Source organism: Triturus cristatus, chromosome 4_1 (genome assembly GCF_964204655.1).
Source record: "Triturus cristatus chromosome 4_1, aTriCri1.1, whole genome shotgun sequence".
In the NCBI taxonomy this organism is placed as follows: domain Eukaryota; kingdom Metazoa; phylum Chordata; class Amphibia; order Caudata; family Salamandridae; genus Triturus; species Triturus cristatus.
The window spans coordinates 1,030,943,645-1,031,087,823 of NC_140585.1; the positions used below are offsets into that span (position 1 = coordinate 1,030,943,645).

Consider the following 144,179-nt stretch of genomic DNA (forward strand, 5'->3'; position numbering starts at 1 on the left):
TGGACATTTTACTGATAAAAAACCAATGAAATTCCCCCGTTATAGTTACTGTAGGCAACTATAACTCACGCGGCCGTAATCCTCTGCTGATGCTAATACTGTATTTAGACACTTATTTGCCCATGTCTTCTTCCATTAAATTTTAGCTATACATAGATTACAAATATTTTTTTTTCATAAAGACACATATGTCATCAGCAGAGGATTACGGTCGCGTGAGTTATAGTTGCCTACAGTAACTATAACGGGGGAATTTCATTGGTTTTTTATCAGTAAAATGTCCAGCTAACTATAACATGTGTGAAACCTTTGGTTTTTTCAGTGAATTTGCAAGGTTTTTTAAATGCTAATTCCTAACTATAACGTGTGTGAAACCTATGGTTTTTTCAGTGAATTTGTACGTTTTTTTAAATGCTAAGTTACTTTACGCCATTTGTGGCGTGCGCGCCCACTTAACGCAGTTCGTTCCGTGCGCGCACGGTGCGCTTCGCGCACCGCGTGCCCACGTTACGCTAGATGGGCCATGAACGCACGATGCGCTTCGCGCACCGTGCGCACATGGAGGACATATGATGAGCATCGTTGTGACAGGTAAAATATATGTTTTGTTTTGCGGTAATAAGCCATGCACAAATGCCCATTTGCACACGGGGTGGGGAGAATGTGGATATTTTTTTATTTTTTTTTATTATTTATTACCGTACGCGTACGGTAAGCGTAATCGGCGAAATTTTCGAAAAAATTAAAATTGCCTTTTTTCACTTGGGGGATCGTTGGGGACTCCCTCGACATGGCTAGGCGCTTGGGAGCTGTCTAAACAGCCCCTTTACATGTTATTGCACTTTGTTTTTCAACCCCCTGTCAGAGTGCGAGAGAGAAAATGGCGGCCGCCGCTTCCTGGTTTCGACCGATTCGAATGTTTACTAAGATCTAACGGCCAATAAGAATCGCGCTCGCGCACGTCACCGTACGCGTACGGTAAGCGCACCGTAAGCGCACCGTAAGCTGGCTCAGATATATATATTGATTTAAAGGCTATTTTCTCAGAATCTACTGAACAGATTTACACCAAACCTACAAAAGGCACTTCCTTGACCTGAGGACTACCTCTCTGCCAAATTTCATTAAATTCTGTTCAGCCGTTCGGGCTGTAGCTCTGTCTAAAGGTCCTATGGAAAAATGCATGGGAAAAACGCGTTTTGGGACCCCCCTTTTATCTCAGCCCCCGCTTGACGAATCCCCCCGAGACTTTCAGGGTAGGAGCGGAGCTCAACGCCCCACCTATTTTGAAAATTTTGCGAGGATTCGTCGACCGGCGCTAAAGTTATTCAAAATAGAATGTTGCGGATTTCCTATGGTAAGAGGGTCCTAACTATAACTATCTACTGGCGACCGCCAGTAGATAATATATATATATATATATATATATCAAAAAGCAAGCTTTGTTGAACACAAAGACGCCGCACTCTTCCTGAGTTTTAAGTATTAAGATTTTATTTGCTCTTCACCATTCGTGAAGGTTTCTTGTGCTACTGTTGTGTGAAGAGATGAGGATGAGTTGTCACACCCCTGCTCACGTTCTTCTCCCAGATCGCTACTTATGTCAGGAAAGTGTGTTTATAACATGTTTGTTATCTGCTCCGTAATTTGAGTAATTATGGCAAGCAAGCACACTCGCTACAGCACGAAACACGGATGGAAACCAAGAGGTTGATCAGGCTTACCTGGGAGACTCCCGGTCGTGATTGTGTCCTCCGACGCCTCCACGCCGGCGCTCTACCAGTGGCCTCTTAACGGTGTTTATCTGCTTGTCAGCTTTCCTTGGATTTCGTATTTCGGTCTCTGTAATGCCGATGTACTCCGTCAGACTGGCAATGGTTGTTTCAAGGAGTATTCATTCTCCTCTAGTCTGCAGATCGCGGCAAGATCCGAATCGTTTTTCTTCCAAAGTGGTTCGTGGCAGTCCGGATACGTGCTGGGCTCTCCCCCGTGATTACGAAATGAATTCAACAAATTGTCCCTGCGGGAGGAGCACAACATATATATGTTTAAATTTTTTCAACTACATTTGTTTCCTATATTTGTTAAAATGTATATCAAATCCAAATTATTTTTTTCAAGTTAATTTTATTTTTTAATATATTTAACATTATTGCTTATATATATAAAATAATCAATTTTTGTATATCTATATTTTTTACATCAATATTTTTTTTCGATATTTTTATAATTCCCATTATAAATATACTTCACTTCACTTTGATAGCTTTATTTCGGTCGATGACCATAAAAGCACAGATAAAATATGTACATACTCATAAAATACATAAATAATTCAGCACTTAAGATAAAAAGTTATTAAACAGCAGTTATCAAAGAAGCAGTAATAAACAGTTAAATTCCATTAATATTAAAAATAATTAGTTAGTTAATTTATCAAGGCAGACCTTCTTCTCCACATACCATATAAGAAGCGAGAAACAGAGAACACAATTGGGGGGGAAGTGTCATAGCGTAAAATCCTGCAGGCTTGTGCACAATGCTTTAGTCCCAAATTTCTGCACAATGGCACAAGCCAGGCTCTGCGTATTTCGTTGTAGGCGGTGCAAAAAAATAAAACATGAGCAAGGTCTTCTTTGGTTTTATTACAGACAGGGCAACCCCGCACCTCTTCCCGTCCACTTGCAAGTCAATTCCCCAATTGGAAGGCAACCATACCTTAGTTGGATATATAATTTCTTTGCTCTGGGAGGCTGAATCAAGTCTAGGAACTCCTCCCTGCTAGGAATCAATTTTATTTGCAGGAATTCCATGGTCAGCCTACCCATAGATGATAGGCGGTATAGTTGGTCCAGATTATACTGTCTAACTAGAGCTAGCAGCTCCGTTCTCTTTACCGCCATGCAACTTTCCTCTGGAGTCACCCATAATTGGGGAAGGCCAATCTGATATAATACGGCCTTAATATGGGATAGCCAAGGTATATTTCTACTCTTCAGCTGATCCCAAATTGCTGAGAACTCTGCTCTATAATCATCGAGCTCTGGTGCTGTCCACAACCTTCTCCAATACAGGAGGGGTCTGCTCGTCAGGAGTTCAGAAATAGGCTCTAGGTCTAGATCTAATCTCAGAGGTATCAGCGGGGTGCTCTGGGGGAGCCCTATCAAATTTCTAGTAAATGTGTGTTCGACCTTGGAAAGGGCCAATACACGGGTATGGCCCCAGAGCTCTGCGCCGTACATTGCAGCGGGTCTAGCTTGAGCTTTATATATTTCAAGACCGGGGGAGACTGGTTTGAATAGCGTTTTCCTTTGAAATTTATTTATACCCCCCCGCTATCTGTGCGAGCCTCAGGGCAGATTTAACCACCTGTGGGCCCCAGCCAAAATCTTCAGTCAGGGTAACACCCAGGTAGACAAAAGTGCCAACCCTTTCTAGTGCGATGCCATTTAGGACTGGGCAGGGGCGGGTGCGCTTCGGGGAGCCAAAGATCATAAACTTTGTCTTTTCTAAATTGATCTCAAGCCCCCGCGATGCGCAGAATGTTACAAAGCCATCCAATACCCTCTGGAGGCCTGTAGAGGTTCGAGACAGCAGTAGAGTGTCATCTGCGAACATCAAGGCAGGCACCCGTCCAGATGACAACCGAGGGACATCGCTATTCTTAACATTATCTAACTCACCCACCAGACCGTTGATGTAGAGGCTAAAGAGAGTGGGGGCCAGGGCACAGCCCTGACGTACTCCTCTAGTAACGGGGAAGCGGTCTGAAAGTTCTCCATTTTTCCCACAGCGTACCTGGGCATAGTTCTCTTTGTGGAAATGCTTCAGAACTTCTAGTAGATAGGGCGGGAGGTTTAGGTCTTCCAGGACCCTCCATAGACTCTCTCTAGGCACGAGGTCAAAAGCAGCCCGTAAGTCTACGAAGACCAGGTAAAGGCTACCGCCTCCCAAAATTACGGTCTTCCAGAACAAGACCTGTAATCTAAAAAGCTGGTCCAAAGTCGAGATCCCAGCTCTAAACCCTGCCTGGTAGGTACTTAGTATCTTATTCTCCTCCGCCCACCCAAGTATTCTATCTAGTATAATCCGGCCCATAAGTTTCTGTGTGGTATCCAGGAGACTTATAGGCCTGTAATTTGAGGGAACTAAAGGGCAACCTTTTTTATGAATAGGAACAATTTCAGCCCCTGCCCAGGTGTCTGGTAGATTTGCTCCTGACAGAACTGCATTAAATAATACAGCTAAGTAGGGTCCCCAGATTTTAGGTTGGGAACGAAAAAGATCGCCTGGCACTTTATCGAGCCCTGGAGCTTTATTAGGGGGCTGTCTAGCAATTGCGGATTCTACTTCTTTAATTGAGATACTCTCAACACTTTCAGAGGTCATCCGCTTGTTCTTAGGTGGCCGAGGTGGTTTCCATAGTCTGGAAACTCCTGCGGACAATGCTCATGTGTGGGATCTAGATCCGGTGGGGCACAGAGTTGGTCATCTAATTGCATTGTCAGAGCCCTATTCGGTAGCTCCAAGATAACCGAGGGGGAAGAATACAGTGTAGCAAAGTGCGTTTCCCACACTGAGGGAGCAATGTTTGGCAGAAAAGATTCCCCACTACCTCCTATAGTAAAATTCACTAATGCCCAAAAAAGTTTAGCGTCTTTTGTCACTAAGGCATCCCTCAACGTTTCCCACCTCTCTTCTTCCCATTCCAACCTACTCCTAGACAATTCCTTCTTATATGCTTGTCTAGCATCTCGGATATTGGGTTTGTTTTTTAATTTGATTGCTGTAAGAAGGTTCTTTTTTAGTTTTCTACAGCTACTGTTAAACCAAGGAAAAGCTTTAGGCACATACCTCTTTGCTCTCGCTATTGGATAGAAGACATCCCCCAGTTCCATCACTAGCTGTTTATGTATTTCCACTGCCTGAGTAAACCCTGTTTCGGCAGCCATCTGGGTTATCAAGGGTATCGCTGTTTGGTAAATTTTTGCGAGTTGTAAAGGTGACATTGCCAAACGAGGCCATTTCACCCTTCTGCGGTTGTTAGATAATTCAAGGGGAGGAATTGCCAGATTTAGTGTAGTCTCAGGGTTTTTTAGCCCGAAAGACCCTGGCTTCAAAGTTAAAATCAGAGCGTTATGGTCACTATCCTGCCTTTTTTCAACTTTGAAGTCCTTTAACTTGCTCCAGTTTTTAGCTTCTATCATTACATAGTCAATGATAGAGACCCTATCTGTCCGGTTGAACGTCCCTATTGCTGGGCGGTCAGAGTCCATTCTCCCATTGCATGCCCGCAGAGACATTGCAAGGGAGAAGGATTTTACTTGTAACACCAAAGGTGTCCAAGCTCTGACTGGGGAAATATCAGGATCTGGAATGTGCCATAGCGCATCTACCTCATCCTGCTCACCCTGGTCCACCCCACCCAGTGGTTCGAACTGACAGTTGAAGTCCCCACCAAGAACTATAGAGATACAAGGATCTAGCCCTGAGATAAATGATGTCAATTCATTCAGTGTGGTTGATTCTTTACCATTTCTAATTGGTCTTGAATAAACATTAATTAATGCTACTGGGGGGTTATCTGGCGGTTTTAATAAAACACATTGGAAATCCAGAGATTTTGTTGGTATTTGTACAGCCTGGGTTCCCAAATGTGTGGCTACCCATATCGATAGTCCCCCAGAAGGGCGGCCTTTACCTACTGATGTTGCAAAAATATTGTAGGTATCAAAAGTCGGACTACTGCTATCCTCCAATGCCCAGGTCTCTTGCATTAGGCAAATATCGAATTTAGCCATAAATGCAGTCCAATCTGGGGTACCCAACTTATTTTTTAGGCCAGCTATATTCCATGAAACCAATTTTATACAACCTTGTGTTAGATCATCAGGACTCTCAGCGGCCGAGCTACTTATATTAATTTCCCTGCTCACACTCATCTGACCAGTTTGTGAGTTGCTTGTAAAATCTACTAGCGGTACTTCTTCCTCTGGAACCCTTGTCCGGCTAGAAGCTTTACTAGTGGCTTGCTGGTCTAATTTTTCGCCTAAACTAAGTCAATCTACCTCTTCCAATACACTGAATCTATTCCAATGTGGTTGTATCGGGAAGAGGGGAGTGCGAATAGGCCAGCCTTCTCTATATGTTCCTCTACTTTCCGGGTTACAGGGTGGGAGGTAATGCCCCCTGTTGAGGAGCCTGGCTCTAGGGCAGTGTGGTTCCAGGCTAGGGGTAGGATAAAAATAAGAGAGATGTAAAGCAGATATTTGGGTGTTTTGTCTGTAAGTGTCACTACTACATATATATTGTACAGCAGTGGCGTCCCTGAAATTTAGAATTATTACATCCCCTGCCACAGTCTTTGGATTCCTCCCAATCCAACCCACTCTTCTAGCCAGCAAGATTTCTCCTGAAATATCTCCTGGCAGGGGTCTGTTTACTGTGAGCCACTGAATACACTTATTTTTTAGCTCGCCCTCATTTTCTCTTTTACCCTCACTTAAGGGTGGAACACCCACAAGTGCGACGACAAAAGATTGGGCTTCGGGGGGTAAATTTATTGTTGGTAAATGCTGGGCATTAGTTTCTAGCATCATATTACCTTTCATGGGGATGTTAGTATTATTTCTCAGCACACCTGGCTTTGGTTTAGTCAGAACTTTATCGGGTTTATTTGCCAGATTTTTTGTAGATTGGCTATTCCTTTGCTGAGGACCAGTGCTAAGGGTATCTCGGGGTGGAATGGATGTAAGTCTTTGGGTGTCTAGGGTCACTCCCATATTTACAATCTGTGCCGGTTGGCTAGTGGTTCCAGCTACTGGGTTGCAGGAAGCTTTATGTTGTTGGGCTTCCGTAACAAGAGGCACAGAAGTTCTTTGGGGGTTAGCTACCTCGGTTTTCCCCCCGCCTCTGGCATTCAGCATAGAAATCAATTTATCAAGTTTTGATACCAGGGGCTTAAGCTGCGTGAGAATTGTACGTTCCAGGGAAGTTTGTAAGTCCGAGACCATATTAGCAACCCAACACGGTATTCCTGGTGTGGAATCGCGTAGATTTTCAGATGGAGTCACCAGGTCATGATTAGTATGAGTATTTTTATTTGGTTTAGTTGGGGCACTATTATTTTTATTTCTCGGACACGGCTTACATGTATCCACCCTTTTCTTTGCAACAAGGGGAGAGGTCAGAATAATAGATCTGTCACGAAGATCTTTAGAATTTTCTGTTGGTGCCTGGCTGCAAGGTAGATCTATATAAGATGATGTCATATAGGAACTGGCCTCCAGCGCTTCAGTCATAGTGACTGAAGTGTCTCTTTCCTGACTTGGGATGTACAATGATGGTGTAATGGAAAGCCGCCTCTCAGTGTTCTCAATAGCGTTAGCCACAACCCCAATGGTCTGCAGTAACATCTTGTCAATAGCAGTCAGCGTTGGTAATGGCTGGGGATCTGCAGCTAAAGACTTAGTGTGTGACCGTGTTACAGGGGTTTTGGCTTTAACTTTCCTTCCCCGTTTCATCATTTCCTCGGTTTAGCAGATGGAACGAGCAGGATACAATATAGAGATAATTCTAACACAAGTAAACAGTAAATGAGATTATCAATCCAAACTGTTGGTAGTCTCTAATCCGTCAATGGAGAGTCTTGTACATCAATAAGTAATTAGCTTATCCATATGCCTGTGTAAAATACAGTTCAGCTAAGAGCCAATATCAAAAACACCGTACTAACCCACAGTCTCAAGCCGAAAGGGATGTGGCCCAGCCCGGCCTCTTCCGGCTCCTGGCGGCCACAGACGGTCCCGCCCTTGTCCCGGGCTTCTCCCGGTGCCGCCCGCGCGCGTCCCGCGACGCGGATGGAGTCGCGTCCTTTTGTGCGCCTCCGGGCGCGAGGATGACGAGGAGGGGCGCAAGGAGTGCTGGGAGGTGTAGTCTCCCCTGCACACGGCCGCGGAGTGAAACTGCGGCAGCAGGGGAGACACGCAAAGCAACAGCCCAGATTTGTTACTGACAGCGGGGCGCAACAGTGCAGGTAATGTTCACGGAGCCCCAGGCAGGTACAGCAAAGCTTCGGCAGTGATTCCCACTCCACCGAGGGAGTCGCGTCCTTTTGTGCGCCTCCGGGCGCGAGGATGACGAGGAGGGGCGCAAGGAGTGCTGGGAGGTGTAGTCTCCCCTGCACACGGCCGCGGAGTGGAACTGCGGCAGCAGGGGAGACACGCAAAGCAACAGCCCAGATTTGTTACTGACAGCGGGGCGCAACAGCGCAGGTAATGTTCACGGAGCCCCAGGCAGGTACAGCAAAGCTTCGGCAGTGATTCCCACTCCACCGAGGGAGTCGCGTCCTTTTGTGCGCCTCCGGACGCGAGGATGATGAGGAGGGGCGCAAGGAGTGCTGGGAGGTGTAGTCTCCCCTGCACACGGCCGCGGAGTGGAACTGCGGCAGCAGGGGAGACACGCAAAGCAACAGCCCAGATTTGTTACTGACAGCGGGGCGCAACAGCGCAGGTAATGTTCACGGAGCCCCAGGCAGGTACAGCAAAGCTTCGCCAGTGATTCCCACTCCACCGAGAGAGTCGCGTCCTTTTGTGCGCCTCCGGACGCGAGGATGATGAGGAGGGGCGCAAGGAGTGCTGGGAGGTGTAGTCTCCCCTGCACACGGCCGCGGAGTGGAACTGCGGCAGCAGGGGAGACACGCAAAGCAACAGCCCAGATTTGTTACTGACAGCGGGGCGCAACAGCGCAGGTAATGTTCACGGAGCCCCAGGCAGGTACAGCAAAGCTTCGCCAGTGATTCCCACTCCACCGAGGGAGTCGCGTCCTTTTGTGCGCCTCCGGGCGCGAGGATGACGAGGAGGGGCGCAAGGAGTGCTGGGAGGTGTAGTCTCCCCTGCACACGGCCGCGGAGTGGAACTGCGGCAGCAGGGGAGACACGCAAAGCAACAGCCCAGATTTGTTACTGACAGCGGGGCGCAACAGCGCAGGTAATGTTCACGGAGCCCCAGGCAGGTACAGCAAAGCTTCGGCAGTGATTCCCCTTATAAATATAGAATCTTGATATTTTTGACATTGATATTTATGACTCGATATTTGTGTATTGGGATATTTTTGGAGGCGTTGATATTCTATCAGTGAACCAGACATTGTCGGGTCAGACTGGCGGCTTAGGGAACCCTGCAAGAAGAGTGTCTGTTACTCGGAGCTGCTACTTCTGTCCTGCCAGACTGTGCCTCGTCCTGTGGTCATCCCGACTGGAGTCCTGAATGGTGAAACCCTTGAATCTGACCGTTTGGTCTGAAGAGTCGGCAGTAGAGAGCTTGTTCGTTTTTTCGTAATGCCTGGTCTAAGTAAGTTTTGGAATTTGTGTTGCCGTTGTTGTTCTGCAGATGCTCGATTGAAAGAAGCTCAACCTGCGCCTCCTGAAGGCTGCCCTAATTTTGATATGTATGTAAAACATGGTCTTGGCCCTATTATGTTTAGTATATATTATGGCACAAATATACGAGGGACAATGCTGAGTTACAGTGGCCTTTGACAGCTTCTTTTGATGAGCAAAGGATTGGGTTTTTACAAGAACAGTTGTTTAAAAGACGAAGTAGACAGTCGATGTTTGATTCTCATTGAACTTAGCAGAAGGAGGCTAAACAAAGGCGATTGAAAATGGAGAAAGATGCATGGAAAGGCAGGATGCAGACTCTTACCCTGAAAGCTGTGGCTCATGAAAGAGAAAAGCAGGTGGCAGGAATAGAATGCGCAGATAGGAGATTTAGGTTGCAAATTGATAAGTCCTATGTGGCCAAAGAGAATGATGATTCCTTTGTGGAGGAGGTGTTAGATACTCGACCCCCACCTCCTTATGCCCCGCAAAGGATATACCCCATTGTCTCTTTGCAGCCACAGCAGCCTGTCTCGTCTGCTGAAGTTGACCTTGTATCTACGACTGTTGTACCTACAGCTCCAGTTACCATGCCTTCTTCTCTTTCTCCCCCTTTGCTATCCTTGACGACTGTGACCCCTATTAAATCCACTGCCCCTACCCGGTGAGATTTAGGGAACGCATGGGTCCATTGAAGTGGTCTGAAATAGGGGAGGGAGGTAAGAGGATGATAGCGAGTCAGGTCATGCAGTGGCGTCATAATGCAATTTATAGTGTTGAGGATATTTGGTGGGTTAATACGTGATTTTGAGCCCGTTTTACAACAGCATGCTCTTCAACATATATATGCTACCTGGATTGATCTGTGGCATACACACATTGGGTCAGAGGCTCCCCAAATACTATTTGATATTATAGATTGTGTGTATGTTACTGATTTGGAACCAGGACAAGTGTTTGGTAATGTTACTACCATAGTTTCTTATAGCGGTCAGTTGTATGATAAGAGTCCTACTCAAATAACACAGTTCCCTATGCCTGAAGTCCACCCAATTTATCATCCAGAAAAACCTGCATTGATGGATCGGCATGGTGCAACCACTAGGCCGGCTGTGGCTGCCCGCTTTCAGGAACAATGGGTTTATACTCCATGGAAAAAAAGTGAGGTTTAAGCCCTTAAGACTACTTTGCCCGATCCTAGGAAAAATCCCACCACCTATTATAAGGAGTTAACAGAGGCTGCTTCTTCTACAGTAATGACTCTTGCCGATATTGAAATGTTTTCTGCAGTAGCGGATCATGGAGGGAGTGCCATGGGGTGGTGAGGTGGGGTGGGGAGGGGCAGGGTGGGGGGTAGTAAACTCCGGCTCACGCCCGACCGGCGTAATGTAAGTAAATAAATAAATAAACAAATGTCATTGTGCGTGCTGGAATGCATTTGGCGTTTCAGCGCACGCAATGAAATTCATTTTATTTATTCATTTACTTACATTACTCCGGTCAGCCGTGAGCCGGAGTTTACTACCCCCACCCTGCCCCTTCCCCGCCCCCCCACCGCCCCGCAGCACTCCCTCCACAAGCCGCTACTGTTTTTTTGGTCTTCTTGTTGATATTTGGAGGCAGGTGCATACTCAAGATCATGTTGCAGAATTAGATGGGATTAAAGGATGGGATCAGGAAAGGAAGCCAGGTGATAAACCCCGTGCTGAGATACTTGCTTTGCCTGGTCGTATTATTACATATATGCACACACTTATTCCACCTAAGAAGGTAAGTTGGGACAGACTGATGGCTTGTCGACAGAAGAAGAATGAGAGTGTGTCTGATTTCTTCACTCAGTTTGAGGACATGTTTTTGGATTATACCGGACGGGATATGTCCACTGAGGAGGAGATCGTTTGTTTGTTGATAGGTTTGTTACTAATCTTCTTCCTGAAATAATGACTCCTTTGCAGGCATCTGAGAGTACTTGGTCTACGTCTTCTCCCTCTGTTATTTTGAATATGGCCCAATATTATGAACATCGAGTCAGGAGGTAAAGGAAAAAACAGATAAGAAACATAAGGATCTAAAGACGAAGGTGTTGTGGCAGCAAGAATTTAGGGGAAATAATAGGAGGTCCTTCTCGACAACTGCCACGTGCTAGGCGGCATTCCATGACACCTTTGGGGCAGAATGAGGGTGTGTATTGTAAATAAGAAGGACATTGTCGTTGCCAGTGCCCTGTGCTTTTACAGAAGGTTGCATCCCCTAGTGGATGGGGTTCTGGTGGTAGAGGTCATGGGACTGACAGAAATCAGAATGCTGCGGCACCTGGGGGCCGTTCTGCTAATAATTATTTTGATGACCCCAGAGATGGACAGTACTATCATGATGATTATGATATGGATGACAGGTATGTCTTATAGCTAGGACAGACAGGGACAGGGTGAGGGATCAGTTCAGATACCTGTAGACCAGCGTGCTCCTTATGTCACAGTGGATTTGCAGGGTTCAACCAAGGAATACACAGGTGCGACAAAGAGTTCTGTTTCTCGACATATGGTTCCTGGGGCAGCTCTGTCTGGCCACAATAATTTTTTCAGTAGGTTTTTCAGGTGTACCGGTTGTAAGCCCCATTTCACTGCCCCTTGCATTGACTGTTCGTCCTTTCACTGTGGAATCTCCGTTTTTGTTAACATCTAATTGTGGTGAAAATTTAATGGGTTTGGATCTGTTGAAGAAATTGCATGCTACTATTTATTGCTCCACTGCAGGTGTTTATATTACTATGGGTCCGGATGTGACTACTAGGCAGTGTTTGTCTCAGGATGTGCCCCTTCCAGCTGAATTTGCTCAGGTACCAGCCACATTATGGGCCACAGGTGATACAGATGTGGGTCTGTAGTCTATACTACCAGTTTCTATATAAGTTAAAGATAATTATGTTCTACCCCGCATTCCTCAGTATAAGATACCGCAGGCAGGAAAACGGGCCCTTCTTCAGATTATTCAGGATTTGATACAATAAGGAGTAGTTGAAGAAACGTCTGCCAACATTTGTAATAGTCCTATTCGCCCGGTCCTTAAGAGGATGCCTTCGAGTTCCCCAGATGCTGTTGATGATGATTACTGCTTTGTGATTGATTTGCGAGAAGTTAATAAAATTGTATATCACTATGCTTTTAATGATGATTCCATCTACTGCTAAGTTCTTTTCTGTCATTGATCTGAAAAACTCATTTTTTAGTACTGCTATCCACCCAGACAGTAGGTATTTGTTTGGATTTACACTAGCCGGCAGAAGGTTTAGATTCTGTTGTGCTCCTCAAGGCTATACAGAAAGTCCTAGCATTTATAGTCAGGCATTAAAAAGCCAGTTGGATTCCCTATCGCTTCCTCCAGGTAATGTATTAGTGCAGTATGTTGATGATCTTCTAATTGCTTCTGATACAGAACAAGGTTGTAAAGACAGTATAGTCAAATTGATGTTGCATTTGGCACATCATGGATATAAGGTTTCTCTTTCAAAATTTCAGTATTGTCGACAGGAGGTCACCAATTATCGAAGGAGGGTAGGAGGTTGACTGGTGAGAGTATTAGTACTGTTGTTAAAATGCACATTCCACAACTCAGAAAGGTGTACTTGCTTTTATAGGTATTACTTCCTACTGTCACCAGTGGATCCCAAACTACTCGTTACTAATCAAACCTTTGCTTGCATGAACATTGAAAGCAGTGCTTAAGACTTTGCCTTGTACTCCAAAATGTCAGCAGTCTTTTGAGCAATTAAAAACTGCGCTTTGTTCGGGTCCATTGCTTCGCACAGCAAATTATAACAAACCGTTTGTGCTCTATGTTCATGAGGTGGCTGGTTGCACACTTTTTGTTTTAACACAAAAGTTTGGGGACAAACAAAGGCCTTGTGCTTATTTTTCTGCTGTGCTTGACCCTGTTGCTAGAGCCCTCCCGAGTTGTCGCAGCTGTGGCCACTTCGATCAGGCAATCGGCTGGACTCGTACTTGATACAGACCTCACAGTCATGGTACCCCATGCTGTGGATACACTTTTTAATAAGACAAAGACACAGCACCTCACCAGTGCACGTCTTACTGGCTATGAATTGACATTATTTGCTAAAAATATTACGCTTAAAAGATGTGCCACTCTGAACCCAGCCACGTTACTACCCCTCCCTTCTGAGAATGATGCAGTCCACAAACATGACACTATTTTCCAGTAGGAAGAAGAGACGAAAGGACGGGTAGACCTAACTGATGTTCCCTTATCTGACCCTCAAATGTAACTATATGTCGATGGCTCCTGTTTTAAATTACCAGATGGCACCACCACTGCAGCTTATGCTATCACTATGTTGCGTATGGTGGTAGAGAAATCACAGGTACCCTATCAATCGGTTCAAGCTGCTGAGCTTGCTGCCCTTATTCGAGTTTGCAAATTGAGTGAAGGGTTGGTTGCCAATATTTATACAGACAGCCAGTACGCATTCGGGCCATGCATAATTTTGGGCGTCTCTGGGCAGAGAGAGGGTTTCTTACCTCCCATGGTACCAAGATTCAGCATGGGCACCTTCCATTGCGGCTTTTGTGTGCTTTAACACGTCCCAAGAAATTGTAAATAATCAAGTGCAGCACCCATAGAAAGGTTATTGATGATGTGGGTAGAGGAAATGCTTTTGCAGATCAGGTAGCTAAGAAAACGTGCCGAAGTAAAATTAAATGTATGTTTGTCGAAGGTGCAGCTACATGGGTTCCCGAGGTGATTATGTTTGAAAATACCCTTGAGAGTGTAAAGGAGATAAAAAGTGAAGCCACAATAGAAGAATTAGTGAAATGGCAGGAGAGTACAGTACAGTTGAACGAGGAAAGGCTGTTGGATTGATAAATCTGGAGAACAGAACTGGATGTTGCAGGATGCTTACATTCTTCCCGTGGTTACTATGGCACATGGTCCAGCTCATATTAGTGCAAAAAATATTTGTAAATTGTTAGCCCCTGTATGGCATAATGATAACATCTCCAAGACAACTGCGCATTTGGTAAAATACTGCACGGTCTGTATGATGCATAATGCATAATCCAGGAAAGGGTACCCCTACACCACCTGGTAATTTTGCACCACCTTCTTTTCCATTTGAAGTCCTCCAAATGAACTATATTGAATTAGGGAGATGTAATAATCTTAAGTATGTTTTGGTGGTTGTATGTGCATTAAGTAAATGGGTTTAGGCCTACCCCACCAAAGATAATACGGCCATTATGACTGCAAAGGCACTCCTTAAAGAGTATTTTCCTCGTTTCAGCTTGGCCCAAATTATCTGGAGTGACAATGGAAGTCATTTTAATGGGAAAGTGATTGAAATTGAATTGTGAAGGTTTGCATATTAATCAGAATTTCATGCTGCCAATCATCCACAGTCAGTGGATTTGGTTACTAAGTACAGTGGTACTCTCAAACTGAAATTAGCAAACATTCAGGAGACAACAGGTTTGAAATGGCCAGATGCTCTACCATTAGCTCTTCTCTCAACAAGAACAGCAGCTCATTCTAGAACAGGATTGTCACCTTATGAGGTTGTGTTCGGACGCCCGGCGAATGTCTGGGGCATCCCACGTCCTCGTAAATACTCAGATATTGAATATCCAGTGTTTCTTTATTATCTTGGCCAGTTAACAGAAAGTTTAAGTTCTATTCACCAACAGGTTTAGGAGTCCCTACCTTCTGTACCAGAGGGGCTAGGCCACGACATTCAGCCTGGAGATTTTATTTTTGATCAGGAACTTTCAGCAGAAAAAATGTTTGGAGCCACGCTGAAAGGATCCTGAGCATGTTCTGTTGGTGACACGGATGGCTGTAAAGGTTGCTGGTCAAAAGTACTGGATGCACGCCACCCACTGTCAGAGGATTCCTTTGCCAGTGCCGTATGACCAGTGGGTCAAGGAGGGCGTTGGTGACACTGAGTGTGAGCAGGTGCCCAGGTTTGTTCCTTTTAGCGATGCTCAGTTGACCATGACGCAGACAGATAAGGAGAACAAAAATGTTTTGAATGAGGCTGTTCACCCAGAACTACGAACTATCCAGGAGCCTTTGTTTATTGATCACATGGTGCCTGGGGTACCAGGTACAATTTGTGCCCTCGGCTGAGTGATACTAAGTTCAAGGTCGAAGAAAGATTAGGGATGGACTGTGCAAGACAGGTAGTGCTGAGTTACAGTACCAATGGAATTAATTGAAATGAGTGGAATATTTTGTGCTTACTTTGCCTGTTATTGTTTGAATACCAGCTAGGGAGAACAGAAGTATACCTTGAAGGTATACCATCTTTATTGATGTGGCATAGATTAAAAGAGTTTATGACAGAGCAAGCTCAACCACTGGTGCTCAAGAGTGTGAACTTATTGAGGGACAATCAAAGCCTGTACCAGTGAGGCTCTGACGCACACTGGGAACTTACATATTTTCTTGAATTTTCCGTTTTTGTTTTGATTCATTATGCATCCTTTTGGTTGCTGAGGAGGAACACCCAATGGTTCTGGTTGCACAGGATAATATGATGTGGACCCGGAAAAGAAAAATAATATGTGTTGTTCTTTTGATTCTGTTGATAATAATATTGTGTGGGGGTGCCATGGATTTTGGAAAATGATCAAAGTGTGCCTTCACGCAGCAAGGGTAAGGTTATAAGACGAAATAAAAGAACTGCTCCGAGTAATGTATTTTTGGAAACACACAAGAGGTTCTTCAGAGAGGGTACCTCTTGTTACCCCACTGAATCTATCACTCGCTTGTGGACTGCATATACATCGTCAAATTATACATATACTCAGCCACCTCAGTTTACAGAAGTAAAAGGAGTATTTGGTTTTGGTTATCCGGGGCCATGTATATACCATAGAAAGCCACTGGGAATGGATTATCCAGGTTGTGATAACAATACATATTGTGACAATTTTTATATGGAACAGCAAAATGTCACATTGGTGGGTTGGCATTACAAGGAATTGATAGTTACTCGAGATGCCGGTTATTATCCTGCCTGTTGCCCTATCATGAATAGCACTGATACTTCACTATATATAAATTGCTCGGGAAAAGTGTCCTATAAAAATACGATCCCCTTGGTAAATGAGGAGGATGCAAGTACTTTCAGATGATTATGATGGTTATAATGATTATGAATGAATATAATGATTCTAAAGGATATTGAGGATCTGATGAATATCGATGAGGGAATATTTGAGAATTCCTCCCTCCTTACTGTTTCAATTTCTGATGCTGATAGTATGTAATGCTCATACCTGTTTATTAATGTTATTTAATATTGTTTTTCGTAGTTTGGTTTCCTTTGTTGCCTTTGGAAAATGTTTTAGCTCATGCTAAAAGGAGGGTCTGTTAGAAAAGAAACTGTTTATGCTTACGCAGTGCTCCATGTAAGTTAGCATTTGCTGCGCTATTTTCTTTGCAGGCACAATTTCAGGCTGCTCGAAACTGATCTTGTCCAATTCCAAGAAATGCTCCCCTCTGAATTTCATTTCTTCACTCAGGTTTTAGTTCAGTAATGAGTGCAGTGTTCATATTAGCGCATATCTTTCCCTCTAGAGAGAGGTCCTCTCCCACTTATCTGGTGGCGGGTCCAGGATGGAACAACCTTGGATTATGTTAGTTTGTGTCAGATACGAGAAGTTGGAACCTTTTTCTCACTGTTTAGCTGCACCTGCTTGGGAAATTCCACTGTGTGCATGTTTCTGCTTGATTACGAAACGTACATAATGTATCTTTATGCTTGTCGATTTCAGTTCCCTCTGTAGCATTCTTAGCGACTGGGCAGATGGAGCTCCACTCTGAGTGTATATGAATAAACAGTTTTTGGTTTGTATTCTCTACTGTCTGACCGACTCTTCATTTAGTACGGAAGGCTGAGAGGTGGACATTAGTGACCCGGGTGACCCTAAACATGTTACTTTTTTCACAGCCCAGCCCTGACTCATTCAGGAAAGGTAGGCCACACATCACCCCTCCCAGTGGCTGAGTGGAAGAATACACATGCCCAGCCCCTGTCACTCCAAAGCCAAACAGTCAATACACAAACCAGCAGAGGTACATAGGATAGTTTAGCAAGAAAATACCTACTTTCTAAAAGTGGTACTTTCAAACATAGAACATAAAAATCATCTTTACTAAAAGATGCATTCTTACAATCTGAGTCCAGGCATACTCAACTCCATTTTTCTATCTTGTCCCAATGGAAATATATATATATATATATATATATATATATATATATATATATATATATTCACTGAAAAAACCATAGGTTTCACACACGTTATAGTTAGGAATTAGCATTTAAAAAACCTTGCAAATGCACTTAAAAAACCATAGGTTTCACACATGTTATAGTTAGGTGGATATTTCACTCATAAAAAACCAATGAAATTCCCCTGTTATAGTTAGTTCAGATAACTATAACTCGCGCGCCCGCAATCCACTGCTCATGACGTCACATATTACATCACTCATGACATGGTCAGTGGCATCACTCATGACATCACTGATGACATCATCCTTGTGATAGAGTGGCGGTCGCGCGAGTTATAGTTATCTGAACTATTGTTTGAACTATTGTTTGAACAGTAAATGCTGCAATTAGACACTTTCCTGCAAGCCATTTTCTGTTCAAGCCATTCTCCTATGGATCAAAATGTACATGAAAAAGCATAAGTGGAACAAAACAAAATAAATGTTGCACAAAGTACACAACCACAATAGGCAGAATGTATGTAAGATAATGCTTTCATGGTAAAAAGTACACCAATGCCTAGCAAGAAATACAAAAGATAACTCCTATGTGCTTTGTTATCTCCATTGGTAGCATTCTTTCTATCTATCTATCTATCTATCTATCTATCTATCTATCTATCTATCTATCTCTCTACATATTTATCAACATGCATGCATCTGTGTGTGTGTGTTTGCGTGTGTGTGTGCATGGGTGTGTGTGTGATTTTTCAAGCAGTGGTTTAAAACTCATATCACAGGTAACAGTGAAATATTGAACATACTGCACAATTGCCTGTGTAATACGGATTTCCCACTACAGAGCTTTAACATTGTCAGAGCTACTAAAATTATATAGAAAAATACTCAATATTCAGCCCATTTTCTTGCAGTATTATTTTCATCCATTTAAGCTAAAAGCAACACTTTTAGTGAAATCAGCAAGTTATGTGAATTGGGTGGCAAATTATCTGGCAAACGTAGTAAATCCATAATTATGCGGTAAATGTGCGTGCCACATAAGCGCATAAATTCACTGACCTCCTCATTGGTGATTGTTTTAATCTAAATTTGTGAAAAGGAAACAAAATATAAACATTCTATTTCAATTAATTGCCACTCCCTAGCAGTGTCCCATCTATAATAGTACACTAGGAACTAGGGCTTCCATTTTTGGGTGATATATTAAGGCTGGCACCCACCATGTTATGGTTGTCAGTCTAGTCTAGGCCAAAAGCAGCACTGACTCAAGCAGTGATCTCTGATTGCCTAAAACTGACAAGGGCCCACAAAAGCAAATGACTCATGTGTATTAGAGATGATTTGCAAGTAATCAGTAGGTTGGATAAGTTTAAAAACCTGATGTGAATCAAAAGATTAGACAAAGCACTAGTGAAAAGTCATTTATTAAAGCTCATAATAAAAAATGAGATAGGAGATTGAACTAAAGATGAGGATGGTTGACTTATACCTCTCACTGAGTACTACACCAAGCATCGAGCCATATTTGCTTAAAATACCACGTCAGCAGAGGTTCACTGACTAGATTTAGGCTTGGCATAGCCCAGCTCTTGGTGTCTTACCCCTCAAATGTGTATACCGATTTGTCACCGTGCCCATGCAACTCAATAGTGTTTCAATCAAAACTCCATCTGTTTTTCTTTTGTGAGTTGGATAAAGAACAGAGGATATGTATATTGAAACCTCTATAGAGGATCTTAAATATTCGTAAATGTAAAGAAGCGATGGAGTATCTGCAGTTGCTCCAAACCTTGCCTCTGTAGTTAAATTCAGGACAGTTGCTGAGAAGTAAATATGTTCATAGCCTCAGCACCGTGCCAATTTAAGGCAAGTTTTAGTGGCTGGCCCCACTTATTATGAATTGCACTGTTAGTATTTAATGCACAGTCACTTTATCTATTGATCGTATGGAAAAAAGCTATTTGCATATATTGTACGGTAGATCGTTTGTTCTCCTTTTAAAGGAACATTGTTAATTTTAATTATTGAGCATTTATTTGTACTTTTATGTTTTTTTTCACACTAAATAAAGTTCTTATTGATTGATTGATTAAAGTGCATATTGGTAGCTGCCTTTTGAAGAAAACATTACATTAACTATAACTCGTGGCTTGTGGTTATGCCCTTGCATATTACATAACTTGCAGCATGTGAAATTATAACAATGACAACAATGACAGCAGGGAGTTGTGCAAATTAAATAATTTCTGAGAACACACTGCATGGTACAGTGGCGAGTTATAGTTAATGTAGTGTGGCAAGTGAGGTTACAAGACTGTACGGCAGTGCGCAACTTACAGTAAATTGAAGATTCTGTATAAATTATATAGTTTAGTTATAACTAGAATTTCTAATGTTTGCGTACTTAAGTTGGGGCTGTATAGAAAATTAAAATTACGTTTTCCTAACCATAGCTATACACCCGCTCAATGTTATATTAGGTTAGGAGGGGGTGACTAAATAGACACCATGTGTATTCACGTTATGCAACCCACTGAGTTATCCCTGTAATGTGCAAGCTTTAGTTAGCGAGTGTGACTCCATTTTGTATTTCGTAATCCTTAATAGGCTGCTTAGGCTGTGCCTGAACTAGGCCTCATTAATCACATTGCTTGTCTCAGCAAAAACACTGTATTTCATTATTATTCTCTCTTCTGTTCAAGGCTGCTTCCTGACTTACTAATGAATAGGCCACTCTGCCCTCACATACCTATCCGAGTGTGTAGTTTCACTCCCATGTTAGGAGACACTGAGACCCAGCGCCGTAGCCTTGGATCGCAGATAACATGCACCTATCTGGCAGGTGGTAGCTTGTCCTACTGTGCATCTTTGTTCATGTTCGGCCCCGGACGGTAATTTTCCATTGTGGGCGTGGTTGGAGGCTTCTCCGGGGGAATGATTACTCACTGCAGACTGTTGGGGGGTCAGTCCCTCGGCAGACATCTGAGAGTGCAGGTCAGATTGGACTCCTCTGCAGAGTATTGCTAATAAATGTATGTTTGTATTCTCTACTGTCTGGCCGACTCTTCATTCTTGGGAAGGCATAGCAAGTGGTTGTAAATGACCCGAGTGGCCCCTAAGGGCCACTTCTTTCAATGGAGTGGCATGTCATACAGAGGAGTGGTATGTCGTGTCATAGTGTGGGAAACTGCTGTAGAGTGGAGTAGAGTGGCGTGTCTTAGAGTGGAGTACAGTGTTGTAGAGTGGAGTGAGGTAGATTAGAGTACGTAAAGTGCAGTGGAGATAAGTATTATACAGAGGAGTGGCATGGTGTGTCATTAAATTACGTTTTCCTAACCATAACTTATCCTTAATCTTTGTTTTTGTCATTGAATTTCAATAGTTTTCATTTTTTAAATAAAAATGTATTTCAAATTGTAGTGTTGAATGTCATTCAGTTGAGTGCTGTTATGTAGAGTGTCATAGAGTATAGTGGAGGAGAGTGTTGTGTTGTCTAGTATCATACAGTGTAATGTTTTACAGAGTGATAGCGTACAGTGGGATAGATTGTGGTGCAGTGGAGTGGCATAGAGTGTCATAGAGTCAAGTGGCATGCTGTGCCATTGAGTGGATTGGCATACAGTGGGGAGAGGATGTGGCCTAATGGCTATAGCGGTCAACCTCAAAGAAAGGGAACTGGATTCGAGCCTCGGCAGGGACGCTCAACATTCTGTGATTCTGGGCAAATCACTTAATCTTCCTGTGTCTAACAAAAATGAATGTGTCTGTCTGTAATGTAACTGGTGCTCATGTAAAGCACTCTGGTACCTTTGGGTCATTTTGTGCTACATAAAACTCCCCCTAAAAACATAGAGTGGAGTAATGAGGTAGAGTCGAGTAGTGTATTACAGAGTAAAGTAAATTGCGGTAAAGGGAGTTGTGTAAAGTATCACAGAGTGGAGTACATTCTAGTAAAGTTGCATAGAGTGGTCTAGAGTGTTGTAGAGTGACATTAACTGGAGTACAGTGTGGTACAGTGGAGTAGCATAGAGTGATGTAGAGTTTGGTAGAGTGAAGGGGTGTGCAGTGTTGTAGAGTAGAGTAGAGGGTCGTAGAGTGGAGTAGACTTGAGTGATATAGGCTGGAGTGGCATAGTGTGCAGTGTCATACATGTAACTTAGACTGGAGTGGCATAGAGTACAGAGTCATACAGTGTCATGTCATAGAGTTTTGTATCATAGAGTATTGTGGTGTAAAGTGTCATGGTATAGAGTGTTATGGTATACAGTAGAGTGGTGTAGAGTAAAGTGCTGGTGAGTGGAGTGGCATACAGTGAAGTGTTGTACAGTGTAGTGCAGTGGAGTGGAGTGTCATACAGTGGAATAGGGTACAGTCTAGTGGTGTAGAGTGGAGTGGCATACAGTGGAGTTGCGTACAGTGGACTGGAGTAGAGTCGGGTAGCGTACAGTGGAGTGGCATTCAATGCAGTAGTGTAGAGTGGAGTGGCATACAGTGGAAAAGCATAGAATGGAATGTTGCACAGTCAAGAGGCGTGAAGTGGAATAGTGTAGAGTGGAGTGGCATAGAGTGGAGAGGCGTAGTGTGGAGTAGCAAATATTGAAGTGCATAAAGTGGAATAACATACAATAGAGTGGTGTAGAGTGGAGTGGTGCACAGTGGAGTGGGGTAGATGGGAATAAAATACAGTAGAGAGGAGTCAAGTGGAGAATATACAGTGAAGTGTAGTGGCATAGAGTAGAGTGGCTTAGAGTGGAGTGGCGAATACTGGAGTGGCATACAGTGAGATAGGATTGTGTGGAGTGACGTACAGTGGAGTGGCATAGAGCAGAGAGGCGTAGAGTAGCATAGAGTGAAGAAGCAAACAGTGGAATGGTGTACACTGGAGTGCCGTGCACTAGAGTGGCGTACAGTGAAGTGCAGTAGAGTGGAAAAGCTTCAAGAGGAGTGGAGTAGAGTGGAGTTGAATACAGATGTAAAGCATAGAGTGTAGTGGTGTATAGTGAAGTGGCATAGAGTGGAAATAGCATAGAGTGGAGTGGCATAGAGTGGAGTGACATAGTGTAGAGTAGCAAATATTAGAGTGCTTAAAGTGGAATAGCATACAGAAGAGTGGTGTAGAGTGGAGTGGTGCATATTGGAGCGGGGTGGAGTGGAATAACATGCAGTAGAGAAGATTCAAGTGGAGTAGCATACAGTTAAGTGGTAGACAGTGAATAGCATAGAGCGGAGTGGCATATAGTAGAGTGGCTTAGAGTGGAGTGAATGAATGAATGAATGAAATGAAATTTATAAACGCGCAACTAAGCCCGAAGGCATCAAGGCGCCTAACCAAAGAAAATCATAAAAGGCAAATCCAGAACTAAGGGTGGCATATACTGGGGTGGCATACAGTGGAACAGGGTATTGTGGAGTGACGTGCAGTGGAGTGGCAAGGAGCAGAGGAATGTAGTGTAGCATAGAGTGTAGAAGCATACAGTGGAATGGTGTACAGTGAAGTGCAGTAGAGTGGAATAGCATAGGGGTGAGTGGAGTAGAGTGAAGTTGCATTCAGTGGAATAGTGTAGAGTGGAATTGCATGGAGTGGAGTGGTGTACCATGGGGTGGTGTACAGTGGAGTGTCACACAGTAGAATGCAGTAGAGTGGAGTAACGTACAGTGGAGTGGCATACAGCAGAGAAGTGTGGAGTAGCATAGAGTGGAGAAGCAGACAGTGGAATAGTACACACTGGAGTGCCGTGCACTAGAGTGGTGTACAGTGAAGTGCAGTAGAGAGGAATAGCTTCGAGAGGAGTGGAGTATAGTGGAGTTGCATACAGATGTAAAGCATAGTGTAGTGGTGTATAGTCAAGTGGCATAGAGTGGAAGTAGCGTAGAGTGGAGTAGCGTAGAGTGGAGTGGCATAGAGTGGAGTGACATAGTGTAGAGTAGCAAATATTACAGTGCATAAAGTGGAACAGCACACAGCAGAGTGGTGTAGAGTGAAGTGATGCACATTGAAGCGGGGTAGAGTGGAATAACACAGCAAAGAAGAGTCAAGTGGAGTAGCATACAGTGAAGTGGCAGACTGTGAATAGCATGGAGAGGAGTGGCATAGAGTAGAGTGGCTTTGAGTGGAGTGGCATATACTGGGGTGGCATGCAGAGGAACAGGGTATGTTGGAGTGACATACAGTGGAGTGACATGGAGCAGAGAAGTGTAGAGTAGCAAAGAGTGTAGAAGCATACAGTGGAATGGTGTACAGTAGAGTGGCATGCACTGGAGTGGCATACTGTGAAGTGCAGTAGAGTGGAATAGCATAGGGGTGAGTGGAGTAGAGTGAAGTTGCATTCAGTGGAATAGTGTAGAGTGGGATGGTATGGAGTGCAGTGGTGTACCATTGGGTGGTGTACAGTGGAGTGTCACACAGTAGAATACAGTAGAGTGGAGTGGCATACAGTGGGCTGGAGTAGATTGGAGTAGGGTCCAGCATAGTGGCACACAATGCAATAGTGTAGAGTGGAGTGGCATACAGTACAAAAGTATAGAGTGGAGTGGCTTACAGTCAAGTGGCGTAAAGTGGAATAGCATAGAGTGGAGTGGCATAAAGTGGCGCAGTGTGGAGTAGCATACAGTGGAGTGCATAAAGTGGAATAGCATAGATTGGAGGGGTGTAGAGTGGATGGCGTACAGTAACGATGCATCCAATTGAATAGTGTAGATTGGTGTGGCATAGAATGGAGTGGCCTAGAGTGGAGTGATATAGACTGGTCTAGTGGAAGTGGTGTACAGTGGAAATGTATAAACTGGAGTTGCATACAGTCGAGTACTGTAAAGTGGATTAACCTACAGTTGAGTTGTGTATAGTGGACTGGTGTAAAGTGGATTGGAGTTAAGTAGCAGACAATGGAGTGGCATACAGTGGAATAGTGTAGAGTGGAGTGGCATAGAGTGGAGTGGCATATGAAATAGCATAGAGTGGAGTTATGTAAAGTGGAGTGCTGACAGTGGAATAGCATAGAGTGAAGTAGCATACAGATGTAATTGAAAAACCTGAGTATGACAGGAATGGAGAATATGTAGTATCGAAAGACAGTGATTTACTATGCATTGCAGGGTCAAGCACGGTGCCAGATCACTGACAGAATATTGGAAACAAAAATATTGTGTGGACAGAATATTGTGTCAAACATATTGAGGACCAAAATATTGAGAAGGTAAGTGCAAATAGGTAAGTCAAAATTTACTAGTATGAACTCCAAATCTACGTACCTTGAAGATATTCATATGTATATTGTCATGGTACATATCTGTGGAGTTACATATAGTAAAACTTTACTTACCTATAAAATCTTACCTCCTCAATATTTTTGGCCTCTGTATTGTTGAAATGATTTGTTGGCCCACAGTATTTTTGTTTATGATATTCTGCCTAAACACCATGGTGGCCTTGTGTTGCTTTGTAAATGTGACTTGAGTATTGTGTTGCCCTTGTGAGACCATGCATGCTGTACAAGAATACGTCTGGGTCTAAGTTATATATTGGGCCATGGTGAGGCATGGTAACTTCGCAGTATACTGTGGTACATGGCAATGACAAGGCAGTATATGATTGGCTAATGGCTATGTTTACATAAGGAAAAGGCTGCCATGTTATTTTTACAATACTTTTCTAGTGTTCTGAGTTAGGGCCTTTGATATAGGGAAGAGGTAGATTACATTGTTTTTCCCCACCTATAACCACTTTATTAAAGTTGCAATATGTATGCAAATGTATTTATAATTTTGTATATATCTTTTAAAAGGTTGGCGGAGTACTGCACTATAACCTAGCACATACCATATTTTTAAAATCTGAAATTAAAAAAAGAATTGGGGCTAGTAATTTGTTGAAATTTGTGCAGTACTCTGTAGAGTTGGTTTTATAAAGAATAAAAGATTAAACTAAACATTGAAAATACACTGTAGAATACTATATTTGTGAAATATAGTGTAGTACAGTAAATGGTTAATTGCTTTACATTTTTTTAAATACATTTTAAGTACCATAGTACTTTTCAGGAAGTACCACTGAAACTTATAATTAATTTCTCTACCTAAAGTGGTAAAAAGTAGGGAAAAATATAAAAAAACGAATACCTACCCAAATCTAAGGTTCTAACCAAGAACACAGTCCAAGTGCACTTAAAACAACATAACTGCATAAAGGGAGGGAGATACATAGTGATCACCCACGCTACTTAATGACACACCACTGCAGAGGAAGTCAATAGGAGCTCAACACTCCATCACTCATAGAGAATAAGGTGCACAATCAGGAAGGTGGGATCGGGTGGACGTATTGGGAAAGGGTAATAGTATAACCCTTCCTATTCTTCTTTTTAACAGAAGGGGTCCTTAGCTCCACTAACAGTGTGACACCCACCCAATTTGTAGAAGAATTCAGAATAGTCATTTCTTTTTCCTCTTTTCCATCCTCCTTTACCTTGGAGACTCCTCCCTGTACACAGTTGTTGGTGCAGTGCGCATGGTGTCAGACTTAAGGGGATTTTGTGGTCTCTGCTATGCTCCTGCAGACTCCTGGAACAATTCAGGTAAGTATTTTCCTGTTCCTGGCATCTCCGCTCCATTTTACACTAACCCACTCTTTTCCAATCTACTCTACTCCACTGTATGCAACTCCAATTTATGCTGCTCCACTCTATGCCATTTCACTCTACCCCACACTACTCTGCACTACTCCAGTCTACCATGCACTGTGTTTTTCCAAATTATGTCATTACAGATATCAAAACTGTTGTTATGAATAGTATAATTTTACCTGTTATAAGTCAAGTAATATTTAAGGGTATAACGAATGCCTGGAGTAGGGACGAGTCATAGTTAATGTAGTGTGGCGAGTGAGGAGACAAGATTGTGTATGGAGGTGCTTGACTTGCAGTAAATTAAAGGTGGAGAATGAATTATAAATGAATCTATAACTAACGGTGTGTAAGTTAGAAATGAAAGTTATATCTATAAGTTTAAAGTTTCTAAATTTTGTAAAGTTTAAGTTGGATTTAAATAGAAAGAACAATAAATGCTTTCCTAACTATAACATATCTTTAATCTTTGTTTCTTAAGTTACATTTATATCTATATCTATATCTATATCTATATCTATACGCGTCGTGATTTGAAAGCAGCAATTGGACATATTCTCTCACAACATTTGTCCTGCTCTTCCCTGAATAAAGATTTGGTCACGAATCGGCGCTGACTCGAGTGCTCTTTCACACTGAGGGAAACCTTGTTTTTGATGTTTATCGCGGCCGCCCAGCCGCGGAAAGAGCACCACCCCGAGGATTGCAAAGGAGGCCATGTGATTCGGTATCTGCCGAGTTTGTTGGAGCAGCGCTTGGGAGGATTAAGAGCAGGGAAGCGTATGTGGGGCCCATCCAGGGTTTGATTTCCTGATCAAACAGCAGAAATATTGTGACGATTAAATTTAAGTGCACTGTATGTCCCAGAATCCATCTGGGGTTGGCCGCTTACCTGATTGGCCCATTGGAGGGCGTGAAATTGGTCAAAAGCCGTACAGCTGCATGATGCTGGCTGAGTTGCTGTGGTACACCAGGAAGAAGGGCATCCCGCCCGAAACGCGTCGTGATTTGAAAGCAGCAATTGGACATATTCTCTCACAACATTTGTCCTGCTCTTCCCTGAATAAAGATTTGGTCACGAATCGGCGCTGACTCGAGTGCTCTTTCACACTGAGGGCAACCTTGTTTTTGATATATATATATACATATAATCTACTGGCGACCGAGTTTCCATAGGAAATCTGAAAATTCTATTTTGAATAACTTTGCCGCCGGTTGACGAATCCTCGCGACATTTTCAAAACTAATGGGGCGCTCCGCTCAGCTCCTACCCTGAAAGTCTCGGGGTGATTCGTCAAGCGGGGGCTGAGAAAAAAGGGGGGTCCCAAAACACGTTTTCCCCATGCATTTTCCCATAGGACCTTTAGTCGAAGGTACAGCCCGAACGGCTGAACAGAATTACTTGAAATTTGGCAAAGAGGTAGTCCTCAGGTGAGGCATGTGCCTTTTGCATATATGGAGTCAATCTGTTCAGTAGTTCCTGAGAAAATTGCAGTCAAAATTAAAAGCACATAAATATCTATAAGCGCGCACCGTGCGTGCACCATAACGTGCGCGAGCATAATTCTGATTGGTGGTTACATGTCAGTCAACATTCAAATCGGTCAAAATAAGGAAGTGTCGGCCGCCATTTTGTGTGTTTTGTGTGTGACAGTGAAAAAGAAAGGTGGAGAACTTGAAAAGGGGCAGGGTAGAGAATTCCTGACCCCCTAGCCTTTGTCAGGGGTTCCCTGAAGGACCCGAAGGGTGAAAAAAACATTTTTATTTTTTTTTCAAAAAATCGTGGGGTGCGCGCACCGTGCGCACACGTGCACGCACGGTGAAAAACCCTTAAAAAAAAAACCATTTTAAACTGTTTATAAGTTTATAGAAGATATTAACTATGCTGTTCAACTTTATCCAAATTCAAAAAAAAGGAGCTGAGCCATTCCATATTACAGGATACAGTCAATCTATAACTATATACATAGGTAGTTTATTGTAAAATAAATATATAAAAAATATAATAATACATACATAAATTAGCATTTAAAGATCCTTGCAAATTCACTAAAAAAACCATAGGTTTCACACACGTTATAGTTAGGAATTAGCATTTAAAAAACCTTGCAAATTCACTGAAAAAACCATAGGTTTCACACATGTTATAGTTAGCTGGACATTTCACTCGTAAAAAACCATTGAAATTCCCCCGTTATAGTTAGTTCAGCTAACTATAACTCGCGCGACCGCAATTCACTACTGATGACGTCACATATTACATCACTCATGACATGGTCAGTGACATCACTGATGACATCTCAAATGACATCTCAAATGACATCACTGATGACATCATCCAGTGAATATGTGTCTTTCTGAAAAATAAATTTATGTTAATGGAAGAATAAATGGGTAAATAAGTGTCTAAATGGATGTTTTTTTTTTGTAAAATTAATTGAATAACTGACTTATTAACAGTATCTTAGTGAATACAGTGATGTAATATGTGACGTCATCAGCAGTGGATTGCGGTCGCGCGAGTTATAGTTAGCTGAACTATAACATGTGTGAAACCTATGGTTTTTTCAGTGAATATATATATATATATATATATATATATATATATATATACTCGCCTGCTGTTGGATTTAAAGAATTCCTTTTATTTAAAAGCAACCGGCAATTGCATCCAGATGAAAGTACAGCCTTACGCATTTTGAAGTTTCACACTTCTTGTTCACAGGCTAATTGGAAATGGCGCCGTCACGCTGAGAGGCACAGTATCATTTTTGAGGCATGCTGGGATTTGTGGTGTCCCCCAGGTCAATCCTCCCCTCAGTGAGGTCTGAGCCATTTCCGAATAACATTGCAATTTTTTTAGCCCTCCCATGGGCCCCCAGATGCAGCTTGCACCGTGGATTTTCGCTTCACAGAAGTTCCGCATACCAGACAGGAAGGGCTCCCCCACTGCGGACCCTTCTTCACTTGGGTGGTGGTGCAGCCTTGTCTGGCAGGACAGCCAGTATACATGAACCATGAATCCTCCAAAAATGAAGACGCACTCACCTACTGGTGGAGTCAAAGAATTCCTTTTATTTAAAAGCAACCGGCAATTGCATCCAGATGAAAGTTCACCCTAACGAGTTCCGAAGTTTCACACTTCTTGTTCAAACGCATATTGGAAATGGCGCAGTCACGCTGAGAGGCACACTTATCTACATGCTGGTTGATTGGTTGAATAAATTGCCCTCTGGTGGGTCTCTTCGATGAGTATTATTATTGATGCATGCTGGGAATCTGGGGTCTGAGCCATTTCCGAATAACATTGAAATTATTTTTAGCCCTCCCGTGGGTCCCCAGAAGCAGCTTGCACTGTGGATTTCCACTTCACAGCAGTTCCGCATACCTGACAGGAACGGTTCCAGCCCCGCAGTCCCTCTTTCACTTGGGTGGTGGTGCAGCCTTCTCTGGCAGGACAGACAGTATACATGTTTCATGATTCGTCCAAAAAAGAAGACGCACTTGCCTGCTGTTGGATTCAAAGAATTCCTTTTATTTAAAAGTAACCGGCAATTGCATCTGGGTGAAAGTTCAGCCTTACACGTTTCGAACTTTCACACTTCTTGTTCACAGGCATATTGGAAATGGCGCAGTCACGCTGAGAGACACTCTTATCTACATGCTGGTTAATTGGTTGATGAAATTGCCCTCTGGTGGGTCTCTTCGGTGAGTATCATTTTTGAGGCATGCTGGGATTTGTAGTGTCCCCCAGGTCAATCCTCCACTTGTGTGGGGTCTGAGCCATTTCCGAATAACATTGAAATAATTTTTAGCTCTCCCACGGGCCCCCAGATGCAGCTTGGATGGTGGATTTTCGCGTTATCGAAATTCCGCATACCATACAGGAAGGGTTCCAGCCCGCGGTCCCTTCTTCACTTTGGTGGTGGTGCAGCCTTGTCCGGCAGGACTGCCAGTATACATGTTCCATGATTCCTCCAAAAATGAAGACGCACTTGCCTGCTGGTGGATTCAAAGAATTCCTTTTATTTAAAAGCAACCGGTAATTGCATCCAGATGAAAGTTCAGCCTTACGCGTTTCGAAGTTTCACACTTCTTGTTCACAGGCATATTGAAAATGGCGCAGTCACGCTGAGAGGCACACTTATCTACATGCTGGTTAATCGGTTGATGAAATTGCCCTCTGGTGGGTCTCTTCGGTGAGTATAATTTTTGAGGCATGCTGGGATTTGTAGTGTCCCCAGGTCAATCCTCCACTCGTGTGGTGTTTGAGCCATTTCCGAATAATATTTAAATCTCTTTTAGCCATCCCATGCGCCTCCAGATGCAGCTTACATGGTGGACTTCGACTTTACAGCAGTTCCGCATCCCAGACAGGAAGAGCTCCAGCCCCGCGGTCCCCCCTTCACTTGGGTCGTGGTGCAGATTTCTCTGGCAAGATAGCCAGTATACATGTTCCATGATTCGTCCAAAAATGAAGACGCACTTGCCTGCTGTTGGATTCAAAGAATTCCTTTAATTTAAAAGCAACCGACAAATGCATCCAGATGCCAGTTCAGCCTTATGTGTTTCGAAGTTTCACACTTCTTGTTCACAGGCATATTAGAAATGGCACAGACCCGCTGAGAGGCACACTTATCTACATGCAGGTTATTTGGTTGATAAAATTGCCCTCTGGTGCGTCTCTTCGGTAAGTATCATTTTGAGGCATGCTGGGATTTGTAGTGTCCCCCAGGTCAATCCTCACTTCCAGTGGGGTCTGAGCCATTTCCGAATAACATTGAAAAAATTTTTAGCCCTCCCATGGGCCCGCAGATGCAGCTTGCATGGTGGAATTTCGCTTTACAGAAGTTCCGCATACCAGACCGGAAGGGTTCCAGCCCTACGGTCCCTCCTTCACTTTGATGGTGGTGCAGCCTTGTCGGCAGAACAGCCAGTATACATGTTCCATGATTCGTCCACAAATGAAGACGCACTCACCTGCTGTTGGATTCAAAGAATTCCTTTTATTTAAAAGCAACCTCCAATTGCATCCAGATGAAAGTTGAGCCTAATGCGTTTTGAAGTTTCACACTTCTTGTTCACAGGCATATTGGAAATGGCGCAGTCACGCTGAGAGGCACACTTATCTACATGCTGGTTAATTGGTTGATGAAATTGACCTCTGGTAGGTCTCTTTGGTGAGTATCATTTTTGATGCATGCTGGGATTTGTAGTGTCGCCCAGGTCAATCCTCTCCGCCAGTGAAGTCTGAGCCATTTCCGAATAACATTGAAATTATTTTTAGCCTTCCCATGGGTCCCCAGAAGCAGCTTGCACTGTGGATTTCTGCTTTACAGCAGTTCCGCATACCCGACAGGAAGGGTTCCAGCCCCGCAGTCCCTCTTTCACTTGGGTGGTGGTGCAGCCTTCTCTGGCAGGACAGCCAGTATACATGTTTCATGATTCGTCCAAAAAAGAAGACGCACTCGCCTGCTGTTGGATTCAAAGAATTCCTTTTATTTAAAAGCAAGCGGCAATTGCATCCGGGTGAAAGTTCAGCCTTACGCGTTTCAAACTTTCACACTTCTTGCTCACAGGCATATTGGAAATGGCGCAGTCACGCTGAGAGGCACTCTTATCTCATGCTGGTTAATTGGTTGATGAAATTGCCCTCTGGTGGGTCTTTTCGGTGAGTATCATTTTTGATGCATGCTGGGATTTGTAGTGTCCCCCTGGTCAATTCTTCCCTCCAGTGGGGTCTGAGCCATTTCAGAATAATATTGAAATCATTTTTAGCCCTCCCATGGGCCCGTAGATGCAGCTTGCACGGCGGATTTCCGCTTTACAGCAGTTCCGCATACCAGACAGGAATGGTTCCAGCCCCGCGGTTCCTCCTTCACTTGGGTGGTGGTGCAGATTTCTCTGGCAGGATAGCCAGTATACATGTTCCATCATTCATCCAAAAATGAAGATGCACTCTCCTGCAGTTGGAGTCAAAGATTTCCTTTAAATTAAAATACAATAAATGACAGGTGCATTCCAGAACGTAAATGGCATAATCTGTTCTGCAAGAATAGTGTCCTTGTATTTTAATAGGTTCTCTACCAAAAGCAGTCATATATTCAGTAGTATTTTTGCCAAACTTGCAAGCACGACATGAATTACATTTAAAAAATCCTGATCTCAAAGTGAGCCAAGTGTTAGAGAATGTCACTTCAGGACTGTTTCTAACTAATGCATCTCTCATAGATGGAGCTCTTCTGAAAGTTAGACTGGGAAGTTTTGGTAAGATTTGTGACATTGTTATGTCAGACCGAATAATTGGCCAATTTTTATAAAGAATCCTGCGAATCTTTCTCTCCTGTCTGCAAAAATTAGTAATCAATCTTATGTTCTCTATAGATTCGATAGCTGTTGTATTTGTGACATCTTCAACCTGGACAATTGTCGGGATTTCAGACTTTTCCACTGTCTCACAGTTAGCACCAATACTATTCGCCTTGTCTTTCGCTTTCATTAAATCTATGGTCTTATATCCTCTTTGTAAAAATCTATTGAAAGCCTCTTTCTGACACTCTTCAAGATCCCCCTTATGGCTATAAATGCGTTTTATTGTCAACAATTCACCAAAGGGGATACTTCGTATCAGGTGTTGGGGATGTGAGCTGCTGGCATGTAATACAGAATTTCCTGCCGTAGGTTTCCTATGTAGCCTGGTATGGATTTTATTCTCTTTTATATATATTTCCACATCCAGGAATTGTACTTTTTCATTACTGATTTCAGAAGTAAATTTCAAATTTAAGGCATTGTCATTCAAATCATTAATAAAATCAATAGCTGTCTCAGGTGAACCTTTCCAGATTAAACAAACATCATCAATGAACCTCCACCACTGGAGAACATGCTGATCAAATCTATCTTTGTGAGTGCTTTTGAGGATATGCTCCTCCCACCAGCCCACGTGTAAACACGCGTAGCTGGGAGAGAAGCATGCCCCCATAGCCACTCCGCGCAGTTGTTGATAAACCTCCTTATTAAAAAGGAAGTAGTTACGAGTTAAACAAATTTCCACCATCTTGATCAACATCTTATTATGTTCATACATATGAATGCTTCTTTGATCCAAGAAGTGGCGAATTGCGTTAATGCCATCCTTATGATGAATACTAGTGTACAGTGAACTAATGTCCATTACAATCAGTAGATAGTCCTCCTCCCATTTGACTGTTCTTAGTTTAGTCAAAAAATGACCGGTATCCCTAATAAATGAAGGTAGATTTTCCACAAATTCATGTAGGAAGTGATCCACGTACTTGGACATAGCCTTAAGTAAACTTTTTTTGCGCCAAAATAATCGGTCTTCCAGGCACTGGTGTCAGATTTTTGTGCACCTTAGGGATAAAATATAAGAAAGGAGTCAAAGGATGATCATTTTTTAAAAAATTGTGCTCATTTTTAGATAGTAGACCAACACGTCTCCACCGTGCCAGTTCACCAAAAACAAAATCTTTGTTTTGCCTTAGTTCCTGGAAGTTTGCTTTCCTATAGCAATTAGTGTCATTTAAATGCAACCCTGCTTCTTCCATGTACATATCACTTGGCCAGAGAACGATATTTCCGCCTTTATCGGCTTTATTAATGATGACTTCAGTGTGCTTTTTAAGTTTGCAAATAAGTTTAGTATACTGAATTTCAGAGTGATTTCTTCGCAGATTTCGTTGTGTGACTTCTCTATTTAATTTTTTCAGATCTTCCACTATGCAATCACTGAAAACATCTATCGCGTCCCTTGGCATCATGGGAATGAAGGTAGAGGGAGGTTTAAATGGGCTGGTTGCTGGCATGTTACATATGATACCTGCTTCTAAAAGATTCTCCTGAGTAACGCTTACTTGTGAATTGTTAGTTTCTGCCAAAGTTTGAACTGCAAGAAGAGTATTCACATCCGCAGCCTGCAAATTTGAACAAAACCCCTGTGCAGTGCTATTCTGTAAAGCAATATTAGCAGCTTTATTTAATTGAAAGTGTTTCCTTAACTTAAGCTTTCGGATGAATTTGAAAACATCCACTCTTGTTTGGGTATATTTAAAACAATTAGTGGGACAAAATGACAAACCCAAAGCCAAAAGTTGTTTTTCTGCGACTGACAATGTGATTTCCGATAGGTTGATTACTGTATTATCATCCAATTCATTTGGTACCTGATTTATTTCCTTCTGTTGTAATTCTTCCTGCCTCTTCCTCTGTAATTTGTGTTGCCGCCTCTGTTTCCTCCGTTGGTTCCTTCTGGTCCTTGTTGCTGCGCTATATATATATATATATTCACTTAAAAAACCATAGGTTTCACACATGTTATAGTTAGGTGGATATTTCACTCATAAAAAACCAATGAAATTCCACCGTTATAGTTAGTTCAGATAACTATAACTCGTGCGACCGCAATCCTCTGCTCATGACGTCACATATTACATCACTCATAACATGGTCAGTGGCATCACTCTTGACATCACTGATGACATCATCCTTGTGATAGAGTAGCGGTCGCGCGAGTTATAGTTATCTGAACTACCTATAACGGTGGAATTTCATTGGTTTTTTACGAGTGAAATATCCACCTAACTATAACATGTGTGAAACCTATGTTTTTTTTAGGGAATTTGCAAGGTTTTTAAATGCTAATTCCTATCTATACCATGTGTGAAACCTATGGTTTTTTCAGTGAATTTGTACGTTTTTTTAAATGCTAAGTTATGTATGTATTATTATTTTTTTATATATTTATTTTTCAATAAACTACGTATTAAACATTTTTTTACCCCGCGATTTATAAAAAAAAAATGTAAATGTTTTTTTCTGCCTTCGGGGTCCTTCAGGGACCCCCTGACAAAGGCTAGGGGGTCAGGAACTCTCTACCCTGCCCCCTTTTCACGTTCGCCACCTTCCTTTTCCACTCTCGCACTGAAAACAAACAAAATGGCGGCCGACACTTCCTGATTTTGACCGATTCGAACGTTGACTGACATGTAACAACCAATCAGAATTACGCTCGCGCACGTTGGGGTGCGCGCACGGTGCACGCACGGTGCGCGGCTATAGATATGTATGTGCTTTTAACTGCAATTTTCTCAGGAACTACTGAACAGATTGACTCTATATATGCAAAAGGCACATCCCTGACCTGAGGACTACCTCTCTGCCAAATTTCAAGTAATTCTGTTCAGCCGTTCGGGCTGTACCTTCGACTAAAGGTCCTATGGGAAAATGCATGAGGAAAACACGTTTTGGGACCCCCCTTTTTTCTCGGCCCCTGCTTGACGTATCCCCCCGAGACTTTCAGGGGAGGAGCTGAGCGGAGCGCCCCATTAGTTTTGAAAATTTTGCGAAGATTCGTCAACCGGCGCCAAAGTTATTCAAAATAGAATTTGGAGATTTCCTATGGAAACACGGTCCTAACTATAACTATCTACTGGTGACCGCCAGTAGATAATATATATATATATATATATATATATATATATATATTCATTACCAACTTTTGTGATCCAAAAGAAATCCAGGACACGCAGGAGTGTAAGTTACAGGCTTTAATGGGCAAGGTCACGCCATATCAACGCGTTTCGCTTTGCAGCTTTTTCACGATGTAATGAATTTTTGGTTTTACGGAGCCCGTCCAGGACCGCCCCGTTCGAAGCACCGGACTCCCGTAACCTTTGTCTGTTGATATATATATATATATATATATTCACTGAAAAAACCATAGGTTTCACACATGATATAGTTAGCTGGACATTTCACTCGTAAAAAACCAATGAAATTCCCCCGTTATTATTATTATTATTATTATTAATGAGTTTTATAACGCGCCTGGTTACCCTTGGGCATCCCCGCGCTCATCCAGAAAGAGACGTCATAACATGAGGCACCAGAAGTTAGGCAGGAAACAGGTGAGTTTTTAACAACTTGCGGAAACGCAGGAAACTTGATTCCAAGCGTAGATAAAGTGGAAGGGAGTTCCACAAAGTGGCCACATTGAAGGAGAATCTTCTGCCCCCAGATCTTGCCTTCCTTACTCTCGTGACCTGCAGCAGATGTTGATGGTCCGAACGAAGGGAACGAGAGGCTTTATAAGGTTGCACCATATCCCGTAGGATGGGAGGGCCTTTCTCCTGCAAGATTTTATGGGCCATGCAGAGTGCCTTAAATTTCACCCTCTCCCTAACGGGAAGCCAGTGCAACGCCTTCAGCGCAGGTCGAGCAGATTGACTAACTATAGTTAGTTAGTTCAGATAACTATAACTCGCGCGCCCGCAATCCACTGCTGATGACGTCACATATTACATCACTCATGACATGGTCAGTGGCATCACTCATGACATCACTGATGACATCATCCTTGTGATAGAGTGGCGGTTGCGCGAGTTATAGTTATCTGAACTAACTAACTATAACGGGGGAATTTCATTGTTTTTTTACGAGTGAAATGTCCAGCTATCTATAACATGTGTGAAACCTATGGTTTTTTCAGTGAATTTGCGAGGTTTTTTAAATGCTAATTCCTAACTATAACGTGTGTGAAACCTATGGTTTTTTCAGTGAATTTCAAAGGTTTTTTAAATGCTAATTTTTGAATTTTTTATTATATTTTTTAATATATTTCTTTTACAACAGGTTACCTATGTATACATTTATAGATTATCTGTATCCTTTAATTTGGTGTGGCTCATTTTTTTTTTACTTTGAATTTGGATAAAGTTCAACAGCATAGTTAATATCTTCTATTAACTCATGTACACTTTAATTCAATCTGGTTCTTTATTTCCAAAATGTTTAGGGTGCGCGCACAGAGCGCGCACCTAGTACGCATGCCTACGTTTTTCATGTACGCATGCGTACGTTATCTACGTACGCATATATACGTTTTAGAGCGCGCTCGCAGCGCGCACCTAGTACGCATGCGTACGTTTTTTGTCTACGCATGCGTACGTTATCTACGTACGCATACGTACGTTTTAGTACGCGCTCGCAGTGCGCACCCAGTACGCATTCGTACGTACATGGTGTGCGCATGTGTACGTTCTCCACGTACGCATGCGTGCGTCGTACGTGCTCCACGCGCTACACTCACGCATACGCACGGAGTACGCGCGCTGACGTTCGCGCATGCGCGTGTGCTGCGTATGCACGCTACGTACGCGCATAATACTTATGCGCGCGTACACGTTCGCGCATGCGTAATTGCACCGTGCGAACTCTGAGCTTGCTCCGTGCGTGCACCTCGAGGTATGTGATTAATAAAACAACACTTTTAATTGGTTTTCAGTACTTTCAGTTTCAGATTGTTTCAACACCACACCCAATCCCCTCATGGCAAGTCATGTGATCAAGAAACATCACTTTTCATTGGTTCAAAGTACTTTCAGTTCCAGATTCTTCCAAAACCACACCCACTCCCCTCATTATTAGTTCTGATTCCCTGGGAGAAGGAGCTACTCTGTTTTTGTGAGACAATGGCAGAGCAGCAGCCATCTTCTGAGAGTGAACAGGACACTCTTGAGAGACAGAGGCAGAGGAAGTAGAAAGACTCCTTCATATGGCAGTATTTCACTTTTCCAGAAGGCCAAAAGAAGGTGAATGCACCAAAAGTCACCTGCACACTTTGTCAGTGGACCTTATCACGTGGGAATGCTAATAAGAAGTACTCTTTTAGTATTCACACAATGTTGAGGCACGTTGAAAAAGTGCATCCTGCGACTTTTCGTCGAGCTTCTGGGGCAAACCCTCCACCTGCTCAGCCGACGACATCTGCAGCAGCTCAGCCGAGCACATCTTCGGCAGCTCAGCCGAGCACTTCTTCTGCGATGGTGCCTTCACCTTCTTCCACACCTCTGGATATACGTCCTTGTTTTGCGAGGATGTGTACACGGTGCATGGATTGCGGCACTCTTATTTCTATGGGTGAGAGCAGTGTTGATCTCATTCAGAGAAGATTTGAGCGGCACTCTTGCACTAGGCCATAGTTTTTTGGGTTTTTTTCGTTTTTCACTTCCTCTGTCCCTACATTAACTCAAGGGCTCTTTTTAGAGCCACCTACAATCTAAACACTTTAATTTGATTTTTTTTTCGATTTTTTTTTTTAGGTTTTTTTTCGGGTGCGCGCAGAGTGCGCGCACCCCGCGATGTTTTTAAAAAAAATTAAAATTTTTTTTTGGCCCTTCGTGGTCCTACTGTGACCCCCTGACAATGGCTAGGGGGTCAAGAACTCCCTACTCTGCCCCCTATTCATGTTCTCCACCTTTCCTTTTCAGTGTGACAGGCAAAATGGCGTCCGACACTACCTGATTTCGACCGATTCGAATGTTTATTGACATCTAACAACCAATCAGAATTACGCTTGCGCACGGCAGGGTGCGCGCACAGGGCTTGCACAGTGCGTGCACGCTGCGCGCGTATAGATGTTGATATGCTTTTAAATGCTATTTTCTCAGGAAATACTGAACAGATTTACACCAGACCTGCAAAAGGCACTTCCTTGACCTTATGGCTACCAAGTAATTCTGTTCAGCCGTTCGGGCTGTAGCTGCGACTAAAGGTCCTATGGAAAAATACATGGGAAAAACGCATTTTGGGACCCCCACTTTTTCTCAGCCCCTGCTTGACGAATCCCCCCGAGACTTTCAGGGTAGGAGCAGAGCGGAGCGCCCCACCTATTTTGAAAATTTCGCAAGGATTCGTCAACCGGTGCCCAAGTTATTCCAAATAGAATGTTGCGGATTTCCTATGGAAACACGGTCCTAACTATAACTATCTACTGGCGACCGCCAGTAGATAATATATATATATATATATATATATATATATATATATATATATATATATATATATATATATCCAACCAAAGCAAAAAGTTTGTATTGGTACGCTCTCAGGAAGAACCAGGCAACAAGCCAGTATGGTGATCCAAATTTAATACTACACAACGCGTTTCGGCGACAGCCTTGTTCACGTGTAGAATTAGCAGGTACTGATAAAGTTGTTACAGAACCAAACATGGACAAAAACATAGGACTACGTTTGCAGTTTAGCTATTGAACATGGCATCCATCTTGGAAAGGGGAATTTCGACTAGTGTATACCTCCTGTTGACATATTGTAAGGTCCTAGTTGATGATACAGCCACTTAACAAGCAAATAATATAAATAGCATAAATGACAATGATATACATGTGACCTGCGTTTGTTACATTGCACGCGTAAAGGCCCATAAACTTGCTTACGAAGGACAGTGTGAAATACACTGGCCAGAGGGCTAACTTGTGTGCGAAAAGAACTGAAACGTGGGCATTGTAGGCAGAATAAATGCTGCTACTTGTGCAAATTGCACCGGTTATGCTGAAACATCAACATTGAACAGACCTACTCAACCCAAAAACTGTAGTGGTTGCCATGAACACCGTGCTATGTACAAAGGTATTGTTATTGAGACATCAATTCACAAGTTGGACATCTAGACATTATATTACATTGAGGTTATACTTATAAGACAAATATCTGTAAACTCACAAGAGTCCCTCATAAAGCGGCTGTAATGTGTCCCCCTGCTCAGTCTTCTTTGGTTGCCAAAAACCTGGGAGTTAAGCTGGACAATAAGCTTACGTTAAGATCACATATCCTTGGTTTGGTCGGCACCTGTTTTGGCATTCTGAAGATGCTCCGCAAATTTCTATCATTACTCTCTGAGGAGCACAGGCGGGTCACTGTCCAGGCTCTAATAGGATCGAGACTGGACTACGCCAACGCCCTCTTTTTGGGGCTCCCGGACTACTTGGTTCAGCGCCTGCAGGTGGCGCAGAATGCTGCGGCTCGCGCTATTTTTGGGCTCCATAGGCGAGTGGGGGCTTCTGGGTTGTTGCAGGCGCTGCATTGGTTGCCCATCCGGAAACGGATCATGTTTAAAACCTTGACCCTTATGCATAAAGCTCTGTTTGGCACAGGGGCAAAGTACCTGCAGCGGAGGTTGACTTTTTATCGCCCAGCCCGCTCTTTACGATCAGAAGCTTTATACCTGGCCTTGGTGCCACGTGTAAGGAAAGCCCGTATTGGGGGGCGTTCTTTTAGTTTGAAAGCCCCCCAGCTTTGGAACTCGCTGCCTCTGGCTCTCCGCAGCACGTCTAACTTGCTTCTGTTTAGGAAGAGCCTTAAGACCTGGCTTTTTAATCTTTAGGTTTCTTTTCTTCTGACTTTTTTTGTTTTGTTTCTATGTTGTTATGTTATTTTCGCTGAGCTGCAAGTGAAAAGCGCCGGGACACTCTGTCGGAGTAGCCGTACGCTATAGAAATGCTATATAACATAACATAACATAACAATGTAATTGAGATGGCGTATCGGCTCCCATGAGAGATCAACAATGTCCAGTGTTGTGATGTCCTTATATTATGTGTGCAAAAATTATTCCATGACATGGATCGTGTACATACCAGTATCTGTCGGTGATAGTGAAAATTACCAACGTGCATATGAAGAAAAGGGTAGGTGGCCCGTGTGGGTGAGTACGTGTCAAAAGTGTACCTTCCTTTCTCCTGTGAATGAAAAAGAGAGAGAAACAAAATTAATGATTAAAAACAGTTACTGCTATCATAAAAAAACTGTACATATTGATAGCATACAATGCACATCTATAGCTGGAAGAAAAACAGAGATATTAATATTACTAGTAATACATAAGTTCCTTAAGTGTTCTGCTCAGACATAAAGAGAGAGAGAAAACAACAACAAAATGTAAAAGAACCTTGGTTATGACCCAACTCTGAGATGGATTGATAGTTCTTCGTCCATGTTTAAACCTCCAGGGCTCTTAGTTTGAAAATCAATGATGTAACGTGATTCTCGCTGTCTTAAATTGAGTACCCGATCTTCCCCTCTGGGATTTTTGGGAACATGTTCTAGGATCAAGAAACTGAGATCTGCCACATTCGAGAAATGTTTCTCGGCGAAATGCCGGGCTACAGGATACTTGGGGTCATGGTTGGTAATGGCTCTGAGATGTTCCAAGATCCTCTTTTTGGCAGAACACGTTGTGCTGCCAATGTACCAGAGCTTGCAGGTACATTCAATGGCATAGATGACATGGGTGGTGCCACAAGTTAGAAATTGAGTGATCTTTTTGTTAATACCATTGTATTCTAAGGCTCCCCTGTATTTGCTGTGTTTGCAAGCCTTGCAATGGCCACATGGATAAAAACCAATGAGGCCATGGCTGGTGGAAGTGGAGTGGTTGGTAATGTCATTCCTGACTACCAGATCTCGTATGTTTCTGTTGCGGCTGTATGTTATACTAGGTCTTTGCATGATACTAGTGCCTAGAACATTATCAGCTTTCAAAATGTCCCAATTTTTGGCCAATATATGCTTCACCTTCTGTGATTCAGAATTAAATGTGAGAATCATGCGAATGTTGTCATTCTCATCTTGCTGATCAATCACCTTCTCACTGAGTGTGTCAGTTCTTTCAACCTTCTCTGCTCGCATTATGGCCTTCTTGAGCACCCAATTAGGATAGCCCCTCATACGGAATCTATCCATGATGATGTTTTGTTCTTCTAGATATGCCTGAGTGTTGTTGCAGTTTCTTTTCGCCCTCAGCAGTTCTCCATAAGGTATACTCCATTTGAGTACCTCTGGATGACTGCTGAGGGCGTGTAGGATGCTGTTCCCTGCCGTGGCCTTCCGAAATAGAAAGGTGCACACCCTGCCTCGTTTGATCTCCAGGCTTACATCAAGATAGTCAATTCTATCTGCATTGATTTCGCCTGTAAGCAAGATGTTATATTTGTTGGTATTGAGTTTGTCAATGAATTTGGCAGCCTCACATTTAGAACCCTTCCAAATGATAAACAAATTGTCTATGTAGCGTAGCCACATGACGATGTTCTGGAGGTCTTCCTTGAGGGTAGTACTGCTAAAGATCTCTTGCTCCCAGTAACCCATGAATAAATTCGCGAAACTGGGAGCAAAGCACGAACCCATAGCAGTACCGTTAACTTGCCTGTAGAGGGTGCCATTCAAAGAAAAAATACTGTTGGTCAAACAGAACTGTGTAATTTCAATAATCATTCTGCTGTGGTCTCTGTACCTGAGGGGTCGCTCTTTCAAAAAATGTTCACATGCTTCCAATCCTTGTTGGTGATCTATTATGGTGTAGAGCGAGTGAACATCTAATACAATGAAAAGAAATTCTGGATTCCAAACCAAGTTATTGATTTTGCCTTAGAAATCTTTGGTATCCCTTAGATAACTAGGCAAAGATACAACAAAATCCCTCAAAAAATGATCTACATATTTGGAGATATGTTCGCACACACTGCCTATGGATGAGACAATGGGCCGTCCTGGTGGTTTCTTGTCATCTTTGTGTAACTTGGGGATTAGATACAAAATGGGAAGTTTGGGATGGTCATTTTTTAAATAACAAAATTCCTCCCATTCAAGGAGTCCCTTGTCTCTCCAATTCACAAGTTTATCCCAAATCTCAATTATACTTTTATCATAAATATCTTGAGTGATAGATATGTAAAATTTGTTGTCATTCAATTGGCGTAAAGCTTCATTGATGTACTCATTTCTGTCTAGGACGACAATGTTGCCCCCTTTGTCAGCCGGACGGATCACTATGTTAATGTCTTCATGGAGTGATTTGAGGGCCTGACTTTGTTTGTAAGATAAGTTGTCATTAGTCATTCTAGATTTTTTGTTCTTCTTATGTCTCAAATCCACGAGTGCCTTGATAGTACACTTGTGAAAGGTATCTATATTGTCATGCAGCATTAAAGGTACAAATGTGGATTTTACCTTGAAATCTGTTTTGGCCGATGCTCCTGTGTCTAGTTCCATATTGTCTAGAATTTGTGTGGTGCCTATTTGGTTATCTACTGGGTTGTTGTCACAATTTAATTCTGCTATGGTGATGAGAGTGTCTACATCCCCAATTGTCAAATTATCATTAGTTCTGATGTCACGATTTCTAATCTGATTGGACCCCAATCTCTTTAACTTGTGCCATTTTTTAAGTTTTAATTTCCTTACAAATTTGAATACATCTATCCTAGTGTCTGTGTAATTGAATGAGGATGATGGGCAGAAAGAGAGGCCTAGACATAGAGTTCTTTTTTCTATATCGCTTAAAAGTCTATTTGACAGATTGACCACAGTTTTATTTACCATATTAATATCCATTAATATGTTTTGTTGGAGCGTGTTTGCCGATTTCCCATTGTGCCCCTTCTGTTGCCTGTGTTGCCATCTTTGTTTGATTCTTTTTTGTCTGTTTCGGCGTTTCTTAGGCCTCTGCCCCTTCCCCGGCCTCGTCCTCTCATTCTCATCGGTGGATTTTCTTTCAAAGTCTGTCGATCCCTCTTCATTACCCTGAACTCGTCTAAAAAATTGATTTGTCTGGGATTACGTTCCTCACTAGATATGTTGCCATCGGACACATCTGATTCCGTATCACTTGCAATAGGAGTGTTTGATGTTGCATTGCTGACATGAGTGGCAGTATCTTCAATCATTTGGTCCTTATATAGGTGATCATATTTTTTGCTAAATGTTAGTATTCTGCCACATTCATAATCCTTATAATCACGGTTCATTTTCCGTTGTTTCCTTGCTTTGATCTCATCTTCATACCTACTGAGGCGTTCTTTCATGAGTTCAAGAGTTTTGTTCATGGTGTCATTATTCATAAGTTGAGATAGTTCGGTCATAGTGTCCTTTATCAATTTGAGTGTTTCCTCTCTGTCTTTCCAGGCATACTTGATAAGTATCTCCATCATAATTCTGGAACTTGATGCTGAGTGTTCCGACCATTCTTGTAGCATTAATGGATTAGGTGTTTCATACGTGGGGGTGATGAAAATTCTAAGGCCTCTGGGTGCCATTGCTTGATCTACATAGTTTTGTAATGACACTGCCTCCCACCATTTAGAAATTTCAATGCGTTTCAATTTCTCTAATTTGTTAATTTTTTCTTCCAAGAAAAGATTTTTGGGATCTGTTTCACCCGTTTTGCTATGTGTGCTGGAAATACCTGGTTTTCTACTGAACAGAGTTAGAGCAGCTGCTCTCCTTTCTGTTTCTTCCTCCATGCTATGTTCATAAAATGGAACACGAATACTCTGTTATGTTGCCAGCCTTCCCCTTTCGTAAATAGAAAGTTCCTTCTGCCTCACGATGCGTCGTTACTGTGTAAAATGACTGCCAGCATCAACACAAAGAGCCGCGCTAAGTATAGACTGTCAGTTACAGTTCATATTAACGCAGGGCATTAGCGAAATCAAGAAATCTTGCCGTTAGGGAAATGTCCGTGCCGAGAAAGGTTCGTACAATTAGAAAGCACCGTGGCTTAACGATAAACGGCAAAGGTAAATAACCAAACCCCACAGAATCAAAACACACACTGGGTAGTTTCTGCCACTCGCACTGTCTGGATGCAATTGCCGGTTGCTTTTAAATAAAATGAATTATTTGAATCCAACAGCAAGCAGGCGAGTGCATCTTCAGATTTTGGACGAATCATGTAACATATATATACATATATATATTTATATATATATATATATATATATATATATATATATATATTCACTTAAAAAACCATAGGTTTCACACATGTTATAGTTAGCTGGACATTTCCCTCGTAAAAAACCAATGAAATTCCCCCGTTATAGTTAGTGCAGGCAACTATAACTCACGCGACCGCAATCCTCTGCTGATGACGTCAGATATTACATCACTGTATTTAGACACCTATTTACCCATGTCTTCTTCCATTAATCTTTAGCTATACATATATTACAAATATTTATTTTTCAGAAAGACACATATTTAATCAGCGATGTAATATCTGACGTCATCAGAAGAGGATTGCGGTCGCGTGAGTTATAGTTGCCTGCACTAACTATAACGGGGGAATTTCATTGGTTTTTTACAAGGGAAATGTCCAGCTAACTATAACATGTGGGAAACCTATGGTTTTTTAAGTGAATTTGCAAGGTTTTTTAAATGCTAATTCCTAACTATAACGTGTGTGAAACCTATGGTTGTTTAAGTGAATTTGTACGTTTTTTTAAATGCTAAGTTATGTATTTATTAACATGTATTTTTTTCAGGTTTTTCACCGTGTGCGCACCGTGCGCTACGCACACCGTGCGCGTGCTGTGGGTGCTCGGTGCACTTCGCGCACCGAGCTCCCACGATGCGTTGTGCGTGCCGTGCGCGCACAGTGAGCGCACCCCGCGCTTTTTCGAAAAAAAAAAGATTGTTTTTTTCATCCTTGGGGGTCCTTCAGTGACCCCCTGAGAAAGGCTAGGGGGTCAGGAACTGTCCACCCTGCCCCCTTTCCACATTCTCCACCTTTGTTTTTAACTGCCTCAGACTGCGAGAGACAAAATGGCGGCCGACACTTCCTGATTTCGACCGACTGGAATGTTTACTGTCATGTAACCACCTATCAGAATTACGCTTGCTCACGGCAGCGTGCGCGTACGGTATGGTTACCGTACGCGCACGGTGCGCGCTTATAGATATATATGTACTTTTAACTGAAATATTCTCAGGAACTACTGAACAGATTGACCCCAGATATTTAAAAGGCACATCCCTGACCTGAGGACTACCTCTCTGCCAAATTTCAAGTAATTCTGTTCAGCCGTTCGGGCTGTACTTTGGACTAAAGGTCCCTATGGAAAAATGCATGGGGAAAATGCGTTTTGGGACCCCCCTTCTTTCTCAGCCCCCGCTTGACTAATCACCCCGAGACTTTCAGGGTAGGAGCGGAGCGCCCCACCTATTTGGAAAAATTCGCGAGGATTCGTCAACCGGCGCCAAAGTTATTAAAAATAGAAATTTCAGATTTCCTATGGAAACAAGGTCCTAACTATAACTATCTACTGGCGACAGCCAGTAGTTATATATATATATATACATACATACATATATATATATATATATATATATATATATATATATATATATATATATATATATATGTTTTTCATCAAGGTGCTCAGTGCTCAGCTGCAAGAACGCACTCCACAACAGATGGTTCTCAGGACCTTTTATTTCCAAAAAACGGCAATTGCATTCCGAAGATTCTAAGTGCCTGATGCGTTTCAAAGCTCTAGACGCACTACGTCACTGATTGGCTTTAGTAGTCCTCACAATAATTAGATTAGCATAATGAATTATGGTTATTGTGACACGTCTTTTCAGTAAGTCCGAAAATACTTTCAAATTTTGCATGTATTAAACCCTAAGTGGGGTTCAGGCAGCACTCCGGTTGTTCTTACAGGAATCTGTTGTGCCGATGAGGTATTGTGAAGTTACCAACTCCTCCGGCCCCATACCGTAGTGAAAGGGTGGTGCAGTTCTTCACGACCGATGCCATCGTGATAATGTTTTTCATCAAGGTGCTCTGCTGCAAGAACGCACTTCACAACAGATGGTTCTCAGGACCTTTTATTTCCAAAAAAAGGCAATTGCATTCCGAAGATTCTAAGTGCCTTACGCGTTTCAAAGCAGATAAGCTTCTTTTTCGAATATATATATATATATATAACTAGCTAGATAGATAGATAGATAGATAGATAAATGTATATATATATATATATATTGGAGTTCTAACCCTTTGATAAACTAAGTAAGTTTGCCTTACTTACTGACACTCCTTCTAGTGCAACATTAAATACTCAGCTGTGCACATCTGCGAGGATTGTATGCAGGTCCTGGACCAACATCAGGGGGTAGGGGGACTGCAGAGGGTAGAGCGCAAGGCCCAGCCACCAGCTATAGGTGGCACACAGTGAGGATTTCAGTACCAGTGCAGGCGATGGCACAGGGCCCAAGGCTGAATACTGCAGGGTAAGAGCCCCACGCCACGTAAGGTGATGGACTTCCTACTTTACGTAAGAATAAACATAGAAATTCAATGAAAATAAACCAAGGTTAAACTGAAGTTATGGTTAGAAATTAGCCTATTTAGTATCCAAGATAGTTTTTCTGCTATGGCCGATGTTCCTCATTGTTGGACTTTTACTTGACTGGCCCATTGCCTAAGATTTATCCAATCTTTATATACAATGTTGGTGGCTATTTTACATACATTTAGTTCATTATATGATTCATTCCATCTATGCAGTCTGTCTTTAAGCACCTAACAGAACAAGCAGTCAAGATATTGTCAATGTATTGTTTTGATTCTTATAATTCATTTTAATTCATTTCAGAAAAACAATAAACTCTTTAAAACAAGAAAAATAAATGTACTTGAAAAAACAAAGGTTAAAGGAATGTTACAGTTACATGAAAAAGCACTGAAATTCACAAGTTATAATATATCTCTAGCATCTAGCTAACTATAACTGGCAACCTCGCTATGCACTCCTAATTGCTTCACATATTTCATTACTTATGACATGTTCTATGACATCATTGATAATATCAGTGCAACATCTGAAATGACACCATTGATGACAACATTGTGCATGGCGGGGGAGTGATTTATTCACAACATATTACACTCTGCGTATTTGAAAACATACTATACATATTTATGTATATACACAGATGCACAAGTGTAAGAATTCTATTTATTACCACTGATGAGTATGGAGAGGGGACATGAATCATGAAAGACAAAGCCTCTAGTAGAGTGGATCATAATGTCCCTTCTCTCATTCAACAATGGTAATAAACAGAATACTATTCTCTGCTCATTTGCACATGGTAAATGCCAGGTATTTTTCATGTGTACTTGTTTTAGGAAAAGGTATTAAATCAAAACCATCATGAGAATTGTCATGATACATAAGGGTCATTGTGGTCATTCGGAGAGTTATTTTTCTATGTAATTTTTACATACAATCTGTGAGGCAGTAAAAAGTGTGTTTCATATGTCAGTTTTATTCTACTATATTTATAAAAAAAAGCTCTGTAGTTTTGGCTAGGATTAAGTTTGAGAGCTGTTTTAGGTTTTCTTCTAACACACTAAAAACACAAATTTACTAAGCTAATAGGACAAGATTTTTTATTAGTATGAGGAAATATTGATATATTTGATAGTGTTCAAATAGTAAAAATGTGTTGTCAAGACCAACGTAACTTCAAAGAGATAAAAGTATCTATAATTGTACAAACAGAGCCTGTTAAATTGGACTGTGCTAGTCACATAGTTCATGTAGTACTTAAATGGCTGGGTTGCAAGGTAAAAATGACTATTACAACTGATGTTTTCTTTATTCTTTGTATTATGTTTCTAAGTGTGTCATCCATTTTCAATTCAAGCTAGGTAGAGGACAAAATGAGCGAATGTCAATAAATCTGTATAACAATACACGCCTCTGCTTGCAGCATCAATGACAATGAAAAGACTAGGATAACTGTGTTGGCAAGGTTACCACTTTCATATAAATTGATATAAAGCAGCTCTTTGGCTTACATAGCCCAGGAGCTGAACAGTTTTTGAAAGTGACAAAAAACATTTTCGTACAGAAATTGCTTCAAAATGGAATTAAAATTGATATACATTGTCATATCAAGAATGGAATTGTTTTGTGCAGTACTGTATTAGATCTCAATTTTATCAAAACTTGGGAACGAACATATCAGAAACAGCTTCTTTTTATTAACCATAGCAGGATTGAATTTCCATGAGAGATTTCGAATTAACTGGAACGTATATGCTTTATAAAAATAGAACTTAAAAGATTTGAAGGCAACAAACACCACAAGAGCGATTATGCTCTCTTTATGCACAATCTTACTTCTTTGATATTCACACATTAGTAAACGTAATCACTTGGGTGATCTATCGTTTATATAGTCAATTCAAGCAATGCATTACCAAAACATATACAAAGCAATCTCTGTGTCCTGCACATTTCCATGGGTTTTGTAGTGAATGCGGTTCTTTTGTTGACCTGTGTATTTGGCATAGTAACTTAGTCTAATAGCTAGAGAAGCTAGAGAGGAGCGTGTCTTTTCTTCTGTGACATAAAGTTGCAACCGGCACTGATGGACAAGGGCACATATGCAAGCATGGCCATGCACTCACATATGCCTATGTTAACAGGCACACGTGGTGTATTGGAAATTAAATTGAATAGCTCGTGATAAGGGTGTGTGTGTGTATGTGTGTTTGTATTGGTTAGTATTGACTTCTAATTTATTTGCGCTTGATTCACAAAGGGAACCCTATGTGCAGAAATATATGTACATTTATATTTTTTCCTAAGCCCAGGCAGGAATCTAGCCCCACATTTACTAAATCCTATTTTACTAGCTTGTTGTGGATGGCACTTTGCTAATCCAGTGCTTAAAAACACTGCTAGAATAACAGACATTTGAGGTGAGCAGATTCAGAGTCTAGGTAGTGTTGTAGAGTGCTCCATATAAAGTAGTTGCTCTCCACCTAAAACATTGGAACTACTGAGGGTTCCCTATTTCTTTTGTGCATAACTTACGTGGTACTCTAAGCCTGAAAGATCACTGTTTGACTTACACTGAATGCTCTCTTGTGTCCGGAAAAAGCAATGCTTCTCTGAGAAGTTCTAACAAGAATGAAACACGTGTCAGGAACAGATTTTATTCATTCCAGGTTGGATTGGATGGCATTTTACCAATAGAAAGCTATACTATGCCTTTTATTGTTAAAACGCTTTTGCCTTTTTTCCAGCTCAACTTGATTGGCAATACCTAATCCTATGATTAACAATGTTTCTTTAAAAATGGCAAAACACTTTTTTTGCATTTCAAGCTTGGTGTGGTCCATCCGTGGCGGGGGTTTCAAGTACTCTGTCAAATTGAAGGAGTCCGACCCGCCATATTTAGATGTGTGTAGGTTCTGCTGTCTCTTGTAACCGTCAGGCCGGCTGTATTCTGCTGAGCCGATTTAGATTTCCCTGTTTTGCTGGCATTGTCCTGATGGCGAATTCCTGAAGGAGCGAGTCCCTGGTGGAGTAGAGACTGGTAAGTACAACTTATTTTCATGACAATACACATATATGTTGTGTTTGCGTCAAAAAACATATGAAGGTAATGTGTTATGTCCCTTTTTGTTACATATTGCATACCACACAAACAACACACAGAGACTTCTGAATGCATAACACCCCCAAGCATCACAACTACAATATTTTTTTAAAGTGTCAATACAGGTGTGTTCAAGTTACCTTGATAAGTAGGAGAATGAACACTACTGCATTACTCATAATAAACAATTGTATGTAAGAGCAATGCAAAAATACACAAGGTTAGAGCTGTTGTCAAGACACGATTCATAGTAAGACAATCGTAAAAGTTGCTTACCTTAGATCCTGAAGACAAATTAGTCTTTTGGCATTGTGGTGGAGTCAGAGCAGCAAAGAAGGGACCTGGCAATGGGTTCAAGAAATAAAAGTAGAAAACAGTTAAAAAAGGTAAGTTCTTACCTCCTTGCCCTCGATTCTGCCATCTCAAAGTAGGAGGTATTCCCACCACAGCAGACTCAATGGAAAACCACATCATGATTAGCGCGGTGGTAATTTTGGCTGGACTCCCGCCAACAGCCACTTCTGCCTATGGTGCTATTGACACAGGTGAGAATTCCTGGCAGAGTCGGTGGGACTCTGGTGGTAGTCAGTGGACCCGCCAACATATAAATAGAGTGAGTGGACCACCAAGTAGGGAGGCGGTGAATCGGTCAGAAAAACTATGGCAGGACCATTACCTCCAAGATCTAGATTGGGCCCTTAGAGTGTTTGTGATGTTATAGAGTGTTCCATATAACGGAGCTACTCTCCTACTCAAACTTGGGAGCTATCATGGGTTCTCTATTTCTTTTTTCATAATTAATTTAGAGCTGTAAGCCTTTACTTTACTTATTTACTTTACTTACTTTTATTGAAATTCAATAAAGGGAACTAGATGAGCTGCCTCCATATACCTTCAGTGACCTGGAAAAGAGAACCATTTGGCAGGAGTTTTCAGACTCTGTCAATGCAGTTGAGGTGGAGGTACTCAACATGGGGCACAGATATGCACACATCTCACACAAGTGGCTCATGTACAGCTTTCAGCCCCCTCGCTTTATATGTTTTTATAAGTTTATAATGATTAGATTTAGGATGTTTTTCTTAATACATTGCCTATTTCAAGTGCATTTTTATCAACTGTAAGATCGGACTTATAATTTACAATGTCAGAGGAGCAACCAGGGAGCTCATTTAAGCACATCACAACTAAACAAAAATGTGCCCTAAACTTATGTCTATGATACTTCTACAATCAAGAGCTTTGTAGTTCTTGATTTGTCATCATCCCTCAACACTGATAAGAATGTATCTTTATTATCTATGTTCATGTATAATGAACTCAAGCTAGCTAGATAGATAGATAGATAGTTAGATATGTAGATAGATAGACAGACATACAGATATGGATATATATATGTATATATATATATATATACACATATATATATATCACTTTAGTCACTTTGCACTATAGCACTTTTTTATGTGTAACAATAGTTACATCAAGGAAAGGTTGCAATGGAAATACTGACAATGGGGGGAGGAAAACTACAATGTGCCATTTGCAAAAATTGCAATTTATGAAAATGTCGTTAATTAAGGCACATTGGCTAAAACATCTCCACAAGGTAACTTCGGTCACTAAGGACCTAAATTGTTAAGAGATGTTAATAAAGTTTTATATACAGAGCGCTAGGTGGCGCCTGACCGGCATGGCCGCCTTTCACTAAGGCTCCCGGCATCGGTCCCCGCAAATCCGGCTTCCTCGTTTCCTGGACTGCCCTGGCCGGCTCCCTCGGAGTGCGGGGGTCCGTGAAGCTGCCCTGCCGCCCCGTACCGAATCTGGGGGCGCTGCGGGCTCTGGGAGCCTCCCTAGCCGTCGCGGAGCCAGACCGACGGCGTGCAGTGGCGGCTGTGGAACCGCGGCGCGGCCACGCTGAAGAAACTTAGCCCGCGGCGCCCACGAGGGGAGCAGGCCTAAAACTGCTGGCTGAGGGACGCGGTGGCCGCGGGGCTCCCGCGGGTGCTGCTGACACTGGCCCGGTGCTGCCCTGCTTTGCTGACGCCCTCCGGAGCCCCGGGGGTGCTGGATCGGACCCCCCCGCGTGACGCAGAGCGGCGAATCAGGCGGTGAGTGGGGCTGGCCGCGACCGCTGCATCGGGGCAGCTGCGGGGTTGGCTGTCCGGGGGAGCCCCCCCCATCGGGCCGTGTGTCGGCGGCCGGGGGGGCCTGGGCCCCTGGCTCCCCCCCTTCTCCCTCCCCTCTCCTCCTGGTGGCGGCGCGGAACCGGCTCCATCGATCCCAGACCGGCTGCGGACTCCGGGTGCGGGGGGGCCCTCGCGGATTCGGGCCGCATACCGGCGGTCGGAGGGGGTGTATGTGCTGTCCCCCCCTCCTCTCCCCCCCCCCCCCCTCCATCGCTTGGAATCCCGGCTGCGGACCCTGACGAGTGACACTTTGCCCCTCCTGGGCACTGAGGGGAGACCCGGCTAATTGTTCCCTTGGAGACCTGGGCTGCGCCGGAGGTTGCGGCCCTGCGGCGGCCGGCTGGGGGGCCCGGGCGACGGCCAGGGGCCTGGCACTGAGACCTACATTGCTGGATCCCGCTTTGCTGAGCTGCCCGGCAGGGCTTGACCGCTGAGGCTGGTGCTTCCAGGCCGTTCCCGGCCGGTGGCCCTCCCGGACGAGCCTCCTGTTTGTCCCGCGGTGGCCCAGCTGCCCGCTGCCGTCCCACGGGCCTGTCACCGGCTAGTTGCCCTCCTTCGCTGACGGACGGCCCAGAAATGGGTAAGGACAGAGCCGCCAAGCCGGTGTCCGGGGCCACCCAAACCAGGATGGACAAATTCACAACCTCCGACAAGGGGCCCGGCCCCACGGGCGAACAGGCCCCGGCCCCTGCTGCAGACCTGGCTGCCATCCTGCAGGCCATCAACTCGTCCCGCGCCTCGCTCGAGGGCATGGTGGGTGAGGTCAAAGTGGACGTTGCTCTTCTCCGGCAAGATCTGAGGAACGCCACCGCCCGCATTTCAGAAGCTGAGTCCCGGATATCCACGGCCGAGGACGACATCCGCCAGCTGCAAGACCAGGTTCGGGAGTTGACCACCCACTCTAAGGAGTTGCACCGCCGGGTCGAGGATGCGGAAAATCGCGCCCGACGCAGCAACCTGCGCTTGGTGGGTTTCCCGGAAGGAGTTGAATCGGGCCGGGCGGACGATTTCATGGAGCGCTGGTTCCGATCCTGGATGCCGGAGGACAGCCTGTCGGCTTCGTTCGTGGTGGAGAGAGCCCACCGCTCCCTGGCCCCCAGGCCCCTAGGGGCTCCACCCCGGCCGTTCATCCTAAAGCTCTTGAACTTCCGTGACCGCGATGCCATTCTCCGTGAAGCCCGGCGCAGGGATGCCCTCCACTATCAGAACCACAAAATCATGGTCTTCCCGGACTACACTCGCGAAGTCCAGGAGCTGCGCCGCTCCTACATTGAAGTGAAACAAAAACTGCGCTCCCTGGGACTCCAATACCAGCTCCAATTCCCAGCCCGCCTCCGGGTCATCTTCCAGCAAAAGACTCTCTTCTTCGATACCCCGCGGGCGGCCTGGACCTGGTTGGCGGAGGAGCACCCCTTGCAGCATTCTGGGCGCGGATCGCCTCTGGGTCCTCGGGGGAGACGGGGGAGACCCCGGACATCGAAGACCCGTCGGCGGCATCGGACATTGCCCCGGGAGCGCACAACGGGGGAGGCGATCACCACGCGCTCTGGGGGCCGGCCAAGCCAGAGATCGAGAACGTCATCGGCCTCCTCAGCCGCGCACGCCAGTCCCGTGGCGGATGGGCGGCGGGCCGCGTCACCTCGGCTTACAGGCCCTGCAACCCACCCGGTTGAATTGGCGGACACTTCGGACCTCTCTCGCAGCCCTACCATCTGACTTTCTTTGCTTACCTTTGGGGTGGGGGGGTGGGAGATGTTTGGGCGGGGGTGGAACGTCCCGCTGTCAGTGTTGCTCTAGGCCAGGGCAGGTAAATCAGGCTTCACTTTTGATGTATCAGGGGTCCACTAGCGCTCAAGCCCAAGCGTTTTAGTTTGGTGGTTCTTCCATTTGGTTCGGGCGACAGATGCTTCCGTTTTCGAAGTATAGGGCGGGGGGTGGGGGGTTGGGGTTGGTTTGGGGTTGCTTCTTCCTCGTTGGGGAGAATTTGTTGGTGGGGGGTGACTCCCCCTTATCTGTTGTGCTAAGGTATCATATACTGTCTATCCCGCTCTCTCACCCGGCGCTCCGCTGTCCCTCCTCTCTGGGCACCTACTCGGACGCGCCTCCGCTGGCTCATTCTTCTGTCCTTGATTATGGCTGACCCACCTGTCCCTAGGGCCGCCATGCGCATACTTTCCTGGAACGTCAATGGCCTCCTGGACCGTTTCAAACGCATGGCGGTCCTCAAATATGCACAACGGGCAGAGATCGATGTACTCCTCCTCCAGGAGACTCACTTGTTGGGTAACAACTGCCCCTTCCTTGGCCGTTACGGCTATGACAGGGTATGGCACTCAGGTTTTGCTCGGGGATCCCGGGGGGTGGCCATATTGCTTCGCAAGTCTTTTCCCTTTGTCCTGACTCGGGTGCTTTTAGACCCACAGGGTATGCTACTGGTAGTGTGTGGCACTCTGGAGAGCCGACCCCTTACCCTGATGTCCCTCTACGCAGCACCGTCCCTCCTGCCGTCAGCCCTTTCCCACGCAGCGGATATCCTCCCGACACTTCCTGCAGGGGCCCTGATACTCGGCGGGGACTTTAACGCTGTCTACTCGCCCCATATGGACTCGACGGGTCCGGTCTCTTCGACCCGCGTCGCCCGCGCAAAACAACTCTCCTCTTGGGCGGAATCCCAGGGCCTCTGCGATGTCTGGAGGATCTGGCACCCGCAGGAGCGCCAATACACCCACACGTCGGCGGCCCATCACTCCCACGCCCGGATCGACCTCATCTTTGTGCCCTCTACCGACTGCGTGGGGGTGCGGGACGCACGCATTCTTCCGAGGGGCCTTTCGGACCACTCGCCGGTGCTCCTCGCTCTCGGTCCCCCCCCCCTCTCTGCCCGTCCGATATGGCGTCTGAACGCTTGGTTCCTTCACGACAAGGCTTTTCGGAGGGCGGTCGGGGGCGAGATAGTCGACTACTACTCTCATAATGAGGGCTCTGTCGTCTCCCCCGCCGTCCTCTGGGAGGCTGGCAAGGCGACTGTTCGGGGCGCCGCTAAAGGGCACCTGCAACGTCAACGACGGGCTCAATCCCAGAAGCTCGCGGACTGTGAGGCCCAGGCCTTAGAACTGGAGCGTAGTCTGGGTAACTTAGCCGATGCCGCACGGTCTCGTCGCTTGGCCTTCCTGCGGGAAGAGATTCGCCTGCACTCCCTGGAAGCGGCGAAGATCCTATGGCGCTCCTCGGTGGCCCGGGTGTACGGTTGGGGAGACAAAAACGGCACTCTTCTCCACCGCCTGGCGACCTATCCCCGGGCGGGCAGGATCATTCCAGCCATCGCGGACCCCGCGGGTGGAGTCCACACGGTCTCAGTGGCGATAGCACAGGCATTCGCTGACTACTACTCCCGGCTGTACCGTCTCCGACCGTCCACGCTCTCCCTGAATGAGCTACTGGGAACAAACGGGGCGACACTTGCGCGGCTGCAGCCTGAGATTTCTGAGACCCTGGATTCGCCGATCGAGCTACAGGAGATTGAAGAAGCGATCGGCCGCCTGGCACCCGGGAAGACCCCGGGACCTGACGGATTCCCCCAGGAATATTACGCTCACTACCGTGAGACACTGGCCCCGAGGCTTCGAGACCTCTTTGCGGCCGTGGTGGAGACGGGCTCGTTCCGGCCCGAAACGGATACAGCAACCATAGTTGTACTCCCCAAGACACAGCCTCCCTCGCGGTCCTGCTCCGACTACCGGCCGATATCCCTTATTAACACAGAACTCAAAATCTATGCCACGGTCCTGGCGCAACGGTTACGCCCATCGCTCGCCTCCCTGGTCCATCCGGACCAATGTGGCTTCATGCCGGAGCGGGGGACCAGACACTGTCTACGGCGCCTCCACCTCGCGATGGCGCACCGCGGCCGCCTTTCCCCCTATCTGGCCCTCCTCTTGGTCGACTTTGAAAAAGCCTTTGATTCCGTGGGATGGGCGTACTTGGGTGAGGTCCTGGAGCGTATGGGCTTCGGCCCCCGGTTCCGAGCCATGGTAATGGTCCTCTATGCGCGCCCGCGGGCCCGTGTGTTGGTCAATGGGGCACTTTCTCGCCCATTTCCCATAGGCCGGGGGACGCGCCAGGGTTGTCCGCTCTCGCCCCTCCTTTTCGCTCTGGCGATGGAACCCCTGGCGGTGCTGATTCGCGCGGATCCTGTTCTTCGAGGATGGGAATGGCCGGATGTGGCCCCCGACAAAATCGCCCTATACGCGGACGACGTCCTCCTCTATCTCTCGGACCCAGCGACCTCGGGACCCCGGGTCCGTCGGATCCTCCATCGATTTGGCCAAGCGTCGGGTCTTCACCTGAACCCCAAAAAATCCGTCCTAGTCCCGCTACACCCGTCGCGGGAATGCTTCGACTGGCAGTCGGACATCCCCCTCCGGAGACTCTCCTTTAAATACCTGGGGATTTGGGTCACCCTCCTTCCGGAACTATGCTGGGCCCTTAATGTGGCTCCGGTAGTCAACAAAACCAGGTCAGACATGCTCCGGTGGCAGTCCCTCCCATTGAATCCGCTAGGGAGAGTCGCTCTATACAAGATGATGATCCTCCCCAAATTTCTTTACATACTACAAAATACTCCATGCCCTTTTCCGCGCCCGTGGTTCCGAGACCTGGATAAAATGGTGACCAAATTCCTTTGGGGCGGCGGTAGGCCTCGGCTGGCCTTGGATCGATGCAGGGTCCCCTCCTATGATGGCGGTCTGAGCATGACCAATCTATATCTTTATTACCTGGCCACCCAGTTACTGGTGATCCATGACTGGTTCTCGGGAGGCTGGGGCGACCCGGCTTACCGTCTCGAGGTGCAAGGCCTTGGGTTCTCCTCCATCCAAAACATGCTCTATGGCACAACGGTCCCCCTATCACTCCCCGACGTCGTGCGGGCTCCTTTCCTCGCGTGGCGCGCGGCACTGCGGCACACTAGATGGTCGGGGACGTCCACACAACTCACTCCGCTTTGGCACGGGACCTGGCTGCGGGAGGTGGTGGGATTGGCGGGCTTTCGGCAGTGGGATCTTCTTGGTATCTCCTGTCTGGGCGACTTATGGCGTGGGAGCCGCATGTGTTCCTTCCAAGAGCTTCAGACCCGCTTCTCGCTGCGGCCCTCCCAATTCTACCGCTACCTTCAACTGCGCCACGCGGTCCGGGCTCACGTCCCTCTAGACTCCAGACTGCCTCCCCATAGCCCACCTGAAGCTCAGGTGATGCTGGGGTATCTGGGAAAGGGGGGTATATCCCGCATTTACAAATCCCTGATTAACAATTCCCCGGTGGACTGGAGCGGGCTCAAACAGCGATGGGAGGCCTGGGTGGGACCCCTGGACGAGGCGGACTGGAGGGACGCCCTTATGGGCCCTCGGTCGCTTACCACCTCCGCTAGGCTGCGGCTCATCCAAATCTACTACCTACACACCGCCTATCTGACCCCAGACCGCCTGTACCGGGCGGGTCTCCGCGTGGACGCCTCCTGCACCCGGTGTGGGGTGGCTCCGGCAGATTTTTTCCACATGGTGTGGTCTTGTTCCCGTCTACACGATTACTGGGCAGCGATTGAAACTGAGCTAGCGGAGGTCTTGGGTTGGGAGGTTCCCCATGAGCCTAGAATGGCCCTGCTGGGCATCATGGATGGGATCGACGGATCCCGTAACGAAAAGTACTTCCTCACCACTGCCCTTATGGTGGCTAAGAGAGACATAGCGGCAGTATGGTCACAACCGGACCCACCCAGAGTGGCTACCTGGAGTAGAGGGGTGGACTGGTGTGCGGCCCAGGAGCGGTCGTTGTGTGCTGCGCGAGGCTGCCCCAAAAAATTCCGCAAGATATGGGGGAAGTGGCTGGGGGGCATGATTTGAAGGGTGGGGGCGCAGGGGATGGGGACGGAGGATGGGGGAGGGTGGGAGGGTCTTTGCAATGGTTTATTGATGCTTATCCAAATGCAGTTACTGATGCCTTGTTCAATGCACTGCTGTATCTTACTCTTGATACTGTCTTTTATGCCGCAAAACACAATAAAAATTTGTTTATCAAAAAAAAAAAGTTTTATATACAAAGCTAAAAACAATATATTAAAAACAAGTGTATTTGACTGTGACAATTTTGATCAATTGAAATATTTTAGAATATTTTAGCCATGAATGGTTTTTTAGCCTAATTTTTTGCCTAATTTTGACCCATATGTCAAACATGCAATATTTAGAAATAACTATTATGGTTTAATATTAAATGTCTTTTATGTTCATTTCTTTGTTCTACACGTGGTACGCTACATGAGCACTCGTCACTTTAAAATCTGCAATGATACGATGTCCCATGTCATGTGATCAAGGCTCATCCCGAGCCGAAACGCGTTATGGCGACTATGCACTGAATAAATATTAAGGTACAAATACCGTGGTCCATATCTGTTCTTATGAGTATTGTTGTGGATGAGACAGAATTAAACGATATAACAAGCCGGCAAACCTCCTCTGACTTTAAACGGACCCCCTTTCCTAAGAATGATGCACGAAGGAGAGACAAGTGTTCCGGGGTAACCTGGAAGCAAATATAGGATCCGGAAGTAATTGTTGCATCTGACCCCCCCCTGAGCCGGTGAGCACCATAAATCCTGGCTGTACTCGACGAGACCGAGTTGGAGGATTCGGACAGATCAAGCTACGCACCAGGTAGGTGAAAGTAGCATTTTGGGGTGGAGAGGTGTGCACAACGGGAGATAACAAACACAATTTGGCAGCTAATTTCCCAACAGTTACTTTTAAATTCTTATTGCAATGTCGGCAGACATGGTATCCGAACGAGAGGTGGCAGCGTTAGAAATGTTCAACGACTGCACAACAGTAACACTGAGAGTGAAAAAAGCATCCCACTCTCTACAATGCTATATAGATGTAGGCAGGATACCGAGGGGCTTAAGAATCCTCATAGCCCCAAGCTACGAAAATCCAAACTTTAATATGATGCGAGAATGGGCAGAGTGCAATCTTGACTCCTCCAAATGACTAGTACTAAAATTAATAAAATATGCGGACATTGATCGGGCACAATTATTGAAGGAAATAGACAAAATCAATGAAGAACTTGAGAGTAAGGGGCAGGCAGATGAAAAAACCAAACTGCGGAATGATATGATATCGAGGCTGAAAAAAGAAGAAGACAAAATAAATGAGTGAAAACATATACTTTTCAGAGAGACAAAACAGATTATGACTTGGGCCAGATTATTTCTTTTGCAAAAAAATATGAGACACTCAGAGCATTCAAATTCAGACACAGTGGGGACCCTAAAGTGGGGGCGTCAAGAAGTGGTGATCTAGCACCAAACACCTCCCAATCAGAGCTAAGTTCTGCAGTGGATAGTGAATCAGACCAAGAATCTAAAAACACCAAAAGCAGCCAGTTACCTCAAAAACTGTTGTTGGGAGAAGACCTTAATTTTTTATGCTACAAACGGAGACAAACTCTCCAGCCCAGGACACAAAGAGTCAATTCCGAACAAACAGGAATTTGAAGTGAAGACAAAGGAGGAAAGCTAGCAGGAAGCGGTACCAATCAAAAAAGATGAGGGGGTGGCTGGAGAAAAAGGAAATAATGAGCAATAAGAGCAATAACAAAACCATTGTGAACTTAGCCAACATCACCCTATCTGAAGCAGAAAAACAGATTTTGATTTTGGGTCTGTCCTATTGCCCAGAAAATAATTTCAACTATGCAAAAACATGACTGGATATCTATAAAAGTGTAAAATACTAAAATTGAAAATATTTGATATCTTGTCCAACAAGAGCTCGTTGGAACCAGAGCATAAATCTGTTGAACCGGCAACTGTGGAAATACCAGCAAATTTGCCCCAATTGGATCTCCCTTTTTTTACCGAGATGCAAGAAATGTGGGGAAATAGTGGAACAATCACCAATCAGAACAGGGAAGAACACAATATCCATGATGGTGCATCCACATCCTCAAATACAACAACCATAATGGCTAGTGACAAAACAACCAAACAGCCAACACCCTTCAAGTCCAAATCAACATTTAACCCCATTACTCTCAGAGACTCTATTGATAATTTTCATGAACAGGTCACAGAACAGATCAAACAATTAAATTACAAAGTACAAAATACCAAAACCAAGTACAATCGGCAAAATCATAAATACCATGAGCTCATGAAAAAGTTGAAAGAAAACAACAATATTGTTATTCGTAACTCCAATAAAGGCGTCAATATTGTTATTATGTCCAAAGATGACTATACCAAGGAGGCCTAGGCACAGCTTAATAAGAGAACATGCTACTTAAGAAGCAGTGTCTCCAACTTGAAAACAATATATACTGAGTTTTACCAAAAATTACAGGCATGGAAAATGAAGGGCCTGATCACGACTCAGGAATATAAGTATTTAAAGAATGAAAATTCAACAATACCAATAATATACTTTATTTCTAAAGTTCATAAGGACCCGGTAAGACCCCCAGGCAGACCGATTATGTCTGCTAGAAACAGTTTATTGGAAAACACATCACAATACGTTGACTACTTTTTACAAGACTACGTCAAGACACTACCATCTTATATACGTGATACAAGTGACTTTCTAAGAAAACTGATGAACTTCAAATGGAACAAGAACTATTTACTTATGGCAGTCGATGTGACTTCACTGTATAGAAGAATCAGACATTCCGATGGATTACTGGCATTGGCTTATTACCTTGAAAAAAGACCAGAACAAGAAATTGAACATAGTCATATGCTGACAGAAATGGTCAAATTTTGTTTAAACATTAATATATTTATGTTTAACAATATTTTGTATCAGCAGACAAGAGGAGTGGCGATGGGGGTCAGCTTCTCTGCCAGCTATGCGTGTCTTCACATAGGCTGGTGGGAGGAGTTGGTCCTCGGAACCAAACATGTTCAGTATGTCCACAAGAACATAAAGATGTGGCTATGATTTATAGATGACCTGTTGTGGTCTGAGAAGGAACGGTAGAGGAGGCTAATGAATTTTTAAACATCATCAATGTCAATAACATTAACTTACATTTCACAGCCACAATCAGTCAAACCACTGTGAACTTCTTAGATAAACAGGTATACATTGATAATGACGAAATTGAGATTAGACTATACAGAAAAGAAAAAGCTGGAAATACAACTTTACACACTAGCAGCTCCCACCCTAGACACTCAATAAATGGCATACCGTATGGGGAGATGTTACGTTTGAGATGTATCCATAATAACCATAGGGATTTGACAGCAGCACAGAGAGCTAGTTGTGTCAGATTTTTGGAGCTGGGCTACTATGCCAAAATTATTGGCGATGCAATTTCAAAATCTATGACCGAGAAAAGACAAGAGCTATTGAGGGACAAACAAGTCGGATCCTTAACTGATATACAAAAGTCAGAGATAGAGATTGACAACACTCCAAGAGACTTCGGGATAATTATGGAATACAGGAGACAGCAGAAACAGCTACAGTCCATTATCAAACATAATTGGCCACTTATACTCACTGACCCTGTCATTGGTCCACTGGTACCTTCAAGAGTATCAATCACTTATAGGAGAGGACCATCCATTTGTGATGATTTAGTAAAAACCAGTCCAGAAGTCATTGAGGGAACCAGTTGGCTGCAAACCCACAAGGGTTTTTACAAATGCAAGTCTTGCGAAGCATGCCAGCTTGGCATCAATAAAACAACATACCAACCCCCATTTAGTACCAGGGAGCACAAAATCACAAAACTTTTGACCTGCAAGACTGAGTATGCAGTCTATATGTTGTCCTGCCCATGTGGTTTACAATACATTGGTAGCACCAAGCTACAAGTACACAAAAGGGTGCTACAACACATGCGGACTATAACAAATCAGGATAACACGTACCCAGTGGTACGTCATTTCAGAGAAGAAACATAAATCCAATAGTCTTGATCTTATGTAATTGATTCAGTACCTCCAAGCAGAAGAGGGGAGAATAGAGAAACATCACTAAGAAAGCTAGAAACCAGTTACATCATTGGTATGGATTCCAAACATCCCGGGGGTCTAAACATATCGGAGAATCTATATACATGCCTATGATAATTGAGGTACAGGGATGCAAGGAGGTTTTAAATAATATTTATCAATATTAATATTAATGTGTATCTGGATTTTATCTGATATTTAATTATTTACATTTTATGTATTTATCTATATAATTTTTATATATTTATTTATATGAAGTGTGATATTTATTTATTGGAGATGCTGATCTATACATGTATTTTCATAAAGGAAATCCCTATGACTAAGCAAACAACAGCCTGTTAATGCATCAAATCCTTACAAATGTATTCATACCAGATTGAGCAGATAGCGGGTAAAATGGAACTGTTCGAACAGTTCAAATGAGATCATTAGTTAAAATCTGGCATTGGGGCTCCAAGCCATATAAATTAGCACATATGTCCCAACCATTTACAAATCTGTATAAAAATACAAAAAATAGAGATACAAAAACAGATATATATGTTATATATAACAAATACAACATTGTCCTTACAGGCAACATCAGTAGCACCATGGCAGAATACCTAGATGTCAGGCTTGACATCAAGGATAATTCCATTTGCACCACCCTTTTCAGAAAATCCACGGCAGGAAATAGCATTCTTCATGCCCTCAGCAGCCATCCTGACACTCTCAAATGGAGTATCCCTTATGGTGAGCTGCTGAGGGCAAAAAGAAACTGCACTACAGAGGCAGCCTACCAACTGGAGAGTGCGCGCATGCTAGACCGCTTCAGGGCCAGGGGCTATCCTAATTGGGTTTTGCGTAGAGCTAAAGGAAGAGCAGATGGGGTTAGCAGAGATTCAACTATCATCGACAAACCCCCTGAAACGAATGATGATGACACCAACAGAACCAGGATCATCATGACATTCAATTCCGATTCGAGCAACATACAAAAAATTCTGACCAGGAATTGGGAGATCCTTAAACATGATACCATCATTGGCGATATTATTCCCAATAGACCGAGTATTACCTATAGGAAGGGTAGGAACATCAGAGATCAATTAATACACAGTGACGTTACTCTTTATCCCAAGAAACAAGAACATGGCCTCCAGGGATTTTTCCCTTGTGGCCATTGTAAGGCATGCAGAAATAGCACTTGCCGCAAGAGGGCCAACTGTAATGGGATATTTAAAGGGATCAACCAATTCCTTACTTGCAGTTCCGCTTTTGTTATTTATGTGATTGAATGCCCGTGCAAGTTATGGTACATTGGCAGCACCACTCTTATGGCCAAGAAGCGTATACTAGAACATTGCCGGGCAATCACACACATTGATGAAAAATACCCAGTAACCCGCCATTTCAGGGACAAACATTTTTCAAACCCTGGACTCCTTAGATTTTTCATTCTTGAACAAATTCTCAACAGCCCCAGGGGTGGCAATCGAGTTCTTAAACTCAGACAAAGGGAGTCGAAATACATTGTGGATTTTCAGACAAAAAATCCTGGTGGGCTGAACCAAGACGAAGAATTAGCGATTCATCTTAAAGAATAACTGCAAATGGGTATAATCTGTACATTATTAATTTTGTCTCTATGTTTTGGTATGCTGTGTATAGAATTTGTATTCTAATCTCAGTCTCTCTATCATTCCATTTTATCCATAATCCATCTGTGCATTGGAAAGGAAAATGTTGCACTATTTTTGCAAGATACTATGTGATAGTTATCTATTATTTATTAATTTAAATTTAAATTTTGTTTTCTTTCTTTTATTCATTCATAGGAGGAAAGAAAGGGGCCCAGACACCGGCACTCACTAATTCACGGGTAACCTACCCTTTTCACCCTGCCATCACTAAGTTTGGTTGACTGATGGGTACAGTATGAGAATGTATAGGGACTTAATTGCGGTCATATTTGGGCTCTTTTATCTGTCTGCTTTTCCCTCATTGAGTCTGAGGGCACTTGCCCCAACAACAACTACATGTCATTGTTGCACTATTACTCTGCGTTGGCATGATATTTAGTCTAACAACCCATTTTTCCGCGCACTTGCGTTTTATCTATGACAGTTGGAACATTGGGAACCTGCAATTATGCTCCATGACGCAGGACGCGTGTACAGGCATTGGCAGTTGAGATGTATGATATTGAACATCATTGACTGGCATGCGGAGGTCATACAGTTCCCAATGCACTAGTAATGATTTGTTACTGTATGTGATTTGAGAATATAGCATACACTGATAATGCTGTATCGAATAACATATTACAGGTGGATGTAATGTATTGTTCATACGATTAAGTGTATTTTGTATTTTACATTGAATCTGATACCATACTCACTGACAACACACCATTCCTATATGTCCGCCATGCATTTGACAATGCAGTCTGTCATTTTCATTTTGTCCTTTATCGGTTTTCATTATTGTAAACTTTATCAGTCACCATGTTATGTGCACTAATGTTACGTGAACAAGGCTTTGCAACGAGCCGAAATGCTTTGTAAGATTAAACACCCCTTTTGAAATGATTTGAATTGGAGTCCTTTGGTTACTGAGAGCGCATCGATTTGGAAACTTTTGGTGTTATATATATATATATATATATATATATATATATATATATACAAAGACCTCCGCCTCATGCATCCAGTTGTCAGGAAGGACGAAGACGGACCCAAACTGTTGTGCAAAGTATTCTTTATTCCATAGGAATCACACACACCGCCATTTCGCGTTTCGGCCTCAGGAAGGCCTTGATCACATGACGCTATAGCGAAAAGCCGTTGGATTTTAAAGTGAAACAAACATAGTGATTATCACGTGATAGAGGGGCCAATAGACATGGAAAAAATATTCACATAGCAGCGCGGCATGTTGTGCAATTTAACACATTTTCCATCTGGTTTACTACTCTCAAAGGTCCCAGGCGGTGACTTAAATAAACCGTGCTATAATTAATATGACATAGGGTTTTGGCAAAAGGTAACGTATTAACCACTCATTGTTGAAGGCGGTCGATGTCTACAACATAATGTTGTTTTGTGTGCAAATTACGCAAACGTGCAAATTAAGGCAAATATAGCAGCTTAAACAATACAGTACAATTGGTTAGGCCCCCAGTGGGTACTCAAGTATGTTTGAAAATTCCATATGGACAATTTAAGCCAATATTCAGCGACTCCTTATTAGCAATGGTTAATATAAAGAATGTAAACATATTTATGTGCAAATCTCGCAATAGTGCAAATTTTTGGCATAAACAGAAGTCTGGGGTTACATTATTTATAAATCAAGCCCCCTCTGGGACTGGAACATTGTTGTTATATGTACCATATGATATTTAAGGGACATTACCGAAATATTAAAATATTAAAAACCTACTTGACCTAATCATCGCGAACAAGGTGTACTGGATTGGTATGAATTGTATAAGATCAACAATTACAAGCTATACGCCAACAGGAATAATCTTGTTAGTGCAATAATCATCTGCAATTCTCTCTAAAAGAGGGGGGTATTAGCCTTTGAAAAAACAATGCGTAGGACCTCTTAATCGCCCTTGCTCTGTCCTCCTTGTGCCCATGTAGACCCTAGATGTATAAGTGCAAATCCATTGAAGGGTTGTTGCATTACATCTCAGAGAGGAGAATTTCATATTGTCAAGTGACACAAGCCTCCGCTACTCAAGTATTTCCTACTAAAATGCCCTCTTAAAACACGTTTTATCAAGTGTAATTACAAAATAAAGGTAAAAAAGTGAAGAAGAAGTGAAAATGTAAAAGACAGACCTTACCAATTTACTGGTGTTACAAAAAAGTTTTGTTACTGAAAAATATTTTATTATTCGTGATAAAATATCAAAAGCTGTCTGCCCCCTAGCTCGAACTATTCCCCAACCAAAGAGGTTCAGTACGTCAAGGACAGATGAATGGGATTCGATTTATAGTTCAATCTTGTCCATTGAAAATCTGGTGACTAAAAGATTAGCTAATGTGGTAGAACAGTCAAAGCCAAGTGTAAAAGTCCTCGCTTGAATTGAGACCATTTGGGGTTTTGGAATCAAATTCAATGATGTATTTGGTTTCAAGTCCTCTCAGCAAGGATTCGCGGTCACCACCCCGGCAGAGTGGAGGAACCGCATCCACCACGTAATAGCACAGATGATCCAGACAACTATTATGTGTCTCTTTAAAATGTCGGGCCACAGGGTAAGTAACATCCTGATTACTGATGGCTCTCATGTGCTGGAGTACACGCTTGTGCACCTGCAATTTGGTACTCCCAATATATCGCAGGCCACACGTGCACTCCAGCACATAGACGGCAAAATCAGTCTTACAGGTTGGTTTTTTGGAGATGGTCACAGGAACATCATTAAATGGGGTTCTGTATGTAGTTTTGTTTTTGCCAAATTTACAGGAGGCACATTTGATAAACCCTTTGGTTGATTGCAGCCAAGAACTGTTGGACCTGATCTCCGGGCTACTACTGACAAGCATGTCGCTCATTGAGCGTGCTCTGCAAAACGTTAACACAGGGGCCTTGGGGAGGGTCTCCCCGATGACCATGTCACCCTGAATAACTCCCCAATGCTTGTTCAAGATCATGCGGAGTTTGTTGTGCTGGCGGCTATATGTCGTGATCAATCTCGGAGAATCCGAGGTGTCATTGTGTTTTGTGAGTTGACCATTGGGACTATTTTTAATACACATTGCATTATCACGTGAAATGGTATTAGCTCTTTTAATTGCACTGTCCAACAAATTGGTCTGATACCCTCTATCCAGAAATCTTTGCTTACTTTCTTGTTGGGCTTTACTACAGTCCTCATCGGTGCTGCAAATGCGTCTGATACGCAACATCTCCCCATATGGGATGCTGCGTATCAGATGATCAGGATGGTAGCTGGAAGCGTGCAACACAGTGTTGCCCGCCGTTAATTTGCTGTGCAGTCTAGTGTGTATTTGGCTATTATGAATATACACTTCTACATCCAGAAAGTTAACGGAAATTCCACTGATATGTGATGTAAACTCCAAGTTGAGATTGTTTACATTCAACTCTTTGAAGAAGAAGATGACTGTTGTTTCAGGTCCCTTCCAAATAAGAAAAAGATCATCAATATAGCGATACCACGCTATAATGTGGTCGCTCATGACATTGCCAAACTTCACTCTGAGGACCTGCTTCTCCCACAGTCCCATGTGTAAACATGCGTAACTGGGGGAGAAACAGGCCCCCATCGCTACTCCTCTCAACTGTTGGAATATTTGATTCTGAAATAGAAAGTAATTATTATTCAGACAAGTCATCACCATGTCAAGCAGCATTTTGTTATGTTGTAACATGTACATCGGTTTAGTCCGTAAAAAGTGTTCCATCGCTCTGCTCCCATCCATGTGATGTATACTGGTATAGAGAGCGGTGACATTGAGGGTAACCAGTAAATAATCCTCCTGCCAAGCTACAGTCTTGATCTTCCTAAGGAAATCCCTGTATCTTGCAAATATGAGGGTAACCTTTTAACATGTTCCTGTAGGAGGAACTCAATGTACCGGGAAGTGTTCTCCATCATGCTGTTTTTGGCTGAAATTATCACCCTCCCAGGAGGATTATCAGAGTTCTTGTGAATTTTTGGGATTAGGTAAAAGGCAGGAATAACTGGATGGTTAACTTTAAGAAATTTGAACTCATCGTTGCTCAGCAACCCAGCACTCTTCCATGAAAGTAATTTGCTGTTGAAACCATTCCATGCCGTTTTTACCATTTCCCAATTTGCCCACCTATAACATTGGCGGTCATTGAGATGTTGGAGAGCCTCGTTCATATGCATTTTCTTTGGTCAGAGAACAATATTACCTCCCTTATCTGATTGGCGGATGATCAAACTGTCGTTGCCGTGCAATTTTTTCATGAGGCTGCCATAACAGTTGTTTTGTTTATGTTTATTGCGTTGCGCCTGTGTAGTAGAAATATGTAGTTTCTTCAACTCAGTTGTCACTAATTCATTGTAAGTGTCAATATTATCGTGCAACATTATTGGGTTAAAAGTCGATTTCGGTTTGAATCCTGTTAGGCCCGGACTGTTCAATCTAGGCTCGCAGCAAATGGTTGTGCTGGTATTGTCCAATGTCCCTTCCTTATGCAATTCCTGTAAATCACTCAATAACTCATAATCCTTGACCGTGAACAAAGATGGACTAACACTATCACTCGGCCTAGCTTCTTGAGCTGTCTGTTGTTTGTTTTTATTGAGGGAGTAAAATGTTCTCAATTTTAATTTACGGGTGTATTTATACAGGTCGATGCGAGTTTGTGCATAATTAAAGTCATTGGGCGGGCAGTAAGACAGGCCAAGAGACAGAATTTGTTTTTCTTTGTTGGTGAGATGCATGTCAGTTAAATTGATTATGGAGAGAGAGTCATTGTTAGGGCATATTACTTGCGATTCCATTTCTTTTGATATTTCTTGTGTTGTGGCTTGGCGCTGACATCTGTTTTTGTAGCATTGTCTGCGCTGACGGCGTTTACGGTTAATTCTTTGGGCTGTCTCTGATTTTGTGCGCGAGGTCTTAAAGTCTGTCTGCGATCCTGGCGCAGGCAATCCACCTCCTGCACCAGGGTAAATTTTGTAAACCCCAAACTTGAGCTAGCCCGATCACCCTCAGCCTCGCTCTCAGGGGCAGAACTCAGATCGGATATAGAGGTAGGTGCTTGAACTGTGTCCTCCATGTTGGATCGTTCTCTCGGTGTACGAGCCCCTGTTTTGGCCTTCTTAACTGAATCGAATTTTCTTGCAAATGTAAAAATTTGCCCATTTTGGTAATCCAATTTGTCTCTCTGAAACTTATATACCTTCCGCTTTTTAATTATTTCTTCCTCTTTGCTTAATCGCACATGCATTTCATCCCGATACCTTTTTTCTAGCTCTGTTGGACCAATTTTAGATATTACATCATTGAGTTCCTTAATTTTGATTTGTAGGGAAGCTCGATCACTTTCCGCGTACTTGATCAAGATCTTGACTAGTCTGCTTGAAGCATCTAAATTACATTCAGCCCATTCCGCTAACATGTTGGGATCAGGATTTTCATAGCTCGGGGCTAACATAATGCGGAGCCCACGTGGAATTCGTCCTACCTCCAAATAACGTGAAAGTGACTTATGCTCCCACCATTTCGATTGTTCTGTGCGCATGCATTTTTCTAATTGTTTGAACAAATCTTTTAGATCTATATTTCCAGTCTTAGCCAATCTTGGAGAAGTATCCTGTGCTGTTTCAGTAATTGGTAAATCGTCAAACATTTCAGCTGCCGCTTCTTCGCGGCTTTTCAAAGCGTCGGCGGCCATGGTGTCCTGATATATGGATAAATGTAGGTGGCTAATCACAGTAAACTGCCAAATGGTATTTGCTGTATTATCACGCACACTCCTTTACCGGCAAGTATAGTCTTTAAGTTCCTACCTTCCAATACTCGAGGCTGGGCTCATTCACTGCTCATGAAAGTCCGTTCGCCTGTGGCACTCGTAGGAACAAATCAAGCTGACCGGGGGCTACCTATATTTATATAAAAAAACACGGAAAGAATTAATACCACGGGTGTCGCAAAGACGCACTATGCACTTATTCACTTTAGTCACTTTTGCACTTTGCACTATAGCACTTTTTTATGTGTAGCAATATTTACATCTAAGACAGGCTACAATAGAAATGCTGACAATGGGGGCTGGAAAACTACAATGTGCCATATGCAAAAATTGCAATTTACGAAAATGTAGTTAATAAAGGCTCATAGGTTAGATCTCCACAAGGTAACTTCGGTCACTAAGGACCTAAATTGCTAAGAGATGTTAATAAAGTTTTGTCTACAAAGCTAAAAAAGTATTTGACTGTGACAATTTTGATCAATTCAAATTTTTTAGAATATTTTAGCCATGAATGTTTTTTAGCCTGATTTTTAGCCTAATTTTGACCCATATGTCAAACATGCAATATTTAGAAATAACCATTATGGTTTAAAATTAAATGTCTTTTATATTCATTGCTTTGTTCTACACGTGGTACGCCACGTGAGCACTCATCACTTTAAAATCTGCAATGATACGATGTCCCAAGTCATGTGATCAAGGCTCGTCCCGAGCCAAAATGCGTTATGGCAACTATGCACTGAATAAATATTAAGGCACAAACACCGTGGTCGGTATGCGTTCCTATGAGGTTTGATGTGGATGAGATGGAATTGAAGGATATACATACATATATATATTCACTGAAAAAACCATAGGTTTCACACACGTTATAGTTAGGAATTAGCATTTAAAATACCTTGCAAATTCACTTAAAAAACCATAGGTTTTCACACATGTTATAGTTAGGTGGATATTTCACTCGTAAAAAACCAATGAAATTCCCCCGTTATAGTTAGTTCAGATGACTATAACACGCGCGCCCGCAATCCACTGCTCATGACGTCACATATTACATCACTCATGACATGGTCAGTGGCATCACTCATGACATCACTGATGACATCATCCTTGTGATAGAGTGGCGGTCGCGCAAGTTATAGTTATCTGAACTAACTATAACGGGGGAAATTCATTGGTTTTTTACGAGTGAAATATCCACCTAACTATAACGTGTGTGAAACCTATGGTTTTTTCAGTGAATTTGTACGTTTTTTTAAATGCTAATTTATTTATGTATTATTATTTTTTTATATATTTATTTTACAATAAACTACGTATCAAATTTTATTTGTATTTTTTTGGTTTTTCACCGTGCGCGCACCCCCGCGATTTTTTTAAAAAAAAAATACATTTATTATTTCTGCCTTCGGGGTCCTTCAGGGACCCCCTGACAAAGGCTAGGGGGTCAGGAACTCTCTACCCTGCCCCTTTTCACGTTTGCCACCTTCCTTTTTCACTCTCGCACTGAAAGCAAACAAAATGGCGGCCGACACTTCCTGATTTCGACCGATTCGAACGTTGACTAACATGTAACCACCAATCAGAATTACGCTCGCGCACGTTAGGGTGCTCGCACGGTGCGTGCACGGTGCGCGCTTATAGATATTTATATGCTTTTAAATGCTATTTTCTCAGGAACTACTGAACAGATTGACACCAGACCTGCAAAAGGCACTTCCCTGACCTGAGAACTACCTCTCTGCCAAATTTCAAGTAATTCTGTTCAGCCGTTCGGGCTGTACCTTCGACTAAAAGTCCTATGGAAAAATGCATGGGGAAAACGCGTTTTGGGACCCCCTTTTTTCTCGGCCCCCGCTTGACGAATCACCCCAAGACTTTCAGGGTAGGAGCTGAACGGAGCACCCCATTAGTTTTGAAAATTTCGCGAGGATTCGTCAACCGGCGCCAAGGTTATTCAAAATAGAATTTTCAGATTTCCTATGGAAACTCGGTCCTAACTATAACTATCTACTGGCGACCGCCAGTAGATAATATAAGGTTTGCTACGCTGAGCCGCTCAACCATCCCGCGGTGCTGGTGCTTTCGATGGCAGTAGCTGCTGTCAATATATCAACCCATGAAGATTCCAGTAAGTACAGGAAGAAACAATGTGGCACTCCTGAGGACAGCACTATATTTTTATTGTGCATACAAATGACGCGTTTCGGTGGTTAGCCTTTGTCAAGTGCTACAATATGCTACATTGCCTGTAGAAGTAACTGTTGCTGTTCATAGATAGTGACAACATACTGCATATGCCAAATTATTTTGAATTCAGTTTTTCAAAGAAATTCATTATTACACTGCGTAAATTCGGGATTCCAATCACCATATCTCATTATTAAACAATAATTATAAATGCAATTTATATTGCAATTGTTGAGAAGAGAAATCAATAAAGTTTTCAAATGCAATTGGAACACGTTCTTTGCCCGAAAACTTATACATACAATCAATCAATCAATCAAACATTTGTAGAGTGCGCTACTCACCAGTGAGGGTCTCAAGGCGCTAGAGGGGGTGGGGGATGACGCAGCTACTGATCGAACAGCCAGGTTTTGAGAAGTCTCCTGAAGGTCAGCAGGTCTTGGGTCTGTCGCAGGTGGATGGGGAGGGTGTTCCATGTCCTGTCTGCCACCGGTGGTTGTTCAGCGGATGCGTGAGACGGTGGTGAGGGCGAGGTCAGTGGAGCGAAGCTGGCAGTTCGGGGTGTAGAAGGTGAGTTGTTCGTTGAGGTATGCTGGTCCGGCGTTGTGGAGAGATTTGTGAGAATGGGTGAGGAGCTTGAAGGTGATCCTTTTGTTGACCGGGAGCCAGTGCAGGTCTCTCAGGTGGGCGGTGATGTGGCTGTGTCAAGGGATTTCGAGGATGAGGCGTGCGAAGGCGTTTTGTATGCGTTGGAGTCCTTTCTGGAGTTTGGCCGTTGTTCCCGCGTAGAGGGTGTTGCCGTAGTCCAGCCTGCTGCTGACGAGGGCTTGGGTGACCGTCCTTCTGGTTTTGGTGGGGATCCATCTGTAGATCTTGCTGAGCATGCAGAGGGTGTTGAAGCAGGAGGAGGAGACAGCGTTGACTTGCTGGGTCATAGAGAGCGTTGAGTCCAGGATGAACCCCAGGTTATGTGCATGGTTGGTGGGTGTCGGGGGAGTGATACAGCAGAGTTTACCAGCTCTACACTTTCATACACACAACACACATTTGGGCCCATATACATTCATACACACAATGAGCTGGCAAATATCCACTAGTCATAAAATTTTATTTTATCCTAGGAAACCTTTACACCAGTATTCTTACCATTCCTGTCTCCTGAGTAAATGTACATGCGATAAGATCTAGTAGTAGATTAGAATAGGGAGGAAAGACAACAATGCATTTAACTTTAATTTAAAGGACCACAGACTCAGGGAAAGTTTTAAAGGTTTATCTGAATTAATAATTTTGTGAGTCAAATCAAGATACACATGAATAGACCAGAAATCTCCATCAGGCAAATAGTACAGTTAGCTTATAATCATTTTGCATTAATAACTCTTTGCAATGACAGCACCTGAGGAGAGAAAGGATAGAAAGCAAATACGGAGCATTTACCCTACAATTATATTTACCTAGCATGGTGTGAGGACCCCGACATCAGAGTGTCAGAGTTTCGGGACAGGAAAAGTGACCTCTTCTAGTGTAATGCCAGCGTTACACCCCTCACTGGTGCTACTCTGTCCGGTTCAGGTACGTCCGGACTCTTCCCTGGATGTGCCTCCTCGGTTGTTCCGCAAATTTCCCTAGTGTAGGATTCTTCGGTCAGGTTGCAGCAAAATCGGGCAGCATCTCAGCACAGCATCAGCATCTCCGCATCAAGTGTGTCTAACTATCTAAACTTACCTCTGTTATACCATATTCAAGAGTATGATCCGCCCCCAAATGTTTCAATTCTATGTTCACCCGCAATTTGATTGGACCAAGCAGTGGGCAGAGGACATCACACCATACCAGGTGCTATATTTATCTACTGTCTAATACCCGCTCTTTAATTTTAATACCCACAAGCTTTATTCCCACAGGCATTTTGTATTATGATCGATAAATTTAAGGTACAATGTAGCTGGGTCTTCCTCTCGTAGGGTAAGGAGTTTACTTTCTCATGTCATTGCTGGGTTTGGGTTTTGGCAGTCCGTCAAATGACTTCATTGACTTGAGAGCAGAGATGTAGGGCGCATGCGTGGTTGCCACAAAGGATGAGGACATCAGTCACCCTCCAAGGCCCAAATGTGAACTATTAAGAAAGTCAGAGAGAAACATTTTAGAATACAAATTTAAATGAAATCACTGTATATCACTTACTTCTATTCTAACCCCATTTACTTAATAAATATTTCTCATTAATAGCTTAGTAGAACTTGCATGGGTTAGTTTCAGCTCAGCACACGCGTTAGTATGTTGCTTTGAAGCAGCCATATTAGAAGCTATTGCGCAGTTGCAAAGATTTCCCCCCAAGCGACAGATGAACATCACACCACATGATGTGGTACACACATGCGTTTTCGGTGGCCATTTTGAGGACATTCGGGTTACTTATTAAGACAGCACATAGACAAGCTTCCCCTAGATGTGGTTATATAAAATGTGGTGCAAGATTAGTACTCACAAACAACTGAGTTATGTTATTACGGGTTATTCGAGAGGATTTCATGCGAGCAAGTTTCTTTAGATGTGAAACCTTGCTCCATCAGGAGCTCCCAGTGTGGCCGGCCACCAGGAGTCGTCCCATGCGCAGGTGGTGGAGCTGAAGATGAGGACTTCCATCTTGTCAGAGTTCAGTTTCAGACGGCTGGTCTTCATCCACTCTGCGACGACCTTCATTCCCTCGTGAAGGTTGGATTTGGTGGTGGTTGGTTCCTTGGTGAGGGAGAGGATCAGCTGGGTGTCGTCGGTGTACACGATGATGTTGACTGAGGTGGTGTGCTCAGACGATGTTGGCAAGAGATGCCATGTAGATGTTGAAAAGGGTCGGGCTGAGGGATGATCCTTGGGGTATGCCGCAGTTGACGGTGGCTTCGGATCGGAATCGGGGAGGCAGACTCTCTGGGTTCTGCCCATGAGGAAGGAGGTGATGCAGTTTAGGGTTTTGTCACGGATCCCTGTCGAAGGCAGCCGAGAGGTCCAGGAGGATGAGGGCCGCTATTTCGCCGTTGTCCAGCAGGGTCCTAATGTCGTCGGTGGCGCCGATGAGGGCGGTTTCGGTGCTGTGGTTGCTGCGGAAAACGGATTGGGAGGAGTACAGTATGTTGTTCTCCTCCAGGAAGTGGCTCAGTTATCGGTTGGCAGTCTTCTCAATGACTTTCGCCGGGAACGGGAGCAGGGAGATGGGTCAAAAGTTCTTGAGGTCCTTTGGGTCCGCTTTGGGTTTCTTGAGTAGGGCGTTGATCTCGGCATTTTTCCAGCTCTCTGGGAAGATGGCGTTTTCGAAGGAGCTGTTGATGATCTTTCAGAGTTGGGGTGTGATGATGGAGCTTGCTTTGTTGAAGATGTGATGGGGTCGGAGGGTGAGCCGGAATGGATGGTGTTGATGATTTTGATGGTGTCTTCGTCATTGACGTTGTTCCAGGAGAGCAGGAGGTCGGTGTGTTTGGTGGGCGTTGAGCCAGGGGTGTCGGCATCTGTCGTCGGTGTCTGGGTGTCGAAGCTGTTGTGGATGTCTGCGATCTTACGGTGGAAGAAGTTGGCCAGGGAGTTGCAGAGTTCTTGCTACAGCGGGATGTCGTTGGAGCTGGAGCTGGGGAGGTGAGTTCTTTCACGATGCTGAAGAGCTCTTTGCTGTTGTATTCGTTGATGTCGATGCCTCCTTTGAAGGAGGTTCTTTTGGCGGATTGGATGAGTTGGTGGTGCTTGCGTCTGGCGTTCTTGAGGGCCGCGTGGCTGTCTGCTGTCTGGTCTTGGCACCACTGCTTCTCGAGACTTCAGCAAGTTTGCTTAGAAGTCTGGATGTCAGCATTGAACCAGATGGCTCTCGTATTGGTGCGCCTGTTTGAGGGTTTCCTGTGCGGGGCGAGGGTGTTGGCGCAGTCGTCGATCCATTGTCTGAAGTTGTGGGCCGCTGCGTTGGTGTCCGTGGGCTCGGATGGAGGGTCTCGGCGAGGGTGGTGAGGCGCTGGTCTTCGCTGACTTTGTTCCAGCTGCGGTGTGGGATTCGTTGCGGTTGGCTGTGCGCAGTGTGTTTCTTGAAGGAGAAGTGGATGCAGTGGTGGTCGGTCCAGTGGAGTTCGGTGGTGTGGCTGAAGGTGACGTGGTTGCTGGCGGAGAAGATGGGGTCGAGCGTGTGTTCGGCGGGGTGGGTGGGTGTTGTGACGAGCTATTTCAGTCTGAGGTTGGCGAGGTTGTCGATCAGGGTTGTGGAGTTGCTGTCATTGGCATTCTCGAGGTGGAAGTTCAGGTCTCCGAGGAGGATGTAGTCTGTGGAGGTGAGGTCGTGCGTGCTGATGAGGTCGGCGATGGAGTCGCTGAACTGTGGTCGGGGGCCTGTAGACAAGGGTTCCTCTGAGGGTGGTGTTGTGATCGACGTGGATCTGGAAGTGTAGGTGTTCGACCTTGCTGAGGGAGTCTTCGGTGTGGGTCAAAATTCTGATGGTGTTCCTGTGGACAACGGCAATTCCTCCTCCCGGTTTGTTGTTTTGGTCCCTGCGGGTGATCTTGTAGCCGTCTGAGATGGCTATGGCTATGTCAGACGCCAAGGAGGCATTCATCCAGGTCTCCATCAGGAAGGCGACGTCCGGGAAGGATGAATCAAGAAGGTCCCAGAGTTCGACAGCGTGCTTGTGGACTGAGCTAGTGTTAAGTAGTTTGCATCTGATATAGGAGAGGCCTGCTTTGGTGGGATGGGCAGGATGTGCAGGTGTGCACTGGCTGGCGTAGCAGCCTTTTTGGCAGGTGAAGGGTCCGTGGGTGAGCTTCAGGGTGGCCTGGAAGGAGGTGGAGGTTCGTCCGCGTTGAGTGCGTGGAGGGTGTTGGCGTTGTATCGGCGTCGGGTGTTGTGGCACGGACGGGCGCAGACGGGCTTGCCTTAGGCACGCCTTTGGCGCACTGGTGGCGCGCCGTAGGGCAGGGGGAGGGAGAAGCAGCTTGGAGGGGGGAGCGGCATGGGCTGGAAAGCAGAGGGCAAAATGAACAAAGGGGGACACAGAGAGCAGTCAAGCAGGGGTAAAATCAAATACAATCAAGACAAAAACAATGTCACAATAACAACAGAAATGCGAGGGGAGAAAAAAACAGTACCGGCAACAGACACCAGCAAGGTACAGACTCGAACTCTGCCTGGGTGGACCGCAGGCAGAGGACAGCACAGCGGACCTGCGGGGGAAAAGCTGATCTCTGGCCGAGGGTCAGGGGTCTAGCTTGTGCTCCCCGCAGCGGTCCCCATTAGGTAGGGGCGGCGGGAGGGAGGAGCAGCTGGGAGATGGGAGCGGAGTGGGCCGGAAAATAGAGGGCAAAATGAAAGGCAGAGGACAGCACGGCGGAGCTACGGGGGAAGAGCTGATCTCTGTCCGAGAATCAGAGGTCTAGCTCCTACAGACAATTAGTGTTGCTTAAAAAGGCATACATTGTTTCATTACTGCAAACAGAGATTTTGTTTCATGATATATTTGAGATTGGGGCCAATTCTAAAGAAGGTGTAAACATAAATCCAGCCTTCGTAAATGTGTGAAATAATAATAAAGTTATTGATTGGGAACACCATTATCAGGACTCCCATTGTAAGGGCTGTGTGTGCGTAGTTTACTGCCACTTCGATTTGGCATTTAAAACCACTTGCCAATCCTTAAACTGCCCTGTTATTATATGTAGGTCACCCTAAGGCCCTAGGTAGCCCTATGGGCGGGGTGCTGTGTAACCAAAAGGTAGGACATATACTTTTAAGTTGCATATGTCCTGGTAGTGACAGACATCTAAATTTGTTTTTCACTGCTGTGAGGTCTACTCCTCTCGTAGGCAAAGGAATTCCTTAAAACACTTTTAAGCTGTAATTCCTGATAAGAAAGGAGTAGCTTAATTATATTTAATATCTTTGGAATGGTAATGATAAATCCTCTTTTGTGGGAAAGTAAGATTTGACATTACTATTTTAGATAAGCTCAATTTCTAACAAAAAAATCTATGAGTCTTTCATTATACTATTTGTAAATTAGCTCACGTAAGTCTATGCAAGGATGGTAATCTTAACAGTGTTTTTATAGACTTTGCAGAGGAACTTTTATTAGTATGAGGGCAGGCCATAAGTGAATTTTGTCAGTTGGCAGGCGTAAGTGTACAGCAGACAAAAAGTTGCCTTTTGATGAAAGACTTGTTAATATCTCAGAAGACCAGCAATAGCAATTAACACCTAAGAGAGTCCAGTCAGTAGACAGGGATCTCTAAGTAGGGCAGGTCGTTTCCTGCCAGGGGAATGGAGGCGAGACCTTTACGGAATTGGTTAGTTGATGAGCCACCTACCAAGCTATATACGCAGGGCAAGAGTTGATTGTACCCGCAGGTAGACACGTAATCCACTGATTCCACAGAGTGGATGCCATCTACCTTGCCAAGAAGTGGGCCCCTGCAGAATTATACTGAACCTTTCCTGGTGTCATTTTAAGACACCTGAACACATTCAGCAGGTCCTGCATGCTGTCCGCATTCATTCTGAGCAGCAACTTAAAGGTGGCGAAGGGGCTTTTCAGATTTTAGCTGGCCCATAACAAAGGCCTATGTTAAAGGGCCATCAGGCCTCCTTGAGTTCCAGTATAGTGGCTGGGAGCTATCTGGAGAATCACACCTGAATGCAAAGACAATGGAGGGGAATCAAAGGCATACAATGTGTTATTACATCGGAAAGTACTCAAGAAAGGCATGGCTTTGGCTCTGTTCAATCCCTGTATACAAGAGATTGGCATGCACTGTAAGAATGTTAGATGTGTTGGGCTGTCCCCATATTTACACAAATAACAATTTAAATACCACGTATTTTTTTTATTCTTTTAAATTCTACTCATCGCATTGCAGGGTTTCAGAGTGCTTTACATCACACATACATATTACACATTCACGATAAATCATAAGTGTATAAATCAAGGTACATGGGGCCAGATGTATGACCATTTTTTGCAGTCTCAGAGGAGTTTGAGACCCCTTTCCGATAGCAAAAAACGAGTTGGCCATGTACTATTCCCATTTTGCGTGTCGCAACTTATTTGCGACTTGCAAAATAGGAATAGCGAGTCGCTATTAGGAAGGGGCGTTCCGAGGGCATCCCTTCCCAATAGCGAGTCCTCCAGGTATGTATGCCTCTTTTGCGACCGCAATTGCGGTCGCAAAACAGTCGCAGTTTACCACCGTTCTCAGAAGGGTGGTAAAGCACTCGCAAACAGGAAGGGGTCCCCAGGGGACCCCTTTCCCTTTGGGAATGCATGGAAAATTATTTTTTAAGGGCAGACAGCGGTTAATTTTGTTTTTTTTAAAATGCATGCTTTTTTGTGGGATTTTTTTCTTTCCACAAATAGCGTCCTTTTGACCTCTGAGGTAATCTGCAAAAGAGATTTTAGAATTTCGGGATGGGGAGTAGTCTCATCAAACTAAAGGCTAAAAAATCTTGTTTACCGTTAGTTAAAAGGGACTTTGTAAATTCAATCGGTTCTACAATAGGTCAGCACAAGGTATATCCATTGTTGGGTGTCAAGGTTAAATTCTGTACAATGTGTTCCGATTAACCCTTTTTATTTAACATATTGCATGGAAATTGAAAAGTAATGCTTAGGGGAAAGTGGTCACTCATAGCGTTGGTATGGGTCACAAAGGTATTTAACCTGCTGGAATGCCTATTTGAGAACAGAATATAATCAATGATCAAACTCATCCTTGGGAGAACATACAACATTAACAAAGTAGAGGTCAAATAAAAGCAAAGTTCCATTTAAATATACCCCAAATGTTGAGTGGGTGAAATGGTCATAAGGAACTCCATCACCGGACGTAATTCCGCTTAGATCTCCCTTGGTGAGCGGGCACAGTGCAGTATTAAAATCCCCACCTCAAATAACACAAACATTTTTAGCAGTATTGTTCTGAATATTTCTCAAGTCACACCGTAGTTTTCTCAGTACCTCCACAAACCAATCTTTAGGAATATTATTATAAAAATTCAGCAAGGCTATACAGTGCATTTTATCCACAGTAAACATAACATGACAATCTGATTATAAGTGTTTGATGTCTTTAGTATAATCTTTTTGACATTGACTCAATTTGACATATATGTGCACAAGCCAGCCTTGTTTCTCCCATGAGCAAATAAGTCACGGGTGAATGAAAGACATAATATATAAAAGTCCTCTACAAAATCTAACCACAAATGATTGGCCAATTTGGAATGCAGACCCGCCACGTTCCAGAATAGTACTTGGCAGGTATTCGTGCTACTGTTGTCCATCTTACTCACTACTTTGTACTTATGAGGAGACTTTGTCGTAGAGGATTTGTCTGAGAAAACCAGTTCACCCTGTGTACAAACTGAGAGAATTTCATGAGTATCAGGAATAATAACTGTGACTGGTAGCGTTGTCATATTACAGATAGGAGACTGATTGAAAAATGTTGGATATAAACCGGGGTCCCTTAGTTGAACAGCACGGCTGTCTGTTGCTTTAAGTCAATGTACTTCCTAAAAGGTCGTCAAATTGTCAAAGTGGTTAAAAACAGGGACATTATAGTGTAAGGAGTATTTTCATAAGGACCCTCCCTTTGTGATCTGTTGTAAGGTGGGTTTGGCGGTTGGTAGAAATATCCCAATGGGTCTGTATTAATACCAGAAGCCGTAATAAATTGATTGCCTGCTCTAGTCAAGATCGCGTTGATTGATTGCGGAGATTTAAATGTCAGTACCACGCATTCGCCTTTGAGCTCTCCCAATCCAGCTGAACCTTCGTGCCATTTTAGTTTCTGCAAATAATACCGGTTAGCCTGGTTTTAGTACCCAACCAGAATAAAGCTTTCTTTCTCAAAGTATTCCAGGATTCTCTTGCCTGAGGGAGTAATCTCTGAACATTTGCCAGGACTATCGTGTATGAGGTAGCTGCCAGTGGTGAGTCCAAGGTACACATTTCAGATTGGAGACTGGTTAAGGGTGGGTGCAGGCTCGGCTGGTTAAACGTCGTGTCTGATATTGTGGGTACGCTCAATTTTTTTTTCTGCATCACAGTTAACGTACTTTGCATTTGAGTTTGGTGGAATGGCGCCCAATGCTGTCTTCTAAGTCAGGTGGATGCATAGTCCCTTAATTATATTGGAAGCAATACAAGAGATCCAGTTGGATATTGATCAACCTTTGGGAGCTTTAGCTCACTGCAAAACACACAAAATGATGGACGGAATGTTGTACATTGGCAAAACATTCACCCCCAGTCACAGATCTGGGTTTAATCCACCGTTATTTTGGTCACGACGCAACTCCAGTTCAGACATGGCCATAAGCATATCAGTCTTGACCCTGTGCCTCATGGGAACAGTCCAGCCCGAACTGCCAAGCCATGTCTTCCCTGGACCAGAATCAAGCATCCTAGGACCTAGGATAGCTTGACTCCAGTGGCGTAGTGAGCACGGGACCCACGTCTGTGCATACCCTTCCCACATAGGTTGAACAGCAAAACACACAAAATGATGGAAGGAATGTTGCACATTGGCAAAACTTTCACCCCCAGTCAAAGATCTGGGTTTAATCCATCGTTCGCCCTAAGGTGGCAGGGTATGCCCAGACGTGTGTCCCTTGCTCACTTTGCCACTGGATTCAAGATAGCCTGGCTGATGAGGGTTATGAACCCGAAACCGGTCCCAGGATGCTTGTTTCCAGTCCAGGGAAGACATGGCTTGGCAGTTTGGGCTGTACTGCTACCATGAGTTACAGGGTCAGACTGATTTGCATATGGCCATGTCTGAACTGGGGTGGGGGAGTGAGCTAAAGAATGATGATGGATTAAACCCAGATCAGTTGACTGGGGTGAGTGTTTGATTTGCTCAAACGCTCCGTCCATCATCCCCTTTGGTATCACTTTGTTCGCCCTAAGTTGGCGGGGTATGCCCAGACGTGGGTCCCTTGCTCACTTTGCCACTGGATTCAAGAAAGCCTGGCTGATGAGGGTTATGAACCCGAAACCGGTCCCAGGATGCTTGTTTCTGGTCCAGGAAGACATGGCTAGGCAGTTCGGGCTGGACTGTTACCATGAGGCATAGGGTCAGACTGATTTGCATATGGCCATGTTTGAACTGGGGTGGTGGAGTGAGCTAAAGAATGATGATGGATTAAACCCAGATCAGTTGACTGGGGGTGAGTGTTTGATTTGCTCAAACGCTCTGTCCATCATCCCCTTTGGTATCACTTAGTTCGCCCTAAGTTGGCAGGGTATGCCCAGACGTGGGTCCCTTGCTCACTTTGCCACTGGATTCAGGATAGCCTGGTTGATGAGAGTTATGACCCCGAAACCGGTCCCGGGATGCTTGTTTCCGGTTCAGGGAAGACATGGCTTGGCAGTTTGGGCTGGATTGTTCCCATGAGGCACAGGGTCAGACTGATTTGCATATGGCCATGTCTGAATTGGTGATTTGGGCTATACATGTTATTATTCAATTAGGAACACAATGTCTTGTCCAAATTCTTTTTCTAAGCACTGTGTTTTCTCTTATTCAGTTATTCACCTATATTTTCACAGCACCTCTAATTTCTTGTTTGTCTCCTTATATCTCTATACAAGAAGCTACAGACACTCCTTTGCGCTGTAGGCTATTTTTATTTTTGTGTGACAGCCTATTATATAATAAAAAAATATATATATAAAAATTGATACAGTGTACTCTACTAGTAAGATATCTATACAGATATTTATATATAGTTTATGATGTTTACTGCACAGGTAGTTTTGTTATTTTTAGAAATTACAAAGTTTGTGTTAATAAGTGTGTTTTTATATGTCCACATACATTAGCCTTTGTTTCCTTGTTTAGGAATTTCTTTGGCTTTTCCTGAAGAAGGCGTTTTATATGCCGAAACGCGCGTAGACAATTACATCGCTCTACTGAAAATAACATCCTTAACTGTTTTTCAAGCCATTGTTTGTTGTATTGTATATATTGTTAAGTATTGATTTCTTGTACTACTATCTGTCATTATGATTGATTTACGCTGTCTTATTTATGTTATATGTGACCTGTCTGCAGTACATTTATGTACACATAGCCAGATTTTTATCTAAAATTAATAAAATGATTTATATATTTTTATCTCTGTAAGAGTACACTGATTCAATTCTATTAGGTTCCTATGTCAATTTAGACCTACAAATTTAAATTTATTGCTGCCTAGGAATGTTGTTTTTTCATGAGTTATTTCCCTGTTCTAGGAGTACCTAATATTTACAGGGGGCCCTTCTTTATATACACTACACATTGCTAAGTTGACCTTAGAGGGAAACTGTTGATTTGCTAAATACTTAGTTTCTTCAATTGAGGCCACCCTTGTTGATAACTTGTTTAGAGAGTCCCTCATAAAATTATAAAGATCTTCCATTTTATCCGTTGATTTACTAAGGTCACCTGACTGCTTATCAATTGTACTATTAATGAAGGACTGTCCCTTCCTTCCTGCCTCAGATTTACTGTGTGTACTCATTTAAAAAAGTTTTATTAAGGGTTCCTACCCAATTACTGGATGATTTTTCTCTTCAATTTTTGGTATTTACTCAGAGTTTTTGGGTCGCTTCGAAGGAGGTTGAGGGTCACAATCATGATCGCCAATATATATGTGATTTGAGACGTTTTGACACAACCATTCAACGGTGACCGGGAGACTGTTATCTCGGTCTGGTGTTCCTGGGAGCCATTACCAATGAGGTTTCTATACTCGTGACCACCCTTCCCCCTTTTTTCCTTGTTTTCCTTGGTTTAATGACTCCTCCACTGAGTTTATCTGTTTTTTGATGGCTCCCATCGCCCCGGTTATATAATTCATTAGGGACTGCTGTGGTCCCCCTGTGGGCTTTGATAAACTCACTGCCTTTCATGTGCCCATTTCACTCAATAACTTATAGGATTACAAGACCTAGTGTTGTTGTAATTCTCAGGTTACTTATCACCACAGTTCCGGCCAACTAAGTACCCATTAGGTCTAAATGTTAGAATGAAGAGAACAGTACAACAAGTGTCCTTCTACCTGACAATTGTTAGGCAGCTAGTTATTAGGACAGATCCACTCAGAGTCACGAATGATACGTTGGTCTCCCTTATGCTCTGTTTTCCAAGTTTGAGCGAGGATACACTGTGCTATACCAGATGACTGTATTCTCCTCCACATATGTCCATGTGGTACATAGGCCAAAAGATGATTGCCTGAGGTCGGCTGCAAGGTTTTCGAGCGTAAACTGAACAAAAGAGGAAAGGACTCACCCCTATAGAGTCTGTGTCCCGGGGAAGACCGATCAAGGAGGTGGTCCAGCCCGGCCTCCTCCGGTCTATGACGGGCTAAGACGGGCCCGTCTTGGCCCAGTCTTTTCACGGGCCGAGCCCAGGCACACCTCGCATGCGCCACACACTGCAGGACTCCTTAGATACTTATGTGGAGTTCGTACGCTTCTGGCATGGTGTTGCCCCTCCTCACAGGGCCCACAAGGGACTGCAAAGAAAGTGCAGCTGTGCAGAGATCAGGGCCCATGGCAAAAAGCAGAGTGCTCACTATCCCACCCTGCGGGACTCCCTAGGTGATTATATGGTGTTCATATGCCTCTGGCATGGCGTTGCGGCATAGCCCCTAGTCACAGGGCCAACAAGGGACCGCAAAGAAAGGGCAGTTCTGCAGATATCAGTGCCCATGGTAAAGTGCAGAGTGCAAGTAACATTGTTAAAAGCAGTAACTCACTTACCTAGCTATATAAAATAAAAAACTATCACCTACATCTTACATGATGCTTTGCTGGGGACATAGCCTCTGTGCTACTTTGATTCAAAACAGGAACTAGATAAAGAGAGCAAATGTGTTAACCTCCAGAATTATATTTCCATTATTAGTATTCCCTGAGATGTTCTGGGCACCCAAAGATATCTACAGCAGGTGCCTTAACCCCATTATATATTTTAAAATGTAAACTTTGCAAACAATTGAGCAGAATAGATCTATGCCACAATTCTCCTTGTTGCCAGTCTTATAAAGTGCTCAAATGTATTCATTATAGACCTGCTGAACATATGTGTGAGGTATTAAGATCTGATGCCACATTGTGTGATATTACTTCCTGTGAGGTCATTAGTTGTGATGCCACTTCTGGCGATGTCACACCCTACAAAGCCACGTGCGATATCAAGCACCATGATGTCACATGGTGTGATGTCACCCGTCGTGATGCCACTTGCATGCTGCCTAACTTGCTTAGTTCCCCCACTTCTTTTTTTCGGACCTTTATATGAGCCTGTGAGAATTTTCTGAAATCTTTAAACTCCCAAGTGGGATATTTCAAAGCAAAAAGTCAGGTATGCCAGAATGGTTAGAAGGACCTCCGATCAAAGTACTTATACATAGCCAGAAACATTAAGATTTAAAAAAACTTTTTCCATTATTCTAATGAGTACCATTCAAAGTATCCTAAGGGCCAGATTACAAGTTTGGCAGTCCCCCCACCTGAGTGGCGCATTCTCTGGAATAACACAGCGCTGGCGGTCTTCAGACCCCGTTTTTATGAGAGTACCATGGTGCTGGCAGTGTGGCTACTGAGAACTTGCAGCAGTGGTGATTAGTTTTCCATATGTATCGATGCCTGGGTGAACGTTTCAACTGCATTTGTGTCAAATGTACACAGGGCTCGGCAATCAGCCCTATTTTATTTAATATCTATATGAAACCCCTGATTGCGGTCATCAAAGAGCATAATATTAACATCGTAAATTATGCAGAAGACACACAGCTGATTCTCTCCTTGGAGGGAGATCAGTCGACCTCATTGGAAGTGTTTCACTGCTGCCTGCGTGACACGGCTCTGTGGCTGAAGGGAAACTCATTGCAGTTTAATGCGGGTAAGACTGAGGTGCTTTATTGTTCGGCTGACAGGGTTCCCTCTGTGTTGCCCAGCAACTTTTGGCCCAGCGAAACTTCGACCATAGTTAGACCAGTTGAAACGGTCCGTAACCTGGGCGTTATGTTCAACAATAAACTTACAATGGAGGCTCAGGTTACTAGAACAGTGGGCAGCTGTTTGGCTACTATTAGATCTCTGCGGAAAATCTTCCCACTGCTGCCTCCCCATGCACGTGCGCTAGTGGCACGAAGCACCATCCTAAGCAGATTAGATTACTGCAATGCCCTTTTGTTAGAGTCTCCGAAATTTCTTCTGGACAGACTTTTGAGTATTCAGTCAACGGCAGCCAAGCTAGTCTTAGGCTGGCCCAGAAGGTCCTCTTCCTCTTTGGGCTTGGCAGAATTGCATTGGCTCCCGTTGGGACAGAGAATTCAGTTTAAGTCCTCTGTTTAGTGTTTAAAGCCCTGCATGGGCTGGGACCTATCTCTATGCAGCGGAAGTTTGAGTGGTATGTTCCAGTTAGAAGCCTTCGCTCTCCGTCGGCGAGACTGGTTAAGACTTCAAGGTTCAGGAAAGTTAAATTGGGTGATAGAACGTTTGGTGTAGCAGCTGCTGGACTTTGGAATTTTACTCCCTTTGGAACTGAGACAAGTCAGTGATCTTCTTTTTAGAAGGAGACTAAAAACCTAATTGTTCCCCAAAGTCTAGTAAGTTGTCTGGTTTTTTTACTGGCATATTTTTTACGCTGTACTATGAGTTTGCTATTGCCAGGATGCCTGTTAGGTGACAGAGCGCTTTACAAATGAAGTAAATAAAAATAAAATAAATAAATAAATAAGCATGTGATACATGTGATAAAATACCACCTACCCATTGTTTAAGTCTGGTCAATATGTGGGCAGTCCAGGCAAAGGGTATATGGCACAAAAAGGCTTCACCTGTATATCACCGCAAACAGGATCATAATCCTCGGGGTGAGAATGCTGCTGTGAAGGAGGGGCCTGAAGAAAGGTATCCACGATGAACTCTGATGGAAAGAACAAGAAAGGGGTGAGTACGCACCCCAAATCCTTTGTTTCTGCTGACATGAAGCTGGCAGTCCCTCCGTTGAGACTGCTCATCGGAAAGCCAACTTGCAAATATGGGCGGCAGTGAAACTCCACTGTACCGCAATATGGCAGTTGCTTTTCCCTGACCGTGACCCCCACGGTCTCAGGTGTGCTGGCTGTGTCTGCTGTTCTTCCGTGGTCTTCCAAATAGCAATCCGCCCATTGGACTGCCGAGCTCACACTGTTTGGACCGTGGGTAGGGCAGTTCATGGACCGCCAAACTCGTACAAAGTCTCTAATTAATTTCTAATTTTCTTTGTTTATATGTCACATTGTATATCTTAACTGGTACACAGTGTTCTGTTATTCCCTAAAACCACAGTGTCTTGTATAAGGTTAAACCTTTTGTCATAACCAAGCACCTAAAGGGCGAATCAAATGTAGGCTTTGGCTCATGGCTGTAAAAACATGAGTTTGTATGCTGTAAAGCCTAGATCAAAATCATGTAGCCCCCAAGTCCTTCTTTGCCTCCACCTGGCTAGTTAAGTCCTTATTCCAAACTTGAGGCCTCATTATGATGGGTGTTGAACATGGGAATGGGACCGCCCGACTTGCCGTCGGCGATCTCGCCATGGGAATTACATTGTGATTGCCTTCAAGGTGCTGGCAAAATGTTTTTTTTTGTAATGAGGCATGTGCTGCAGGCTGCAGCACACGCCGCAGTACAAAAATACACATGGCATACTACGTGGCAGGTACCATGGTGCAGGGATACCCAGGTCCCATGTCTGAGGGCCAGGCGGGATGGGGGCCCACTAGAGGCCTCCAATGTCCCTTTCCGCCTGCCTTTTCATGGAGGGTAAACCGCCATGAAATGGCCGGCGGGAAGGGACATTGTTATCCCTATGGATGTTCCTGGCAGGCGCCACCACCATTGTAGGGATTGCCATTCCCTTCTACAGTCCGACTGGCTCCTTGAGCCCGTTGAATCCATGGTGGTCGGTCTCTCTGACCAACAAGCATCCGCCGGCCATTATGATGTGGCGGGCGGAAATGCAGGCTCCGATGGCGGTGGGACCGCCACCGACAGGCTGACGGTGGCTGTCCCACCGCCATCGTAGTGAGGCTCTAGGCCTAAGGAATTCTTTATGTGAGTGAAATTTTATGAAATGTGTGAATTTCGTGAAATAGTACAGAAATGTTGAAGGCGTGAAATGTCAGTTGATTTCATTACAACACCAGAGGCTACATTATGCATTATCTTTTAATGCAGTCACAAGCAGCCGCTCTACATCATTAAGCAAAACAGTTCTAGAATAGAACAGACAGATAGTATGAAGGGCATGAGCACCAAACAGACTGCCTCTTTCAAATGGGGCTCTCAAGCAGATAAGTTCCTTTACTATTCTGTCTTATTCTGTACTAAATGTGCTGTTTAATCCATATTAGTTTTAGATTCTTAATTATTAACATATCCTGCTTCTAGGTAATGTGATTACTCAGAGTTTTTGTCCTCCCCCCCCCCCTCGCCCCTTCCTCCCCTTGATTTCCAATTTTTGGTCATCAAGCCCTCCCGCCCTTCCCCGTACAGGTGTATTTGCCCTCCAAAATGCCTCTGGCAGGTCCGCACTCGAAAACGTATTCTTTTTTGCTAAACGGAGCTCACAACCCTCGCCTCCTTCCTTTATATCACGGAGCCCGCGTAGAGTGCGGCTCATATTTGCTTTGTGCGCTTCTTTAACTTCAATAACTAATGCCAGATTTATCGAAGATGCGTGTCTTTCAATTGACGAATTTACTGAAGCTCCGACCGCGTCCCTTAGAGGAGCGGTCCTTGGCAACAGTGGCGCTACGCCCCCGTGTTGCCAATCTCTCTTCTCTAATCTCTTCGGGAAAAGGTGCTTCTCCAGCACTGTTCTCAAGCGCAATTCTCAGTTACCAGCTGCTACCAGAGAGTGTTTACGCTTCAGTTTTTTGATCGCTTCTGCTTGCCCCTTCTGATTTTTGATCGCGTTTTGCCTAAACAAAAATTTTTAAAAAGGGGAGAGAGTTCATTATTTTTTCAAAGCAATACATTATTTATAATCATCTGAATTTCATTAACTGACCAATCTCTGCCACATAATGTCAGACACTGAGTCAGATGATGCTGCAACTAGCTCCCCTAATTTCTACAGTGAATCTTTTAAGAACTTCATTCAAAAAGAGATGAGGTCTTGCATGTTAGACACACTTAAGGAAGTTATGTCTTCAAAAAGACCCCTCTCCTTTCAGGATGAACTCCCTGAAGACCCGATTACACATAATGAAACACTCATTAACCAGGGGAAATGAGCTAATAACACTGAGTCTTCTTTCAAGAGCACTAAGGGAGGTCCTTGCACCTCAACTGACTTGGGATGTCTTAGCTCTTCAAACATTGTGAGGTCCTCGCACCTCGAATTCTACGGGTGTCCTTAGTGGCACAAATCACTCAGGTGTCCCTCGCGGCACGACTTACATGGGTGTCCCTAGCGGCACAAATTATCAAAGTGCTCATAACATTGCAGATACTGATTCTGAGGATGAGGATAGGTTCCCTAATCCTTATGATGAATTTGTCCTTGACTTGGATGATGAGGACCTTGATTTTAATACCCAAATTAATGATGATTCACAATCCTCTTCTAAGAATGTCATCCTCAACCCTTTGGGCGAGGAAATGTTTTCGCCACTTAACATCTCCCACCCCAGAAGCTCAGATGGTTTCCTCAAGACCATGTGGCGAAATTCATTAAAAGATGGCTCAGGAACACTCTGGAAAGATCGACTCGTAGTACCCTCCGGTCCGAGTGCCCTAGAACGGCAATTCAAGACCCCCAACCTTGACCCCGACCTAATTCAAGTTTTTGTTCAAACTGGGTAAGGACCCCAGGAGAATGGAGAAATCCCTCAAGGGCTGCCAGGATCACCTTCTCGACATCCTGGGACCTCTGACAAGAATTCTAGATACAGCTGAAGAATGTCACGTCAATGACACTCCTCTTGACACTGACCTTGACAGAGGCTGGAGCCAAAGGGCCTTGGTCCTCCTCGGCAATGCCAACGCTAGCCTTAACATCGAGAGGAGGAGAGTAATTCTCACTAAGATAAACCCAAAATTGGGGGATATGGCAGAAAAAGAACCCTCCCAAAATCCAAAAGGCCTCCTCTTTGGTGAAGATATGATTAAGTCGATAGGTAAATAAGTTTCTACCATCACCGCCCTGGACAAAACCCAAGCCAATATGAGGCGTGTTTTTAATTCCAACCTTTTTGGACGGGCTGGATGAAGGGGCCTTTCTTCCGGCCGGGGCAGCCAAAGGCCCTTCTCCAGATTCAGAGGCTCTAGAAGAGGCTTCTTCACATCCAACCCTCAATTCTATCCTCAAAGAGGGAGAGGCTCACGGAACAGAGGATTCAGATCCCGCGGCACACCCATCAACACCAATCTTCAAAGAAAGTATACCTCTTACTCCTTCTTCTTCCCCTTCATAGGTAGGGGGCAGGCTACAATTCTTTTACCACATATGGGAAACCCTAACTCAAGACCCCTGGGTTCTGGCGACTGTTCGAGGTTTCAAAATAGTCTTTACCAATATTCCTGTACAAACGCACACCCCGAAAGTACTATCTCTCCCAGATGATCAACACAAAAGTGTAGAAAAAGAGATTGCCTCCATGCTTCAAAAAGGCGCAATCTTAGAGGTTCCTTGGATTTTAAGAGATTTTTAAGCACACATTTTCATGTTAAAAAAAAGACAAAGGTTGGAGACCCGTCATAAACCTATGGGAATTGAACAAGTATCTGGTCTACAGGCATTTCAAGATGGAGGGCATACACCTCCTGAGAGACCTACTTTTAGAAGGAGACTGGTTGGTCAAACTAGACTTAAAAGACGCCTACTTTACCATTCCTATGGCCAAAGAACACCAACCCTTCCTTCAATTCACTTGGAAAAATCGGCTTTTTCAATTTCAGGCTCTACCTTTCGGTCTTTCCTCTGCCCCATGGTGCTTCACCAAGATCATGAGAACTAGTGCTACCTCTTAAGGGAAAGAGGTATTCGCTTAAATATATATCTGGACGACATTCTCATTATGTCCCAATAACACTTTCAAGTCCTGAAAGACCTGAAGATTGCAATGAATCTCATAGAGAGTCTAGGCTTCATTATAAACCAGGAAAAATCAATACTTACCCCCTCCAGATCCATGGAGTTTCTCGGTTTTACGGTAGACACTTCAAAATGTCTTCTCTTATTTCCCCACAAGAAGATCGCTAAAATTCGCAAGGAGATCAGATTTGTTCTAAAACAAGATTCTATAACGCTGATATTAAATGTCTTGATATATCTTATAGATCTTATGATATGTTTGGTGTTAAATTTGAAATTGTTAGAAGAACCAAAACTATGTCAGATTCTATTTTTTATTCTCGTTTCGACCTGTGTAAGAAACTTTGTGTTGTAGACTGTATGAAGGAATATGATAGTAGAATGAATGATCTTCGCCCTCATGACGTTAATCAACTGTTTATTTCCTTTGTCAAACCATTCAAACCCATTAGCTCTACCTCCATTGCCAGATGGGTCAAGTCTGCTATGAACCTAACCGGCGTGACTTATCTAAATTCCAAGCACATTCTCTTAGAGGTGCTATGGCCAGTGAGTCCTTCTGGTCTGGTGGTAAATTGGTTGATATCCTCAAAGCAGCGGACTGGTCCAATGCATCCAAATTTGCTCAACACTATTGCAAACCAATTGAGCACATGTCCAATCGCTGTCCTATACGGCTACCAACATGCATAATGTAGCTTTCGGTCTTGTAATGAAATTGCGATTCTCCTATTAACATGATCAGAGAATCTGGATTTCATTAAAGACACGGAGGCTAACATTATCCCTCCCGTCCCTCCCTGGGTCGGACATTTCCTTGCTTATTCTGTTTTCTAATTGCATCATTACGATTGTTGTTTTAATCTTCTGCCTGTATTTATTTATTATACAGCTGTATTATTCAGTTTTGATGCTCTGTTATTTCAACATGTTTAACATTCTCCTCCTTCTTTTCAGACAACTCCTCCTAATGGATTCTTCTCGTCATCATTATCCCCTCCTCACTTCTCCTCGTTATCTCCTTCCGGACTCCAGGATCCTGCGTCTTCAAGATTAAGATGAAACTCACCTTTTTGGGAACTTTTTCGTTGCTCCTCCACATTTAAAAGAGGCAGTCTGTTTGGTGCTCTTGCCCTTCATACTATCTGTCTGTTCTATTCTAGAACTGTTTTGCTTTATGATGTAATGCGACTGCTTGTGACTGCATTAAAAGAGAATGCATAATGTTAGCCTCCGTGTCTTTAATGAAATCCAGATTCTCTGATCATGTTAATAGAAGAATCGCAATTTTCAACAATGGAAGACTCAAATGCTGGCGCCGCTGTATAATTGGTGGTAAATCAGTGCGCATAAAGCAAGTAGTTGAGCACAGCTCTCAAACTCGCAAATGGCATAAAATGGCAAACAAAGCACAAAATAATTTGCTCCCTTTATTTGCACTTTCTGAGGAGAATACGACTTCAAAATTGAGGCAGCCGTGCTTCAAATGAAATCCATGTTTTGCTTTGACAGAATCCTATTAGTTCCTACTTTCTAAGAGCCACGCTGCAGTAGGATGTTTTCTGCTATCAAGGACTCCTGCTATCTTAAGTGTCACGTTACCCCCGTGCCTCCTTCCATCACCTTGGAAGTGAGTGCTTTAACAAAGTAAATGTCATTTTAGAATAAGTGTATGTTGCTAATGATATAATAAGCTCTGTTCTCAAATTCCGGTTTAATGTTTCAATTCTGCAATGAAACTGTAATAAACATATATTGCTTTGAATAAAGGCAACTAGGCTGCAAGCTTTCGGTAAGACATACAAAGTGTAACTGATGTGATACTCAGCACTGGAACATCATAAGGGGTCTAAGGTTACACAGATAATTTGACATCAATCTGGAATTTTATGTTTTTAGAAGACAGCAAAGTGAAAACCTCTCGCGATCAACTGTCTTTAAAAGGTTTCTTACTTCTAGAAAGCTCTTAGCAAGACCTTTTCATCACTGCAGAAGTTACTAATGTTATCTCTTACTAAAATGAATGAAATCACATTACAGTGCCAAGCAAACAGGCCTGATGTCAAGCATTCTTCATGGAGAAATGGTAAATTTATTTTAAATGGTTGTTGTCAAGTTGGTAATTATTTACTGCCAATGGAAGTTACACTATGGGGTTTAGGGCAGCTCAAGAGTAATAGCTGCTCGGCTGTCCTTGCTACCTGTTATTTAAAGAGTACCCTCTAAATTAACATATTAAAACCATACTGATCATAGGCTCGCCTGGTGCTGATACACAGAAGTAGATGTAAGTGCATCGTGTGCTTGTAAATACTGGTCTGCCATAGAGCAGTGATCCCGCAATAGAGTTATCCTCGCTCCTATTTATGCCATTGGTGCCATTACAGGTTGAACACACTAACCCATGGGGTTCCCTTAGCAGCAAATTGGGGCATTTAGTCTAAAGGTACATAATAGATAAGAGCAGTAAGAAATACAAATAGGATTGGTGTTCGCTTAATTGGTTGAATATTGGGGATCAACTCTTTTTATGCATATATCTATTTATCTGTCCTTAGCTTACTATGAATGTATACATTTTAAATGCCCTGTGGTGACCTATTTTGTTTAAAAAAATAAAATATATGTGCTTTTAAATATAGGGCTGTAAGAAATTGGGTTACTGGTTGAGGGGTGAGTGAAACTCTACTCAAGCAGAAACCACAATCCTTGTCAGGGGGTATTTGCAAGCAAACCGCAAATTAATCTGTGATCATTTCTCTTGTAGCTTAGCAATGTGTATATAGGCAGCACTTCGAACAGTAATAACGTGAAAACATAACACAAGAAAAATCCCATACAAATTTAGAAAAATAGATTAAACGTTAATAAATAAATCAAGACCAAAATAATAAATATCCAATCAGTAGAAAGGGAGATATGCAAGTTTGAAGATCTTATTGAAAATAGGACAGAAAGACATCAAGTGCCAACTGTGGGCATCTGGTTGTGCCAAACCGGGACAAAGTCACAAATTTAGGCTGCCAACGATGGAGCACGGGCCGGCTACAGGGACCCACTTAGGTCAGTAGTGCACAGTACTTTAATCCTGGACTCGAAGATATGCAGGGTCCCATGTCAAGGATGCATCATGCACCAGAGGCGATGTGAGTTGAGTTTGAGAAGATGCGTCACGCAGCGGTGGTTTCAGGGAGCTGTGAAGTGCGATGTCCTCGTGTAGAGAGGCATAATGCCATGGCGGTTCAGATGGGTGATACAAAGTCCTTGCATTGGGGAGGTCCACGCACCAGAAGCGATACATCAGTCCCAAGGGTGATGCGCCACTCAGCAGAGGCGATGCACTAGTTCTGCGCAAAATATTCTAAGCCACAGAGGAGATGCATCTGTTCTACTGAATCCACAGATGGGCTGGCAGAGTACCTTCAGACCCACTTCCAAAGGTTAAGGACTGAGGTGGCACCACTTAGGAGGGCAGGATTCACAGTTGGCAGAGTCTAGGTGCTGGGTTCAAGGTTGTTGGAAGCCTGTTCCTTCCCTGGAGCTTCTGATCAGGAGGCTAGCCAACTAGCTCTTGGAGTCACTCTGGGGTCCTGTGTTTATAACTGCAGGTACAGTCCTTCTCACTCAGGCAAGAGGGTAACAGGCAGTAGCTCAGAGCAGCAGTCCAACAGAGTGGCAGTACTTTCAGCAGCACAGCAGCCCTTCTTCCTGGAAGACTCACCAGATCCAGAAATGTACTAAAGAGTTGTGTCCAAAGGTCCAATATTTATACCTGGTGCCCACTTTGAAATTGGCAAAGCTTCCAGAGCTTTCCACCACCTTGAGGAATCAGACATCCACTTCCTCTCTGCCCTGGCCCCAGCATGTCTAGGTTTACAAAAGATCACTGTCAAACCCTTTGTGAGAGTGCTCATTCGGAGCTTTTGTGATGTGCAGGTGTTGTAGGTGACAATTCCTTCCCCTCGTTAACTCAAAGTGGCCCATCCTGCTAACACCTATCTTCTCTTTGTCTCACTGGAACCAATACACAAAAACTCAACTGCCAGCTGCATACACTTGTGTGACCCATGGTCAGTCTGCAGGCACCAAATGGTTAGGACTAGAAAATGCCAACTTTCTAAAATTGTGGGTCTCCTAATGGGGAGTGATTCAGTTACGGACTGTGGAGGCTGGAATCAAAATTAAATAGCTGCAAAATGATGCCTCGCAGACCAAAATTTGTGTTTATTTCATCGATGGAGAGGTAAAGGAGTCTCGGTATTGTTGTTCAACCAATGAACGGTCCATACTTGGAATTTCTTTTTTGAAGAAACTAGCTTTTCCCGTATGTTACTTTTGGTGTGAAACCCACTGGTTTAGTCAAATTGAAACTCATGTGCCAGGTTATTAACTTAGATTAGATATTTATCTTTTTTGTTTCTTAGATTTCAACTCATCTTTTTAATCTGGAATATAACAGTAACATACATATTTACACATGACTCGATGATGACTAGTTGCACTTACAAAAGTGAATGAAATAATGATTAAAACATAAAGTGACAATACATTTTACATATAGACATTTCTTGTACAATGAGCCATGACTTACTACATTGCACATATCCAAACCAGAATTGCAAATCGTGTGTGCTATTTCATGTATTAATACTTTAGTGTCTAACTAAAATTTGATATTGGGACCTGTTGCCCTTGTGTCCTCGTGCACTTTTGTGGTAGTGTGTGGTCCTGTAGAGGTCAAAGCATAAATATTTGGAATCCTGTCGAGGCAACCCTAATTACGCTTTAGTTTATGGAGCCTTTTGTGCTCCAATCAATAGCACATGGTGACTCTTGGCCTCAGGTTGAAATGTGCCGACGCGTTTCAACCTTTTGTGTTGGATCTAGGTGTGAATTGGGTTGAAGGTCATCTTCAGGGAAGTATATATTCTTTTGGGGCACTGTGGGTATGTCAAGGGACACTGTGAAATGTGTTGTTGTCACTGGTACATGATTCTAAATGGGTACTGTTATTGTTCCAATGATTGCGACATACCGTAGTTTGTCTTTTGGAAACCTTTGGATTTCCCTAAGTATTGTTCAGGGCCCTGCAAGGAAGGGGATCTTCCATGGAGGGAGGTGTAGGCGTGAAGCCTTTAGTTCCTATTATCTCATGCTTGGAATCCGGTATTGGCTCTCTGGAGGCGACGTTCATGTTTCTTCTGTCCAGGTTTCTCCTGATTTTGGTGGCTGACTTCCGATAGCGACATCCAGATACTTACGGTCGGCGGCATGTGCCTCACGTCCCCTTCCGTGCAGGGCCATGAACAATACTTAGGAATCCCAAAGGTTTCCTACAGACAAACTATGGTATGTAGAAAACATTGGAACGATAACAGCTGGACTGGCCTGTGCCAAGCTACCAGCGGGTTAAGCACAGGTTAATTTGGGGTTTGCTTATGACTTTACCCTAACAAGGATTGTGGGTACTACTTGAGGTGGGTTTCACCCTCCTCAACCAGTAACCCATTTTCTTACACCCCAGACAAATCTCCTGTGGTACCCGCTGAGACCTAGGAAGGCCTGTATCTCTGTCTGGGTCTTAGGGGTTCCTAAACCAGAATGGTCTGGATTTTTGTCTGGAGAGGCTGCACCGTGCCTCCCCCCACATGAAGTCCCAACTATACCATGGAGCCCTGTCATATCTGGCTCTTACTGGCCTTGATAGTCAGGCCTGCCCTCAGCAGAGCCTGAAGCACTTCGCTTAGGAGAGACAAATTGTCCTTCCAGCTGGAGCTGAAAACTGCAATGTCATCTACGTAGGCAGCACTAAGCATTCTCCAAGCCAGCCAAGACCTAATTGGCCAACTGTTGGAATGTGGTAGGGTTGTTCCTCAACCCAAAGAGGTAAAACTCTCTTTGGCCCCCTCAGTTAGGGAAGTCTGCCAGTATCCATACATTAAGTCAAACGTGCTAAAGAACTTAGCAGCCCCAAACTGATCGATGAGCTTGGGGAGGGTGTGTGCATCAGTTTTAGCAACTGCATTAAACCCCTGGTAAACCACACAGAACCTAAGTGCAGGGGCAGTACCTGGAGCGACAGCCTTGGGCCCGTACTACTAGGCTGGACAATAACTGTTTGAGGGCTCAATTACCTCTACCTCCAGCATTTTGGAGACTTCGTCTTTTATGCTGACTCACCTAATCAGGCCTGCAGATTTTACTCTTCACAGACATAGCGTCCCAGTATCAAAATCATGGTTACACCACGTAGTGAGTCCTGGAGAAAAGAGAGGCAAACTGCTCCAACACTTGGTGGCCATCCCTCAGTTGCCACAAGGTCAGGGTAGGGGAGAGGCTGATACCCGGCTGATACACTTCACCGACCCATTCTGCTCCTTGGAATAAAGAAGGTCAGGGAGGGGTTCACTCTCCTCTCCACTCCATCATCCATGACCAGGAGCATGCTTACCTTGAGCCTCCACTAGCCCTGACTGGACTACGTGTATCCTGCTACCAGGATTCTAAACGCAGTTTATACTTCACAGACGCACCCGTCTTGTGCCTTTACGTCATTAACCTGTTGGACGCAGGAAGAGGTTTATTTTCCTTTTTCCGCTCGTGTCATTTCCAAACCCATGTCGTATACCGGGTCGGAATTATCACCGGTACCGCGCCCTGAAGAGTCACAATTGTACCACGTTGTGACGAAACACGTGTCGGCTGGTTTTGTTTCATTTGATATTGATCTGGATTGATATTAAAATCCCCATCTAAGATACTTCTGATGCCGATGTTCATAATTTCAGAAACAAGAAAGTTCCATTTTTGGTTTTAACACGAAAACCACTATCTATATACGTGTGCACAGGACTTTGTTCTATATTTACTGTGTAGTGCCTTGCCTACACATCTGCAGGGGTTTTTTCATTTGGGTTTGTTTCCCCTGACCTGTTTTTGCACCGTCCATTTCTATTTCTCATCACACATTATAGCGTACATGCAAGAGCGCCATTGCTTCCTGTTCTCAATCTAAACCCTTCACCGATACGTTTACCTTGAGCCTCTCATAGTGGGGCTTGAGGTGATAGCCATGCAAAATCCTTAAAGGGTTCCTGGGGGCTCTTGAGGTCCACCAGTTAGTGACCTCACTCTTGCATTCTTTCACCTCATAGGGCCAAGACCAGCAGTTTTGTGGGGCCTGTGGCACCAATATTTTGGCCAGGCTGAATCTCAACCACAGTGGTCTGCTAGTCATGCCACTGTTTCAAGACCTCCTGGTTTGCATCTAGATTCTCCATGGCCTCCTTCCAGAAGTGCTTCATTTGGTTATGGAGTTCCAGCATATAGCTGACAACATCCTGGGGGCTTTTTCCCAACCCTCTTTCACTAGACTGAGCAACCCTCTCACTGGGTGCCCATAAAGAAGTTCAAAGGGGCTGAATGCAATCCCTCTTCTGTGGTTCCACCCTGTATGCAAACTGGCATGGCAAGAGGACATTACACTTCTGCCTTCAGGGCCCTGATAGGCCCAAGATTATGCCTTTGAAAGTTTTGTTGAACCTCTCAACAAACCCATTAGTTTTGGGATGGTAGGATGTGGAAAACTTGTAGGTTATCCCACAGTTCTTCCAAATGATCTTCATGTATGCAGACATGAAGTTGGTACCCTGGTCAGATACAACTTCCTTGGGGAATCCCAAACAAGTAAATATCCCCATCAGTGCCAAGGCCACTGTGGGTGCAGTCACTGTCCTCAGAGGAATAGCCTTTGGGCACCAGGTGGCATGGACCACCAATACCAGGATGCATCCCTTGTCCAGGGCTGTATTGGGGTCTTGGAGCAGAGAGACCCAACAACGTAGATACTCACCCTTGAGGAGGGAGTGCATGAAGTGGCTGCAGAGGAGCCCTGTGGTTCCCTTCTGACCTACCCCTGACCTGGAATGTAGGGCATGACATGCATTAGGGGTGGGCAAAGAACTCTGCTCTGCCCACGGAGTGTGTGGAGATTTGCCTACTCCGCGTTCTGCGGAGAATGGGGAGAAGTAAAATCTCCACACACTCGGCAGCGGAGTGGAGTTGGCCAGCCCCAGCCTCCACCCCATTAACAATTAATTCTACATTAATTACAAGTAAATTAAAAACCATTTACCTGTACTGTGGCGTCCCCAGGCTGCCCTTCTTCTCTTCCTCACCATCTCTGGTAATCTTTGGAAAACTGCGCATGCATGCCCGCTCACACATGCGCATTTCCAGCAATGTGCATGCGCGGGCACGCGCGCAAGCGCAGTTTTCTCAAGGATCACCAGAGATGGCAAGGAACAGGAAGAGGGCAGCCTGGGAATGCCACAGTACAGGTAAGTGGTTTTTAATTTACTTTGAATTAATGTAGAATTAATTGTTAATAGGGGAGTGGAGACGGAGGGGCGAGTAGAGCAGAGCGGAGTTCCACGGAGTTTGTTCACAACTACGTGTACCTCCGCATAGCCCCGCTATGCCAACTATGCCCAGGGTTAACATGCAGCACACATCCAAGGCCACCGTCAAAATGTATTTTTCTGCCCTAGATGACTGGCCAGGGGAACATTATGGCCCTGCTCCAGTAGGATACTCTCTTATCACTGGTGGACCACCAACATATGGATTGCACCAGGCTCAGGAACCTTAGGCTCACTATATAGGAGACCATTCTCCCAATAGATCAGGCATCACCAGAAGCCTGGGCCTCAAACTCCCACTGTAGGCCCTCCAGAGTCGGACCTATCCTTATGCACTCTGCAGAACTCCTGTCTTCTGGAACCCACTTCTTTCTACATACAAAAATAACCTGGTTAGAAAATCACTTTTAGTAACTTGTATTAAGAGGGTATTCTATACTCCTAGGTACGGCTATGTTAAATGATCTAATCATGCCTACCTTATAGTGTTCTTAAAAGAATTAATGTTTAAACACTTCTATCAACCAGCCCAGAAAGAACTCACACCCAACCAACCAAAATTGTGAGAAAAATCAGAAAGTGCCTCACGTGCGCATCATCCATGGAGCTACTGGTTGGTACTCACCAGTTTGCTCATTCTGTCATCCTGTTCCTGTCCAGCAGCCTCCTCCCAGTGCTTTGTCCACGTCCTGTTCACTTTTCATTTAGATTTGGAGCTGGAAAGATCACTCTTTGTGTCTGCTGCATCATATGCCATATTGGATTTGAGGACTTTTGGATTTGATATTTGACAAGTAAGTTGGAAAATTGGTGTTGTTTGTTTGATTGGGGCATCGCACCTACATTTTTTTGTATTTTTCATCATTTTTTTAAATTTATTGTTGTGGGTGGCCTGTAGTTTCAGTAGGGGCCTAGTTGTTTTTCTTTGTATGTAATTATTCTACTAGTTTTCTTTTATAATGGAAACATGTTGCAAAGTTCACTAAATTTTCTCCTACATTTGCAATCAATTTGCAACATTTATTTAATTCACTAGCCCAGTGGTCTGCAAATAGGCCTTTCAGCTAGTAGGCCCAGAGCTACACGTGCATGAAACAACTGGTTCTGTGGTTTCTCTTGAATTTAAACATTATTTAGGGCATGGATGGCATTGGATTGAATTGCAAAATGTATTGTTTGGGGGGTATATTTCACTTTTTTTCGTGTGTGTTAAAAAAATGCCTTTTATGTTGTATGTGTGGGGTGTGGCTGTTGTGTAACTTGCATGCCTCCTTTGTCTGGCCATATAGGCCTGCTTGAGTTCATTGTTTTACAGGCCTCCTGCTTGTTGTTGTGTGAGTGACCATGTGGCTGGTGGCCATTTTGTTGTGGTAGTAGTGTGCTGCTTTTGCCATAGGCCTACATGTCTTTACTTTGTTCCTCTTGGCTTCCTGCTTCTTGTTGTGTTGTGGCCTGGTCATGTGGCTGGTGGCCATTTTGTGAAGCCAGGCAGAGTGATTTTGCCATAGGCCTGCATTGTTGTATGTTTTCCCTTTCTTGTTGTGGTGGTGGCCTGGTCATGTGGCTGGTGGCCATTTTGTGAAGCCAGCCTGGGTGCTTTTGCCATAGGCCTGCATTATCTGTCTTGCCTTTCTTGTTGTTGTGGTGGTCTGGCCATGTGCTGGTGGCCATTTTGTACAGACAGTCAGTGTGCTTTTGCCAAAGGCCTGCAAGTTGTCTTTGTAGTGGCCATGCCTTGCCCTTGTTGTTGTTTTGCATGTAATTTATTTCTTTTTACCCAGCAACAAAAATGCAGGACAGTTCACTACATTTTCTAATACATTTGCAATATTATTGATTTGAATTGATTCACTATGTGGCCTAATCTGCCAATTGGCCTTTTTCAGCCAGTAGGCTTAGAGCTACTCATGGATGCATGAAACAACTGTTTCTGTGGTGTCATTTAGGGCATGGATGAGATTGGATTGAATTTCAAAATGTGTTTTTTGGGAGGTATTTCACTTTTGTGTGTGTGTTAAATACATGCCTTTGTTGGATATGTGTGGTGTGGTTGTTGTGTAACTTGTAAACCTTTTTTAGCCCTGTGGATTTTTATTTTTGAATTGTTGCATTCAAGCTGCCCTTTGTCTGTATAGGCCTGCTTGCGTTCATTGTTTTACAGGCTTCCTGCTTGTTGTTGTGTGAGGGACCATGTGGCTGGTGGCCATTTTGTGGTGGTAGTTAGTGTGCTGCTTTTGCCATAGGCCTGCATGTCTTTCCTTTGTTCCTCTTAACGTACTGCTTCCATCCTCATTGGAAGCTGCAGCTTCCTGAATGATGCTGCATCCCACGTGATGCACAATCACATTCACAATGCCAAACAGGTTCCATTACATTTGTGTTTTTGTTATTCTTCTTTCCTATCCTTCCTGAGTGTACACAGTACATCATGAAAGCCCTTGTTGTCAAAGTCTCACAACTGGCTACACTGTTGTTATGTTGTTTTTATAGTTACAATACAAATGATACCTGCATGCAAGCAGTAGTGGACTTCATGGCATGTAACATGGGCATGGTACAATTACATTTGTATGTTACAGTTGTGCTATCAGGACCATTCACTGATTATTAACTGAAAAGGAGAAGATAACCAAAGAATCAAGTTCATGAATGCAGTCACATTGTGCGTCCATCAATCAGTTGAAAAAGGAAGCTGTGGAGGAGAAACAGGTTATAACCTGTGGACATATGGTTCTAGTTGTATAATAAATTATGCACATTATTAACTATCTATTGTTACAAGCCTTTACACGTGCTAAAATACAACTGGGGTAATACCAACAGTATTTGCTATTTGCTAGGCACAATTTAATAATATTAATAATAACACTATCAAGTGTGACCACACACTAAGTTATATATTATATTTGTTTGTTTGAACAGTAGTAAATTGAACCACAACGATAAATGCCACGTTTCACTGATGTTCTTCTTGCTTCTATGCATTTAGGTGCACAAAAGAGGAGGCGTGATCACCCATTGTACTGCCAGACAGAAGTCCTGCTGCGCACAACGTCATGTGACGTGTGACCACAGACATCTTCTCAACTTTTGGCACTGCATTCTGCTGACATCTCAAGGAGATGGCCCCAAAGAAAGGTACCAGGTACTCCATTACCAAGAAAGTTGCCAGTGAGAAGAAGAAGGAAGTGTCACTTACCACTTCTGGTGTATCGACCAAGATCTTTTTTGGGAAACAATAATTGTGCCTGCAGCAGCGGTGTCTAGGGATCAAGACTGGAGCACCACCCCTGCATCAGTGGAGCCACCCCACCAACCGAGGCCCAAGCCCATGTCTGTCGCGGAGGCAGCAAGTCTCATCACGACAACGCAAAGGAGCATCAATGTTGAAATTGACTTATCGTTATCGCAAAGTAGTTCCCAATCAACGCAGGAAACTCAGATAAGTGGACAACAACAGCCGCAACCACCGCCCACAATAGTAGTTGTTCCTCCTGAAGTAGGGGCAGTACAGGAAATCGAGCTTCCTGCAGAGGATGAAGAGCAACCACTCTTTCCGAAGATCCATTGTCTTCCAGATCCCCAGCAAGGAAAAGAAGGGTTAGTCCATAAAGTTCTTCTGCAAGCCCCCCTTCTGATGATCTAGATGCCACTTGGAAGCCACCACCTCAGTCTAAGAGTGAGAGACGCCACAAGACAAGGCTGGGGAAAAGGAAGGTTCCAGAAAGCCTTAGAGTTATGGAGGTAGATGTAGAAGAGGATGATAATGACGAGCCAGTAATCATGGACATCAGTCTCACCCCAATGGAGAGTGAGACCAACACTACCCCATCCCAAATAGCTGTCAGGGATGTGGCATGGATACCACCAACACAGGTAACACCAACACCACCTCCATCAGCTTCCATATTTGCATTTGCAAAGGCCCGGCAGCGACCTACATCCAGCACAACCACCTTAGTGGCATAAAAGGTAAACAAGTCAACAAAAACCACAGCAGACCTACATGTCTGTGTAGTGGTGGAGTTGAGTGTAGTGGTATGACTGACAGCGGTGCATTGATTTAGTTAATTAATTTGGAAAATTCTATGTTGCTATATTTGTATGCTCTGTCTGGCTCAGTCAAAATCTAAACTAAGTGGAGGCTGGATGGGTGCCGTGGGCGAGCTCTGTCCTGTTGTTGTTGTAGACTGGTTAATGCTGGAAACAGAGTAGACATGATTTAGCCATGCCGCCTCTCAAAGTGTTCTTGTTGTACTCCTCCTTAATTTATGCATTTTAACTTTACTTTTCTCCTTGATTTTTCAATATCCCTTTTGTTTTTCCATCTACACTTACAGGCCGGCCTTTACCCTGTGCTATACTGGGAAAAACAACTCACACTTACCTTACCCATCCGCATCCGCATTCGCCAGGCAGGCAGTGGCACCCAAAATTGATGGACGGAGCGTCCATGGAAGGGAGGACCAAGAGGAATACCGAGATGCAACTTCCCAATTTGACCAGGATAATAACATACACGATTGCAACCATCTGCAACATGGTACACAGAAGACTTGAGAAGTCACAAAATCATTTGTAAATGTTTAGAGCGAACCTGGCGGAAGGGCTATAACAAAACAGATAAAAAACTTTACAAAATTGGATTGCAGAAGTATAAACAACTTCTTTTAGTAGCTTAACAAGATTTCTATGTGGCTCGTATTGATTTAGCAAAACATTTGGTAAAAGAATTATTCAGAACAGTTTCTAGCCTGACCACTCCACGCTCAGTTATAGTGGAATCAAGCCAAGATCTGTGTGAGGCGAGAGACAAATTCTTCCGGACGAAAGTGGAAACTATCTTCTCAGCTTTTTGCGGTCCTAAGACTACCACGCTAAATTCTGCAAGTGAAATTTCCAAGCCCTTAAAAGTCCCTACTGACACTTTAGACACATTTGTGCCGGTGTCTCCAGACAATTTCGAGTAGCTGCTTATGACAGCTAAATCAGGCTCACCCTATGATCCATGCCCGGTAGCTGTGGCCAAACTGGCCCCGGGTCCTATTGCTCAATCATTGTCATCGATTTTTAAGGGCATGTGTGAATCAGGGCATTTCCCTTCGTGTTGGAAACTGGCCTCTATATTGCCCATTCTAAAGAAACAGAGTTTGGATCCTAAAGACCCTAATAACTTCCGCCCGATCTCGCCTTGTTCGCTTCCAGCCAAGTTAGTTGAAAATGTTCTGAATATGCAACTTAGCTCTTTCCTGGCTACAACACAAGCCTTGGACCCCTCCCAATATGGCTTCAGAGAGGGACACAGTACCGAGCTTGCTCTCATTAAGGCCACAGAGGAGATTAGAGAGGCTGTGGATCAGGGTGGAAGGGCAGCCCTGATTATGTTGGATCTGTCAGCAGCCTTTGACACAGTCCATCATGGTATCTTGATGGACCGTTTAAGGGAGTGTGGGATCCAATCTAAAGCCTGGGAGTTGTTAAGCTCGTTTCTATCTGGTAGAGAACAAACTGTTGCGCTGGGTAGATACCAGTCTAAACCCTTTTTATTACCCTGTGGGGTTCCACAGGGATTGTCCTTGAGCCCTACCCTTTTTAATATTTATGTTTCATCTTTGGCCCCAATTATTAGATCATTTGGGTTTGGTCTCACTCCCTATGCGGATGATACCCAAATTGTGGAATCTCTGCGACCAGGCCAGGAAACAGGTATAGACAAACGTTTCCAAGCCTGTATGCAATCAGTTGGGAGGTGGATGGCAGAGAATTGCCTGAAGCTTAATTCAGGAAAAACTGAAGTTTTATTTTTTGGAAAGGATACCAACTTTTGGACACCTAATTGGTGGCCCGACTCTATAGGCTCTCTCCCATTGCCTTCAAAAAAGGTAAAGAATTCAGGTGTAGTTGTGGATGAGAGACTTACCTTTGGGGATCAGGTTAATGCAGTAACTTCAACACCTGCTTATGTGCTACGAACGGTCAGGAAAGTACTGCCATTCCTACCCCGATGTAGTCACCAAACAGTGGTCACAGCCTTGATAGTGTTGAGGCTGGACTACTGCTACAGCCTGCATCTCAACATTCAACAAAAAAGTATGAACAAGCTCCAGCTGCTGCAAAATGCAGCGGCGAGACTCCTTCTACTTCTAAATTGTCCCCCATCTCTAAGGAAATAAAGAAACTGCATAGGCTCCCATTAAGGAGTCGAGTGTGTTTCAAATCACTTTGTCTGGTTTTCAAAGCTCTTCATGGTACAGGCCCAGACTTCATAAATCGGTTGTTCCAGTGGTACATTCCGAAAAGAACACTTCGCTCGCTGGGGGCCAAGCTGGTCTCTGTACCACAGACCAAAAAAGCTTTGTGGGGGGGGGGGGGGCAGAGGCTTTGCAATCTGTGCGGCGAAAGCCTGGAATGATCTTCCGTTTCACTTAAGAAATGCCACTGATCTTTTAGACTTCAGGAAGGGTCTAAAGACCTGACTTTTTACTGAATAATTCCTGTCCTCCTTGCTCATTGCCTTCAGGATAAATAATATAGCGTCAGGACACCCTTGGGTAATCTCTGAGCTTTATAAAAGTTACTAACATAACATAACATACAGTAACTTAGTAGCATTCATCATCTTTTAATTAATTTGATTCATTTTTTCTCTACAATCATTACGACTGTGTTTTGTTGTTTGTTTATTATGTTTGATCTTAGTCTTTGCTTATATCCCTACGGATATTTTTTAATTTTCATTGCTAGCTTTAAAAGGAAGCCTGGAACAACAGAACATAAATAAAATGTATGTAATTTGGGTCTCTCTGAGGACAAACAGGCGAGGCAATTGCATAATAATGATAATTAAATATATACTGCTGCCCTGTACTGTCTAATAGTCTACTTAGGACTACCTATCATTAACCACATCATGCATGCATTTCCTTTTTCTCCCTTATCAGATTTATGAATATCATGGTCGTCTGCCAAGATTGTGAGTTGTCCATGTGTAGTGTTTCTCTTTGTCAAACCTTTCCCTCAAATACCCCTTCCCAACCATTCATCAAACCTAACCCTCTCCCCCCGGGCTGTGTGATTTGTTGAGATGTGTCTAAATTAAAATTACACCAATAATTGACATACTTGCTGAGGCGGATGTGGTGAAAGCAAGTAAGCAACACTAAATCAAGGCAGGGCGAGGATCTTCTTCTGCTCTAAGTCTATATATATATATATAAAACTACAGTCATCGTGAGTGCATCCATTGGTGGACTAATTGTCGGAACCTCATTTCCCAAAATGCAGTGCACAGAATCATTGGATCTGCCGATCTAGAGGCGTGCCATGTAGCGTTATAAATGGGAGGGATGAGACCATTATGCACTTACCTGTGATCGTCAGCCTCTGAGGAAGAAGTATAAACTTTGAAACGCGTCAGGCTTGTAAAGACGAGACAGCTGTTTGAATGAAAGGCCAACGATACTCCGTCCCTACCGAATAAAGGCTGGTGACAGCAAGCTGATATCTCGAGTGCTGCTTAACTGAGGGGCAACCTTGTGTGTTTGAATCTAAGTGCGGCCGTCCTGCCGCAAAGCCTGCACCACCCCGCTATGAATGGGGGCCACGGAACTTGATATTCGCCAGGTTTCATATGTGGAGTGTCAGCGATGGATTGAGGATGGGTACGTCTGCCTAGGCTCATTTGTGGGCTTTAAAACCACAGTCAACGTGAGTGCATGCATTGGTGGACTAATTGTCGGAACCTCATTTCCCAAAATGCAGTGCACAGAATCATTGGATCTGCCCATCTAGAGGCATGCCATGTAGCGTTATAAATGGGAGGGATGAGACCATTATGCACTTACCTGTGATCGTCAGCCTCTGAGGAAGAAGTATAAACTTTGAAACGCGTCAGGCTTGTAAAGACGAGGCAGCTGTTTAAATGAAAGGCCAACGATACTCCGTCCATACCGAATAAAGGCTGGTGACAGCAAGCTGATATCTCGAGTGCTGCTTAACTGAGGGGCAACCTTGTGTGTTTGAATCTAAGTGCGGCCGTCCTGCCGCAAAGCCTGCACCACCCCGCTATGAACGGGGGCCACGGAACTTGATATTCGCCAGGTTTCATATGTGGAGTGTCAGCGATGGATTGAGGATGGGTACGTCTGCCTAGGCTCATTTGTGGGCTTTAAAACTACAGTCATCGTGAGTGCATCCATTGGTGGACTAATTGTCGGAACCTCATTTCCCAAAATGCAGTGCACAGAATCATTGGATCTGCCCATCTAGAGGCGTGCCATGTAGCGTTATAAATGGGAGGGATGAGACCATTATGCACTTACCCGTGATCATCAGCCTCTGAGGAAGAAGTATAAACTTTGAAACGCGTCAGGCTTGTAAAGACGAGGCAGCTGTTTGAATGAAATGCCAACGATACTCCGTCCATACCGAATAAAGGCTAGTGACAGCAAGCTGATATCTCGAGTGCTGCTTAACTGAGGGGCAACCTTGTGTGTTTGAATCTAAGTGCGGCCGTCCTGCCGCAAAGCCTGCACCACCCGCTATGAATGGGGGCCACGGAACTTGATATTCGCCAGGTTTCATATGTGGAGTGTCAGCGATGGATTGAGGATGGGTACGTCTGCCTAGGCTCATTTGTGGGCTTTAAAACTACAGTCATCGTGAGTGCATCCATTGGTGGACTAATTGTCGGAACCTCATTTCCCAAAATGCAGTGCACAGAATCATTTGATCTGCCCATCTAGAGGCGTGCCATGTAGCGTTATAAATGGGAGGGATGAGACCATTATGCACTTACCTGTGATCGTCAGCCTCTGAGGAAGAAGTATAAACTTTGAAACGCGTCAGGCTTGTAAAGACGAGGCAGCTGTTTGAATGAAAGGCCAACGATACTCCGTCCATACCGAATAAAGGCTGGTGACAGCAAGCTGATATCTCGAGTGCTGCTTAACTGAGGGGCAACCATGTGTGTTTGAATCTAAGTGCGGCCGTCCTGCCGCAAAGCCTGCACCACCCCGCTATGAATGGGGGCCACGGAACTTGATATTCGCCAGGTTTCATATGTGGAGTGTCAGCGATGGATTGAGGATGGGTACGTCTGCCTAGGCTCATTTGTGGGCTTTAAAACTACAGTCATCGTGAGTGCATCCATTGGTGGACTAATTGTCGGAACCTCATTTCCCAAAATGCAGTGTACAGAATCATTGGATCTGCCCATCTAGAGGCGTGCCATGTAGCGTTATAAATGGGAGGGATGAGACCATTATGCACTTACCTGTGATCGTCAGCCTCTGAGGAAGAAGTATAAACTTTAAAACGCGTCAGGCTTGTAAAGACGAGGCAGCTGTTTGAATGAAAGGCCAACGATACTCCGTCCATACCGAATAAAGGCTGGTGACAGCAAGCTGATATCTCGAGTGCTGCTTAACTGAGGGGCAACCTTGTGTGTTTGAATCTAAGTGCGGCCGTCCTGCCGCAAAGCCTGCACCACCCCGCTATGAATGGGGACCACGGAACTTGATATTCGCCAGGTTTCATATGTGGAGTGTCAGCGATGGATTGGGGATGGGTACGTCTGCCTAGGCTCATTTGTGGGCTTTAAAACTACAGTCATCGTGAGTGCATCCATTGGTGGACTAATTGTCGGAACCTCATTTCCCAAAATGCAGTGCACAGAATCATTGGATCTGCCCATCTAGAGGCATGCCATGTAGCGTTAGAAATGGGAGGGATGAGACCATTATGCACTTACCTGTGATCGTCAGCCTCTGAGGAAGAAGTATAAACTTTGAAACGCGTCAGGCTTGTAAAGACAAGGCAGCTGTTTGAATGAAAGGCCAACGATACTCCGTCCATACCGAATAAAGGCTGGTGACAGCAAGCTGATATCTCGAGTGCTGCTTAACTGAGGGGCAACCTTGTGTGTTTGAATCTAAGTGCGGCCGTCCTGCCGCAAAGCCTGCACCACCCCGCTATGAATGGGGGCCACGGAACTTGATATTCGCCAGGTTTCATATGTGGAGTGTCAGCGATGGATTGAGGATGGGTACGTCTGCCTAGGCTCATTTGTGGGCTTTAAAACTACAGTCATCGTGAGTGCATCCATTGGTGGACTAATTGTCGGAACCTCATTTCCCAAAATGCAGTGCACAGAATCATTGGATCTGCCCATCTAGAGGCGTGCCATGTAGCGTTATAAATGGGAGGGATGAGACCATTATGCACTTACCTGTGATCGTCAGCCTCTGAGGAAGAAGTATAAACTTTGAAACGCGTCAGGCTTGTAAAGACGAGGCAGCTGTTTGAATGAAAGGCCAACGATACTCCGTCCATACCGAATAAAGGCTGGTGACAGCAAGCTGATATCTCGAGTGCTGCTTAACTGAGGGGCAACCTTGTGTGTTTGAATCTAAGTGCGGCCGTCCTGCCGCAAAGCCTGCACCACACCACTATGAATGGGGGCCACGGAACTTGATATTCGCCAGGTTTCATATGTGGAGTGTCAGCGATGGATTGAGGATGGGTACGTCTGCCTAGGCTCATTTGTGGGCTTTAAAACTACAGTCATCGTGAGTGCATCCATTGGTGGACTAATTGTCGGAACCTCATTTCCCAAAATGCAGTGCACAGAATCATTGGATCTGCCCATCTAGAGGCGTGCCATGTAGCGTTATAAATGGGAGGGATGAGACCATTATGCACTTACCTGTGATCGTCAGCCTCTGAGGAAGAAGTATAAACTTTGAAACGCGTCAGGCTTGTAAAGACGAGGCAGCTGTTTGAATGAAAGGCCAACGATACTCCGTCCATACCGAATAAAGGCTGGTGACAGCAAGCTGATATCTCGAGTGCTGCTTAACTGAGGGGCAACCTTGTGTGTTTGAATCTAAGTGCGGCCGTCCTGCCGCAAAGCCTGCACCACCCCGCTATAAATGGGGGCCACGGAACTTGATATTCACCAGGTTTCATATGTGGAGTATCAGCGATGGATTGAGGATGGGTACGTCTGCCTAGGCTCATTTGTGGGCTTTAAAACTACAGTCATCGTGAGTGCATCCATTGGTGGACTAATTGTCGGAACCTCATTTCCCAAAATGCAGTGTACAGAATCATTGGATCTGCCCATCTAGAGGCGTGCCATGTAGCGTTATAAATGGGAGGGATGAGACCATTATGCACTTACCTGTGATCGTCAGCCTCTGAGGAAGAAGTATAAACTTTGAAATGCGTCAGGCTTGTAAAGACGAGGCAGCTGTTTGAATGAAAGGCCAACGATTATCCGTCCATACCGAATAAAGGCTGGTGACAGCAAGCTGATACCTCGAGTGCTGCTTAACTGAGGGGCAACCTTGTGTGTTTGAATCTAAGTGCGGCCGTCCTGCCGCAAAGCCTGCACCACCCCGCTATGAATGGGGGCCACGGAACTTGATATTCGCCAGGTTTCATATGTGGAGTGTCAGCGATGGATTGGGGATGGGTACGTCTGCCTAGGCTCATTTGTGGGCTTTAAAACTACAGTCATCGTGAGTGCATCCATTGGTGGACTAATTGTCGGAACCTCATTTCTCAAAATGCAGTGCACAGAATCATTGGATCTGCCCATCTAGAGGCATGCCATGTAGCGTTATAAATGGGAGGGATGAGACCATTATGCACTTACCTGTGATCGTCAGCCTCTGAGGAAGAAGTATAAACTTTGAAACGCGTCAGGCTTGTAAAGACGAGGCAGCTGTTTGAATGAAAGGCCAACGATACTCCGTCCATACCGAATAAAGGCTGGTGACAGCAAGCTGATATCTCGAGTGCTGCTTAACTGAGGGGCAACCTTGTGTGTTTGAACCTAAGTGCGGCCGTCCTGCCGCAAAGCCTGCACCACCCCGCTATGAATGGGGGCCACGGAACTTGATATTCGCCAAGTTTCATATGTGGAGTGTCAGCGATGGATTGAGGATGGGTACGTCTGCCTAGGCTCATTTGTGGGCTTTAAAACTACAGTCATCGTGAGTGCATCCATTGGTGGACTAATTGTCGGAACCTCATTTCCCAAAATGCAGTGCACAGAATCATTGGATCTGCCCATCTAGAGGCGTGCCATGTAGCGTTATAAATGGGAGGGATGAGACCATTATGCACTTACCTGTGATCGTCAGCCTCTGAGGAAGAAGTATAAACTTTGAAACGCGTCAGGCTTGTAAAGACGAGGCAGCTGTTTGAATGAAAGGCCAACGATACTCCGTCCATACCGAATAAAGGCTGGTGACAGCAAGCTGATATCTCGAGTGCTGCTTAACTGAGGGGCAACCTTGTGTGTTTGAATCTAAGTGCGGCTGTCCTGCCGCAAAGCCTGCACCACACCGCTATGAATGGGGGCCACGGAACTTGATATTCGCCAGGTTTCATATGTGGAGTGTCAGCGATGGATTGAGGATGGGTACGTCTGCCTAGGCTCATTTGTGGGCTTTAAAACTACAGTCATCGTGAGTGCATCCATTGGTGGACTAATTGTCGGAACCTCATTTCCCAAAATGCAGTGCACAGAATCATTGGATCTGCCCATCTAGAGGCGTGCCATGTAGCGTTATAAATGGGAGGGATGAGACCATTATGCACTTACCTGTGATCGTCAGCCTCTGAGAAAGAAGTATAAACTTTGAAACGCGTCAGGCTTGTAAAGACGAGGCAGCTGTTTGAATGAAAGGCCAACGATACTCCGTCCATACTGAATAAAGGCTGGTGACAGCAAGCTGATATCTCGAGTGCTGCTTAACTGAGGGGCAACCTTGTGTGTTTGAATCTAAGTGCGGCCGTCCTGCCGCAAAGCCTGCACCACCCCGCTATAAATGGGGGCCACGGAACTTGATATTCGCCAGGTTTCATATGTGGAGTGTCAGCGATGGATTGAGGATGGGTACGTCTGCCTAGGCTCATTTGTGGGCTTTAAAACTACAGTCATCGTGAGTGCATCCATTGGTGGACTAATTGTCGGAACCTCATTTCCCAAAATGCAGTGCACAGAATCATTGGATCTGCCCATCTAGAGGCGTGCCATGTAGCGTTATAAATGGGAGAGATGAGACCATTATGCACTTACCTGTGATCGTCAGCCTCTGAGGAAGAAGTATAAACTTTGAAACGCGTCAGGCTTGTAAAGACGAGGCAGCTGTTTGAATGAAAGGCCAACGACACTCCGTCCATACCGAATAAAGGCTGGTGACAGCAAGCTGATATCTCGAGTGCTGCTTAACTGAGGGGCACCCTTGTGTGTTTGAATCTAAGTGCGGCCGTCCTGCCGCAAAGCCTGCACCACCCCGCTATGAATGGGGGCCACGGAACTTGATATTCGCCAGGTTTCATATGTGGAGTGTCAGCGATGGATTGAGGATGGGTACGTCTGCCTAGGCTCATTTGTGGGCTTTAAAACTACAGTCATCGTGAGTGCATCCATTGGTGGACTAATTGTCGGAACCTCATTTCCCAAAATGCAGTGCACAGAATCATTGGATCTGCCCATCTAGAGGCGTGCCATGTAGCGTTATAAATGGGAGGGATGAGACCATTATGCACTTACCTGTGATCGTCAGCCTCTGAGGAAGAAGTATAAACTTTGAAACGCGTCAGGCTTGTAAAGACGAGGCAGCTGTTTGAATGAAAGGCCAACGATACTCCGTCCATACCGAATAAAGCCTGGTGACAGCAATCTGATATCTCGAGTGCTGCTTAACTGAGGGGCAACCTTGTGTGTTTGAATCTAAGTGCGGCCGTCCTGCCGCAAAGCCTGCACCACCCCGCTATGAATGGGGGCCACGGAACTTGATATTCGCCAGGTTTTATATGTGGAGTGTCAGCGATGTATTGAGGATGGGTACGTCTGCCTAGGCTCATTTGTGGGCTTTAAAACTACAGTCATCGTGAGTGCATCCATTGGTGGACTAATTGTCGGAACCTCATTTCCTTAAATGCAGTGCACAGAATCATTGGATCTGCCCATCTAGAGGCGTGCCATGTAGCGTTATAAATGGGAGGGTTGAGACCATTATGCACTTACCTGTGATCGTCAGCCTCTGAGGAAGAAGTATAAACTTTTAAACGCGTCAGGCTTGTAAAGACGAGGCAGCTGTTTGAATGAAAGGCCAACGATACTCCGTCCATACCGAATAAAGGCTGGTGACAGCAAGCTGATATCTCGAGTGCTGCTTAACTGAGGGGCAACCTTGTGTGTTTGAATCTAAGTGCGGCCGTCCTGCCGCAAAGCCTGCACCACCCCGCTATAAATGGGGGCCACGGAACTTGATATTCGCCAGGTTTCATATGTGGAGTGTCAGCGATGGATTGAGGATGGGTACGTCTGCCTAGGCTCATTTGTGGGCTTTAAAACTACAGTCATCGTGAGTGCATCCATTGGTGGACTAATTGTCGGAACCTCATTTCCCAAAATGCAGTGCACAGAATCATTGGATCTGCCCATCTAGAGGCGTGCCATGTAGCGTTATAAATGGGAGAGATGAGACCATTATGCACTTACCTGTGATCGTCAGCCTCTGAGGAAGAAGTATAAACTTTGAAACGCGTCAGGCTTGTAAAGACGAGGCAGCTGTTTGAATGAAAGGGCAACGATACTCCGTCCATACCGAATAAAGGCTGGTGACAGCAAGCTGATATCTCGAGTGCTGCTTAACTGAGGGGCAACCTTGTGTGTTTGAATCTAAGTGCGGCCGTCCTGCCGCAAAGCCTGCACCACCCCGCTATGAATGGGGGCCACGGAACTTGATATTCGCCAGGTTTCATATGTGGAGTGTCAGCGATGGATTGAGGATGGGTACGTCTGCCTAGGCTCATTTGTGGGCTTTAAAACTACAGTCATCGTGAGTGCATCCATTGGTGGACTAATTGTCGGAACCTCATTTCCCAAAATGCAGTGCACAGAATCATTGGATCTGCCCATCTAGAGGCGTGCCATGTAGCGTTATAAATGGGAGGGATGAGACCATTATGCACTTACCTGTGATCGTCAGCCTCTGAGGAAGAAGTATAAACTTTGAAATGCGTCAGGCTTGTAAAGACGAGGCAGCTGTTTGAATGAAAGGCCAACGATACTCCGTCCATACCGAATAAAGGCTGGTGACAGCAAGCTGATATCTCGAGTGCTGCTTAACTGAGGGGCAACCTTGTGTGTTTGAATCTAAGTGCGGCCGTCCTGCCGCAAAGCCTGCACCACACCGCTATGAATGGGGGCCACGGAACTTGATATTCGCCAGGTTTCATATGTGGAGTGTCAGCGATGGATTGAGGATGGGTACGTCTGCCTAGGCTCATTTGTGGGCTTTAAAACTACAGTCATCGTGAGTGCATCCATTGGTGGACTAATTGTCGGAACCTCATTTCCCAAAATGCAGTGCACAGAATCATTGGATCTGCCCATCTAGAGGCGTGCCATGTAGCGTTATAAATGGGAGGGATGAGACCATTATGCACTTACCTGTGATCGTCAGCCTCTGAGGAAGAAGTATAAACTTTGAAACGCGTCAGGCTTGTAAAGACGAGGCAGCTGTTTGAATGAAAGGCCAACGATACTCCGTCCATACCGAATAAAGGCTGGTGACAGCAAGCTGATATCTCGAGTGCTGCTTAACTGAGGGGCAACCTTGTGTGTTTGAATCTAAGTGCGGCCGTCCTGCCGCAAAGCCTGCACCACCCCGCTATAAATGGGGGCCACGGAACTTGATATTCGCCAGGTTTCATATGTGGAGTGTCAGCGATGGATTGAGGATGGGTACGTCTGCCTAGGCTCATTTGTGGGCTTTAAAACTACAGTCATCGTGAGTGCATCCATTGGTGGACTAATTGTCGGAACCTCATTTCCCAAAATGCAGTGCACAGAATCATTGGATCTGCCCATCTAGAGGCGTGCCATGTAGCATTATAAATGGGAGAGATGAGACCATTATGCACTTACCTGTGATCGTCAGCCTCTGAGGAAGAAGTATAAACTTTGAAACGTGTCAGGCTTGTAAAGACGAGGCAGCTGTTTGAATGAAAGGGCAACGATACTCCGTCCATACCGAATAAAGGCTGGTGACAGCAAGCTGATATCTCGAGTGCTGCTTAACTGAGGGGCAACCTTGTGTGTTTGAATCTAAGTGCGGCCGTCCTGCCGCAAAGCCTGCACCACCCCGCTATGAATGGGGGCCACGGAACTTGATATTCGCCAGGTTTCATATGTGGAGTGTCAGCGATGGATTGAGGATGGGTACGTCTGCCTAGGCTCATTTGTGGGCTTTAAAACTACAGTCATCGTGAGTGCATCCATTGGTGGACTAATTGTCGGAACCTCATTTCCCAAAATGCAGTGCACAGAATCATTGGATCTGCCCATCTAGAGGCGTGCCATGTAGCGTTATAAATGGGAGGGATGAGACCATTATGCACTTACCTGTGATCGTCAGCCTCTGAGGAAGAAGTATAAACTTTGAAACGCGTCAGGCTTGTAAAGACAAGGCAGCTGTTTGAATGAAAGGCCAACGATACTCCGTCCATACCGAATAAAGGCTGGTGACAGCAAGCTGATATCTCGAGTGCTGCTTAACTGAGGGGAAACCTTGTGTGTTTGAATCTAAGTGCGGCCGTCCTGCCGCAAAGCCTGCACCACCCGCTATGAATGGGGGCCACGGAACTTGATATTCGCCAGGTTTCATATGTGGAGTGTCAGCGATGGATTGAGGATGGGTACGTCTGCCTAGGCTCATTTGTGGGCTTTAAAACTACAGTCATCGTGAGTGCATCCATTGGTGGACTAATTGTCGGAACCTCATTTCCCAAAATGCAGTGCACAGAATCATTTGATCTGCCCATCTAGAGGCGTGCCATGTAGCGTTATAAATGGGAGGTATGAGACCATTATGCACTTACCTGTGATCGTCAGCCTCTGAGGAAGAAGTATAAACTTTGAAACGCGTCAGGCTTGTAAAGACGAGGCAGCTGTTTGAATGAAAGGGCAACGATACTCCGTCCATACCGAATAAAGGCTGGTGACAGCAAGCTGATATCTCGAGTGCTGCTTAACTGAGGGGCAACCTTGTGTGTTTGAATCTAAGTGCGGCCGTCCTGCCGCAAAGCCTGCACCACCCCGCTATGAATGGGGGCCACGGAACTTGATATTCGCCAGGTTTCATATGTGGAGTGTCAGCGATGGATTGAGGATGGGTACGTCTGCCTAGGCTCATTTGTGGGCTTTAAAACTACAGTCATCGTGAGTGCATCCATTGGTGGACTAATTGTCGGAACCTCATTTCCCAAAATGCAGTGCACAGAATCATTGGATCTGCCCATCTAGAGGCGTGCCATGTAGCGTTATAAATGGGAGGGATGAGACCATTATGCACTTACCTGTGATCGTCAGCCTCTGAGGAAGAAGTATAAACTTTGAAACGCGTCAGGCTTGTAAAGACGAGGCAGCTGTTTGAATGAAAGGCCAACGATACTCCGTCCATACCGAATAAAGGCTGGTGACAGCAAGCTGATATCTCGAGTGCTGCTTAACTGAGGGGCAACCTTGTGTGTTTGAATCTAAGTGCGGCCGTCCTGCCGCAAAGCCTGCACCACACCGCTATGAATGGGGGCCACGGAACTTGATATTCGCCAGGTTTCATATGTGGAGTGTCAGCGATGGATTGAGGATGGGTACGTCTGCCTAGGCTCATTTGTGGGCTTTAAAACTACAGTCATCGTGAGTGCATCCATTGGTGGACTAATTGTCGGAACCTCATTTCCCAAAATGCAGTGCACAGAATCATTGGATCTGCCCATCTAGAGGCGTGCCATGTAGCGTTATAAATGGGAGGGATGAGACCATTATGCACTTACCTGTGATCGTCAGCCTCTGAGGAAGAAGTATAAACTTTGAAACGCGTCAGGCTTGTAAAGACGAGGCAGCTGTTTGAATGAAAGGCCAACGATACTCCGTCCATACCGAATAAAGGCTGGTGACAGCAAGCTGATATCTCGAGTGCTGCTTAACTGAGGGGCAACCTTGTGTGTTTGAATCTAAGTGCGGCCGTCCTGCCGCAAAGCCTGCACCACCCCGCTATAAATGGGGGCCACGGAACTTGATATTCGCCAGGTTTCATATGTGGAGTGTCAGCGATGGATTGAGGATGGGTACGTCTGCCTAGGCTCATTTGTGGGCTTTAAAACTACAGTCATCGTGAGTGCATCCATTGGTGGACTAATTGTCGGAACCTCATTTCCCAAAATGCAGTGCACAGAATCATTGGATCTGCCCATCTAGAGGCGTGCCATGTAGCGTTATAAATGGGAGAGATGAGACCATTATGCACTTACCTGTGATCGTCAGCCTCTGAGGAAGAAGTATAAACTTTGAAACGTGTCAGGCTTGTAAAGACGAGGCAGCTGTTTGAATGAAAGGGCAACGATACTCCGTCCATACCGAATAAAGGCTGGTGACAGCAAGCTGATATCTCGAGTGCTGCTTAACTGAGGGGCAACCTTGTGTGTTTGAATCTAAGTGCGGCCGTCCTGCCGCAAAGCCTGCACCACCCCGCTATGAATGGGGGCCACGGAACTTGATATTCGCCAGGTTTCATATGTGGAGTGTCAGCGATGGATTGAGGATGGGTACGTCTGCCTAGGCTCATTTGTGGGCTTTAAAACTACAGTCATCGTGAGTGCATCCATTGGTGGACTAATTGTCGGAACCTCATTTCCCAAAATGCAGTGCACAGAATCATTGGATCTGCCCATCTAGAGGCGTGCCATGTAGCGTTATAAATGGGAGGGATGAGACCATTATGCACTTACTTGTGATCGTCAGCCTCTGAGGAAGAAGTATAAACTTTGAAACGCGTCAGGCTTGTAAAGACGAGGCAGCTGTTTGAATGAAAGGCCAACGATACTCCGTCCATACCGAATAAAGGCTGGTGACAGCAAGCTGATATCTCGAGTGCTGCTTAACTGAGGGGCAACCTTGTGTGTTTGAATCTAAGTGCGGCCGTCCTGCCGCAAAGCCTGCACCACCCGCTATGAATGGGGGCCACGGAACTTGATATTCGCCAGGTTTCATATGTGGAGTGTCAGCGATGGATTGAGGATGGGTACGTCTGTGTCAAGAATTCCTGTCATTCAAGGGAAACACGCCCTTATGTAAACAGGAGAGCTGTTACATAACTCAAGGGAAACACGCCCTTATGTAAACAGGAGAGCTGTTACATAACTCAAGGAAAACACGCCCTTATGTAAACAGGAGAGCTGTTACATAACTCAAGGGAAACACGCCCTTATGTAAACAGGAGAGCTGTTACATAACTCAAGGAAACACGCCCTTATGTAAACAGGAGAGCTGTTACATAACTCAAGGAAAACACTCCCTATAAAGGGAGGAACCGGGAGGTACAACGCTGTCGGATATTGTGTTCACACCGACGTACCTGCTTCGTGAAGAGCAGTGTTCCGGAGTGGTGCTCCAGTAAGGCAAGAACGGAGGTAGGTCGAGTCGTTACTCCCTGGGCCGTGTCTTGCCCCATCGTCACCTGTGAAGGACCCGGAAGCTCTACCGGTCAACCATTGAGCTTCGCTTTTTGACTCGGCTGAGTCCAAGCGCAGTGGCGCTTTTGCTGGTTGGAGTCGTAACTCCCAGCCCGACCAGAGACACAGGGACTGCCAGCTGTAACGCACACCAGGAGGTGTTTGCCGCGTTACAGACTCGGAAGTCCACAGGATCGATCGAGCGGCTGCTCTCGGTTCAGTCTTCTTGCTTGTGATTGGGGTATCGGTGACGCATCACCAGGAGGTGACTCCGCGTCCCGGTGCAGTCTGAGGAAGAGGTTGAGCGGCTGCTCCCTTCAGGTAGAGACCCCGGCTGGGTGTTTCCCTGACTCCTCGATTCTCCCCAACACTCTTCGTGCCCCTCACAGCCTACCGATTGGCATTGTCGGCCATTTCATTTCTGCCCTCTGTTGGCATACGCCGGGACCGGCGTATATGCAGAGGACGGTTAGGACCATCCGTGCTGTGGGCTGGTAACGTACTTAGCCTGGAGGATTCCAGTGACTATAACTTTTGTTTATTCTTTGTATTATATTTGCCTTCAGTAAAACAACTAACCCTTCACTAGTGGTTGCGTCCTCATTGTCGTGTCTGTTAAACGATCCTGAGACGTTCAGGGCGTTACAAAATATCCGACCTTAATAACACTAACTGTCTCCCGGTCGATAACAGACATGGCAACACTTGATGATGTGCTGGCTGCTTTAGCGGCCATGCAAGTTGAAGTGGCTGCCTCTAGGCAAGAAACAGCCGATGTAAAAGCCAGACTGGATGCTATCCAATTGGACCCGCTCACGCCCAGCACCTCCCTCACGAATCAGACCCCTGCGGTAGTAGTGGAAATGCCGGTAGCCATCCCCTTGGCGACACCAGAGAGGTACAGTGGGGATCCTAACACAGTGCAGGTATTCCTCACACAAGTGGCGCTACATTTATCGTGCAAACCAAAGGCGTTCCCCACGAGTCAGGCTCGTGTGGCTTTCCTTATATCCTATTTGGCGGGAAACGCGGCACAATGGGCCGTACCTCTGGTGAGCAGGGACGACCCCCTCTTATGTGATTGGGGTGCTTTTCGCGAGGAATTCCTGAAGGTATTCGACAGAAGGGCTGACTCGTACACGGCGGACCGTGAAATGCTTGAGTTGAGACAGGGATCCAACGACCTGGTGCAGTATCTCAACGCGTTCCGAAGGCTGGTTGCGGAAACCAAGTGGCCTGTTGCTAAACAGACGGCGCTCTTCCATCAAGGGCTGTGCGATGAGCTCAAGGACGCCGTGGCTCATATTGACCCTCAACCCAAGACATGTGAGGGCCTTATCAACCTGGTATTACGGCTGGAACATAGGCTAAGTGAAAGAAAGGGGGATCATGGGAGAAAAGGAAAATCCCTTCCATCCTATGTGACGGTGGGAAGTCCTGAAACTTCCACCGCATCCAAGGGAGAACCCATGGACATCGGCGCAATACGAGCGAGCCTCACAGCCACGGAGAAAGAGTCACGCCGTAAACAAGGATTGTGCCTATATTGTGGCAAAAAAGGCCACTACGTACGTGAATGCCCTGCCAAACCGAAGACGTCACGTTATCGGGCCAACCGGTCGGTAACAGCCGTGGTGGACATACCGGCGGAAAACTAGAGGACTCCAAGACCAGAGAAGGGGCATCTCGGAGTCACTCATCCATCCCTTCACTTTCCAACTCGGTCACTAAGGGACAACGACACCTGTTTATCACGGTGCACGTGGGAGTGCATGACCAGTGGATACCCGTTGTGGCCATGGTGGATTCAGGGGCCACTGGCATGTTTATGGACCACAACGAGGCATGCAGGCTAGGGCTAGTGCTTCTTCCCAAAGCTGTACCCGAAGACGTCTATGCTGTAGACGGAAGGCGATTGGTGACGGGGCCCATCGGGCAGCACACGGGGGTCCTTCCGATGAGATATGGGTGGAACCATTTGGAACAAATCGATTTTAACATCATCCGAGCGCCCCAATATGGCGTCATATTGGGATTGCCGTGGCTACAGAAACACAACCCCTTTGTGGATTGGCCAACACATCGCATCGAAATGACGTCACCGTATTGCATCCTGCATTGTGGAATAAGAACGGAATCCCTTGACGCAGATGAGAGCGGGAGTCAGACGGTGGCTACAGCGGCAGAAAAAGATGTGGCTCTCCCCCAGGCTTATCACAGTTTGGAGGATGTATTTGATGAGGTGAAGGCGGAAGTGCTACCACCACATAGACAGTTTGACTGCCAGATCGACCTGGTGCCAGGGGCCAGCGTTCCCAGCGGCAGGCTGTATGCCCTGACGGAGCCTGAAAACGTGCATCTCCGGGGGTACCTGGATAAACTCCTCAAGCTAGGATTCATCCGCCCGTCCAAGTCTCCGGCCGCCTCGCCACTCTTCTTCATCCCGAAGGCTAATGGGGAGCTGAGAGCCTGTGTGGACTTTAGGGCATTGAATGCGATAACCATAAAAAATCGGTACCCCTTGCCTCTCATCAGTGTACTTCTGGAACAGGTCAAGAAAGCTCGTATCTACACCAAGTTGGATTTGAAAGGGGCATACCATCTGGTGCGCATGAGGGACGGAGACGAGTGGAAGACCGCCTTTAAGACCAGGTTCGGCCTTTTTGAGTACCTCGTCATGCCGTTCGGTCTGTGCAACGCCCCGGCAGCCTTTCAGTACTTTTTGAATGAGGTATTCAGAGAGGAGTTGGATATCTACGTGGTCGTATATATCGACGACATCCTCATCTATTCGTCCAGTGTGGAGGAGCACGTACACCACGTCAAAGCTGTGCTCCAAAAGCTGAGGGAAAACATGCTGTTTTGTAAACTCAGCAAGTGTGACTTCCACGTCACATCCGTGGAATTCCTCGGAGTGATGCTGAGTCCAGAGGGACAGGAGATGGCAGAACGAAAGATCAAGGCGGTGAAAGAATGGCCGGTGCCCCAAAGCGTGAAGGACGTCCAAAGTTTCATTGGCTTCGCCAACTTTTACAGGCGGTTCATAGATGGATTTTCAGGAGTGGTGGCCCCAATCACACAGCTACTGAGGAAGTCCAAGGAGTTTGTCTGGTCCCCTGAAGCGAACAAAGCCTTTGAGGCCCTGAAAAGCGCCTTTGGTAAGGCGCCGGTGTTGGCTCGCCCCGATCCGGATCTCCCCTACGTGGTGGAAGCGGACGCATCGGATGTGGCGCTGGGGGCTATCTTGTCCCAACGCAACCACGACACAGGGGTGCTTCATCCCGTTGCGTACATGTCCCGCAAACTCAACGACGCCGAACGCAACTACCATATTGCGGAGAAGGAGCTTCTCGCAATCAAGGACGCCTTCACCGAATGGAGGCATTGGTTGATGGGGGCAAGACATGTGGTATCGGTGTACACGGACCATCGGAACCTACAATTCATGACGGCCACAAGACACCTTTCTCCCAGACAGCTGCGGTGGATGATCTTCTTTGCGGGGTTCAACTTCCGCATCACATATCGGCCGGGGACGGAAAACCGGAAGGCGGACGCCCTGTCCCATCAATCTGCAGTTAAGGAACCATTGCCTGCGACCGAGCATTCCATCATTTCCCCGAGGATGGTATTGGGGGTTATCCAACCGGATACTTTCCTGAGGGGAATAAAGAGAGGGATCAGGTCATTCGCATGGCGGAGGTGGCTCCTCAGTCACAGAGAATGGCAGCTGAAGGACGGGATACCCCTGAAGGGCAGGTGCCTATTGATACCCACGCCTAGGCTAAGGAAACAAGCATTCATCTGGTGCCATGACTCTCCATGCGCAGGTCATTTGGGCTTTGAAAAAACGGTGGCTAGCATGGGACGGCATTTCTGGTGGCCAACCATGAGAGTGGATGTCAGGAGGTGGGGACAGGAGTGTCCTACGCGTGCTACCATGAAGGCCGACCATGGCCGAACCCAAGGGCTCTTACATCCACTTCCGACCCCGGATAGACCATGGGATAGCATATCACTGGACTTCGTGGTGGGCCTACCGGTAGACCAGGGGATGACAACAATACTGGTGGTGGTGGATTACTTGACGAAAATGGGGCACTTCATCCCCTGCAAGAGAGTCCCTACGGCCGGGGAATTGGCGTCACTACTCCTAAAGAACGTGGTACGACTGCATGGATTACCTGGGGTGATCGTGTCGGACCGGGGTTCGCAGTTTACTGCGCAATTCTGGAAGACTTGGTGCACTGCGCTGCATGTTAAGACCGCCCTGTCCACCAGCTACCACCCTCAAACGGACGGCCAAACCGAGCGCCTGAACCAAACGCTCAAACAGTATCTGCGATGTTTTGTGGACCAGGGCAGGGAAGAATGGGTCGACTTGCTATGGGTTGCAGAGATAGCCTATAACAACGCCACTCACAGCTCCACACAGTCATCTCCGTTCTATAGCAACTATGGCCAACATCCCAGGTTCTTGCCATTTCTACATCCGTTCAGAGAGGACAGGATTCCCGCCACAGCGGACAGGGTGGCACACATAAAAGACACGTTGATGCGCTCAAGGGCTGTCCTAATAGAGGCCAAGAGAAGATACAAGGATGCGGCAGATAGGAAGAGAAGGCCCGGGCCACTGTACCGCACTGGAGACTACGTCTGGATATCCACAAGAAACATGAGGTTTCGAAAGAACAGTGTGTTCCATCCCAAGTACATGGGCCCCTATCGAATTACCAAGTGTATGGGTCCCGTGAACGTGAAGGTGTGCTTGCCCCAGTCATTGCGGATACACCCTGTCTTTCATGTATCATTGCTCAAACCAGCACCCTCCAAGCCGTCTGGGACACCTAGGCCGGTATGCGTGGAGTCGGAGGTGGAGTATGAAGTGTCGGGCATACGGGCGTCCAAATGGCGCAGGGGGAAGCTGTGGTACCTGGTTGCGTGGAAAGGCTATGGCCCGGAGGAGCATTCATGGGAACCGGCTGAAGGGGTTCATGCTCCGCGCTTGGTCTCCTTGTTCCATCGGCGTTTTCCTGCCAGCGCTGGACCCGTGGGGAGCCGCTGAGAGGGAGGATGTACTGTCAAGAATTCCTGTCATTCAAGGGAAACACGCCCTTATGTAAACAGGAGAGCTGTTACATAACTCAAGGGAAACACGCCCTTATGTAAACAGGAGAGCTGTTACATAACTCAAGGAAAACACGCCCTTATGTAAACAGGAGAGCTGTTACATAACTCAAGGGAAACACGCCCTTATGTAAACAGGAGAGCTGTTACATAACTCAAGGAAACACGCCCTTATGTAAACAGGAGAGCTGTTACATAACTCAAGGAAAACACTCCCTATAAAGGGAGGAACCGGGAGGTACAACGCTGTCGGATATTGTGTTCACACCGACGTACCTGCTTCGTGAAGAGCAGTGTTCCGGAGTGGTGCTCCAGTAAGGCAAGAACGGAGGTAGGTCGAGTCGTTACTCCCTGGGCCGTGTCTTGCCCCATCGTCACCTGTGAAGGACCCGGAAGCTCTACCGGTCAACCATTGAGCTTCGCTTTTTGGCTCGGCTGAGTCCAAGCGCAGTGGCGCTTTTGCTGGTTGGAGTCGTAACTCCCAGCCCGACCAGAGACACAGGGACTGCCAGCTGTAACGCACACCAGGAGGTGTTTGCCGCGTTACAGACTCGGAAGTCCACAGGATCGATCGAGCGGCTGCTCTCGGTTCAGTCTTCTTGCTTGTGATTGGGGTATCGGTGACGCATCACCAGGAGGTGACTCCGCGTCCCGGTGCAGTCTGAGGAAGAGGTTGAGCGGCTGCTCCCTTCAGGTAGAGACCCCGGCTGGGTGTTTCCCTGACTCCTCGATTCTCCCCAACACTCTTCGTGCCCCTCACAGCCTACCGATTGGCATTGTCGGCCATTTCATTTCTGCCCTCTGTTGGCATACGCCGGGACCGGCGTATATGCAGAGGACGGTTAGGACCATCCGTGCTGTGGGCTGGTAACGTACTTAGCCTGGAGGATTCCAGTGACTATAACTTTTGTTTATTCTTTGTATTATATTTGCCTTCAGTAAAACAACTAACCCTTCACTAGTGGTTGCGTCCTCATTGTCGTGTCTGTTAAACGATCCTGAGACGTTCAGGGCGTTACAGTCTGCCTAGGCTCATTTGTGGGCTTTAAAACTACAGTCATCGTGAGTGCATCCATTGGTGGACTAATTGTCGGAACCTCATTTCCCAAAATGCAGTGCACAGAATCATTGGATCTGCCCATCTAGAGGCGTGCCATGTAGCGTTATAAATGGGAGGGATGAGACCATTATGCACTTACCTGTGATCGTCAGCCTCTGAGGAAGAAGTATAAACTTTGAAATGCGTCAGGCTTGTAAAGACGAGGCAGCTGTTTGAATGAAAGGCCAACGATACTCCGTCCATACCGAATAAAGGCTGGTGACAGCAAGCTGATATCTCGAGTGCTGCTTAACTGAGGGGCAACCATGTGTGTTTGAATCTAAGTGCGGCCGTCCTGCCGCAAAGCCTGCACCACCCCGCTATGAATGGGGGCCACGGAACTTGATATTCGCCAGGTTTCATATGTGGAGTGTCAGCGATGGATTGAGGATGGGTACGTCTGCCTAGGCTCATTTGTGGGCTTTAAAACTACAGTCATCGTGAGTGCATCCATTGGTGGACTAATTGTCGGAACCTCATTTCCCAAAATGCAGTGTACAGAATCATTGGATCTGCCCATCTAGAGGCGTGCCATGTAGCGTTATAAATGGGAGGGATGAGACCATTATGCACTTACCTGTGATCGTCAGCCTCTGAGGAAGAAGTATAAACTTTGAAACGCGTCAGGCTTGTAAAGACGAGGCAGCTGTTTGAATGAAAGGCCAACGATACTCCGTCCATACCGAATAAAGGCTGGTGACAGCAAGCTGATATCTCGAGTGCTGCTTAACTGAGGGGCAACCTTGTGTGTTTGAATCTAAGTGCGGCCATCCTGCCGCAAAGCCTGCACCACCCCGCTATAAATGGGGGCCACGGAACTTGATATTCGCCAGGTTTCATATGTGGAGTGTCAGCGATGGATTGAGGATGGGTACGTCTGCCTAGGCTCATTTGTGGGCTTTAAAACTACAGTCATCGTGAGTGCATCCATTGGTGGACTAATTGTCGGAACCTCATTTCCCAAAATGCAGTGCACAGAATCATTGGATCTGCCCATCTAGAGGCGTGCCATGTAGCATTATAAATGGGAGAGATGAGACCATTATGCACTTACCTGTGATCGTCAGCCTCTGAGGAAGAAGTATAAACTTTGAAACGTGTCAGGCTTGTAAAGACGAGGCAGCTGTTTGAATGAAAGGGCAACGATACTCCGTCCATACCGAATAAAGGCTGGTGACAGCAAGCTGATATCTCGAGTGCTGCTTAACTGAGGGGCAACCTTGTGTGTTTGAATCTAAGTGCGGCCGTCCTGCCGCAAAGCCTGCACCACCCCGCTATGAATGGGGGCCACGGAACTTGATATTCGCCAGGTTTCATATGTGGAGTGTCAGCGATGGATTGAGGATGGGTACGTCTGCCTAGGCTCATTTGTGGGCTTTAAAACTACAGTCATCGTGAGTGCATCCATTGGTGGACTAATTGTCGGAACCTCATTTCCCAAAATGCAGTGCACAGAATCATTGGATCTGCCCATCTAGAGGCGTGCCATGTAGCGTTATAAATGGGAGGGATGAGACCATTATGCACTTACCTGTGATCGTCAGCCTCTGAGGAAGAAGTATAAACTTTGAAATGCGTCAGGCTTGTAAAGACGAGGCAGCTGTTTGAATGAAAGGCCAACGATACTCCGTCCATACCGAATAAAGGCTGGTGACAGCAAGCTGATATCTCGAGTGCTGCTTAACTGAGGGGCAACCTTGTGTGTTTGAATCTAAGTGCGGCCGTCCTGCCGCAAAGCCTGCACCACCCGCTATGAATGGGGGCCACGGAACTTGATATTCGCCAGGTTTCATATGTGGAGTGTCAGCGATGGATTGAGGATGGGTACGTCTGCCTAGGCTCATTTGTGGGCTTTAAAACTACAGTCATCGTGAGTGCATCCATTGGTGGACTAATTGTCGGAACCTCATTTCCCAAAATGCAGTGCACAGAATCATTTGATCTGCCCATCTAGAGGCGTGCCATGTAGCGTTATAAATGGGAGGGATGAGACCATTATGCACTTACCTGTGATCGTCAGCCTCTGAGGAAGAAGTATAAACTTTGAAACGCGTCAGGCTTGTAAAGACGAGGCAGCTGTTTGAATGAAAGGGCAACGATACTCCGTCCATACCGAATAAAGGCTGGTGACAGCAAGCTGATATCTCGAGTACTGCTTAACTGAGGGGCAACCTTGTGTGTTTGAATCTAAGTGCGGCCGTCCTGCCGCAAAGCCTGCACCACCCCGCTATGAATGGGGGCCACGGAACTTGATATTCGCCAGGTTTCATATGTGGAGTGTCAGCGATGGATTGAGGATGGGTACGTCTGCCTAGGCTCATTTGTGGGCTTTAAAACTACAGTCATCGTGAGTGCATCCATTGGTGGACTAATTGTCGGAACCTCATTTCCCAAAATGCAGTGCACAGAATCATTGGATCTGCCCATCTAGAGGCGTGCCATGTAGCGTTATAAATGGGAGGGATGAGACCATTATGCACTTACCTGTGATCGTCAGCCTCTGAGGAAGAAGTATAAACTTTGAAACGCGTCAGGCTTGTAAAGACGAGGCAGCTGTTTGAATGAAAGGCCAACGATACTCCGTCCATACCGAATAAAGGCTGGTGACAGCAAGCTGATATCTCGAGTGCTGCTTAACTGAGGGGCAACCTTGTGTGTTTGAATCTAAGTGCGGCCGTCCTGCCGCAAAGCCTGCACCACACCGCTATGAATGGGGGCCACGGAACTTGATATTCGCCAGGTTTCATATGTGGAGTGTCAGCGATGGATTGAGGATGGGTACGTCTGCCTAGGCTCATTTGTGGGCTTTAAAACTACAGTCATCGTGAGTGCATCCATTGGTGGACTAATTGTCGGAACCTCATTTCCCAAAATGCAGTGCACAGAATCATTGGATCTGCCCATCTAGAGGCGTGCCATGTAGCGTTATAAATGGGAGGGATGAGACCATTATGCACTTACCTGTGATCGTCAGCCTCTGAGGAAGAAGTATACACTTTGAAACGCGTCAGGCTTGTAAAGACGAGGCAGCTGTTTGAATGAAAGGCCAACGATACTCCGTCCATACCGAATAAAGGCTGGTGACAGCAAGCTGATATCTCGAGTGCTGCTTAACTGAGGGGCAACCTTGTGTGTTTGAATCTAAGTGCGGCCGTCCTGCCGCAAAGCCTGCACCACCCCGCTATAAATGGGGGCCACGGAACTTGATATTCGCCAGGTTTCATATGTGGAGTGTCAGCGATGGATTGAGGATGGGTACGTCTGCCTAGGCTCATTTGTGGGCTTTAAAACTACAGTCATCGTGAGTGCATCCATTGGTGGACTAATTGTCGGAACCTCATTTCCCAAAATGCAGTGCACAGAATCATTGGATCTGCCCATCTAGAGGCGTGCCATGTAGCGTTATAAATGGGAGAGATGAGACCATTATGCACTTACCTGTGATCGTCAGCCTCTGAGGAAGAAGTATAAACTTTGAAACGTGTCAGGCTTGTAAAGACGAGGCAGCTGTTTGAATGAAAGGGCAACGATACTCCGTCCATACCGAATAAAGGCTGGTGACAGCAAGCTGATATCTCGAGTGCTGCTTAACTGAGGGGCAACCTTGTGTGTTTGAATCTAAGTGCGGCCGTCCTGCCGCAAAGCCTGCACCACCCCGCTATGAATGGGGGCCACGGAACTTGATATTCGCCAGGTTTCATATGTGGAGTGTCAGCGATGGATTGAGGATGGGTACGTCTGCCTAGGCTCATTTGTGGGCTTTAAAACTACAGTCATCGTGAGTGCATCCATTGGTGGACTAATTGTCGGAACCTCATTTCCCAAAATGCAGTGCACAGAATCATTGGATCTGCCCATCTAGAGGCGTGCCATGTAGCGTTATAAATGGGAGGGATGAGACCATTATGCACTTACCTGTGATCGTCAGCCTCTGAGGAAGAAGTATAAACTTTGAAACGCGTCAGGCTTGTAAACACGAGGCAGCTGTTTGAATGAAAGGCCAACGATACTCCGTCCATACCGAATAAAGGCTGGTGACAGCAAGCTGATATCTCGAGTGCTGCTTAACTGAGGGGCAACCTTGTGTGTTTGAATCTAAGTGCGGCCGTCCTGCCGCAAAGCCTGCACCACCCGCTATGAATGGGGGCCACGGAACTTGATATTCGCCAGGTTTCATATGTGGAGTGTCATCGATGGATTGAGGATGGGTACGTCTGCCTAGGCTCATTTGTGGGCTTTAAAACTACAGTCATCGTGAGTGCATCCATTGGTGGACTAATTGTCGGAACCTCATTTCCCAAAATGCAGTGCACAGAATCATTTGATCTGCCCATCTAGAGGCGTGCCATGTAGCGTTATAAATGGGAGGGATGAGACCATTATGCACTTACCTGTGATCGTCAGCCTCTGAGGAAGAAGTATAAACTTTGAAACGCGTCAGGCTTGTAAAGACGAGGCAGCTGTTTGAATGAAAGGCCAACGATACTCCGTCCATACCGAATAAAGGCTGGTGACAGCAAGCTGATATCTCGAGTGCTGCTTAACTGAGGGGCAACCATGTGTGTTTGAATCTAAGTGCGGCCGTGCTGCCGCAAAGCCTGCACCACCCCGCTATGAATGGGGGCCACGGAACTTGATATTCGCCAGGTTTCATATGTGGAGTGTCAGCGATGGATTGAGGATGGGTACGTCTGCCTAGGCTCATTTGTGGGCTTTAAAACTACAGTCATCGTGAGTGCATCCATTGGTGGACTAATTGTCGGAACCTCATTTCCCAAAATGCAGTGTACAGAATCATTGGATCTGCCCATCTAGAGGCGTGCCATGTAGCGTTATAAATGGGAGGGATGAGACCATTATGCACTTACCTGTGATCGTCAGCCTCTGAGGAAGAAGTATAAACTTTGAAACGCGTCAGGCTTGTAAAGACGAGGCAGCTGTTTGAATGAAAGGCCAACGATACTCCGTCCATACCGAATAAAGGCTGGTGACAGCAAGCTGATATCTCGAGTGCTGCTTAACTGAGGGGCAACCTTGTGTGTTTGAATCTAAGTGCGGCCGTCCTGCCGCAAAGCCTGCACCACCCCGCTATGAATGGGGACCACGGAACTTGATATTCGCCAGGTTTCATATGTGGAGTGTCAGCGATGGATTGGGGATGGGTACGTCTGCCTAGGCTCATTTGTGGGCTTTAAAACTACAGTCATCGTGAGTGCATCCATTGGTGGACTAATTGTCGGAACCTCATTTCCCAAAATGCAGTGCACAGAATCATTGGATCTGCCCATCTAGAGGCATGCCATGTAGCGTTAGAAATGGGAGGGATGAGACCATTATGCACTTACCTGTGATCGTCAGCCTCTGAGGAAGAAGTATAAACTTTGAAACGCGTCAGGCTTGTAAAGACGAGGCAGCTGTTTGAATGAAAGGCCAACGATACTCCGTCCATACCGAATAAAGGCTGGTGACAGCAAGCTGATATCTCGAGTGCTGCTTAACTGAGGGGCAACCTTGTGTGTTTGAATCTAAGTGCGGCCGTCCTGCCGCAAAGCCTGCACCACACCGCTATGAATGGGGGCCACGGAACTTGATATTCGCCAGGTTTCATATGTGGAGTGTCAGCGATGGATTGAGGATGGGTACGTCTGCCTAGGCTCATTTGTGGGCTTTAAAACTACAGTCATCGTGAGTGCATCCATTGGTGGACTAATTGTCGGAACCTCATTTCCCAAAATGCAGTGCACAGAATCATTTGATCTGCCCATCTAGAGGCGTGCCATGTAGCGTTATAAATGGGAGGGATGAGACCATTATGCACTTACCTGTGATCGTCAGCCTCTGAGGAAGAAGTATAAACTTTGAAACGCGTCAGGCTTGTAAAGACGAGGCAGTTGTTTGAATGAAAGGGCAACGATACTCCGTCCATACCGAATAAAGGCTGGTGACAGCAAGCTGATATCTCGAGTGCTGCTTAACTGAGGGGCAACCTTGTGTGTTTGAATCTAAGTGCGGCCGTCCTGCCGCAAAGCCTGCACCACCCCGCTATGAATGGGGGCCACGGAACTTGATATTCGCCAGGTTTCATATGTGGAGTGTCAGCGATGGATTGAGGATGGGTACGTCTGCCTAGGCTCATTTGTGGGCTTTAAAACTACAGTCATCGTGAGTGCATCCATTGGTGGACTAATTGTCGGAACCTCATTTCCCAAAATGCAGTGCACAGAATCATTGGATCTGCCCATCTAGAGGCGTGCCATGTAGCGTTATAAATGGGAGGGATGAGACCATTATGCACTTACCTGTGATCGTCAGCCTCTGAGGAAGAAGTATAAACTTTGAAACGCGTCAGGCTTGTAAAGACGAGGCAGCTGTTTGAATGAAAGGCCAACGATACTCCGTCCATACCGAATAAAGGCTGGTGACAGCAAGCTGATATCTCGAGTGCTGCTTAACTGGGGGGCAACCTTGTGTGTTTGAATCTAAGTGCGGCCGTCCTGCCGCAAAGCCTGCACCACACCGCTATGAATGGGGGCCACAGAACTTGATATTCGCCAGGTTTCATATGTGGAGTGTCAGCGATGGATTGAGGATGGGTACGTCTGCCTAGGCTCATTTGTGGGCTTTAAAACTACAGTCATCGTGAGTGCATCCATTGGTGGACTAATTGTCGGAACCTCATTTCCCAAAATGCAGTGCACAGAATCATTGGATCTGCCCATCTAGAGGCGTGCCATGTAGCGTTATAAATGGGAGGGATGAGACCATTATGCACTTACCTGTGATCGTCAGCCTCTGAGGAAGAAGTATAAACTTTGAAACGCGTCAGGCTTGTAAAGACGAGGCAGCTGTTTGAATGAAAGGCCAACGATACTCCGTCCATACCGAATAAAGGCTGGTGACAGCAAGCTGATATCTCGAGTGCTGCTTAACTGAGGGGCAACCTTGTGTGTTTGAATCTAAGTGCGGCCGTCCTGCCGCAAAGCCTGCACCACCCCGCTATAAATGGGGGCCACGGAACTTGATATTCGCCAGGTTTCATATGTGGAGTGTCAGCGATGGATTGAGGATGGGTACGTCTGCCTAGGCTCATTTGTGGGCTTTAAAACTACAGTCATCGTGAGTGCATCCATTGGTGGACTAATTGTCGGAACCTCATTTCCCAAAATGCAGTGCACAGAATCATTGGATCTGCCCATCTAGAGGCGTGCCATGTAGCGTTATAAATGGGAGAGATGAGACCATTATGCACTTACCTGTGATCGTCAGCCTCTGAGGAAGAAGTATAAACTTTGAAACGTGTCAGGCTTGTAAAGACGAGGCAGCTGTTTGAATGAAAGGGCAACGATACTCCGTCCATACCGAATAAAGGCTGGTGACAGCAAGCTGATATCTCGAGTGCTGCTTAACTGAGGGGCAACCTTGTGTGTTTGAATCTAAGTGCGGCCGTCCTGCCGCAAAGCCTGCACCACCCCGCTATGAATGGGGGCCACGGAACTTGATATTCGCCAGGTTTCATATGTGGAGTGTCAGCGATGGATTGAGGATGGGTACGTCTGCCTAGGCTCATTTGTGGGCTTTAAAACTACAGTCATCGTGAGTGCATCCATTGGTGGACTAATTGTCGGAACCTCATTTCCCAAAATGCAGTGCACAGAATCATTGGATCTGCCCATCTAGAGGCGTGCCATGTAGCGTTATAAATGGGAGGGATGAGACCATTATGCACTTACCTGTGATCGTCAGCCTCTGAGGAAGAAGTATAAACTTTGAAACGCGTCAGGCTTGTAAAGACGAGGCAGCTGTTTGAATGAAAGGCCAACGATACTCCGTCCATACCGAATAAAGGCTGGTGACAGCAAGCTGATATCTCGAGTGCTGCTTAACTGAGGGGCAACCTTGTGTGTTTGAATCTAAGTGCGGCCGTCCTGCCGCAAAGCCTGCACCACCCGCTATGAATGGGGGCCACGGAACTTGATATTCGCCAGGTTTCATATGTGGAGTGTCAGCGATGGATTGAGGATGGGTACGTCTGCCTAGGCTCATTTGTGGGCTTTAAAACTACAGTCATCGTGAGTGCATCCATTGGTGGACTAATTGTCGGAACCTCATTTCCCAAAATGCAGTGCACAGAATCATTTGATCTGCCCATCTAGAGGCGTGCCATGTAGCGTTATAAATGGGAGGGATGAGACCATTATGCACTTACCTGTGATCGTCAGCCTCTGAGGAAGAAGTATAAACTTTGAAACGCGTCAGGCTTGTAAAGACGAGGCAGCTGTTTGAATGAAAGGCCAACGATACTCCGTCCATACCGAATAAAGGCTGGTGACAGCAAGCTGATATCTCGAGTGCTGCTTAACTGAGGGGCAACCATGTGTGTTTGAATCTAAGTGCGGCCGTCCTGCCGCAAAGCCTGCACCACCCCGCTATGAATGGGGGCCACGGAACTTGATATTCGCCAGGTTTCATATGTGGAGTGTCAGCGATGGATTGAGGATGGGTACGTCTGCCTAGGCTCATTTGTGGGCTTTAAAACTACAGTCATCGTGAGTGCATCCATTGGTGGACTAATTGTCGGAACCTCATTTCCCAAAATGCAGTGTACAGAATCATTGGATCTGCCCATCTAGAGGCGTGCCATGTAGCGTTATAAATGGGAGGGATGAGACCATTATGCACTTACCTGTGATCGTCAGCCTCTGAGGAAGAAGTATAAACTTTGAAACGCGTCAGGCTTGTAAAGACGAGGCAGCTGTTTGAATGAAAGGCCAACGATACTCCGTCCATACCGAATAAAGGCTGGTGACAGCAAGCTGATATCTCGAGTGCTGCTTAACTGAGGGGCAACCTTGTGTGTTTGAATCTAAGTGCGGCCGTCCTGCCGCAAAGCCTGCACCACCCCGCTATGAATGGGGACCACGGAACTTGATATTCGCCAGGTTTCATATGTGGAGTGTCAGCGATGGATTGGGGATGGGTACGTCTGCCTAGGCTCATTTGTGGGCTTTAAAACTACAGTCATCGTGAGTGCATCCATTGGTGGACTAATTGTCGGAACCTCATTTCCCAAAATGCAGTGCACAGAATCATTGGATCTGCCCATCTAGAGGCATGCCATGTAGCGTTAGAAATGGGAGGGATGAGACCATTATGCACTTACCTGTGATCGTCAGCCTCTGAGGAAGAAGTATAAACTTTGAAACGCGTCAGGCTTGTAAAGACGAGGCAGCTGTTTGAATGAAAGGCCAACGATACTCCGTCCATACCGAATAAAGGCTGGTGACAGCAAGCTGATATCTCGAGTGCTGCTTAACTGATGGGCAACCTTGTGTGTTTGAATCTAAGTGCGGCCGTCCTGCCGCAAAGCCTGCACCACCCCGCTATGAATGGGGGCCACGGAACTTGATATTCGCCAGGTTTCATATGTGGAGTGTCAGCGATGGATTGAGGATGGGTACGTCTGCCTAGGCTCATTTGTGGGCTTTAAAACTACAGTCATCGTGAGTGCATCCATTGGTGGACTAATTGTCGGAACCTCATTTCCCAAAATGCAGTGCACAGAATCATTGGATCTGCCCATCTAGAGGCGTGCCATGTAGCGTTATAAATGGGAGGGATGAGACCATTATGCACTTACCTGTGATCGTCAGCCTCTGAGGAAGAAGTATAAACTTTGAAACGCGTCAGGCTTGTAAAGACGAGGCAGCTGTTTGAATGAAAGGCCAACGATACTCCGTCCATACCGAATAAAGGCTGGTGACAGCAAGCTGATATCTCGAGTGCTGCTTAACTGAGGGGCAACCTTGTGTGTTTGAATCTAAGTGCGGCCGTCCTGCCGCAAAGCCTGCACCACACCGCTATGAATGGGGGCCACGGAACTTGATATTCGCCAGGTTTCATATGTGGAGTGTCAGCGATGGATTGAGGATGGGTACGTCTGCCTAGGCTCATTTGTGGGCTTTAAAACTACAGTCATCGTGAGTGCATCCATTGGTGGACTAATTGTCGGAACCTCATTTCCCAAAATGCAGTGCACAGAATCATTGGATCTGCCCATCTAGAGGCGTGCCATGTAGCGTTATAAATGGGAGGGATGAGACCATTATGCACTTACTTGTGATCATCAGCCTCTGAGGAAGAAGTATAAACTTTGAAACGCGTCAGGCTTGTAAAGACGAGGCAGCTGTTTGAATGAAAGGCCAACGATACTCCGTCCATACCGAATAAAGGCTGGTGACAGCAAGCTGATATCTCGAGTGCTGCTTAACTGAGGGGCAACCTTGTGTGTTTGAATCTAAGTGCGGCCGTCCTGCCGCAAAGCCTGCACCACCCGCTATGAATGGGGGCCACGGAACTTGATATTCGCCAGGTTTCATATGTGGAGTGTCAGCGATGGTATGAGGATGGGTACGTCTGCCTAGGCTCATTTGTGGGCTTTAAAACTACAGTCATCGTGAGTGCATCCATTGGTGGACTAATTGTCGGAACCTCATTTCCCAAAATGCAGTGCACAGAATCATTTGATCTGCCCATCTAGAGGCGTGCCATGTAGCGTTATAAATGGGAGGGATGAGACCATTATGCACTTACCTGTGATCGTCAGCCTCTGAGGAAGAAGTATAAACTTTGAAATGCGTCAGGCTTGTAAAGACGAGGCAGCTGTTTGAATGAAAGGCCAACGATACTCCATCCATACCGAATAAAGGCTGGTGACAGCAAGCTGATATCTCGAGTGCTGCTTAACTGAGGGGCAACCATGTGTGTTTGAATCTAAGTGCGGCCGTCCTGCCGCAAAGCCTGCACCACCCCGCTATGAATGGGGGCCACGGAACTTGATATTCGCCAGGTTTCATATGTGGAGTGTCAGCGATGGATTGAGGATGGGTACGTCTGCCTAGGCTCATTTGTGGGCTTTAAAACTACAGTCATCGTGAGTGCATCCATTGGTGGACTAATTGTCGGAACCTCATTTCCCAAAATGCAGTGTACAGAATCATTGGATCTGCCCATCTAGAGGCGTGCCATGTAGCGTTATAAATGGGAGGGATGAGACCATTATGCACTTACCTGTGATCGTCAGCCTCTGAGGAAGAAGTATAAACTTTGAAACGCGTCAGGCTTGTAAAGACGAGGCAGCTGTTTGAATGAAAGGCCAACGATACTCCGTCCATACCGAATAAAGGCTGGTGACAGCAAGCTGATATCTCGAGTGCTGCTTAACTGAGGGGCAACCTTGTGTGTTTGAATCTAAGTGCGGCCATCCTGCCGCAAAGCCTGCACCACCCCGCTATGAATGGGGGCCACGGAACTTGATATTCGCCAGGTTTCATATGTGGAGTGTCAGCGATGGATTGAGGATGGGTACGTCTGCCTAGGCTCATTTGTGGGCTTTAAAACTACAGTCATCGTGAGTGCATCCATTGGTGGACTAATTGTCGGAACCTCATTTCCCAAAATGCAGTGCACAGAATCATTGGATCTGCCCATCTAGAGGCGTGCCATGTAGCGTTATAAATGGGAGGGATGAGACCATTATGCACTTACCTGTGATCGTCAGCCTCTGAGGAAGAAGTATAAACTTTGAAATGCGTCAGGCTTGTAAAGACGAGGCAGCTGTTTGAATGAAAGGCCAACGATACTCCGTCCATACCGAATAAAGGCTGGTGACAGCAAGCTGATATCTCGAGTGCTGCTTAACTGAGGGGCAACCTTGTGTGTTTGAATCTAAGTGCGGCCGTCCTGCCGCAAAGCCTGCACCACCCGCTATGAATGGGGGCCACGGAACTTGATATTCGCCAGGTTTCATATGTGGAGTGTCAGCGATGGATTGAGGATGGGTACGTCTGCCTAGGCTCATTTGTGGGCTTTAAAACTACAGTCATCGTGAGTGCATCCATTGGTGGACTAATTGTCGGAACCTCATTTCCCAAAATGCAGTGCACAGAATCATTTGATCTGCCCATCTAGAGGCGTGCCATGTAGCGTTATAAATGGGAGGGATGAGACCATTATGCACTTACCTGTGATCGTCAGCCTCTGAGGAAGAAGTATAAACTTTGAAACGCGTCAGGCTTGTAAAGACGAGGCAGCTGTTTGAATGAAAGGGCAACGATACTCCGTCCATACCGAATAAAGGCTGGTGACAGCAAGCTGATATCTCGAGTGCTGCTTAACTGAGGGGCAACCTTGTGTGTTTGAATCTAAGTGCGGCCGTCCTGCCGCAAAGCCTGCACCACCCCGCTATGAATGGGGGCCACGGAACTTGATATTCGCCAGGTTTCATATGTGGAGTGTCAGCGATGGATTGAGGATGGGTACGTCTGCCTAGGCTCATTTGTGGGCTTTAAAACTACAGTCATCGTGAGTGCATCCATTGGTGGACTAATTGTCGGAACCTCATTTCCCAAAATGCAGTGCACAGAATCATTGGATCTGCCCATCTAGAGGCGTGCCATGTAGCGTTATAAATGGGAGGGATGAGACCATTATGCACTTACCTGTGATCGTCAGCCTCTGAGGAAGAAGTATAAACTTTGAAACGCGTCAGGCTTGTAAAGACGAGGCAGCTGTTTGAATGAAAGGCCAACGATACTCCGTCCATACCGAATAAAGGCTGGTGACAGCAAGCTGATATCTCGAGTGCTGCATAACTGAGGGGCAACCTTGTGTGTTTGAATCTAAGTGCGGCCGTCCTGCCGCAAAGCCTGCACCACACCGCTATGAATGGGGGCCACGGAACTTGATATTCGCCAGGTTTCATATGTGGAGTGTCAGCGATGGATTGAGGATGGGTACGTCTGCCTAGGCTCATTTGTGGGCTTTAAAACTACAGTCATCGTGAGTGCATCCATTGGTGGACTAATTGTCGGAACCTCATTTCCCAAAATGCAGTGCACAGAATCATTGGATCTGCCCATCTAGAGGCGTGCCGTGTAGCGTTATAAATGGGAGGGATGAGACCATTATGCACTTACCTGTGATCGTCAGCCTCTGAGGAAGAAGTATAAACTTTGAAACGCGTCAGGCTTGTAAAGACGAGGCAGCTGTTTGAATGAAAGGCCAACGATACTCCGTCCATACCGAATAAAGGCTGGTGACAGCAAGCTGATATCTCGAGTGCTGCTTAACTGAGGGGCAACCTTGTGTGTTTGAATCTAAGTGCGGCCGTCCTGCCGCAAAGCCTGCACCACCCCGCTATAAATGGGGGCCACGGAACTTGATATTCGCCAGGTTTCATATGTGGAGTGTCAGCGATGGATTGAGGATGGGTACGTCTGCCTAGGCTCATTTGTGGGCTTTAAAACTACAGTCATCGTGAGTGCATCCATTGGTGGACTAATTGTCGGAACCTCATTTCCCAAAATGCAGTGCACAGAATCATTGGATCTGCCCATCTAGAGGCGTGCCATGTAGCGTTATAAATGGGAGAGATGAGACCATTATGCACTTACCTGTGATCGTCAGCCTCTGAGGAAGAAGTATAAACTTTGAAACGTGTCAGGCTTGTAAAGACGAGGCAGCTGTTTGAATGAAAGGGCAACGATACTCCGTCCATACCGAATAAAGGCTGGTGACAGCAAGCTGATATCTCGAGTGCTGCTTAACTGAGGGGCAACCTTGTGTGTTTGAATCTAAGTGCGGCCGTCCTGCCGCAAAGCCTGCACCACCCCGCTATGAATGGGGGCCACGGAACTTGATATTCGCCAGGTTTCATATGTGGAGTGTCAGCGATGGATTGAGGATGGGTACGTCTGCCTAGGCTCATTTGTGGGCTTTAAAACTACAGTCATCGTGAGTGCATCCATTGGTAGACTAATTGTCGGAACCTCATTTCCCAAAATGCAGTGCACAGAATCATTGGATCTGCCCATCTAGAGGTGTGCCATGTAGCGTTATAAATGGGAGGGATGAGACCATTATGCACTTACCTGTGATCGTCAGCCTCTGAGGAAGAAGTATAAACTTTGAAACGCGTCAGGCTTGTAAAGACGAGGCAGCTGTTTGAATGAAAGGCCAACGATACTCCGTCCATACCGAATAAAGGCTGGTGACAGCAAGCTGATATCTCGAGTGCTGCTTAACTGAGGGGCAACCTTGTGTGTTTGAATCTAAGTGCGGCCGTCCTGCCGCAAAGCCTGCACCACCCGCTATGAATGGGGGCCACGGAACTTGATATTCGCCAGGTTTCATATGTGGAGTGTCAGCGATGGATTGAGGATGGGTACGTCTGCCTAGGCTCATTTGTGGGCTTTAAAACTACAGTCATCGTGAGTGCATCCATTGGTGGACTAATTGTCGGAACCTCATTTCCCAAAATGCAGTGCACAGAATCATTTGATCTGCCCATCTAGAGGCGTGCCATGTAGCGTTATAAATGGGAGGGATGAGACCATTATGCACTTACCTGTGATCGTCAGCCTCTGAGGAAGAAGTATAAACTTTGAAATGCGTCAGGCTTGTAAAGACGAGGCAGCTGTTTGAATGAAAGGCCAACGATACTCCGTCCATACCGAATAAAGGCTGGTGACAGCAAGCTGATATCTCGAGTGCTGCTTAACTGAGGGGCAACCATGTGTGTTTGAATCTAAGTGCGGCCGTCCTGCTGCAAAGCCTGCACCACCCCGCTATGAATGGGGGCCACGGAACTTGATATTCGCCAGGTTTCATATGTGGAGTGTCAGCGATGGATTGAGGATGGGTACGTCTGCCTAGGCTCATTTGTGGGCTTTAAAACTACAGTCATCGTGAGTGCATCCATTGGTGGACTAATTGTCGGAACCTCATTTCCCAAAATGCAGTGTACAGAATCATTGGATCTGCCCATCTAGAGGCGTGCCATGTAGCGTTATAAATGGGAGGGATGAGACCATTATGCACTTACCTGTGATCGTCAGCCTCTGTGGAAGAAGTATAAACTTTGAAACGCGTCAGGCTTGTAAAGACGAGGCAGCTGTTTGAATGAAAGGCCAACGATACTCCGTCCATACCGAATAAAGGCTGGTGACAGCAAGCTGATATCTCGAGTGCTGCTTAACTGAGGGGCAACCTTGTGTGTTTGAATCTAAGTGCGGCCGTCCTGCCGCAAAGCCTGCACCACCCCGCTATGAATGGGGACCACGGAACTTGATATTCGCCAGGTTTCATATGTGGAGTGTCAGCGATGGATTGGGGATGGGTACGTCTGCCTAGGCTCATTTGTGGGCTTTAAAACTACAGTCATCGTGAGTGCATCCATTGGTGGACTAATTGTCGGAACCTCATTTCCCAAAATGCAGTGCACAGAATCATTGGATCTGCCCATCTAGAGGCATGCCATGTAGCGTTAGAAATGGGAGGGATGAGACCATTATGCACTTACCTGTGATCGTCAGCCTCTGAGGAAGAAGTATAAACTTTGAAACGCGTCAGGCTTGTAAAGACGAGGCAGCTGTTTGAATGAAAGGCCAACGATACTCCGTCCATACCGAATAAAGGCTGGTGACAGCAAGCTGATATCTCGAGTGCTGCTTAACTGATGGGCAACCTTGTGTGTTTGAATATAAGTGCGGCCGTCCTGCCGCAAAGCCTGCACCACCCCGCTATGAATGGGGGCCACGGAACTTGATATTCGCCAGGTTTCATATGTGGAGTGTCAGCGATGGATTGAGGATGGGTACGTCTGCCTAGGCTCATTTGTGGGCTTTAAAACTACAGTCATCGTGAGTGCATCCATTGGTGGACTAATTGTCGGAACCTCATTTCCCAAAATGCAGTGCACAGAATCATTGGATCTGCCCATCTAGAGGCGTGCCATGTAGCGTTATAAATGGGAGGGATGAGACCATTATGCACTTACCTGTGATCGTCAGCCTCTGAGGAAGAAGTATAAACTTTGAAACGCGTCAGGCTTGTAAAGACGAGGCAGCTGTTTGAATGAAAGGCCAACGATACTCCGTCCATACCGAATAAAGGCTGGTGACAGCAAGCTGATATCTCGAGTGCTGCTTAACTGAGGGGCAACCTTGTGTGTTTGAATCTAAGTGCGGCCGTCCTGCCGCAAAGCCTGCACCACACCGCTATGAATGGGGGCCACGGAACTTGATATTCGCCAGGTTTCATATGTGGAGTGTCAGCGATGGATTGAGGATGGGTACGTCTGCCTAGGCTCATTTGTGGGCTTTAAAACTACAGTCATCGTGAGTGCATCCATTGGTGGACTAATTGTCGGAACCTCATTTCCCAAAATGCAGTGCACAGAATCATTGGATCTGCCCATCTAGAGGCGTGCCATGTAGCGTTATAAATGGGAGGGATGAGACCATTATGCACTTACCTGTGATCGTCAGCCTCTGAGGAAGAAGTATAAACTTTAAAACGCGTCAGGCTTGTAAAGAAGAGGCAGCTGTTTGAATGAAAGGCCAACGATACTCCGTCCATACCGAATAAAGGCTGGTGACAGCAAGCTGATATCTCGAGTGCTGCTTAACTGAGGGGCAACCTTGTGTGTTTGAATCTAAGTGCGGCCGTCCTGCCGCAAAGCCTGCACCACCCCGCTATAAATGGGGGCCACGGAACTTGATATTCGCCAGGTTTCATATGTGGAGTGTCAGCGATGGATTGAGGATGGGTACGTCTGCCTAGGCTCATTTGTGGGCTTTAAAACTACAGTCATCGTGAGTGCATCCATTGGTGGACTAATTGTCGGAACCTCATTTCCCAAAATGCAGTGTACAGAATCATTGGATCTGCCCATCTAGAGGCGTGCCATGTAGCGTTATAAATGGGAGGGATGAGACCATTATGCACTTACCTGTGATCGTCAGCCTCTGAGGAAGAAGTATAAACTTTGAAATGCGTCAGGCTTGTAAAGACGAGGCAGCTGTTTGAATGAAAGGCCAACGATACTCCGTCCATACCGAATAAAGGCTGGTGACAGCAAGCTGATATCTCGAGTGCTGCTTAACTGAGGGGCAACCTTGTGTGTTTGAATCTAAGTGCGGCCGTCCTGCCGCAAAGCCTGCACCACCCCGCTATGAATGGGGACCACGGAACTTGATATTCGCCAGGTTTCATATGTGGAGTGTCAGCGATGGATTGGGGATGGGTACGTCTGCCTATGCTCATTTGTGGGCTTTAAAACTACAGTCATCGTGAGTGCATCCATTGGTGGACTAATTGTCGGAACCTCATTTCTCAAAATGCAGTGCACAGAATCATTGGATCTGCCCATCTAGAGGCATGCCATGTAGCGTTATAAATGGGAGGGATGAGACCATTATGCACTTACCTGTGATCGTCAGCCTCTGAGGAAGAAGTATAAACTTTGAAACGCGTCAGGCTTGTAAAGACGAGGCAGCTGTTTGAATGAAAGGCCAACGATACTCCGTCCATACCGAATAAAGGCTGGTGACAGCAAGCTGATATCTCGAGTGCTGCTTAACTGAGGGGCAACCTTGTGTGTTTGAATCTAAGTGCGGCCGTCCTGCCGCAAAGCCTGCACCACCCCGCTATGAATGGGGGCCACGGAACTTGATATTCGCCAGGTTTCATATGTGGAGTGTCAGCGATGGATTGAGGATGGGTACGTCTGCCTAGGCTCATTTGTGGGCTTTAAAACTACAGTCATCGTGAGTGCATCCATTGGTGGACTAATTGTCGAAACCTCATTTCCCAAAATGCAGTGCACAGAATCATTGGATCTGCCCATCTAGAGGCGTGCCATGTAGCGTTATAAATGGGAGGGATGAGACCATTATGCACTTACCTGTGATCGTCAGCCTCTGAGGAAGAAGTATAAACTTTGAAACGCGTCAGGCTTGTAAAGACGAGGCAGCTGTTTGAATGAAAGGCCAACGATACTCCGTCCATACCGAATAAAGGCTGGTGACAGCAAGCTGATATCTCGAGTGCTGCTTAACTGAGGGGCAACCTTGTGTGTTTGAATCTAAGTGCGGCCGTCCTGCCGCAAAGCCTGCACCACACCGCTATGAATGGGGGCCACGGAACTTGATATTCGCCAGGTTTCATATGTGGAGTGTCAGCGATGGATTGAGGATGGGTACGTCTGCCTAGGCTCATTTGTGGGCTTTAAAACTACAGTCATCGTGAGTGCATCCATTGGTGGACTAATTGTCGGAACCTCATTTCCCAAAATGCAGTGCACAGAATCATTGGATCTGCCCATCTAGAGGCGTGCCATGTAGCGTTATAAATGGGAGGGATGAGACCATTATGCACTTACCTGTGATCGTCAGCCTCTGAGGAAGAAGTATAAACTTTGAAACGCGTCAGGCTTGTAAAGACGAGGCAGCTGTTTGAATGAAAGGCCAACGATACTCCGTCCATACTGAATAAAGGCTGGTGACAGCAAGCTGATATCTCGAGTGCTGTTTAACTGAGGGGCAACCTTGTGTGTTTGAATCTAAGTGCGGCCGTCCTGCCGCAAAGCCTGCACCAACCTGCTATAAATGGGGGCCACGGAACTTGATATTCGCCAGGTTTCATATGTGGAGTGTCAGCGATGGATTGAGGATGGGTACGTCTGCCTAGGCTCATTTGTGGGCTTTAAAACTACAGTCATCGTGAGTGCATCCATTGGTGGACTAATTGTCGGAACCTCATTTCCCAAAATGCAGTGCACAGAATCATTGGATCTGCCCATCTAGAGGCGTGCCATGTAGCGTTATAAATGGGAGAGATGAGACCATTATGCA

At 45.3% G+C, this 144,179-nt stretch overlaps 1 long non-coding RNA gene across 1 annotated transcript; it reads left to right on the top strand.

The window, feature by feature from the left end:
* Positions 1-31,792: 31,792 nt before the first annotated feature.
* LOC146856005 (uncharacterized) lies at positions 31,793-92,380 on the top strand. Its single transcript, XR_014980893.1, has 3 exons — positions 31,793-31,927; positions 64,356-64,399; positions 92,263-92,380. It is a non-coding gene; the product is annotated as an uncharacterized LOC146856005 (long non-coding RNA).
* The last annotated feature ends 51,799 nt before the right edge of the window (positions 92,381-144,179 follow it).